At 42.9% G+C, this 133,601-nt stretch overlaps 8 protein-coding genes across 15 annotated transcripts in view; 3 read left to right on the forward strand and 5 right to left on the reverse strand.

Moving 5' to 3' along the window:
• Positions 1-9,289, reverse strand: part of LOC306913025 (uncharacterized protein) — a 126,038-nt gene extending 116,749 nt beyond the window's left edge. Inside the window, exon 1 of the mRNA XM_079489524.1 lies at positions 9,183-9,289. The gene's annotated coding sequence lies outside the window, so the exon portion shown is untranslated. The remainder of the gene's footprint in view (positions 1-9,182) is intronic.
• Positions 9,290-14,708: 5,419 nt separating this feature from the next.
• Positions 14,709-32,464, reverse strand: slc22a17 (solute carrier family 22 member 17). 2 transcript variants are annotated; one of them, XM_079490128.1, is made up of 10 exons: positions 31,899-32,464; positions 29,427-29,928; positions 25,805-25,908; positions 23,595-23,749; positions 22,804-22,969; positions 21,992-22,116; positions 21,672-21,777; positions 20,605-20,828; positions 17,556-17,667; positions 14,709-17,092 (listed from the first exon to the last, which is right to left on the reverse strand). In XM_079490128.1, the coding sequence occupies exons 2-10, from the start codon at positions 29,901-29,903 to the stop codon at positions 16,816-16,818; spliced, it is 1,746 nt and encodes a 581-aa protein (XP_079346254.1). In that variant the 5' UTR covers positions 29,904-29,928; positions 31,899-32,464; the 3' UTR covers positions 14,709-16,815. The 2 variants fall into 2 exon arrangements, with proteins under 2 accessions (XP_079346254.1, XP_079346253.1); XM_079490127.1 differs by having other exon boundaries at positions 29,427-29,957.
• A 14,670-nt stretch (positions 32,465-47,134) lies between these two features.
• pabpn1 (poly(A) binding protein, nuclear 1) lies at positions 47,135-102,695 on the reverse strand. Of its 4 annotated transcripts, none has more exons than XM_079490202.1 (7): positions 102,186-102,693; positions 91,153-91,261; positions 90,421-90,488; positions 89,707-89,813; positions 88,635-88,722; positions 86,894-87,066; positions 47,135-47,222 (listed from the first exon to the last, which is right to left on the reverse strand). In XM_079490202.1, exons 1-7 carry the CDS (start codon positions 102,318-102,320, stop codon positions 47,183-47,185), a joined length of 720 nt encoding a protein of 239 aa, XP_079346328.1. In that variant the 5' UTR covers positions 102,321-102,693; the 3' UTR covers positions 47,135-47,182. The 4 variants fall into 4 exon arrangements, with proteins under 4 accessions (XP_079346328.1, XP_079346326.1, XP_079346329.1 ...); XM_079490200.1 differs by lacking the exon at positions 47,135-47,222 and adding an exon at positions 79,998-80,739 and having other exon boundaries at positions 102,186-102,695; XM_079490203.1 differs by lacking the exons at positions 47,135-47,222; positions 102,186-102,693 and adding exons at positions 79,998-80,739; positions 101,511-101,660.
• cebp1 (CCAAT/enhancer binding protein (C/EBP) 1) lies at positions 65,080-66,150 on the reverse strand (the record flags this gene model as incomplete). Its single annotated transcript, XM_079489250.1, has 2 exons — positions 65,080-65,580; positions 65,860-66,150. The coding sequence occupies 2 exons, from the start codon at positions 66,148-66,150 to the stop codon at positions 65,263-65,265; spliced, it is 609 nt and encodes a 202-aa protein (XP_079345376.1). The 3' UTR covers positions 65,080-65,262.
• On the forward strand, positions 71,971-77,259 carry ngdn (neuroguidin, EIF4E binding protein). Its single transcript, XM_079490199.1, has 11 exons — positions 71,971-72,079; positions 72,327-72,386; positions 72,635-72,706; positions 73,310-73,447; positions 73,829-73,913; positions 74,461-74,513; positions 74,783-74,903; positions 75,839-76,013; positions 76,551-76,704; positions 76,891-76,954; positions 77,055-77,259. The coding sequence occupies exons 1-11, from the start codon at positions 72,014-72,016 to the stop codon at positions 77,072-77,074; spliced, it is 1,008 nt and encodes a 335-aa protein (XP_079346325.1). The 5' UTR covers positions 71,971-72,013; the 3' UTR covers positions 77,075-77,259.
• Positions 102,696-104,389: 1,694 nt separating the features above from the next.
• Positions 104,390-118,108, reverse strand: zfhx2 (zinc finger homeobox 2). Of its 3 annotated transcripts, none has more exons than XM_079489522.1 (5): positions 117,953-118,108; positions 115,275-115,433; positions 114,421-114,487; positions 108,600-112,795; positions 104,390-106,433 (listed from the first exon to the last, which is right to left on the reverse strand). In XM_079489522.1, exons 1-5 carry the CDS (start codon positions 118,082-118,084, stop codon positions 106,041-106,043), a joined length of 4,947 nt encoding a protein of 1,648 aa, XP_079345648.1. In that variant the 5' UTR covers positions 118,085-118,108; the 3' UTR covers positions 104,390-106,040. The 3 variants fall into 3 exon arrangements, with proteins under 3 accessions (XP_079345648.1, XP_079345647.1, XP_079345649.1); XM_079489521.1 differs by having other exon boundaries at positions 104,390-106,484; XM_079489523.1 differs by lacking the exon at positions 117,953-118,108 and adding an exon at positions 116,663-116,695 and having other exon boundaries at positions 104,390-106,484.
• Positions 118,109-118,747: 639 nt separating this feature from the next.
• On the forward strand, positions 118,748-121,287 carry thtpa (thiamine triphosphatase). Of its 2 annotated transcripts, XM_079490271.1 has the most exons (5): positions 118,748-118,848; positions 119,045-119,114; positions 119,756-120,346; positions 120,801-120,905; positions 120,953-121,287. In XM_079490271.1, the coding sequence occupies exons 1-4, from the start codon at positions 118,810-118,812 to the stop codon at positions 120,899-120,901; spliced, it is 801 nt and encodes a 266-aa protein (XP_079346397.1). In that variant the 5' UTR covers positions 118,748-118,809; the 3' UTR covers positions 120,902-120,905; positions 120,953-121,287. The 2 variants fall into 2 exon arrangements, with proteins under 2 accessions (XP_079346397.1, XP_079346396.1); XM_079490270.1 differs by having other exon boundaries at positions 120,801-121,287.
• Positions 121,288-122,938: 1,651 nt separating this feature from the next.
• Positions 122,939-133,601, forward strand: part of dcaf11 (ddb1 and cul4 associated factor 11) — a 16,764-nt gene continuing 6,101 nt past the window's right edge. The window contains exons 1-7 of the mRNA XM_079489525.1: positions 122,939-123,168; positions 124,674-124,896; positions 127,061-127,188; positions 127,297-127,412; positions 127,813-127,877; positions 129,699-129,799; positions 132,491-132,637. Of these exons, the coding sequence (XP_079345651.1) occupies positions 124,688-124,896; positions 127,061-127,188; positions 127,297-127,412; positions 127,813-127,877; positions 129,699-129,799; positions 132,491-132,637 (766 nt within the window). The 5' untranslated portion in view covers positions 122,939-123,168; positions 124,674-124,687. The remainder of the gene's footprint in view (positions 123,169-124,673; positions 124,897-127,060; positions 127,189-127,296; positions 127,413-127,812; positions 127,878-129,698; positions 129,800-132,490; positions 132,638-133,601) is intronic.

The raw sequence follows: 133,601 nt of genomic DNA on the forward strand, positions 1-133,601 counted from the left end.
GACACAATGTGACAGAGAGAGCGCTGTGTCCTCCTGTCCTAATAGAATTATACAGAACTCTCAGGACATGTCTGTGTAATTCAAACCTTGCTGTGGACCATTAGACTACATTTACACAGATAGAGACAGAGACAGACAGACGGACACCTCATACAGTCTCTCTGCCACACACCCTCCCTACACCTCTCACCCAATCTCTCCCTTTCTCTCATTCTGTCTGTCTGTCTGTCCCTCCCCGTGTCTGTGGTTGGTGTGTGTGTGTGTGTGCGTCTCTCTCTCCCCTTCCAAATGGGACTCTTTCTGACATCTGACAATCTAGAGATAGTGTGTGCTTGTGGTTTTAAAATGAATGAATGAATGAATGTGCACCCCCCAACCCGCCTACAGACAGACTCGCTCCAACACACACATCATGACACACCCACACACATACCGATATAGAAAGAGACATTTGCTTTTGCGCACGCACGCACGCACGCACGCACGCACGCACGCACGCACGCACGCACGCACGCACGCACGCACGCACACACTTTTTGTTCGGGAACTATGTGCCTTTGTTGCAGTCGGGTTTAACATCGCAATGGAACGTACACACACACACACACACTCAAATAAATCTCACTGGACCACCACTCAAAATCTGCTTCAGATCTCTCTATTTGTGTGAATAATTTATAGTTTAGTAACCACAAAGCAGTGACAGTCCATGTATTACGTTTGTACTTTGGGCTTCCTTGGCAGTGTGTACATGCAGCTGGTTTTGAACATGGGTGGCATAATGTGCCTTTAAAGGTAAACACGTTTATATCAATGAGGCTGCCTACTCCATATGAGCAGCTGAACTATATTAATGTTTACAAGCACACACAGACGGAATGCCTCCACTCAGATTAGGAAGGACCACCCTCTGTGCTTACTTAATAGCATTGAGCCTAGCCTTGTTTACAAAGGAAAAAAAGCCTGGGCGAGCCAAGCAGGAAAAGTGGCATAGTGTAGGAGTGGGAGTGAACCTTGTATTTTAATTTTGTATTTCGCTAAACCAATAACGTCGCTCCAACTTTGGTGACTTCAAGTGTGTTCTCTGCTGCATTCTACTGGGGACTGGAGGGAAGGGGGAGGAGAGCAGGGGAGGGGAGGCGGGCTCATAGGTTGGTGAACCAATAGGGAGTCGGCGTCGGTTTGCCCGGCTGCCCAGAACCAGTAAACAGAAAACGCGGGCGCACACGTACACACACACACACACGATCTGAATGCCAATACCACGATCCATGAACAAGTGCACCTCTAGATGAGTCTATGCCTTATACATGTATGTGGCCCATATATCCAGTTTAGCTGGATAGGATGGACAGCTATCCATACATCCATCTGTCCATCCATCAGTGAGTCAGTGTGTATGACTCACTGTCAGCAGTAAAACGGTACAGCTGACACCAGGTCAGCTGCTGCTGTGAAGAGGAAGGAGGATTACTGTGAGCGCCTCAATCTGTACAACTCCATTCTACCTCACACACACACACACACACACACACACACACACACACACACACACACACACACACACACACACACACACACACACACACACACACACACACACACACACACACACACACACACACACACACACACACACACACACACACACACACACACACACACACACACACACTATCCCTACATCAGTTCATTCATTCAATCCGCCGCCTGTCACGCAATCTCAAGCTCCACCATTCTAAACATGACCCAGTCAAACACACACACACACACATGTACATAATGCTTCTACATGTAGGGCTTGATATATTTTTGTGGACGTTTGAACTTGAAGCTTCTGGAGCAAAACTTGATTTTAATTTGAACGTTCGACGGGTGGAGGTGGGGGATTAACATATCGGGGAATCTAGGATGTCAGCTCAAGCTGCGCTGTTCACTTGGCTTGTGTGGCTGCTCTAAACTGTTAACAACATAACTGCCAAAATTAAATAAAACAATTGTTGCAGCATCAGATTATTGCGACCGGAGGTCGCAGTTAACTATGGAATCAAGCATTTCCCGTCAGTTAGTGTGTCAGGCACCATATATGGTACCCAGGTATCGTAACATCATGTGACATCATCAGGGATGGAGATGTGGAGACCCTGATGTTAGGTAAATGCGACCTGCTGTCGCAGTTAAGCCCATATACGGAGATCCCATATGTCATCACTATTGGCCAGCAACTCTACCTCAAACCCTTAGATCTCCATATATATGGATATGTTTCAGAACATGTTCTGACATTCCATATGTTGATCCTTCCCCATCCATCCTTCCTCTTCGATGTCTCCCTTTCGACTTATACCTGTCCATTAAAACTCTAGACGGGCCTGCCCCAAAGTTATTAGTGCAGCCACGCCTGGCAGCCGGCAAAAACTAGAGTTCTCAACAGGCCCGAAAATTAAGGCCTGGCCCTACCTGGGCCCTCATCGAACCCTGTACGTTCAAGAGAATGCCCCGCTTCCACCCTTAGATCTCCATTATATACTGTATGGAGCTGACCTGTTCTGACCTTCCATATGTTGATCTGACCTCATCAAACCCTGTACACTCAGGACATGCTCCTTATATGGCCAGTACAGAATTCATTCCATGTTGGTCTGACCCCCCATGCCAAAGCGCCAGCACTCACCCAGCAGTCTGCCATCAACGAGGCGTGCACACGACCTCTTTCCTCAGGCGTCTTACTGGTTATATAGAGATGTATAATTACGCAGAACACATGACAATAGCTTTTGAGTGAGTCAAGCGAGTTTGAGTGATTGTTTATAGTAATGGTGGATTCTAACAGGCATAATTATTGGTAATAAAACAGTAGCAAAATGGCTGAATGGATTTAAGTCATTAGAGTCAGGTTTGAGTACATGGAACTTCAATAATGGTTACAAAGGTCCCTTTCAACAGTAAAGCACTTCTTGTCTTTTACATACTTGAAGGAGAAAGCTGGTGTGTGTCAAAAGCAAACTGTTTTGATGAAGTAAAGTACCGTTTAGAAGCTTTGTATCCATGTAGGAGTCTTGTGTGTTTGGCTAGCAGCCTGTATGGGAGTTACCTTACATGTTAATGATGACCTCACCAACCTGGCTTCAACCCAATCATTAAATAAAATGCATAATTTATGGACGTGGAGAAGCAGTCAACCTGGAAGTCTGTGAGGCAGGAGGCTTTCTTCTCAAGGCTGCCGGGAAAAAGGAGTGAACTTCACCCTCCCCGGAACTGTCTGGAGACGCACCACTGAAACATTGTTCTGTGATTTGACACAGGCTATTGATACTCTGGTGAGTAAGCATAATCTGAGCTGGCCATAACATCCACAGAGATAGCAAGCCCAAACAGCAGCACAACAAATGCTGAGCTGTTCCATGGAGAAGAAATGCTAATTCAATTTTGCATTCTAACTTGATGCGAGGGATTCAGGATTTAGATACTGTAGGAACTATTTGTGAGGCCATGTTAGGCCTGACTTTCTAACGTTCTGCGTTAGCAACTGTAGAGGATACAGTATATGCCAACAGAATGATCTGTTGTCTGCCTCCAACAAGCACACATACAGTAGAGATAGGTGAGGAGACAAATTTGGCCCATTCATTGTGCAGGACATTAGGGTCTATTATTAGTAGTAGTATTGATCTTAACATTAATTTATTATAAGGCACTTTTAAACCAGAGCAGAAATATGATCAAGCCTGTGCTCGTCAGCACTCAGCAGCAACCATATAATTGATTATACAGTAAACAGGATGTGATACAGTACATACATTATAGATCTTCTGTGGGTAAAATGGGTGTGATGCCTGGCCATCAGCACTGGCACTGGCATCAGAGCTAATGAGCTCCGTTACGAGTCGACATATATTGATCTTTCCTCACACACATGTGACATCACATCAAACACCCTGACTGACATTACCATCACTCGCTGACTCTGTTCACGGTATTATAACCAAACCTCAAAACCCAAATGCAGTAGATTCAAACTATAGGATCCATCACTGTGTCCGCAACACAGACATTCATTCATTGCCAAATTGAAAAGGCGTATCTCCCCCCTCAGGGCCCTCAGAGGTAGTTTGTGGCGTGGTCCATTGCTGGGAGTAGACCAAACAGCAGGCAGAGAACAGCATTGTTTGGGGAACACAAGAGGAAATGGATGATGGATTTTCTGTGCTTCCTAAGTTCCTGGATCCTTGACAGAAGTCTGAGAGTGAACTACAGCAGTGGTTAACCAGTGGGAACCTCTGCTTTAGTTCGCTCACTGCAGAATTCTGTCGAGGGGTCCTTGGGGGGATTCCAGGGGGTCCTCAGGGCAATGTGAAATATAGTATCAAAATCGGTTTACCACTGAGTAGTATGATATTTGAAAATAGCCTATCTACAAGATCACATTATGTACTATTCAAATAGCCACCATTGTTGTGTGATATTTTGCGTTGCAGTCGCTCGCTACTGTGCATGTACAACTATCAGCAGATTGTAAGGGAAGAGAGGTGGCTCACTCCTCTTTAGCTTAGTTACATTGAACACTGGAAAAACTATGGAACACCAAAAAATAATTCCAAAAATCATCAGTGTTTACTTGCCGATTCGATTACGATTACTGAATTAGTTGGCAACTAATTGAATAATCGATTTGATTAATCGATGTGTGTGTGTGTGTGAGTGAGTGAATAAGATCAGAGCAGATTATGGAAAAGGAGATGCAAACGCTCATAAAGTGGAAGGGAGGAGAGGAAGAAAGGACAGAGGATGCAGGGAAGGTGGTGAACATGAGTGAGTGAGTGAGTGAGCAAGAACACAACACCAGATATCTATCTAAACACCTGAAAGTGACCCAAGCGCTCTGTCTTCTGGTCTGTGCAATGTAAAATAAGAGCACTGTTTGTTTACCTATAATATGCTGTTTTTGCTGTTGCTAACACTTATATTTACTTATTATAAAATAACAAGTGTGAACCCATAGTCATATTTTTGTAACGCACAAAAAGTTAAAAACCCCCAGAAAGTTAAAAAAAAAGTGTTAAATTAAAATGTTATTTATCATTTTATAATGGACGATTTATTTTCGGGCAAGTAGGCGTGACCTATGGGCAAGTAGAACGTGACCTGTACTTCCCCGAAGGTCAAGTGCCTCTGAAACCTTAGTGTCAACCCTGAGATGATACTATGAGTTCTGTATAGGCCTTAAGAAACAGGAGATGATACTATCAGTAACGCATAGGCTTAAGAAACACAATAGGCGTAGTCCTACCTGCTCAGTCACCTGTCCCAATAAATACTACATAGCCATTACAAAACAGTCCAGTTAGAAATACTAATATTAATAGACCCTGCTGTACTTCTCCTACCCTGTAACTCTGTGTTGCCTCTTTGGGTAGAGAGCCCACCTGGGCAGCAGAAGGTGCCAGGTTCGATTCCCGACTCCGGCAATGTGTCTGTTTCATAGACAGAGTATATAAAGGATAGAGACCGAACTGGAGCGTTAGCCCCCCCCCCCCCCCCCTGCTATTAATTTCAGTGGAAGTTTAGCCTAGCCTAGCCCCGGACCTCAAACTTTTCACGTGACGTCATGAACGTCCGTCCACTTCAATTAAGTGCTGCAATTCCACATTTCGCCAGTAGGTAGTGGCATCTTCAATGTTGGATAGCCTTACTGGGGGCTTGGTCTGTCTAGGTGTCCCTGAGCATGACACTTCCTGTACTCCCTGATGCTAGTCCACATGCAAGTCCTGGAACCTGTACTCCCCACATGGAATTCCTGAGGACATATACATTGCACAACAACATACTCACTGCACACAGAAGGTCTTACAGCAGTCACAGGTAACTAATTTCATAAGCCTTTTCTGTACACCAACTACACATGATGGATGAAGATAGCCAGGTCATTCTAGGTCCAAGTATGATGTTTCCAGTCAGTCTGTATTGAATAATTCATTCATTCGTAGGAAGTTGGGAACAACATACATAATACTTATGGTCTTATTGTTGTGTGCATCCTCCATTGTTCTCTATCTGTTGATTTTGTTCACTAACATTCCAAGACAAACCTCAACACATTCCAAACGTCAGTGATCTAGTCTAGTGCTCTCTGAAGAAGCACATTCCTTTCCAAATCATCTTCTCACTTCCCTAAGCTTGTAGAGTCCTGGAAAGGGTTTATGAATCCCTCCCATCCCGATTGACTCATAGATTTACCACTGAGAAATCTCTGAGAATCTCTGAGAAAGTATACACTTATTTAAGAAGGGGAATAACACTTGGTCAAATTTGTTCCTACTTCCTACAGACAAGGACATCTTGGTCTCTAGACTCTAGAGCTGTGAAGGTTCATCTACCAATGCTAGAGGAAAGACATTAGGGGCGTGTGATAAAGCACAGCAGTACTGTAAATCAATGGAATACATCAACATTTTGGTGACTAAGCACTTCATCAATCCATGCTTGTGCGGTAAAAAAAAAAGCTGATATGTAGGTTTCAATCCTGTGGATTCTGTATTTTGTGTAAGAGTCTAAGAGATTGTGTAAAGTTATCTTTATGTACCGTCCAACAAGCATCTGCATCTTGCCTCCGCGTTAGCATTCAATATGGCACACCCTGGCCAAAATCAAAAGATCTATTATCACTTTGACACTCATAATGACTGATTTTATCTCTATGAAAAACACATAATCTGTACTGCACAGCCAGGTCTGCATGTTGTAGCCTGCAGGCAAACACTGTCTTTATTGGAGAATAAAGAAAGATATTAAAGGTCTGCACACTGGATGATGCTCCAAAACTTTAAAAGGTTTTGGTTCCTTCCTTTACAGTTTACACCATTGGACGTGACGTTTGGAAACATCATGTGACTAGTGAACTAACCAACTCTGTAATGAAGCTATTACAAAGTAAATGCAGGTTTTACGGGAAATTGGGCCAAATACATGGTTTTAAGTACTTGTACTCTTTGGCATCAGGGACTAACAATTAAAAGGTTGGCCCTGCAGCCACAGGGGCTAAACACAGCTACTCAACACTGAAAACCCCAGCATGGCTCACTCTCTATTCATTGCAGTACACAGGATTCTATTGGCAAACAGCTAGTCAAAGTTGAGTGGGCATAGTCATACTCAGACAGGAAATAGGGTATAGCTGGTATAGGTAAATAAATCACCCTTGTGTGAAGTGAGGGCGCTCTTATCATCATAATATATCATCACATACATTCCGTGTTCAGCTAGTCAAATCATCACATTCCGTGGCCACACACACACACACACACACACACACACACACACACACACACACACACACACACACACACACACACACACACACACACACACACACACACACACACACACACACACACACACACACACACACACACACACACACAATTCCATATTCTAAAGTAAAAAATAAAAGAATAATCATTCATTTGATCTAGCAAACTCAAGAGTGCATTTCTCAGCACCAACCGCGGCCCATATAGATAAAGAGAAAGTTTTACAGCATATTAGGCTGCAATATTCATATTAAAATCATATACATTCGACATTCGAAATCATTCGAAATTCATTCGAATCCATGTGGTGTTTTAAAAGGAATATTCGAATGTCATTTTTGGTCAAGTCTGGCAGCAGTCACACACACACACAGCTTCACATACTTGTATCACGTTAACATCAACACTATGTCACAATTTTGAAGGAGTGGGTTAATGCCTTTTAGAAGAGGTAGGAAAACGTGGTGGCTGTAATTGGAAAGATCTGGTCTATATAATGGCTGGCAGTGGGTCGTATTTGGAACGTGGCAGCAATGGTGCCTGAAATGCCAGCCATAGACATGCCTTTCAAAAATCCTTATGAACACAATATAAGCTCAAGACAATGTTTACACTAAACACCTCTGATTCCTGCATCACTAATCTGAGGATCATAGAACATTATAGACAGAGGGAGAGGCAGAGAGTGAGAGAGAGAGAGAGAGAGAGATGCTTCTAATAATAAAGATAATCCTCTTTTCTTTGCCATTCCTCTCATCATGCCTATACATTTCCATGGCAGAATCCATTCAAATATTGTGGTGACAATGACAGATAAAAGGTGAATGAGTAATGAGTAAATGTGTGAGTGTTAACAGTGAAGTGTGTGTGCGCGACTGTGCTTGTGTGCGTCACTTGTAATATCTGACAAAGCGAAAGTACGACTAGAGTTTTCAAACCATGGGGGAAATGCAGGTGTCAGTAACAAGGTTCAAACACAGGAGGGCAGGGCCAGGGGCACAGGGTCAAATAAAACAGTTCAGCCTTATACCATTAAGCTTGGGTTCTGGCACTAAATATCTGCATTGAGTATGTTGTAATAATATGTATTGTACAGTACTCTAAGGGGACAACACTTTGTGAAGTATAATGGTATGCAGTAGTAGTAACAACAATAATAAAATGATTATTATTCAATACTAAACAAAGGCAGGTTTTCTACCAGAATAAAAAAGCATATATTCCCATATGAACATAAGATTTCAAGAATGATTAATAATCACATACATCATTATTAACCCGGAAGTATCCTGGTAAGGGGATGCAATCAATGCACAAATATGTATGTATGAGCATCAAATCAATACTGCTGCGAACATGTATAGCAGTAGCAATAGTAGTAAAGTAAAGCCAGGGCAAAGGGTAATCGGGGTGAATACAATTGCCCCATAAATATGTATGGAGATTGAAGAGACTCTTTATTTAGTAATTTATTGCAGTTTTGTTAGACTTTTTTCACACAGACTGGCCAGTAGAAAAGTAGCCATGAGACACCACTCAAAACTAAGGCATGACGTGAGAGAGAGAGAGAGAGAGAGAGAGAGAGAGAGAGAGAGAGAGAGAGAGAGAGAGAGAGAGAAAGAGACTTGCATAACTTTGCACAGCACTGCTGCTCCTGCGCTGCTGTGACAGAGCAGTGTGCACGGTCACACACACTAGTCCAGTGACTAGTCCACCCCTATGAGATCACTCATCCAAAATCAACGTCATTTCACTGCTTTAAATCAACGACCCGTACGCCAAGGGAAGCACCGTCTGCCGCAAACGGCGTCGTATGTCTTCACGGCCATCCCAGACAAGAAACCCAGTTGTTTATGTTTAAGTTTTACTCACCGTTTGTTGATAGTTTTTCTGGACAGTTTTGTCGGGAGTCTCCAAGCGTTCGCTGACTGTCACCACACTGTTCCTCCCTCCCGTGAATGCAGTTCGGTGACCGCAAGCGCAAACTTGACGTTGCCCTCCCCGCAGCCGGGCTCCCCTCCAATCAAATCCCCGGGTTGGTGATTGGCGGTAGATGTATCCAATCGTAAAGCTGAATGGACACGCACCGACGGGGTTTCCATCCAATCGTTGCGCGGCCCCGGTCAGGCCTGCACGCTAAAAAACAAACGCCCATGCAAGATTCAGAATCCGTGGAGTCACGATCCCATAGCCCGGAGGGACTGCACGGCGACTATTCACCATACGCTATTCACGCACATTACCAGAGCTGTTATCTGTCATGTCAATTCAAAAGAGATTTATTGGCATGAGTAAACATACGTTTATATTGCCAAAGCAAGTGTCAAAATATAATAACTGCTGAAAAAACTTAGGAAAGTATACAGTTGGAGGGGGTACACAGCATTTTGTAAACAGCTATGTCACATTGCGTAGTTATACTGTTATACAGGGACAGGGTATACTATAAAGCTTTTTTGAAACAAATAGCAGAATTTGCAGTTACTTTGGTACAAATAGCATAGCATCATTGTTTTCTCAAAACTATTTAAAATAGTACAAAAACCCTCAGAGCTATATTTATTTATGTTTTTGTTTTACCCTGTCTTACTCTTAACGTCTCAAATCAATTATGTTAATTTTGTATAGGCACCAATTGCGCAGTGTTGTTGAAATGTCGTATTGGCTTTTATTGCCTTGTCTGGCTTGACCGTTTATTTAGTTGTATTATTATTCATCCACGTCATGTAGGCTATATATTATGCATCATATATATATTGTTCAGTCATATATTTTAGCCATTTATTCTGTTTACAATAGGCTATAGCCTAATACACTGTAGGCCTATATATAACTACATCATGGTGACTAAGGTGTATATGAATGAATGGATGGATGGAGGCTGGAGCTTTTTAGTCAGTTGTTGCCTATACAGTTCCAACTAACCAATCATAGCGCGATTGCCCTTCGGGCAATGAGATTGTCGTTTCTCGCCACTATACACGCTTTTGACCGACAAGCGGCCCATCCATTGAATACGTTTTCTCCTTTTACGGAACAGTGTGGGTCCAATCGCTGGCAGGGTCAGATTCGGACCTAGTCTGAATACGGCCACACAACCCAGCAAGATCCTTAGACGAAGAATTATCTTTATTCTAATCTAGGAAATGTTTTGATTTGATTTTTTTCAGATGACTGATATTTCTCTTCAGAATAAAACTTTGACTTTATTTAATAATGTTATTAAAATAAATGAAAAACAACATTATCTAAATGCATTGAACTTGAATCTGTGAGATGCTTTGCAAAAGTCTGACTCCGATCATCTGTTTGTATTCAACGGCCTTTGTCGCCCTCATGTGGACAAAATTAATTAATACAAGTGGATCGAAGTTTTTGAGTGGTGCAACCACTCCCTTACGGACTGTGTGTGTGTGTGTGTGTGTGTGTGTGTGTGTGTGTGTGTGTGTGTGTGTGTGTGTGTGTGTGTGTGTGTGTGTGTGTGTGTGTGTGTGTGTGTGTGTGTGTGTGTGTGTGTGTGTGTGTGTGTGTGTGTGTGTGTGTGTGTGGGTGGCTGGCTGGCTGGCTGGCTGGGTGGGTGCCTGCCTGTCTGGCTGGCTGGGTATGAGCACGAAAACAGCATGGTTGTTTTTCACCACCTGTGTGCAACCTAACACACACACACGCACATATTAACTGTATATGATGATTTCGGGTGTGCCAGTACAGTACAGTGACAGTACAGTACAGTACAGTAGAGGGTACAGTAGAGGGACCGGCATACGGTAACTGGAACTGTACGGGTACAGGCTTTAGTTCCGACATACTATTGGTCCGACCTACCTCAAACCCTAACCTAACCATAACCGCAAGCATGGGAGCAGCACATGTTCGACCGCATGTCCGACCGTTGTTTCCGCATGTCAGACCTTTGGTGTGTCAGATCTGCGTGTGCATCCCGAATGTACAAGGTTTGATGAGGTCGGATCAACATATGGAATGTCAGAACAGGTCAGCTCCATGGAGATCTAAGGGTGGCAGCCTTGAGGGTCCAGGTAGGGCCAGGCCTTCATTTTCGGGCCTGTTGAGAACTCTAGTTTTCGCCGGCTGCCGGACGCGGCTGCACTAATAACTTTGGGGCAGGGCCGTCCGTTTAAATGGACAGGTATCAGTCAAAAGGGAGACATCAAGAGGAAGGATGGATGGGGAACTTCAGGGGAAGGAGCAACATAATGGAATGTCAGAACAGGTCAGGAGATCTAAGGGTTTGAGGTTTGAGGTCAGATCAAGCCCCCAGTAAAGCTATCCAACGTTGAAGATGCCACTACCTACTGGCACTGCCGCTACCTACTGCCACTATACCTACTGGAACTGCAGCACGTTCATGGAGGTTGGACGGACGTTCATACTTCATAGCGTCATCATGTGCGTCATCCCAGGACCTCAAATTTGAGGTCCGGGCTTAACTTCCGCTCACTCGAGCCATTGAGTTATAATTGTACTTCCAGCAGTCTTCCGGGTGCTTAAAAACGCCACTGAGCAACTTTCATCGAAATGAATAGCAGAGGGCAGGGCTAACGCTCCGGTTCGGTCTCTATCCTTTTATTACTCTATGGGTCAGATGTAGAGTTGCTGGCCAATATTGATGACATTAGGGATCTCCATATATGGGCTTAATATTGATGACATCAGGGATCTCCATACATCAGGGATCTCAATCCCTGATGTCACGTGATGTCACGAGGCATGACCTGACCATATATAGTCATGCCTGGGGTGACCAACCAACCAAACAACTGACGGGAAATGCATGCGGTCTCAATTAAATACTTAATTTATGTGTCATTGCATAGGCTACTGTAGAGTAGAAGTGCAATTGCATTATACATGTTGCAGTCTCATAATATAATATAGACTCTTAGCCATATAGGACAGACCATATATTTTCAGAGAGCAGTTGGCATATGCAAGGCGGATTAGGAGATCAAAAGGCAGTTAAAACTGAGACCTGTTGTTGACCAGATTGTCATTAAATGTGGACCGGCTTCACATTTTCCACGACTGTGAATTCCATTCCAAGTTCTTTGTTAATAAATAATGATGTTCCCTAATTCCTGCACAATGCCAGTGAAAATGTGCATAGCCTGCAGCCCTGCACTCCATTTTGTATTTCTTTTCCCAGACAAACATTAATTCTTATATACAGTACTCACTATACCACACATAACTCTAATTACTCGTTTTTATTTACAAAATATGTAATTTACTGGATACATTTATTTTATGCTGTGGTGGAAAGTAACAGTACATTTTGTACTTACTTACAATTTGGAGGTACCGGTATTTGTATGTACTTGAGTATTTCCAATATCAATAGGCTACTTGTACTTCTACTCCACTACATCTCAGAGGCAAATATTGTACTTTTCCTCCACTACATTTATTTGAAAACTTCAGTTACTAGTTACTTGATTATTATTACAAAACATACACTTCAACCCTATACTGTAGATCTACAAGTTCACAATGCATCGCATCGCGACACAGCTTGTAGATGGGCTATTTTCAAAATATTTGTATTCATTTGAAAACTTTAAATGGCACAGTGAGTACTTTCTACTTGTGGTACTTTAATTACATTTTGATGCCAATGCCTTTTATTTGTAAGGGAGTAGTTCTACATTGCAGTATTGATACTTTTAAGTAAAACATTTGACTACATTTTCCACCACTGCATTCATGTGAAGGCACCTGTCCTTTCTGGCTGTTTGAGTGCAAACCTCTGGAACCATGATAGCAGACAACATAATATGCCACTGTTTTCTTATCCACTTTTATTTTCCATTAAACCAGGCTATAGTATTATTAACATAATTGCATCACTGTCATCATTTAATGGATCATCAGTGTTGTCAGACATCATATTACTATGGTCAAGTACTTACAATAATGAACAGTGTAAAGTATTAAGACTGGTCAAGTGCATTGTACAGAAGAAACAATATATATCAAAGGCTTGACGTAGGGGAAAGTCATTTGTGACAGCATTCCTCCATTGACTTTTCCTCTTCAAATTCCAAATGAAACAAACTCACCTACCTCAGCTCACTGTGGACTTTCGTGATTAGGAGAGGTCTGAACCGCTGGAAAAGTATTACCCAAGCACATTGTCATTATGGATTTCTTTTTACGTGCTTGAGTAATTCGAAAACCATGTTTTAATGTCCCTTTAATGAATGTAATAGGATCCTAGGTTCCATATTAAATTCGAAGTTGAAACATTTTAATTTCTCTCCAAATCGTACCCAGTGCCAACAGTGGGAGACAGAGATGACATGGAGCTCTGGGGCCCTCTTCAGCTACAAACAATGAAGTCTAAATGACCCCATTTACACTGAATTCACACCAACAGCAGAAAGGGGGATTCCACCAAATGGATGTGTCCGAGTTGTGAGTGGCACCCTTGTAAATAAGCGACTTGTGGCAAAGCGTGTGCTCAGCTGCTCCAGGAGGCTCCATTCAGCAGCTGTGCCTGGTAGGAGAGCTCACAGGCAAGGAGAGCTCACAGGCAAGGAGAGCTCACAGGCAAGAAGGAAAAGTGCAGAACATGGTAGCTTGTTTGTTATTATTATCTATAAACTATAGGCAAGAAATTGGCCATGCAGTTGCTCAATCTTGATTCATCTACACATTTGGGAGATTAAAACTTTGTAGTAAATATTCAGTAGTTTTCCATACAGTGTGTACAGTATGCGCAGTCCACGCCTATTTCAGACCACAGCACGTTTTCTGGTTGGCTGCCACTCTATCTCGTCACAATGCAGTAGCGACAACGTTTCACTTTTATCCACTCTCTGCGTCCTGCCAGAGTGGGAGTAGCTGCCGGTCCGCGCAATAGACAAGGCATTTGAAAACAATGTTTTCATTTTAAGTGAAATGTGTCTGCTGGTGTGAATTCAGTGTTCCACATACTGTAATATTATCATGCAATCGGTATCTGGGTGAGCAATCTAATCACGCACAGTTAAGCATTACCCCTATGAATCTCGTTATCTGCTTTCTGTCTTTATTACGAGATCTAAATAGTATTTGGCTCTGTGTTAACGATATTTAAAGGCCCCCCAATGTGTGATAAAAATTGGGGGCATTGATTTATGCCATATGTTTGGCAAAACAGGTCCACCTGAAAATGTAGGACATTAATGATAGAAAATCTGAATGGAATGTGTAAAATCTGACTGATACATCTTGATTACATGACTCCAGAGATTATGTGTACCGATTTGTGTGAGCTGGAGGAGTCGCAGCAAAAAGTGTTTTTGGAAGAAAATGCAAAATTTAGACAATTAATCTAGCCAGGCACAAATGGATGGGGTCTAAATGGTGAGTTGCAATCATAATCCAAAGAAATTGGAACAATTGGGCATGACGGTTCTTCCTTTATAATAATTATTACTGGGAGTGTGTGTGCAAAGTTTCACATCAATTGGTCCATCGGTGCTTAGCTGTTCACAGTCCCACCAACAGACAGGACACGGACAAAAACATCATCTCCAGGCTTTGGCCGTCCTGCCTGGCGGAGATATTGGTTACAAGAAAGTGTATAAAAATCACATCAGCTTCAAGCATGGTCTGGTACTGTAGGTCTAATCACAATGCATACCATATCCACCATCCAGTGGGGTCATAATAACGTAACATCTGGAGACAGATTGCATGTTAATACCAGGTGTAAATGGGGCCTATCATACCCTCATTCATGGTGGCTAATCATAGGGCCCTGTCTCTATCAATAACCACTCAATTGACTCCTGTTAAGTTTGTAAATAGCACGTACACCAAATCCTGAAAAAATAAAGAGGCATTTGGTTTGGTAAGTCACAATTTCTACTACATTAAGTCCACTAACTCATCTAGTCTCTCCCAGTGGAGATTGGTCTTCTAGTAATGGATCTATAAGCTTCTCAGTAGATACACAAATGCAAGACTTTTTCTGCTTGGGATTAGCAGAAAGGAATGTTGTGGCAGTCAATATTCTCTCTCCAGATTGCTTTCTATCTGCTATTGCAACCACCAATCACTCAATTAAATACGTTAAACTGTGAGGTCTCTAGTTATTTATTTCTATCCGTTTGTTAAACAGATAGGGCCTCTAGTTATAGGCAGGTCTGTCAGACCAGACAATTATACTTAATTATGACATAAATAGGACATAAATAATGCTAGCTCCAGGCCAGATTTAGTAACTGAACATATTGCGCATGAACACTTTAGCACGTTTCAAGGCTATTCTGTGTTTTGTTGTTTTTTGCTCCTTTAATTGTGAGCACTACTGAATTAACAGAGCGTTCAATAATTGCAAAATGTAAGAATATAATCAAACATCTACAAATTCAAACAATGTCCTGTGTGTTCTCTAGAAAGATACATTGTAAGTACTCTGTCATGTCAACCTTGCACCATACACTAAGTACTCTGTCATGTCAACCTTGCACCATACACTTGCACTTAATTCGTACTTCATCATACTGTATGACAATGTTGCCCAAAGAACATCAGTAATTTTCTGTGAGCGACCCTGTCATACAATGAAGTATAATTTAGGCTTTACACAACCGATCCCCTTAGAAGTTAACAAAACTAAGTTTAAGGTATTTATTTACAATACAAACTCCCACTCAAATAAACCCTAAGTCTCTGTGCATGTCTTCTTCTAGAGGTATCTGTCACATAATGTGTCCTGTTTTAACAGAGGGCGTATGGAGCAGACATGGATCAAATACTACTTGAAAATAACTCTAGTGTTTGCGTTAAATCTCTTGGACTACCAGAGGGTTGGGGTTTACCACACTGTGAGCTGAGCTTACTTTCCCATGCTTGCTGTGCTTTCATTCTCTAAACTTTCTCGCAATCAATTAATTGCTCTCTGTGTTGGAAGCACAAGCCTCTAGGCACTTCGAACGAGCAAAGAAAATCACTAGGTTTTCATATTTAACCCATGTTTGGTCTGCTCTGCTGTGTAGTAAGCAGCTGGTGTCTATCAAACGGATAGACTGGGGCCAGCAGGACAGGGTGCAGCAATGCTGGTGTTTTGCATGTCTCTAAGTGTGTGTGTGTGGGCACCACCTGATCCTGATGAGACGATGTGACGCGTCACTGCACTTGTAGTGCACGTTTGAACGACAAAATGGAAACCTATGATGTCAAATGGTGGACAATCAAGCAACCCTGGTGCGTTAGGAGTTACTGGAAGATGATAATGCTCAGAAAAGCTGTGTGTTGTCACCTTGGTTCTTTTGTCTCTATCTACACAACCAGTCACAGAGCCGACGGTTTTTCCTCCTCTCCCTCTCCCTCTCCCTCTGCCCACCTTTCTTTAGGTCTGCTTCGTCTCTCCATCAATCTGTGTTTCTGAATCTCGGCTGCATGGACATGAATAGTGCTGGCTGTGCGGCAGGTCCACAAGGTTAGGGGAGTGACATCATAATGACGCAGACCGCAGCCTTTTTTTAGGTCGCCGGGTCCTTTAGGTCTCTGGGTTGGGTGTGGCCAGCAGCGGCACGTGGTCCCGCCTCCGCCGGCCCAGCGGGGGGCGTCGGTACTGCTCCCCGTCGACCAGCGTCTGGGGCAGCGGCTTCCTCTTGCTCTCTGGGAGCAGCAGGATGGAGAGAACGGCCAGCAGGGCCAGGGACGAGTAGACCACGTGGTGCAGGAAGTAGCCATAGTGGTTCCTCAGATCCATGATGGGAGAGCTGAGGCGTCCGACGCATCCCAGGGCCAGCACCACCCCTACACCACTGCCCCTGGAAAGACGGAGGCATTCACATCAGTTTCTAGGACATGTACTGTACTTATATATGACAGAATGATGACTCATTGTGTAACATTACAACAGAAGCACTGAAACGGTTCAAGGCTGCAAAGTGGATGTCCGCCTCCCCCCACTTCCATTTCATCTATGCAGCCACGTAAATATGTCACGTAAATATGCTCATCGATAAGTTGCTCCTTAGTGGAAATGGACATTTTCCTGAATGGAAATGAGGAACGATGATAATGCTCCTGCCTTCCAGACACATAAGACATTACCAATGAAGATTGATGGATACCTCTCCTGCCCCTCCCCCCACAATGTCCTGCATTTTCCATGTTTTTCCGATTCCTTTTGCTAAGTTGCGCTTCCTTTTTCTACACAAAATGTTAACCCCACCGTACCAGCAAAAATGTGAAAGAAGTAAAAGGCAGGCTGTACAGGTGTCATGTTACCTGACAATGGTGGGCATGATCTCAGCGGTGAAGAGGATGCAGAGGGAGGCGGTAGCCTGCGAGGAGAAAAGGCCCATGACGGAGAACACTGTGATGGCTGCTTCGCTTAGATCTAGAGAGGGGAGGAAGGCAGCACAGTAAAGGTTAAATGGTTAAGGTTAAAGTGACCCATCTCACGCTCGGGAATCATTTGTAGTTGATCTAACCCCTAATCCAACATCCAATTGGATCTTTGGTATGACCTGGCCAAGGATCGAACCTCGACCTCCCAGTTTCAGGGCAGACACTCTAACCACAAGGCCACTGAGCTGGTTTCAATAAGCCTTATTGAAACTCTGTAGTATGACGGTGTTGCTTGGAGAAAAAAAAAATCTACAAGCTAAGAACACATTGACATGACGTGTCGTTAGCTTGTAGATCCGTTATTTCTGGCAAACGACACCCTCGTAAATTCCCATATGACACATTGACAGTATGTATTTGTATATACTTTATTTCATGTCATCATGATCACCTTGACCTTAGTAATCATTTATAAACAAGGTAAAATAATGACTACAGTTCATACAGCAGCATCTTACCTCTGCCTACAGTTAATGTCAACACAACAGTCTTTGGTTCTGTATTAAAGTTTACTACCTGGCAGGCTTTGACTTTACTGCCACTGCAGTCTGCAGTGCCCTATATAAAGTGGGGTGTCATACCCCGTTTCAGCCACAAGAGGGACTCTGAGACACATGCAACAACAGGGCTTCAGGGTAGAGGTAGACTAGAAGGTTAATTATTGGCAGAAGCTTGCCTTTTTCTGGTGGGGTGGGAGAATGACCACTCATTCCCTGAGCAAGGCACTTAAATGTAGTGTTAAATAGCTCTATACTATGATGGTACTTAATGCTAGACTAACTGTTTTCTTCAGTAACAGGAGTCTCCTTGTCTCTCCAGCTCACTGGTAAACAGAAAATACATTTTCAGGTTGGGAAACTAATTTTATCCAATCAGGACAGGAGAGAGAACTCACACGGGATACAGGATAAACGAATGAAATTGGAAGTGATAACACATTTAAATGAGCAGACAAATTTGGAACTGTAACCACTATCAAATTTAAGCTGATAAATGGGTACTCTCTCCTTATTGGCTGACAATTTGCAACACACCTGAAAATGAATTGTTGATTTAAGAGCTGGGGAGACAGGGAGACCCCTGACTGTTACGGAAACAAACACTCTATAGAGGGTATGCGCGTGACATCATCGTCATACCCGGAAGTTATGCAGGAACACCTACTGAGAGGCAAAAAACTACTTTCTGGCCTAGTAAATAAAGGCTGGACTAGATTATGCTGATAACGGTTTCAACAACGTGTTTGAAGAAAGAACAAAAGAAACCCAAAGGGAATCATGTGTTTCCGTCAACAGAATTCACACCCATTTTCTTAGCCACATGAACTCTGGTGTCCATGGGCCTGCTACCTCATAACAGGCAAACATTTGGCAAAAAATTGCCGATCTACAGGCTATTTGGGGCAAAGAGATTCGGTGTAGCGGGGGGAAAAGGAGGGTCCAAGTACAGGCCCCGGATACAGTCTACTGTAGGGTTTAATGGTTAGAGGCATTTAACATGAATACAGCTTATACTACATAATCCACTGTTAAATCAGAGATTTGAAAAACATTTGTCGTTACATTAATGTAGCTGAATTACTCAACAGTGTCATATACTGAGAGCATAAAGCCAGTACGGTGAATGTATACAAAACCATTAATTAATAGCAATAGGCTATTTTTTTGCCAAATGTTAATTTATTTATGCTGAATGTCCGGCATATTACGACATACCCAGAATAGGGATGCTATGGTTCAAGTAGGGTTGTAGTACTCAGTAATGGGTATCAGTCTCAAGAACACAATTTTATGGCCTCGGTCTGACTGTCTCGTAAGACACTCAAACTTATAGCATTGGAGAAATGAGCAGAAATACTATCCTGAGTCTAAGAAATGTACTGCCAATATAAAAGCGCTATTTTGGTTTTGGTTCATTCTCAGATGTATTATTGAATAAATTACATACCTTCTTGAACGATTACTTAATTATTTGTGTAATTTTGGCATACAAATACATTTCAAATAGATGTGTGTTTGTTTTAGTTCTACAACTGTGTGTCCATTGCACACTGTGTAGCCTAATGCAGATGGTGTAGGTAATTCATTTAAACCTACTTTTGAATACAGACCGTTATATAGGCCTAATCATAGTAGGAGCAGTAAAGTGTTACCTAATTCTGAGTTTTTCAAAAGTCAGTCAAGTATAATTGCAGTGTTTCAGATCTAGTTTTGCTCATTCTGAACACCGAAGGTAAATTAAAGCTATTATCAGCTTCATGTCAACAAACTCAGTTTGCAGAATATTCTGTTAGAGTGAGCATTAATGATAAAATCGTAGACCAAACAAACAAATTGTTGAGTAATCTTTTTGAGGTCAACAATGTAATTCTGTGGCCCTTTGTCCTTACAGGACCCTGGAGTTAAAGTTAACCTCCACGATACCGAATTCCAACATACACACACAGACAGACGGACACTTATGACACTTATAACTAGCCTCATCATCCACCATCTGTTGTCAAAGCCACCAGGCTTCCACAATTACTAAGAGGGGTTCATTTGAGGCGATCCGACCACCTATATATATCCTAGTCCAGTGGTTCCCAAAGTGGGGTCCGGGGACCCCCAGGGGTCCTTGAGAGAGTTTCAGGGGGTCCCCAGCTAAATGATAATTTGTACACTCTCAGAGTTCAATTAACGGCCATTAAATGCCATTAAATGGGGCGCCTAATTCAGGTCAAACCTGGAGTCCTTGAAATGAAAATGGTTGAAAATCACTGCTAGAGCCGTAAAAAATCTTCTCTTATGGGGGTTTTTGGCATACATTTTCTAATGGGGGTCCGCGGGGTAATGAGTGTCAATTTGGGGGTCCTTGACATGAAACAGTTTGAAAACCATTGTCCTATAGTCTAGTCGGAGCAAATTGCCTGCATCTTTGGACCTACACTCCATCAGCCCCAGGAGGATCAGCGACGCCAGGCCCGTCATAGTCATGCCGAGGAGCAGGATGCCACGGCGACCGCACCTGTCCACAGTCACCCACAGCAGCAGCCAGGCGCAGCCCCCCGCGCAGACCGACAGCAGGTACGTCCAATAGAAGCCGGGTGCTTGGCCTCTGACGTCACCGCGGAACGAGCTGTAACAGTGACTGATGCCATGGGAGATGAACCTGAGGGAGAGAGAGTAACTTGTTGTAACTTAAGCAAAGGAAATGAAAAGGGAAGTCAGAACATGTCATCACTGTCGGGGCGGAAACCTTGTATGTCCAAAACCGTTAGTTTTAAGGAAATGGCAAAAAGAACCTGTGTTCCAATGGATCCAATATAGTTATTATTTAGTGATAAGCTCTTGTAAATACCTTTCCTTGGTTAAATATTTATTACCACAGACAGACTTGACTGCTTTCAACGAAGGGGGGTATTCATTTACAAAACTGTTTAAATATAGTGATACAAATATAGTGATACAAGTTTACTGCGTGACAGCAATAATATCTACAGTATACTGTATATCCATAGTATCCTCCAGGAATTAATGTATGCATGTGCTTGTCTGTGCACACACACACACACACACACACACACACACACACACACACACACACACACACACACACACACACACACACACACACATACACACACACACACACACACACACACACACACACACACACACACACACACACACACACACGACGGGTGTATTACTGAGGGACAAAAGAAGTGCACGTGTTTGAAGTCGATCGGATGAGTGAACCACCCCGCTCCCAATGGGCATGCATATCTTGCGAACCATTCTTCCGATCGACCTTTGGCGCGTATATTGCTGAAGATCTATGGTGGTAGTGCAGTGTCAAGTGTGCATTTGATCTGCGGCCTCAAAACAGGACACTGGCGAAACTGCAGTAGGTTCCGTGTCTGTGCAGGAAGTGTGACTCGAGGGCAGAGGGGCGCCTACTCCTCGGCAATGTTGCAGAATAAATGTCAGCGCTCCTGGTGTGGTGACTTACGAGGTAAAGCCAAGCACACAAATGTTCTTCCAGATGTTCCTGCTATGAAAGAGCTCGGGGTAGGACAGGTGTGGACGAGAGGATGAGGCCGGCTCTGAATCCAGCTCTGCAAGTAAGGAAAACAGGACAAATGTTTCCTCAAACAAGGTTTTGCCATTTTTGTTTCAGGTTATTGGCTTTGGAAAGGCTGGCAATAATAACCTTTCATAACTCTAGCGATAAAGTAACAGGCGGATAGACATTATCAAAGGAAACTTTTCTTAAAACAAGAGCAAAGACACCCGACACCCCCACACACACACACACACCTCAATACATACCAGTGAAGCTTTCGTCATCCCGTATGTCTCTGTTGGAATTCCTTCTCTCGCTGAAAGAGTTCATGTCCACAGATCTCTCAGACAGCAGGAGCCAACGTGGAGACTCTGGAAACACCCCTGGAATACTGCAGGAATGGAACCACAAAACACAGGTACGAATCACTGCTCTATGTCTGGGAGCCTTTACATTAGTTTAGTTACCGTATTAGGGGAGGGGAAAAAATCCCAGATTTTGGATTACACTTTTCCACCTTTTCCAATAACACCCGTCACAATTCATGGGGACGGGATGTGTAAACATCAGGTTTCTTTCTTTGTAAATCCAATCTTATTGAACTCATGAGATCTCTCAATTAAAGCCACTACAACATTTTAATTTGTAGTTGATTTGTTAACTAATCTTGCAACAGGTCTTGCATGAACAGCGGACCTTAAACAAAGTAGTAATGCATTCTGACACAAGCTAAGGCTGGCTGTGACGGGAGGGGATTGCAATCGATACGATCCAACAAAGCTCTCAGCAAGTCAGTTTGCATCTGAGCACTTTAATCAAATGCTCATCAACTTCCTGCATTCTCTTGTCCTCTCCTGTTTGTCCGTGTACAGACGCACGCACGCACGCACGCACGCACGCACGCACGCACGCACGCACGCACGCACGCACGCACGCACGCACGCACGCACGCACACACACACACACACACACGCACATCCCGATACACGTTTTGTACAAGTCACAACACACACACACACACACACACACACACACACACACACACACACACACACACACACACCAGACAGTTTCCTACCTGTAGCTGAGGAAGAGTGTGAGTGGGGCAGCCCCGGTACCCAGCACTCCCCTCCAGGACTGACAGCCAAGCGCCACGGGCAACAGCAGCAGCTCCCCGGCCACAGTCACCAAACCAGCCAGCATGGTCACCAACATCCTCAGAGACGGGTCACACAGCTCCAAACCTAACAGTCACACACAGAGCGGCAACGGACAAGCACAATCAATGTCAGTGTGGCAGAGTATTTCAATAGATGTAGTAGCATCTCCCGTGTGTGTCAGTTACACGTTACACCAAGTGAGGAAATGGTACTGTTAAATGTTCCTTTAATTTAGAACTAGCCACCAGCCAGATGCTAAGAATCCTCAAGCCATGGTGGCAACTTGGTTTCAGGACCTGGTCAAAAATATCACAACCTTGTGTTAATTAGCCCTTCACTAAGTCCCTCCCCAACCCATCCTTGTCCAATAGGCACGTTAGCAGCGAAGAAAGCTTGACCTGCATAGCAACCGTTGCTAAACTATTTAGATTGGCATTGGACAATCGCTTTTTGGGGTGGGATTTAGTGAAGGGCTAATTCTCTTCACTCTCGTTTGGCAGGCACAGCATCATGTGTTTGAGAAGTGAGTGCAAAGATAATCCGCCATAATCCATTTCAGTCCCTCTGAGGTTTTTGAGTTAAAATCACTTCAAGTAGAATCATTGTGTCGCAATTACACCTCTTTGTTTTTTCTCATCTCATCCATTACAACTACTCCACAAAACTAGACAAAAACTAAAATAAACTTGGTTGATTCAAAGTTACTCACGGGTGATATACAGAGAAAGGTAGGCTCCAGCACTCGCAGCAGCCAGGCAGAAGCGCATTGCAATGAAGACGGAGGGCTTAGGAGAGACGCAAACCAGCACCCCAAACACCACAGACAGAGTCAGGGAGATGAGCAGGGCCTTGGACCGACCGAGCCTAACGGAGAGGAGAACAGAGAAAGTCACACATTAGATTCATGTCAAAGCTCTAATATAATTCAATACTATAGTACTTAAGACTTTCATTAGTATATGTTAATATACTATTACTAATGGATAGACACATTTCCAACAAGACCTTTAACAAAATCGGTTCTATGTAAAAAGCAAGTATGTCAATGTATGGAGAGAAGATTGTGATGATTTATAACATTTACCATAATTTGTCATGAGCGATTTGTCAATTTGTCAAACTCGCACTTGTTTTTTACATACACAAAATAATCTCTGAAGATTTATTGTGTTTTATATCCTTTTGACAGATATGTTCAAATATATGTTCATGACAAATATAAATCCTGTTCTTTGCTGTAAATAAACTCAAGCTGTATTTTCCACACAGACTGTGTGTGAAATGATCCTTCAAGGAGCTGAGGTGATAACACACAGCTGGAGGACAGCACTGCAGTCATTTCCATTTCTTCCCTTGAACGTTCCCCTGCCATATTCACTAGTCTTAGCAAACAGATTGAGCCCAATTGATCTGCAAATTAATGAGCGTTGTTAGTTAATTCAATTGACGTCTTTCGACTTGGACTTTTCTCCAAAAACTGTTTTTCCCGGCGCTACCCTTGGCTGGATTACGCATGCTGCGCATGGAGTTAGCCCTCGCAACAACTGTCCACGCAAAGGTAAACAGGATGCCATAGTCTTGCATACGCTAGTACATTATTTACTGGCTTTGTACCTTGTACGCCACGTTTGTCCTTGCAAAAGTTGTCATCTGATAAAGCCTATTTGACACTATAAAGCTCTTGAAAGCAACACCAATAAAATTCTTGCAGGGGCGGTAGCAGTTCCTCTAGTCTAGGCAGTGTGGTCTATACCAGCTATTGATTAGAAGAAACAACACTGGCAGCCACAATAAATCTATGACTGACTTAATCTGAGGAACTAAAGCTATACAGTTTCTGATACTGTAGATGTGTGTATGCATTTGTGTTGTTCATTGTGACATATGTCATGTGTGTGTGTGTACACTACGTTAGAGAACAAGACAATGGCGGAACTTGGTCATTTCATTAGAGCAGCTCGATGCAAACTAACTTGCTGCCTTGTGTTGATCCTTCAGGATGTAGTGTAGGGGGTGGAGGATGGAGGGGGAGTACAAGGGATTTCTATAAATAGGTTTTTATTATTATTTTCAATTAATTCAGTTTTCATATTGACACAGCGACTTGACACCAAACAACCATGTGTGATGTCCCCCTGACAACCAATCTATGACCAATAAATCCACAGCATATCCGTTCACTGTCCGTGGAACATGTTCACCTGACCATCCCCTCTGGCTATTGGATCCGGGAGATGGTAAGCGAATTTCATGCACTCATATTTCATGTTTATTTTTTTACGTTGATTGACAAATGGCCCAAAGTGAGAGTAATCATTTACACACAGTTTATTGAAAAGAACCCCCATCTGATGAGCTTGTCAACACTCGGAAGTCTGAAATGCTAGTTTTAAATTCTGGTCAGAGCAGATGAATAATTCATTCAGCAGTTTGTATTAGTAGTAGTAGCAGGTTTCACATAATACACAAATGTAGGCTTCTAAAAAAAAATGTAATTCATATTTATTGATGTAATCCACATTTTAATGCTACTCATAATGTATGTAATGTTTTCATATTTTGTCAAGGTGCGCTGTCAAGATGTTGTCATATTGAGCGCGTGTTATACATTAAGTGTGCTGTCCCACTTAAAAAATACACAGGATAGATGAAGATACACATGTTCATATACAAACTGCAGTTGTGTTGGTACGTCTTTCACCTCACCTCTGTGTTTTCCACAACCAACCACAAATACGTGTACCCAAACTGACAACAGCGTTAAGCTTCTTGTGTTGCATATACAGAGACGTTCCCACCGCTAATGGCCACGTCTCGTACCCAGCTGATCCTCTCCACCACAATTTACTCAAGTACCCATGGGAAAAACGCGCCTTCGCGTGTGTGAGTACAGTATGTGTGTATGTGTGTTACAGTTACCTGTCGGCAGTGTAACCAAGACCCAGACAACCAGTGAGGAGCCCAAGGATGAAACAGACTTCCTCCACAGGGACCAACCAGTACTGACCACACACCAGGTCCCACTGCACAGAAGGAGAGGAATAGATTATTCTTTTTTAGAGAGGGGGGGGCGGTTCAATACATTTATTGTTAGAACATCAGTCAGCCGATGTCCGTCAGGAACAGTGACACAGAGGAACTGTAAAAGACACAAATGGATAGCTGTACACATGGATGAATCATGCATGATTAAGTTGAACAGTGAAAATGAGGAGGAGGAGTTTGTTGGGTAGCAGTCCGCAGTGAACTGTGCAACTGTGTGCTTCTGGGGGTTTAGTTGCTTTGGCAGCTTGCATGACTCCATGGTTTCCATGAATGCATTTATTCAGTGTTTATATAATAAGAACACCTGCAGCCTCAAAATATATGTGAGGCTCGGGTTTACTTGAAACCTACAGCCAGTCCTTGTATCTCAAAACTGAAAACACTGACAGCAAAGCCAGAAGCCCCTCAAAACCCAAAATTAAATACCGGTAATAAGAACACCTGCAGCCTCAAAATATATGTGAGGCTCGGGTTTACTTGAAACCTACAGCCAGTCCTTGTATCTCAAAACACTGTCAGCAAAGCCAGCAGCCCCTCAAAACCCAAAATGAAATACGGTAGACTCAAATGTGGTTCGTCCAGATAAGTTCTTTGGCTTGAGAGAATCAGTTTTCAGGGGCACTCTGGTAGCTCATCTTGTTAAAGACATGTTTTACATAATCATAGTGATGTCATAGTATTATCAGTGATTGTATGGCCATCTTATGAAAGCAGATACTGACAGGTACTGTACACAAGAGTAGCTACAGTACAGGGGAAATATTTATTTTCTCATCTGAAGAGAAATTCTGCATTTGCCCTCAGATAAGAGGGCTTTTTATCAAATTAAGCCAAGCCACTGATTTGGATCAACAGCTGAGCTCTGCTAACATGCTGATGACCGCTGAAAGCAAAGTGATTTTAATGATGCAGGGAGGACTCAAGTGCCCTTTCTGAGTACAGACTGGGGGCTGATGGGAACAATGCCTCATGTAATTGGTGCCCATGCATATAGACACATGAAAGCCTGTCAAACACATCACACACACTCATTCTATTGCAGGGCCATGGACATAGCGCAACGCGTGTTCTGAGCTAGTAGTCTGGCAAATGGACAGCACAGTTGCCCATACAGGCCATACGGGTGGTGTGTGTGCGACAATAGTGGAGCAAAAAATGCATCCAAACAAGTTCATAAACTACCCAGACTGGTTTTGTGAGTGAGTACAATAAGCACCATAAGGCATATTAGAGCACCATTTGGACAGCTTGAAATTCTGTCTGTCGACTCAACTGTACACTTATTTACACTTGAACCTTTAACTACGCAAACTCACATATTATTATAAAATATATATAAAGTTTGTGTTTAAGATTGTTTGGAATAATATTATTTTCATGGCATTTTTATTTTTAAATAATATACAGTGTGCCGACTACTCTGACAATCCTATACAGTCATGAAATGGATTCACAAATACAGTGGAGGAAGTATAATGCTTAGCTCGTTGATCATTGATCAGAGATGTTCGTCAGAGTACGCGTCTGGCTAAGTGACACATTATTATTGATCAGTGGTAGAGGCGACTGGTCAGCTAACTTCCTGCTTTGCTGCTTGGGAGACTGCAGACTCAGCAAATGGGCAGTACAGGATTGGATTGTCACGACGACTTGAGTAATACTCGCTGAGCTAAAACTGAGCTGGGGCCTGGGTATGTTTGTCGCCGTGTCTTTGTCTCCGTCTGTTCAGTCGGTCAGTCAGTTTCAATTTCTGTCTGTAGGTCTCTCTCAGCTTCCTAAGAGCGGCATTTCTCTATTTCGGTCTTTGTGTCTCTGTCTCATTTTACTTTGAGTGGAAACTGTGGGATGGAAGAAACTGAGACACTATGTGCAGACACACCAAAATACATCTGCACAGCCTCCCTAAAAAGTGTTTATATTCACTTAACCACAGTGGGGTGGAGGATTAGTGGAGACCAAATGTAGTCAAGGACTGGGTGTGGTTCTGGCATCAGTATGCAATGAATTCACACACGTTCAGCCCATAGAGGCAAAACTCTGACTACAAGGCTGGGTGGAGTGGGCAAATCTCCTGCTGAAGCCATTAGTCATAGCTAATCATTAGTGTCAGAGTACACCTTAAGGAATCTGTGATTTTTGGTGTTACATGCATGTTAATGCATGATACGTCTCTATTAAACCCTAACAGGGACACGTCTTATTACAGATTATAAATTAGGCTTTACTGCCAGGGAGCTTCTCATTTTGTGCCTATGTTACATGATCTGTGTATCCTACTGTATCATTCCTGATCTGGTATCACCACAGTTCATCAAAGAACCTGTGGGGAAACATGGACGTACTGTTCTGCACTGCACAGGGGGGCAAGGGCATTTCAATCAACACGATCATGTTGGGAAGAGATTCAGGCCCTTCCTGAAGTGAGGAATCTGAGAATCGGGAACCCTCATCAATGAAGAAACAGGATACTGTACACTGTGTACTGTACAGGATACTAGTCTACACTGTTAGTCTAAAATGCCCACTTTTATATGGAGTACAATTATCAATACATTTTGTTAAAATTTCATCCTGTGGAAAGTTTCACTCTCCCTTTGTTTAGTGGGATTAGGTCTGAGGCCTGCACTACACCAGCAGCATGAACAAATCCAAAGCCGTACTTTTTCTGGAAACGTTCCAAATTGATCTAATACAGTTATTATTTAGTCACAAGCTCTTGTTAATACTATTTATTGGTTAAGTACTTATAAAACCGTCAGACTCAACCACTTACAATCTGGTGTCCCTATTTATAAGTGAAAACTTTCAAAACAAATTCTACAAGCTTTTTTCTACCTTCAGCGACACTGTTATATAACGAAATATAACATAAGCCATTCATGTATGAGGAAAGAAACATAAAAAATATGAAATACTGAAATACAAGCTTTCTGCCCGACAAGGACGATATATGAACATAGTACAGTGTATTGTCGCTGGGACTTTAGAAACTAAAGAAACAAAATCGCTGCTTACAATAGGAGTCTCTCAACACAACTTAACACTTAATAGGCTATTTCACCAAACACATAACATCCTGTATTCAACATGACTTGTCCCACTGTATCTAACTTGCCTTCTATTTTGAAAAAATAACAAACATGAGCTGGTGATCAGAAGAACGTTCCAGATACTAATCTCATATCTGGGCAAATAAAGTGACTGAATAACACTCCCTGTCCCTCCTTGGCATCTGCTGCTGACATTTCCGTGAGGAGCAAAAGATCCCAATGAACTACTCAATCACCAATAGAACCAACAGCTGCCAATTATGTTTAACTGTACAGAAATGTTGAATAAAATAAATGAAAACAAAACAAAAAGCAAAAACCTTCACAGGAAAAATTAAGAGAGTAAATGTTTTAAAGGCATAATCCATATGTAGACAAAGTGCTTGCTAGTTGCTAGTTTGCTACATATGCTGCTCAAGCTCAACATCATGTCTGAAGACCGTTACCTCGGTGACGATATTGTTCCTCAGGCCTTCGGTGACATTGTAGTCCCAGCCGGCCTCACAGTCCACCACGGCAGACTGGCTCCCGTTGGCGTACTGCTTGCACTGAGACAACCTCCAGCTGTCCCCGGGCCTCTCCCCCTTCTCCCAGGGCAGCGAGGCATTCAGAACCTGGGGGGTAGGGGTCGGACCCGGCAGGTGGCAGTGGTGGGGCGGGGACAGTGTGATGAGGGGGTCCGAGGACAGAAGGAACGCCAGGAAGAGGTTGGGCAGGATGGACAGAGCGATCAGCACCTTCTGCTTCTTCCTGCCCAGGGCCAACACCATCACCTCTCCCGTGGGAGGCAATGACGGTGGAGCGGGTAGCGAGGAAGCGGAGGGCGCCGGGGAGGAGGGAGTCGGGGAGGACGGGAGGGATGGGGGGGGTGCTGGGCAAGGGGATGGGGAGACCAGAGGGGGCGAGTCCGGTGATGTCATCATAAGGGTGTGGTAGTGGTGGTCACTCCTGTCACAGAGGGAGGGAGATATGGAACTCTGACAGAAAAGAAAAATATATACAGTATATTGTTTTATTTATTTTTTTAAGCCGATAATACTACAACTCAAACACTTGAGAACACTACATTCCAGCCTTCATATCATTTTAAATGAAGATGAAACTTCTTGAGATGCTTAGTGCCTTAAATGAATCACTGAAATGTGTGTGTATACCTGACGATAACCACTCACGTGCACTCAGTCAAACATTTCCCAGTACAGGTATAATGCATGAGAGCCGAACCATTCTGGCTTAGCAGGTTTTTATATCAGATCATGATCATGTGTATTATTACTTGACGGTTATCTTGTTCAGTAGGCTGCAGTACATTACTCTATCTGCTTGGCATGTGGTTTGCAGAATTTCAGATATGTGAAATGCTTTCTCACAGCAGCAGGTGTGCCATGCAATTGGTGTGTGTGCCTAGCCTGGCGCAGCCAGACTTCATCTGCCTGCAGCGCAGTGGTATATTAGTATCGCAACACCAGGCTAGTGCGTGCCATCATCTGCCATGCAATTCCATGACTAACTTGCGCAGTTAGATTCCAGGGACTGAACATACTACCGGAATTGTTATTAAAAAGACCTCTTCACCCATTTCCAACCCATCTTCATCTAATTAGTACTCACTGATGCTCCTTACAAGACGGCATTTATTAGTCTGTGTCTCAGAGGAGGGCTGTGTTGTACAGTTCAGAAACCAGTGACATCACATCATCACTGGGCAGGTTTAGTAGTTAGTTAGGCAGGTTTGGTCATTCCAAGAACATTTTCAACTTTTGTTATTTTCTTAAAGACTTCTATTTCAGCATTCTAACTTACCAGCAAGATAAAGGCTGTAGTTTCTATTAACTTGGAATCTCTCCCTGTCAATGATGTCATTGGTTGGCAGGTTTGTGAACTGTCACACCACAACCACAACCCACCAATGAAACACAGAGTGAGTGGACAGAAACTGTGCCATCTTACAATGAGCATTAATGAGGACCAAAATTATATGAATATACAAAATGGCCTTTAATAGCACCTTGACAGTCATTTGTGCCCATAACAAACAGACCAGTGTCAAATAGCTCTTTAGGACTTCTAGATGGCAACAAAGCATGTTATGTCTATTTTATTAACTTCATAACATTCAATATGATGGTAGCTAACTTGTGTTATTTGAAATGATAGTTGGATCAAAGGCTACTTTAAAAGAGCATGTTATTAAATCATTAGTATGGTATGCTGCATGATAACAAAAACGTCAGGATTCATGGGCTGACTTATCTTTGTTGTGTAGGCTATAGCCTATACACAGTACAGTACACACCCCATGCCATGCGGCCCATCATGTTGAACACACTGTGCTTTATACCTATCGGGCCATATGTGCACATCGTGCTGCTATGGCAGCCAGAGTGTGTTGTGTGTGTGTTCCATGCAGAGGCCCAGGAAGTCTGCAAAAGGAATTCCACAGGGTTACGTAAGAGAATTCACACCGAGGGGGAAAGTAAGTGCGTGGAGGGAATAGAGAGTCTGACAGACTGACAGACTGAATGCCCTCGTTCGTTATATTAGTGTAAGTATTAATAAGATGACAGCTGTGTGTGTGTGTGTGTGTGTGTGTGTGTGTGTGTGTGTGTGTGTGTGTGTGTGTGTGTGTGTGTGTGTGTGTGTGTGTGTGTGTGTGTGTCAAATAAAGTGATGATGACGTGAATATAAACAATAATAACAAGCATGGGTTCTGGGTTGGTGTCGTCTTCTGACAGACGCGCGCCAGTGCGCCACCTGCACCGGACACACATCAGGCGATCGGGGATTTTGGACAGGACACAATGTTGCTGTGCATGAAAGGAGAGAGAGAGAGAGATAGAGAGAGAGAGAGAGATAGAGAGAGAGAGCGAGAGAGAGAGCGAGAGGTGTCGTGGTTGGTTGTTGTCAGTGTCACTTACCCCCGTCAAAGACCGCTCTATGTGTGATGATGGGATCTCTCGTTGTCACCCTCAAAAGGTCCAAAACATCGCGGAGGGAGGACCAAGAGATGACCGTAGTTTCAAATGCAAATGCACTGCATTTGCCTTCACCCTGTCTGTCTGTCTGTCTGTCTGTAGCTATGCGTCTCCTTTCCAGTCGACCGTGTCTGTCTCTTAATATTCCAGTGACATATCCTGACTGTGAGAAGAAGTGGTGTGTTCTGTAGTGCCACCGCCAGTACCACCACCAGTGATGCCGTGCGTGGAGACACAGCAAGGACACACACAGCCAGGAGACGGAGCCTTTTATTCCACTTTGGGGATGATGATGCGATGCGATCCGACGCGTAGCCTAGGCTACAAAAGACTGGATGCTCGGACTGTTGGTGCTTTTTGGTCCCAAGTTTATGTCTGCCGACATTACACGAAATAATTAAATAATAACATCATCTTAAAGGGGAAAGGCGCGTCGTCGTCGACTCGTCGGTTGCTAGAGCCACATTTGGAACAAAGACGGCTGGGTGGAAACCAAACCTGCATTGGCAGAAGCCTGAGAGAGCGAGAGCGAGAGCGAGAGAGAGAGAGAGAGAGAGAGAGAGAGAGAGAGAGAGAGAGAGAGAGAGAGAGAGAGAGAGAGAGAGAGAGAGGGAGGGGGCGGCGGGGGGGGGGGTGTATAAAAACCGACGATCCTGCTCGTGGAAAATCGTCTGAATTCGGATAAGGAGACGTCCCCTTTTTGTACTGCTGCTGCACCTTAGCCTAGTGACTCGACGTTAGCTGCACCTGGGGCTCTCTGTCACATGGTGGCGCCATAAATCATCGACCCAGTCTCTTCTGACTCAAGACTGAAAGTCAAGAGGGCAGTAGTTTTCAAACATTTTAATTTCAAGGACCAAGGCTCCAAAATTGGACATGTCCAGAAATGACCCAAACAGCTTCCACCAACAGTTAAGTGCAGTAGCGTTATTTACAGCAAAGGCCGTATGTAACAAATCAAAATAAGACTTTACAAAAACATAGAAACCAAAAATACCTGACAGCAAAATAAACTAAATAAAACAACCTAGGAATTTAAGAAACTATTAAACAGTCTACCCTGGCTTAGACAAGGGCCCTGGCAGATCTCCTGAATCACTGCCCTTGCAGCCTCCCTCTTAAGGGAGTGAACCCTACCACATGGTATGAAATCAATTAACAGTCAATTAACCCAGCTATACATTCCCACTTGATGTTTTGCGCAATGTGTTTATATTTTGTGCAATGTGTAATGTATATGTAACCCACAGTGTTACGGGCCTCTCTACACACCCTTGGACTCTGCGTTGTGTTTCTAGTATTATGATCTGGGGTGTTGTGCGGAGAGAAGGGACACTGGACACAGCGGTTCTGGATCGTGGTTGAGACCGGTTCATTTATTTGCTGATTCAGTTCACAGGTTCTGCTGCTGGTAATGGCTGTAGTAGGTGATTCCACTCTTTTCACATAGAAGGAAAAACACCATAAATATATGTCCTAATACTAAATAACATCAACCACATAAAATACCCATTGGGTTTCAATAACCAGAATAATATAAAAAACCTGTAAAAACCTCTTGTTTACATTTCACAGTGAGGTCTATTTTCAGTGCTCACCAAACTGGCCAACACACACACAGTATTAAAGTACAAAAACGTAGTGCATATTTCTCAGAATCACACTGAAACATAGTTAAGCATCTTAGCAAACACTCTGTGGCAACAAACCCACTGGATGGGCATATTTAACTCCAATATATAATATAACTTGTTCAGACAGTCATACAAACGTGCTCACCTTTTCACATAGAAGGAAAAACACAATCAGAGATGGCGCCCGTGGCTGCCTAGTTTCCTAAACTACGGTGGCCAGTGAGGGACAAAAAGGTGAGTTGCTGAACCCACAGGTGAAAGAACTTCAGTCAACAGTGACACCTGCTGACCAAAAGGCCACTACCTTACATCTACCCCTTCTTTAATTGATGGCGTCTCTGCCATCAGACCAACCAAAAACAAAAAGCACAAATGCCACCCATTAACCAAAACAGAGAGAGTGTGTGTGTGTGTGTGTGTGTGTGTGTGTGTGTGTGTGCGTGTGTGTGTGTGTTACATATGCCCTGCTGGTCCTGTTGCTTTGGCTCTCTGCCACACCTTCCTTCCCCTTTTTATCTTCTGCTGTTCCTCATCAGATCTCAAGACGTGAGACTCCAAGCAGAGTTTCTTTGGGGGCCGTCGATTTCTCGGTGGGTTCCTCCTTTGAGCATTGGGCCCTGGAATCGTGTTGGAAAGTGTATCCTCTTCCCCTCCATCACTCATTTGCTCAGGCTCCACCTCACTTTCCTCCATCCTTGTGTGTGCATCATGCCTGTTTGTCGTCTCTGGTAAAGGTACAGTGTCCTCCACCACTGCCTCTGTATCATCCATTTCACATTCCTCTTCTGTACCTGCCTCAGTCTCTCCTCCATCCTGCTCCATCATTTCCGCTGTATGGTCTCCCTCACAGTCCTCTTCCACGTCTGACTCAGCATCCTCTCTCCTCACTTCACCAGCCTGCTCCACTGGAAGAAACATGCACTGCGTAAGAAGGTTCCGGTGGACCACTCTCTCTGTTTCACCATCCTCCAGTCGTACCACATACACAGGGATATTGGGTTGCTTCTTCACCACAATGTATGGGCGTGACTCCCATTTGTCTCCCAGTTTCTGCCGTCCTTCCACATGACACTTTTTGACCAGGACTCTGTCTCCCGGGCTGAAGACTTGACTCTTTGCTTTCCGGTCGTAGTATTTCTTCTGCTGATCCTTCGCATGGTGAGAAGTCTGATTAGCCAGGGCATAGGCCTGTGACAGACTGTCATGCAGAGTTTGGACATACTCGCTGTATCCACCTTGCTCGTTGGTGGTAGGAAGCCCAAAGACCAGGTCGACTGGGAGCCGGGGGTGCCTACCGAACATCAGATAGTATGGCGTATATCCAGTCGAGTCGTGTCGTGTGCAGTTGTAGGCATGCGTCAGTGCATCCAAATGCTCATGCCAGCTGGGTTTCAAGTGAGGTTCCAGTGTTCCCAGCATGTTCATGAGGGTGCGGTTGAACCTTTCGGTGGTCCCATTACCCTGGGGGTGGTAGGGGGTGGTGCGGGTTTTAGTGATGCCAGTACACTTGCACAGCTCCTTCACAATAGCACTTTCAAAATTACGTCCTTGGTCTGCCATTAATTTAGCACAAAAACCAAACCGGCAGAAGAAGTTTCTCCACAGTACCTTCGCCACTGTGCTGGCCTTCTGGTCTTTAGTGGGGTAGGCCTGGGCGTAGCGGGAAAAGTGGTCCGTAACAACAAGCACATTTTCTATGCCACCCTTTGACTTCTCCAGCATCAAAAAGTCCACACACACCAGCTCCATGGGGGTACTGGTGTGAATACTGACCAGGGGAGCCCTGAGGCCTGCAGTTGGGGTCTTTCTGAGGCAGCACCTCTCACACTGCTCACACCAAGCCTTGGTTTCCTGGAACATCCTTGGCCAGTAGAATCTCTCCCTTATCATCTGCAACGTCCTCTCAAATCCCAAGTGCCCCGAGTCATCATGGAGAGCAGTCTTGACGGATGTACGCAGCCGCTCTGGCAGTACAAGCTGCTCCACTACTCCTCTCTGCCCGTCTTGTACACGGCGATACATGATACCATCCCGTATCACCAACCTCTTCCACTCTTTTAAGAGAAGGCACATTTGCCCACCACCACTGACCCTCTCACTGCGACCTGGTTTCTGGTTCAGGCTTTTAAAGTGTAGGACAGGGCCGATGCCTAGATCTTCCTTCTGGCCCGTACGTACCTCCTGTGTCGTCATGGCAGGCAATGACTCTGTCCCCACATCCATGTAGGGCTCACTGGGCTTGAGTAGCCGAGGTTCTTGGGGTTCCAGTGCCTCTGTGGTGGTGTTCCCACCCGGAGAGCTCTGTTGGTCTCGGGTGTGCTGGCTCTGTCCGTGGCAAAGTTCATCAGCCCTCACCCGCTGAGGACAGGTGTGCAGGACTTGCGTGACCTCTTGGTTGGACATACGGGAGAGTGCGTCAGCATTTGCATTATACTTTCCTCTTCTATACTGGACATCAAAGTCGAAAGCCGACAGTCGGGACACCCACCGCTGTCCCGTCGCATCCAGCTTCGCTGTGGACATCACATACTTGAGGGGGTTGTTGTCTGTCTGGACTGAGAATCTACGCCCATAGAGATGATCATAGAACTTATCTGTCACCGCCCACTTCAAAGCGAGGAACTCAAGTTTGTGGGCAGGATACCGGGTCTCTGCTGGGTTTAAGCCACGGCTGGCGTAGGCTATGACTCTCTCGCGTCCATCCTGAACTTGGACCAAGACAGCGCCAAGTCCTTCTCCAGACGCATCAGTTTGAAGCACAAAGGGCAGGCTGAAATCTGGATACCCCAGCACCGGAGCAGTTGTCAACTTCTCTTTCAGTGTCTGAAAAGCCTCCTCACACTCATCAGTCCACATAAAGGGTGGGTCCGGACCCAGGCCTTTCTTTCCCCCTCTGTTCTTCTTCCTAGGGTCACCGCTGGTGAGACGGTACAGGGCTGCAGCTGTCGCGGAATAGCCATTCACATACCTTCTGTAATATCCGGCTAGGCCCAAGAATTGGAGCACTTCCTTCTTATTTGTGGGCCTCACCCAGTCCTTCACCCTGCTGATTTTCTCTGGGTCTGTCCTGATGCCTTCTGCCGACACCAAGTGACCCAAATACTGCACCTCCTTTCTCACAAGCTGGCACTTAGAGGGCTTCAACTTCAAGCCATGCTCTTTGAGTCGATCAAACACGAGCTGCAATCTCTCCAGGTGCTCTTCAAAGGTTTTGGAGAAAATGATCAAGTCATCTAGGTAAATCAGGAGGTGAGTGAAGTTCAGATCCCCAAAGCAGCAAGTCATTAGTCTCTGGAAGGTGGACGGAGCGTTCTGTAGCCCAAAAGGCATTCTGTTGGCCTCAAACAGCCCCATGGGAGTGCTGAATGCGGTCTTGTGTTTGTCGCGCTCCACCACCTCCACCTGCCAGTAACCAGAAGTGAGGTCAAGGGTGGAGAAGTATTTTGCTTGCCCCAGGGCCTCCAGGGCCTCCTCAATTCTGGGTAGGGGGAACGCGTCTCTGGTGCTGTAGGAGTTCAGCTTTCGGTAGTCCACACAAAGCCTTAGCGACCCATCTTTCTTGGTTACGATCACAACTGGTGAAGCATATGGGCTCTTGCTAGGCCTGATGACCCCTTCTGACTCCATCTCCGTCAGCAACTTCCTCACATCTTGCCACTGTGAAGGGGGAATCTTGCGGTATGGAAGTCGAAAGGGTGTAGAATCGACAAGGGGAATTTCATGTTGTATTGTTTTAGTGTGACCATAGTCCGTGGAATGCTGGGAGAACACACTGCCATTTTTCACCACCAGCTCTTCAAGGAGGGACCGCTGGTGCTCATTCTCCACTGCTGCTTCCCTGAGGTCCACCCCACCGCTTGCCACAACTTGATCCAGACTCAGGCAGGCCTCTTTGCTCTCATAGTTGTGACGTTTATCTGGCTTCCGGTCAGGGAACTCCACAACATTTTCCACCATGAGTGCATTGGCAAGATGTTTGTGTGGCATTATTGTGATAGCATTTTGGGACAGATTCATCACCCTAACAGGGGTGCAGCCTTTCTTCACATCGGTAAGGACTTTGGCAACCAAGAGGTCTTGGGGGAGACGCAGGAAAGGGTGACCTTCAATGAGGGCTGTGTAAGTCTTTCTTTGAGGGCCAGCCTTGACCCTACACTTCAAATCCATTTCTTTCCCCCCAGGGATAGTTATTTTACGGCCAGTGTACACGACAGGGCCCACCGTGTCATCTGTTCCATTATGTTCTGTGTTCTCAATTTCCAGTAGGGCGGTGTACCACTCTGAATGGTTTTGCTTGACCCGGTGCATGAACTGCTGGCCATAGGTTGCTTGGAGGTGACTCCTGGTGGCACGAATGACATTGGTACCTACAAGCAGAGGGACTGAGGAACGATAATCAGAATCAGGGACCACAAAAGCGGGCACAGCCTCAAACTCTCTCCCCAGCATTTTCAAGTTGATGTGCAGGACACCACAGTAGGGAACATTCTGGCCAGCCGCCCCCTCTATGGGAATTTTTGAAGAGTGTAGCTTTTGTTCCCGAAGGATGGGGTGGTTACGCCAGTAACTGTGGGTAATACTGGTGATCTGGGAGCCAGAGTCTATGAGTGCCTCGCATTTGATCCCATTGACTTCCACCTCCCCCTCATTCCTGGGACCCACTAGTGGGGTATCCTCTTCTCCATCATCAGTTCCGCTCACCTGTAATGGGGACGCTTGCTGCTTGCCCATAGTTGCCCCTGTAACCATGGGCTCTAGGCATTTAAATGTTGTGTTGAGGGAGCTGTTTCCCCCTCCGCAGGGACCATAAGCTGGGATTGCGGAGGCCAGGACAGACTGGGATCTGGGAGAACTGCTCTGCAGACACGGGCGATATGGCCTGGTTTCCCACACCGGTAGCACGTAACACTGGAGCCCTGGACAGCAGGCCTTGGTGATGACTGGAATCTTGGTGGGGGGGCAGCAATTCTTGATTCAAGGTGAGCCAACTTGGCCATCTGTTGCTCTTGGCTTAGAGCCAATTTCTTCACGATCTCTGTCAACTCTGACAATTCTGAGGTCTGTTTAGTTATTTCTGTCTGCACATTTCTAGCGCGCTCTGGCGTGGCATCATGTACCTGGGCATATGCTTTCTTTTCCTTGTGCTGCGGCTGGAACTTCTTCGTTTCTTTCGCCAGATTTCTGAGCTCATTTTGCAGTTCACGGAAGCTCAATAGCCGGGGCTTCATTGGTGAAATCCTGGCGTACGTCTCCTCATCAGCAAGCCCCCTCAAGAACTGTCGGGTGAGTTTGCTATCCCGGTCGGGGAAAGGCCTGCCCCTTCTTTCACTGTCTTCCACAGCTCGCAAGGTTGCCTCCAGTGCAATGGCATAAGAGCAACAAGACTCTCCAGACCTCTGGCTACGTTCATAGAAGTCGGCTAGTGGATCGAGGGAGCCTTGCGTGTCGCTGTACTCAGCCCTCAATTCTTCAAATGCATTCTCTGGGGTTTGGTCATGGGGTGGTAGGTTCAACACTAACCTTCTGGCCTCGCCACTCAGATGTCGCACTACTGTGGAAAAGCGGAGGTGAATGGGAAGCTCTATTGCCTCCAGAAGATACTGCACATCACGAATCCAGTCTTCTATCAGCGTCTTGCCATCAGAATGACCAGTGAAGATTTGGACATTCTTCACCTGATGAGTCTGCAAGAAGCCGCCATAGGTAGCAAGTGGAGGGCCTGGGTTGGCTATGGCTCCGTGTGGCGCGTAGGATGGGTGTGGAGTTGCGGTTTGGGGGATTGGGTTGGCTATGGCTCCGTGTGGGGCGTAGGATGGATGTGGAGTTGTGGTTTGGGGGAGCTGGTTGGCTATGGCTCCGTGTGGGGCGTAGGATGGATGTGGAGTTGTGGTTTGGGGGAGCTGGTTGGCTATGGCTCCGTGCGGGGCGTAGGATGGATGTAGCGTTGCAGGTTGGCGGGGGTTGGCATATGTGCTGCCTTGGGGGTCGGTATTGGGATACATTCTGGCTCGAGGATCTGAAGTAGGCATCTGTAGGGCAGGGGCGTGGCTGTGGGGAGCTGCAGTAGGGTTAAACATTTGGGTGAGTGGACTGGGATGCATGCCGACTTGGGGGTCCCGGGCAGGCAGCTGTAGCTGTACTGGAGTAGAGATGTAGGGGGGAGCTGGGTAATTAACATTTCCATAAGTCACATTCATAGGGGTGGGGTTCACCTCACCACAGGCCGCGCCCTGAGAGTGGTGTTGAGCAGGAGGGTTGTTCATAGTGTTCATATGGGGTATTTGAGAATTTGGCGAGGGGCGCTGGGGTGCAGGATTTGAATCTGCGTAGCTGGCCTGGGGGCTAGGCTGAGAAGCCAGAGTTCAGGCTGACACATTACCTGGAGGATGTGGGGACAGTATTGGGGGTGGTGGAGTATGCTGCAGGCCCAGTCCTGGGTACTGAGGGGGGTGCTGCTGTCGACGGCTTGGGGAGGGTAGGAACTGGTTGGGATGCTTTGGCCGCACAGACTGCTGCTGATTCACTGTACTGGTGTCAGCCGTTGCTCCTTCATTCAAAAGGTGGAATTGTGTTGTATGGGTGGAGTTATAGCCATGGCTTGTCATATGCCCAGGGGAGGGTTGGGCCCGGTGGGGAGAGTCAAAGTTATGGCTGGTTGCTGGGCCTGATGGCTGAGTTGGGGGTCCGTCCAGCTTTGAAGGGGTATTGGTGTTGTCACTCAACATCTTCAGTTAGTTCAACTGGGGCCAAGGGCTTGGGTGGTGAAATGGATGATGTCTGTGTATGTAGGTGTGTAGTGCAGTGCAAAGAAACAAAAAAAACAAAAAACAACAACAAAAACAGTAGGCAGCACGAATATCAAACTGTACATAAAATCTGTGTTAATCAAAACTACTTCAATTAGTTAGTACACAGCTCTGTGTCTAACTCCAGGAATATGAACAAGGTAGACCAACAATAAAGAGTTTGCTTATAAAAGTCTCTCATGTAGAAAACAATGTTTGCTTTTTTTTTTTTTCTCCAAATAGCAGTTCAGAGGTTGATTATAGAAGTCTCTCACATCAAATACAGCAGTTCAGTTTCTAAGATAAATAAAAAGTCCTCAAATGAAAACTCTCATGGCACTCAAAGGATATGTTGATGGTGGATATTCTTCCCATACAGCTCAGCAGACGATAGTAGCTCAGTCCACCACTCTGTCTCACAGTGGCTAATACAGTTCAGTACAGCAACAGATCTGGGGATGTTACTATTAGTCTCTCTGTCTTCAGTCTCGGAGTGCCACGATCCGGGTCACGGCACCAAGATGTAACCCACAGTGTTACGGGCCTCTCTACACACCCTTGGACTCTGCGTTGTGTTTCTAGTATTATGATCTGGGGTGTTGTGCGGAGAGAAGGGACACTGGACACAGCGGTTCTGGATCGTGGTTGAGACCGGTTCATTTATTTGCTGATTCAGTTCACAGGTTCTGCTGCTGGTAATGGCTGTAGTAGGTGATTCCACTCTTTTCACATAGAAGGAAAAACACCATAAATATATGTCCTAATACTAAATAACATCAACCACATAAAATACCCATTGGGTTTCAATAACCAGAATAATATAAAAAACCTGTAAAAACCTCTTGTTTACATTTCACAGTGAGGTCTATTTTCAGTGCTCACCAAACTGGCCAACACACACACAGTATTAAAGTACAAAAACGTAGTGCATATTTCTCAGAATCACACTGAAACATAGTTAAGCATCTTAGCAAACACTCTGTGGCAACAAACCCACTGGATGGGCATATTTAACTCCAATATATAATATAACTTGTTCAGACAGTCATACAAACGTGCTCACCTTTTCACATAGAAGGAAAAACACAATCAGAGATGGCGCCCGTGGCTGCCTAGTTTCCTAAACTACGGTGGCCAGTGAGGGACAAAAAGGTGAGTTGCTGAACCCACAGGTGAAAGAACTTCAGTCAACAGTGACACCTGCTGACCAAAAGGCCACTACCTTACATATATATTTTAGTTTTTTGCTGTACAGCACTTTGACAGTTTTTAAATGTGCTTTAGAAATACAATTGACTTGACTTGACTTGACATAGCCTATGATTGACCTAACCTTCAAATGATATTGTACAATATAATATATGTAATTAAGTTACATTTCTCACTGTAAGAGTGCCGAGCGGCCAAGGCGATAAATGAGTAGAGACCAGTCCAGGGCACCTTCAATAAGGCTTTATTTCTTCCATTTTTCTCAATCACTTTGACAGTCAAATACAATGCAACCTGTCATCATCTGGGTTAGAAACAACTGACTCCCTTTTATAGGGTGGGGACTGGTTAGTCCATACCATTCCCCAGGTAACAATAACAATATTCCCCACTCCTAGAATCACACAATGCCATTTTACATAAACCTACTACATATATATGCACCCTCAATACCTATTCACAGTTAGCATTTAGCATAGAAATATATACACAACCCATACATGATTACATTCATTATAGTCCCTCCCAGTCTCCCCTTCTATCCATCTCCCACTTGGTGTCACCCTCCCGGAACTATAAAAGGGGTGCCTGTACCCAGAGGGAACCCATTTGCCCGAACACCACCCTGAAAGGAGGATGAGAATAAACAGAGGTAAGTTTAGACATCAGAGATTTACATTCCTTCTTCACTAGTCTTCTCATTATACTGGTCAATTAGAAAGTATGCTGTCTTATTTATTCCTAAACTAATGTGCCTCTATCTGTTCATTTGTAGGTGTATGATGAGATCGGCACGTCCGCCCCTTCAAGAATCACAGACAACTCAGTGTCCCCCTAGCCCGTCTCCGGACCCCCCGGGTTGAGCTCCTTTGGACCTACCACGTAGGGTCCGGTCTCACCGGATTCAAGCGACATGGGATGCAATCTGATTTCCCCTGACTTAGCCCTGTGCTGCGGTGTGGGTGTCACGCTGACATATTCCAAACGAAGCATATGAACGCTATAGGAGACAACGAACCATCTGACCCCCCCCGCGAACGGCTCAGAAGCCGTTAAGTATTTTTAATGTTTGTACGACCGCTTTGGCAGCTCTGAAATTCTCTCTTCGGTCCCTCCTTGTTGACATCTCGGTTGGCTAGCTGCGCCTACGGTTGGCTAGCTGCGCCTACGAGGCGCGTAGGGAGGCGCTGCTAGCCAACCGAGATGCTGGAGGCGGTACAATGGGATGTCAACAAGAGAGAATTTCAGAGCTGCCAAAACGGTCGTACAAACATTAAAAATACTTAACGGCTTCTGTGCCGTTCGGGGGGGGGGTGAGAGGGTTCGTTGTATCCTATAGCGTCCATATGCTTCTTTTGGAATATGTCAGCGTGACACCCACACCGCAGCACTGGGGTAAGTCAGGGGAAATCAGATTGCATCCCATGTCGCTTGAATCCGGTGAGAAGGAACCCTACATAAAGTCATCAAAATGTCAGAAACTTTAACGTAGTGTTCCGAAAGGAGCTAGTGTCCCCCCTGCATAACCCTGAGCTGCCCACACCCCCCCTTAGCTTCAATAAATGCATTTGTTACAATTTGTGTCCTTATTTACATTATACCATACATGTAGAATTGGGTTAGCATATGCATTAGGTATAGTAACGGCGTCCGCCGTTACACTCACTCATCATTATATTCAAAAGACCATTCAAATATTGCTCTTAAATACAGACAGACAACACAGTACACTACACACCCCTCCTCTACACTACTTGGCACCCTCCAATCTAGAGAGGAATGCCAGCACCAATGAGGTGAGTGACCCCACCCTTGATTAATGCCACTATCTATGTGTTGTGGCAGCAGTGATTCAGGGGTAGAGTTGGCTGCAATTTGCAACTCTAGATATAATGGGATGAATCTAGAGTTGCAATACCCTCCATTGACTCCCCATTCATCCAATTTGCTTTTGCAATCTGCTTGTATTAAAACTCACCAACATTGCAGCTCTAGGCCAAGCTCTTTCAATCTGCCTAGCCCAAGCCCAAGCGGGGGGGGGACGCCGTCCAAATCCAACCATCGGCAGGGGAGCACTTCATTGATTAAAAAGGGAACATTCCCTCCATTGATGCGCCACTGACGAACGCCCGATGCTACAGTGGAGCTTTGGCGTAACCCATGAGGGGCTGGGGATCTACCTGGTAACCGTTTCACCCCCAGAGCCACTGCTGCCATGGCCTGTGAAATACTTCTCAGATATTGATTTGACAAGCATTTCAGTTCAATCTGTCTCAGTTCAATCAGGCTTATGGTTCATTATATTTGTAACATAAACATTACAGCAATCAAATATAAAAAGACTATAAAGAAGTAGCAAGTGAAATAGATTTGAGGAATCCTAGTTGACCTTTAGCAATATTAAAAACTGAAAATGTAAACGTAATATTTGCAGTAGTCATATAAATGATGTTGTCCAATTACAGTAAATGTAGGTATTGTCCCTGATGTGACCAAAAATAACCCCCCAAAATTGTATTAAAAACTTGGTGCCCCCCCATTGGCTTCTAGCCCAGGCACACCCCATTCATTCATTCATACTGTCCTCTCTGTCCAGACGGTGACCTGACGGAAGCGGACAAGAAGAAGGAGCATGCGGACAGGCAGCGTCGGGTAGCACTGCGGAGCTCCCTCATCCAGGAGCTGAGACAGCAGTACAGCGATGCCCCGAGGAGATCAGGGACAGGCGTGACTTCCAGACTGATAAGGAGAGCCGTGATGATCAGCACAGGTGCCATTTTTATATATGTAGACCACACTGTTCTATTATTCAATCGATCTAGTAATATATAAGTGTAATGTGGTAAATGGAGAAGATATGTTATGATCACGTTCAAGATTGAATGTGTTGCATCTCGTGTATGTATGTATCATCTCGTGTACATGAGAGTAAAATTCCGACCCGTTCTTCAAAATTGTAGCAACATTAACCAAATACTGTAATACAACAAGTAGTAATTGTCTCCACAAAAAGCCTCAAATCATGAACTCGGCATGCAATTACGTGAAATCTTTCACATATTTTCCTACTAGGCTGAGGAATATATCCCACCCTTTTCACATTGGCCTGTTATAGCGCCACCAACAGGTTGATTTTTGCAAAACACATTTTTGGAACAAAATGCCCCAAATCATCCAATTGCCATCAAAGGCATTTTGCCAAACATCACACACTCCTATCCTCCTGGTGGAGACCTGTGCCCAGAATGGCACTTTTTCTAGTTAATGTATGCAGTCAATACTTGGTCTGGGCTACTTTTGAACAAATTATTTCATCAATGGGGAACATGGCATGGAGGTGATCAGCCTTTGTCACTGAGGTGTTATGGAAGCCTAGGTTTGTTTAACAGCCATAAGTTCATTTGTATGCTGTATATTCTTCTTCCGATCACTTATTAAATGCAGGTGCTTCACTTTATATTGGGAATGTCAATATACCAAATATACCAATCAGTGGACCAAAGTAATACTCAGCTGCAAAGTATAGTTAGTACTACTACTATGCCTGTACGTGCCATGACTTATCTATGCTTCTTAGTGATGGGGTTGTTGGAGAGTAATACATTATATAAATAACTATATAAAATGGCTAAGGAAAGACGAGCAAGTCCAAACAAATCAAGATTTAACTCAAGGAAATGTATTTAAATTATAACAGTTCAAACATGGGTGTGTGAGACAGTAAAACTGATGTGAATACAATGATAAATTAGCGTTGCTGCTGCATAGGACCAAGACTGTCATAGGTTTATTTTGAGTCCGACATCTCAGACTTGATAAAAGAAATCTGACAGTCTTGGTCCAAGGCTACATGAGAAATGTTGTGTGGACATGTTGAAGGGTGCACATACCAATGCAGAACAGTCAATGCTGTCTGTAGATGGGAAGAGGGAGTTTGCTGATGAAGCCAACCTTTGTAAGCCATTTGTCAGAAATCACCAACATTATGGGGGATCTCCAGGCTGATGGTCTGCTGACTGCTGCCAAGTGTTTGAAGTGGGATCATCGATTTATGATCTAACGAATGGATCCAATCACTACAGATTCGCACAATAGGCCAATAGTGACAGACCCATTGAGAATGTTTGTCTATATTCTTAATTCAAAGCATTGCTCATGTCTGATTAGACAAATCTATAGCATAAAACACAATCACCCCATCAAAGAAAATGTTTAATTTCCCCCTTAAACATGTATAACATGTCTTATAATTCCATGATTTCAAATGATTGGTATCAGAAGATTAATTAACCAACACAACCAAATAGCTCTAGTCTAGGGAAACTGATGTTATACTGAATTGTGTGACCCCAAACATAGCCCAGGGTTTAGAGAAAAAAACCCTGACTGAATATTTTTTTTGCAAATCTGCACTGATCTCATTAAATGACCCCTATGAAATCCTCAGGACTGAAATCCATCCCAGGACTTAAAGCCCTGCATAGCCACAGTGTATCTCATTCTGAGAACATTTTGAGAAATCAAAAAAAGAACTTCACAATTACGTTTCAATCTCAAGGACCTCACATGGCCAGGCTCTGGAGACTGGTTCAGCAAAGACATGAAAGCCAGCTTTGAAGGACATAAATTAATCTGACCTATGCCACAGATGAACCTTTGTATGAATATCTGAATCATCACTGTTGCCCGAAACATTTCCCAGTTAGGTTTTTGAAAATATATATTTTTTATCCCAAATATAATAAAATGTTTTCAAATATACTGAATACTGATATTTTTAGACTCATGAAATTAAAGGACAAAATATTACATCAAATGATCCCTATACTGTCCCCATATAAATGGAATGCTACTGTGAGGCTTAACAAAAATACTATGTTTTTGTCCCAAAGGTCACACTTGCTGTCGTCCAAACAATATCTGAAGTTACAATAAACAAACAAAAAAGCTGTCAAGAATTGTATTTGTCTGAAGAAATTTGTAAAATATTTTTAGTATATTTTTATATATATATATATATAGCCCAGAGTCTTGCTCAAGGACACATCGACACATTGCTGACCTGGCCTGGTATAGTACGTGAGACAACCAGGGGCTCTGGCTCCCCACTAACCACGCAGCAATATCACGATCATAAAAGCATGTTTCTACTCTGGCCAGTTCCAGCATCAAGGCCCTTTCAGACGGACAGGGGAGTGAAGTAGGCGTCGTCTGCTCATGTGGGACATGTACGTTTAAAAAAAAGCTCACCACAATCTCGGTCTAGTCGCCCGCAGGCTTGACCAAATGAGTGCGTGCGACAATTTCACAGGTCAGCGAAAATACGCTTGCGTAATCGCCCCTCAACCTCCAAAATAAAACGCACACATTAAAAATGTTTTACTAGGCACGTCAGTCTGAAAAGGCCTTTAGACATTCAACCAGAAAAGACTCACTCGCACAACACATCATTTTTACACAATGTCTTTATTTTTGGGGATGGGAGACTTTTCTTTTTTTTCTTTTCATTCATTTAGTATTTAAAAGGGAACCAATGGGGGGGGAAGGTTGGGGAGATAGTAAAGTGTGTGTGGTGGTGGGAGGGGAGGGGGGGTGTGTATTAGTAAGGGGAATACCACGATGTTGTTCGCCCTCGGCCCCTGGTGGCTTTTGTTAAACTTAAACATTTATTTATAAAGTTGTAAATCAACTTTATAAATAAATAATTAAGGCATCCCTAGTGGTGAATGCTTTATTACAGCATTCAATTGAAAATATGCGGGCTATATGGTTCAACTATTTTATGTAAAAAAATAATATTTATTCATCCAAAAGCAGACAGATTTCAGTGTCATCTTAATCTATCTAGTCCACTACTATGACATGTCTTTATGAACTAAGTTTCTCTGCACTTATTCTTATAGAGTCCATACTTTACCTTCATACCAAACTATGCATTTCTCATGGAATGCTGAATCGACATATGTTGGCATTTTCCCATTATGTAGAAATAAATGGCCATTAATTGACACAAGATAAGACTATAAAACCTTTATTTTAGAATAGATGTGGTAGCTTTATGAATGTGTGAGCAATGAGTCCTTACCAAGTTACCACCACTAGATGGCGGGGTAGGTCTTCTATAGACAACAGGTTCTGACCACCATCATCCTACAAACTATGGTATTAATATAATATTTGGTTTAATAAATACCATCTCATAAAATGTTAATATTGACAAATGTGATACTTTCTACACTCATGTTTACGTCATGTCTCTCCCCTCCCATCTCAATAGCAGGCACTGTATAATCTGGAGTGTTTTAACCCCCTCACAGGTTCAGGGTTAAATTAACTCTTTACCGTGCACCTGTATATATTTACATTTGCCACCAGATTGGTAGTGTAGCCTAGTCACATTAGTGTTTCTTTGTTGCCGACATAAATACTAAATCAAGTATACAAACGTTTAACAAAGTTTTTATAGACTACAATCCTGTATGTATCGATATCTACACTGAATGAATATGAAATGAAACAAGAGGATGAAGATTAGATCTAATCTGGACTATTTATACATTCCTGAATTGTTCTCAGTGGTGCAAAGTATCTCAACTACAATGAAAAAACACATTGAGGTAGTTTATTCAACTTCAGTTCTTAATAGTTACTAAATTAGTTATTTGCATATTATAGTTCTGCCTGGTCGCCATTCTGCCTTTAACATTAGATGGATGTATGACAGAAAACACTGAACAATCTTTTTATTTGTAAACCTAATCTGTCAGTTACATCACTGAGTCCCACCACCAAAACAAGGCCAACTTCAGTGGCACCTGGTTGTGGCAGTACAGGGTCAAGTCTAGGGGGTTCCAATCCACCACGGGGCATCCGGCTTGGACACACATCTACAGTATACCAACACACTGTCCGTGTCCGGGAGAGGGAACCTGTTCTAGCGACTCCAATGGACTGGGGAGGCACTATGTCGTCCCAGTGGGGGCTCCTCGCTGGGCGGGGGCTGGGGGAGGCACTAATACTATGTCGTCCCAGTGGGGGCTCCTCGCTGGGAGGGGGCTGGGGGAGGCACTAATACTATGTCGTCCCGGTGGGGGCTACTCGCTGGGAGGGGAGTAAATACGGTACAACAGCAGTGGCAACATTTGCGGGGAGGGCATTGGCATAATGACAAAGTTGGCCAGAAAACCAGAAACTCTTTGCCGACGCTGCAAAATGCCGCAAAGGTGGAGCTCAACGGAAATGAAGCTCCACCCGCGCGGCAACTTGGAGCGTTGGGTAGAGCTGCTTCATTTCCAATCACCAGCTGTCTAAAAACCCGGAAGAGACGCCTGCCGCTCGCAGCTTTTGGCATCTTCGTGACTCCATGGTCTGGAAGCACCTTCTCTCCTCCCCATCTCTTTCATCTGAGCAGAGCTTCTGAAGTCACCTCAACTCACACCACCATCACAACACAGTGAGCTGGTCTGAGCAGAGCTTCTGAAGTCAACTCAACTCACACCACCATCACAACACAGTGAGCTGGTCTGAGCAGAGCTTCTGAAGCCACCTCAACTCACACCATCACAACACAGTGTGTCTCTTCTTCTCTGTGACGTCCCAGGAGGAAGTCTTCTCGATCATCATCTTCACTGTTTACATTATATCAATCTAATCTAATCATATTATATACACATCTGATCTCTATTCTGTCACCTTCAGGATCTTAAGGATTCTGGTTTGTTAACGGTCCAATTCCTTAACGGTTCCCCTTTGATGTTCCAAATGGATGCAAGAGTTATGGTAAAAAGTTTGATAACCACACCACTGGTATTGTAATTGTCTAGAAGACATGAAGTTGCTCTGACAGCGTGATAAAACCGCTACTAAATGTGATGGAACGATTCCTGTTCCTGAATGTTGGATCCGGTTCTTCCGGATCCAGATCCCAACCCTAGTCACTATCAGAACTATTATCATCATGTATGGAATCATCATCTTCATCATCATCTAAGGGTTGAATATGATCATTCCTCAGCTTGAGAGACACACATTTGAGATCAGAGTTAGAGTCAACTGTTCCACAGCTTCCCACACGTCTCTTCACAGTAGCACTCGATGTTGCGGACAGCCGGAGCCCGGGACAGGCCTACATGAAGAGACGCAAAACAAACGGTTTTGCGTTTGGTTACGCAAAACAGTTTGTTTTGCGTCTCTTCATGTAGGCCGTGAGAGAAATGTTAGCCATGAGAGAAATGTCTGGTGTGGACAAGAAGACACATTTTCCCAGACATTCATGGAGCAACAGTGTCATACCCAGAAAAGTCTCGCCCTCCTAGAACGTAGGTCTTTCCATCCACCACAGCCACGCCATGTGAGATGCGTTTGACTTGCATGGAGGCACACATGGTCCACTGGTTGGTCTGGGGGTTGAAGCACTCCATCGTCTTTTCACATGTCTGAATATTATTAGTATAACTCTTACCACCTATATAGACAAACAACAATGAACAGGATAATGAGTGATATTATGTGCCCAAACTATAAAGAACTTTAAGTGAGACCATTATGGAAAGATCAGTGATGGAAAGTAACTGAATACATTTACTCAAGTACTGTACTTTTAATTTACTTTGTTTCCTTTTTGTTGTCTTTTTAAGTGGTGCAACCACTTCCTTAAGTAGCTTTGTGTGTGCCTGGGTGGGTGGCTGGCTGGGTTTGATTGATTGATTGAAGAATTTATTAACAGTTTGCAGAATTACAGTACATTTCAAGCACAAACTCAATACAAAGGCTGTTAACTGTGAGTGGACGACCCAATTAAGCATTACACTTGTTTCCAATAGGGTCCACCATGTTCAAATCATCAAAACATTTAGAGACGTACAAATAGACACTTCTATAGACAGAACAGGAATTCATCAAAAAGGAGGTAAAAAGGGAAAAGAAATATATACAGTGAGGGGAAAAAAGGGGGGGGCGGGGGGGGGATTCAGATTTTACGGGGGCCAGTTTCGAATTGCAGCCATCCGTAGGTGCCCTTTGAGAGCGGTTTTGAAGGAGTCAAGGGATTCGCATGTCTTAATGACAGTTGGTAGGGCGTTCCACATTTTGGTGGCATAGGAGCGAAAATAATTTAGTCCCTTGTTTGTGCCGAATCTGGGTTGTACATGGTTCGTTGCACTCCCTCTGGTGTTGTGGGTGTGGACTTCGTTAACATTAAGGAAGTATCTAGACAGGTACATGGGTATCTTGGTGGTGTATCGAATCTTGTGGACCAGACCCATTGCAAGATGCTGTACTCTGTCGTCGACCCTAAGCCATTCCAGCCTGTCGAAGTGGGCAGGGGTGAGGTGGGTTCGGGGGGCTAGATCAAGTAGGAGCCTGACCAGTTTGTTTTGGGAAGTCTGGAGCCTGGTTTTAAGGGCCTTTGAGGTGCTGTGGTACCAGGAGGTGCATGCATAGTCAAAGAAACCCTGTACAAGGGCTCCTGTTAAGGTCTTCAAGGTGTTTTTGTTGACCAGTGAGGAGATCCTGTAGAGGAATCTTGTTCTATGGTTGACTTTTTTGATTACGTTGGTGGCCATTTTATCACCGGAAAGATTAGCCTCCAGGATGGAACCTAGGTAGGTAATTTCGTCTTTACGTGTGATAACATTGTCACCCACTCTAACCAAGAAGCCATTTGCCTTGCTGAGATTACTAATAGAGCCAAAGAGAATGGATTCAGTTTTTCCCAGGTGTAAAGATAGTTTGTTATCAGCGAGCCAGGTGCAGATTCTATCGAGTTCAGAGCTGAGGGCATTTTCAACCTGCAGTTTGTCCCTGTCCGAGACCAGCAGTGCTGAGTCATCTGCGAACAGGAACAAGTTGCAGTCACAGTCTGAAGTCATGTCGTTTACATATATTAGGAACAGTAGAGGCCCTAGTATGCTTCCTTGTGGAACGCCACAGCTCACTGGGAGGGGGGGGGGACAGTGTTCCGTTCACTTCCACCATCTGTTCTCTCCCCTCCAGGTAGGATTGCATCCAGCTCACTGATGTGCTATCGAAACCAATTGCTTTTAGCTTGTTAACCAGTATGGAGTGGTTCACGGTGTCAAAAGCCTTTTGGAGGTCCAGCATGACCATGCCGCAGTATTTGCCAGCGTCCACCTCTTGTTTGATGTGGTCGCTCAAATAGAGAAGGCATGTGTCAGTGGAGTGGGATGTTCTGAAGCCAGATTGGAACTCGTACAATAATTTATTAGTGGCAAGATACTTTTCAACCTGTTCATAGACTATTTTTTCCATCACTTTCGAGATGGAACTAAGAATAGAAATAGGGCGGTAGTTGCCGGGGTCTAATTTACTCCCTTTCTTGTGCAAGGGGGTTACTTTGGCCAGTTTGAAATCTTGGGGGACCTGTCCCTGTTTGATGGAGAGGTTTACTATGTGGGTGATGATTGGAGCTATAGAGATGGCTGAGTCTCTGAGAAATTTGGAGGGAATGTTGTCATGGCCTGTGGCCTTGTGGGGTTGGAGGGCACTCAGTTTCTTAATTACCTCATCAGTTGTTACCATAACTAGTTTAAAATCGTCTTTACAAACACCTAGGTTTCTGTAGAAGGTTGTAATGTGCTCTACACCAAAGAGCCCAGAGTGGGAGGGCAGTTTGTTAACCAGAGTTGTTGCTATGTTTGTAAAGAAGATATTCAAGTAGTTGGCCACATCAAGGTTGTCAGTGATGAGAGGTGGGTGGGTGGGTGGGTGGGTGCGTCTGAGCACGAAAACAGCATGGCTGTTTTTCACCACCTGTGCGCAACCCAACACACACACAAACACACACGCACATATTAACTGTATATATGGTGATTTCGGGTGTGCCAGTACAGTGCAGTGACAGTACAGTACAGTAGAGGGTACAGTAGAGGGACCGCCACACGGTAACTCTGTCATTTCTCAACCGTTTTGGACGCGGGGCGGCTCGCCGGAATCGGGCAGGCACCCCGGGTGCGTTCCTGTGGGTCTGGAACCCCCCTCCCCCGGGGAACCCCCACACGGAGTTGCACCACTTACTTCACACGGGTGTGATATTTTTACTTCTACACCACTACATGATTGATTGATTGATTCTTTATTTAAGTGTCATGCTTCCGAAGAAGCCCAGCCCATATGGACTTACAGGACACTTTTTACAGTTTACATGAACAATTACAGACTACAAGTTAGAGGCATGTTTTTTTTGTTTTGTTTTTACAATTTGATAGTTTACTACTTTCCAAATTTAGATTATTAATACTAAACATACATTAACTGATGAATGATTGTTATAGATTAAGCTATACAACAACTACACCTGTACCAGGGGCCTATTTCACAAAACTTGGATTAACTAATCCAGGATTTAAGACAAAACCAGGCTCGTTAAATCCTGTTCTGTACAGCCTGGTTTATTCTTTATTATTTGGTGAAGGGGGTTGTTGCCCATACTGGTGAACCGTGGGTCATGGGTTCAATCCTGGCTTGGGGTGATGCACTTCTTGGCCGTTTGTGTGTGAAATGTTACAATGGTAATGTTGTTTGTTGTATAAGAAAATGCAATGAGTAACGGTAATGTTTTCACTTTTACAAATAAATAAATAAATGCATTCTTCTTAACCACTTGCACCACAGCAAACCTATTCTGGGGGAACATTCACCAAAAGTAGCTGATCTACAAGCTCACAAGCTGTCATGATGAGGTTGTGCAGCCTATACTGTATATTTTGGTTATTTGAATAGGGCTTAAATTAGTCCTTTAATGGCAATGTGTACCAATATGATGTTTTAATGCAGACCAATAAAAATAAGGCAACATAAACCCATAATAATTGAATAAGTGATCAGATTGACTGCTTAATGAACCGTAAAGACATCACAATTAGGTTAAACCTGGCTGTTATCCTGGTCCGGAGCAGGCTAAATCCACAGTATTAGTTTCCATGGTAACTAGTGTGGCATTGCTTTCATGAAACCGAATCAAGCCTCAACATATCCAGGTTAACTGGCTAAATTAATCTGGCAAGATTAACCAGCTTTCATGAAACCGGTTAATCGTTGATCCAGGATATATTAAGCCAGGATATCTGTTAAATCCAGGTTCAATCTCTAATCCAAGTTTCGTGAAACGGGTCCCAGATCAAACATTACATTTATGAATACATAATTTATTACAATTCTATAATTCAACAGGGATTCAATAATACAACAGGGAAAGGGGCCATTCTGCATATTGACTATCTTATGTTTGGTACTGCAAGTACATATTTCTGACTCAAGACTGAAAGTCAAGAGGGCAGTGGTTTTCAAACATTTTTTAATTTCAAGGACCAAGGCTCCAAAATTGGACATGTCCAGAAATGACCCAAACAGCTTCCACCAACAGTTAAGTGCAGTAGCGTTATTTACAGCAAAGGCCTTATGTAACAAATCAAAATAAGACTTTACAAAAACATAGAAACCAAAAATACCTGACAGCAAATTAAACTAAATAAAACAACCTAGGAATTTAAGAAACTATTAAACAGTCTACCCTGGCTTAGACAAGGGCCCTGGCAGATCTCCTGAATGACTGCCCTTGCAGCCTCCCTCTTAAGGGAGTGAACCCTACCACATGGTATGAAATCAATTAACAGTCAATTAACCCAGCTATACATTCCCACTTGATGTTTTGCGCAATGTGTTTATATTTTGTGCAATGTATATATATATATTTTTTTCTGTACAGCACTTTGACTGTTTTTAAATGTGCTTTAGAAATACAATTGACTTGACTTGACTTGGCATAGCCTATGATTGACCTAACCTTCAAATGATATTGTACAATATAATATATATAATTAAGTTACATTTCTCACTCATCATTAAAAAGACCATTCAAATATTGCTCTTAAATACAGACAGACAACACAGTACACTACACACCCCTCCTCTACACTACTTGGCACCCTCCAATCTAGAGAGGAATGCCAGCACCAATGAGGTGAGTGACCCCACCCTTGATTAATGCCACTATCTATGGTGTTGTGGCAGCAGTGATTCAGGGGTAGAGTTGGCTGCAATTTGCAACTCTAGATATAATGGGATGAATCTAGAGTTGCAATATCCTCCATTGACTCCCCATTCATCCAATTTGCTTTTGCAATCTGCTTGTATTAAAACTCACCAACATTGCAGCTCTAGGCCAAGCTCTTTCAATCTGCCAAGCCCAAGCGTCTAAGTGTTCTTTGTTAAAATTTCTTAGTACTTGTACTTGTACTTGTTAACGGTCCAATTCCTTAACGGTTCCCCTTTGATGTTCCAAATGGATGCAAGAGTTATGGTAAAAAGTTTGATAACCACACCACTGGTATTGTAATTGTCTAGAAGACATGAAGTTGCTCTGACAGCGTGATAAAACCGCTACTAAATGTGATGGAACGATTCCTGTTCCTGAATGTTGGATCCGGTTCTTCCGGATCCAGATCCCAACCCTAGTCACTATCAGAACTATTATCATCATGTATGGAATCATCATCTTCATCATCATCTAAGGGTTGAATATGATCATTCCTCAGCTTGAGAGACACACATTTGAGATCAGAGTTAGAGTCAACTGTTCCACAGCTTCCCACACGTCTCTTCACAGTAGCACTCGATGTTGCGGACAGCCGGAGCCCGGGACAGGCCTACATGAAGAGACGCAAAACAAACGGTTTTGCGTTTGGTTACGCAAAACAGTTTGTTTTGCGTCTCTTCATGTAGGCCGTGAGATAAATGTTAGCCATGAGAGAAATGTCTGGTGTGGACAAGAAGACACATTTTCCCAGACATTCATGGAGCAACAGTGTCATACCCAGAAAAGTCTCGCCCTCCTAGAACGTAGATCTTTCCATCCACCACAGCCACGCCATGTGAGATGCGTTTGACTTGCATGGAGGCACACATGGTCCACTGGTTGGTCTGGGGGTTGAAGCACTCCATCGTCTTTTCACATGTCTGAATATTATTAGTATAACTCTTACCACCTATATAGACAAACAACAATGAACAGGATAATGAGTGATATTATGTGCCCAAACTATAAAGAACTTTAAGTGAGACCATTATGGAAAGATCAGTGATGGAAAGTAACTGAATACATTTACTCAAGTACTGTACTTTTAATTTACTTTGTTTCCTTTTTGTTGTCTTTTTAAGTGGTGCAACCACTTCCTTAAGTAGCTTTGTGTGTGCCTGGGTGGGTGGGTGGCTGGCTGGGTGGGTGGGTGCGTCTGAGCACGAAAACAGCATGGCTGTTTTTCACCACCTGTGCGCAACCCAACACACACACAAACACGCACGCACATATTAACTGTATATATGGTGATTTCGGGTGTGCCAGTACAGTGCAGTGACAGTACAGTACAGTAGAGGGACCGCCACACGGTAACTCTGTCATTTCTCAACCGTTTTGGACGCGGGGCGGCTCGCCGGAATCTGGAACCCCCCTCCCCCTCCCCCGGGGAACCCCCACACGGAGTTGCACCACTTACTTCACACGGGTGTGATATTTTTACTTCTACACCACTACATGATTGATTGATTGATTCTTTATTTAAGTGTCATGCTTCCGAAGAAGCCCAGCCCATATGGACTTACAGGACACTTTTTACAGTTTACATGAACAATTACAGACTACAAGTTAGAGGCATGTTTTTTTTGTTTTGTTTTTACAATTTGATAGTTTACTACTTTCCAAATTTAGATTATTAATACTAAACATACATTAACTGATGAATGATTGTTATAGATTAAGCTATACAACAACTACACCTGTACCAGGGGCCTATTTCACAAAACTTGGATTAACTAATCCAGGATTTAAGACAAAACCAGAACCAAAACCAGAAATCCTGTTCTGTACAGCCTGGTTTATTCTTTATTATTTGGTGAATTTGTTGCCCATACGGGTGAACCGTGGGTCATGGGTTCAATCCTGGCTTGGGGTGATGCACTTCTTGGCCGTTTGTGTGTGAAATGTTACAATGGTAATGTTGTTTGTTGTATAAGAAAATGCAATGAGTAACGGTAATGTTTTCACTTTTACAAATAAATAAATAAATGCATTCTTCTTAACCACTTGCACCACAGCAAACCTATTCTGGGGGAACATTCACCAAAAGTAGCTGATCTACAAGCTCACAAGCTGTCATGATGAGGTTGTGCAGCCTATACTGTATATTTTGGTTATTTGAATAGGGCTTAAATTAGTCCTTTAATGGCAATGTGTACCAATATGATGTTTTAATGCAGACCAATAAAAATAAGGCAACATAAACCCATAATAATTGAATAAGTGATCAGATTGACTGCTTAATGAACCGTAAAGACATCACAATTAGGTTAAACCTGGCTGTTATCCTGGTCCGGAGCAGGCTAAATCCACAGTATTAGTTTCCATGGTAACTAGTGTGGCATTGCTTTCATGAAACCGAATCAAGCCTCAACATATCCAGGTTAACTGGCTAAATTAATCTGGCAAGATTAACCAGCTTTCATGAAACCGGTTAATCGTTGATCCAGGATATATTAAGCCAGGATATCTGTTAAATCCAGGTTCAATCTCTAATCCAAGTTTCGTGAAACGGGTCCCAGATCAAACATTACATTTATGAATACATAATTTATTACAATTCTATAATTCAACAGGGATTCAATAATACAACAGGGAAAGGGGCCATTCTGCATATTGACTATCTTATGTTTGGTACTGCAAGTACATATTTCTGACTCAAGACTGAAAGTCAAGAGGGCAGTGGTTTTCAAACATTTTTTAATTTCAAGGACCAAGGCTCCAAAATTGGACATGTCCAGAAATGACCAAAACAGCTTCCACCAACAGTTAAGTGCAGTAGCGTTATTTACAGCAAAGGCCTTATGTAACAAATCAAAATAAGACTTTACAAAAACATAGAAACCAAAAATACCTGACAGCAAATTAAACTAAATAAAACAACCTAGGAATTTAAGAAACTATTAAACAGTCTACCCTGGCTTAGACAAGGGCCCTGGCAGATCTCCTGAATGACTGCCCTTGCAGCCTCCCTCTTAAGGGAGTGAACCCTACCACATGGTATGAAATCAATTAACAGTCAATTAACCCAGCTATACATTCCCACTTGATGTTTTGCGCAATGTGTTTATATTTTGTGCAATGTATATATATATATATTTTTTCTGTACAGCACTTTGACTGTTTTTAAATGTGCTTTAGAAATACAATTGACTTGACTTGACTTGACATAGCCTATGATTGACCTAACCTTCAAATGATATTGTACAATATAATATATATAATTAAGTTACATTTCTCACTCATCATTAAAAAGACCATTCAAATATTGCTCTTAAATACAGACAGACAACACAGTACACTACACACCCCTACACTATTTGGCACCCTCCAATCTAGAGAGGAATGCCAGCACCAATGAGGTGAGTGACCCCACCCTTGATTAATGCCACTATCTATGGTGTTGTGGCAGCAGTGATTCAGGGGTAGAGTTGGCTGCAATTTGCAACTCTAGATATAATGGGATGAATCTAGAGTTGCAATATCCTCCATTGACTCCCCATTCATCCAATTTGCTTTTGCAATCTGCTTGTATTAAAACTCACCAACATTGCAGCTCTAGGCCAAGCTCTTTCAATCTGCCAAGCCCAAGCGTCTAAGTGTTGGAGTTTGGAAGCACTCGTCGAAGTCACTGAATGGCCCTGCGTACCACCTGTTTCACATTTGCACATAATGCAGGAGGCAGCAGCGCGACCCGTTAATAAAAACGAGTGCTTCCAATCTCCAACACTTAGAAAAATAATCACCTGCAGAGAATTTCTTGACAGAAAGTAGCTCATATCACTGACACAGTGACAAGCTTGATTTAGCCAACTACTTAAACATCTTCTTTACAAACATTGCAACAACGCTGTCGCTGGTTAACAAACTGCCCTCCCACTCTGGGCGTTTTGGTGTAGAGCACATCAAAGCCTTCTACAAAAACCTAGGTGTTTGTAAAGATGATTTTAAAATGGCAATGGTAACAACTGAGGAGGTACTTAAAAAACTGAGTACCCTCCAACCCCACAAGGCCACTGGCCATGACAATATTCCCTCCAAATTTCTCAGAGACTCAGCCATTTCCATAGCTCCAATCATCACCCACATAGTAAACCTCTCCATCAAACAGGGACAGGTCCCCCAAGATTTTAAACTGGCCAAAATAACCCCCCTGCACAAGAAAGGGAGTAAATTAGAACCCGGCAACTACTGCCCTATTTCTATTTTAAGCTCCATCTCGAAAGTGATGGAAAAAATAGTCTATGAACATGTTGAAAAGTATCTTGCTACTAATAAATTAATGTACGAGTTCCAATCTGGTTTCAGAACATCCCAATCCACTGACACATGCCTCCTCTATTTGAGCGACCACAACAAACACGAGGTGGATGCTGGCAAATACTGCGTCATGGTCATGCTGGACCTCCAAAAGGCTTTCCATACTGGTTAACAAGCTAAAAGCTATTGGTGTTGATAGCACATCAGTGAGCTGGATGCAATCCTACCTGGAGGGGAGAGAACAGATGGTGGAGGTGAACGGAACACTGCCCCCCCCCCCCCCTCCCAGTGAGCTGTGGCGTTCCACAAGGAAGCATACTAGGGCCTTTACTGTTCCTAATATATGTAAACGACATGACATCAGCTTGTGACTGCAACTTGTTCCTGTTCGCAGGTGACTCAGCACTGCTGGTCTCGGACAGGAACAAACTGCAGGTTGAAAAGACCCTCAGCTCTGAACTCGGTAGAATCTGCACCTGGCTCGCTGATAACAAACTATCCTTACACCTGGGAAAAACTGAATCCATTCTCTTCGGATCAAATAGTAATCTCAGCAAGGCAGATGGCTTCTTGGTTAGAGTGGGTGACAATATTATCACACGAAAAGATGAAATTACCTACCTAGGTTCCATCCTGGAGGCTAATCTTTCTGGGGATAAAATGGCCACCAACGTAATCAAAAAAGTAAATCAAAGAACAAGATTACTTTACAGGATCTCCTCACTGGTCAACAAAAACACCTTGAAGACCTTAACAGGAGCCCTCGTACAAGGTTTCTTTGACTATGCATGCACCTCCTGGTACCACAGCACCTCAAAGGCCCTTAAAACTAGGCTCCAGACTTCCCAAAACAAACTGGTCAGGCTCCTACTTGGCCTCACCCCCCGAACTCACCTCACCCCCACTTTGACAGGCTGGAATGGCTTAGGGTCGACGACAGAGTACAGCATCTTGCAATGGGTCTGGTCCACAAGATTCGATACCACCAAGATACCCATGTACCTGTCTAGATACTTCCTTAATGTTAACGAAGTCCACACCCACAACACCAGAGGGAGTGCAACGAACCATGTACAACCCAGATTCGGCACAAACAAGGGACTAAATTCTTTTCGCTCCTATGCCACCAAAATGTGGAATCCCATGACTCCTTCAAAACCGCTCTCAAAGGGCAACTACGGACGGCTGCAATTCGAAACTGGCCCCCGTAAAATCTGAATCCCCCCCCTTTTTCCCCCTCACTGTATATGTTTCTTTTCCCTTTTTACCTCTTTTATGATGAATTCCTGTTCTGTTCTTTGACTATATAGAAGTGTCTATTTGTACGTCTCTAAATGTTTTGATGAATTGAACAAGGTGGACCCTCTTGTAAACAAGTGTAGTGCTTTATTGGGTTGTCTGTTAACAGTTTTGTATTGAGTTTGTGCTTGAAATGTACTGTAATTCTGCAAACTGTTAATAAATATTTCAATCAATCAATTAAACTGCAAGGTTCCCTGTTCAATCCCGGGCTCCCCCAGAGTTAGTGTCGAAGTGTCCTTGAGCAAGACTCTGAACCCCTGATTTCTCCAAATGTGCAGGTTGGTGCTTTGCATGGGTTCCTCTGCCATGAATGTGTGTGTGAATAGGTGTATATAATGCACCTATTTAGATAAAAGCGCTATATAAATTCACCATTTATCAATAAACAGAAAACGTCAAACATTAAAATGCATCGGGAAATAACACTGTCCATGAACAGTCATTTCCAATGCCGGCTGGTAAAGTTATAGCCAAATGGAAGCTGTTGTGTAGTTAGAAAGAAGTATACATTGTCCTCAATCAGTGTGTATGTGTATAGGGCACGGGTTGCCCCATGATAGACCCCATAACTCTGACAGTGTATGGAACCAGACAGATTTGGTTCCATACATGACATGTTGTATCAAATGTTCATTAATAATTTAAAGTACAGTATAATTGGAGTCCACCTTTCCATAAAAGTCTCCTTCCTTATTTGTAATTGTGAAGTCATAAGCTCCATTGTGTAGACTTGTTTCAGTTCGGTCCATTGGAAAGTTAGTCTGTGACGGACTGTGAGTAGAGGGATACTGGTTCTGATTAATGACATCTGTGTGAGGGAAGAGAATGAATAGTGTAATAAGTCATTCCTATCGCTCACTTGCTGTTCAATCTCCATGTGGAGAAGGTGGGAGTGGTTGGCCCTGATGATGACCTCCAGTTTCCTCAGTACACACACCTTTGCCACATCCTCCACTGCGTCCAGTGTTGCCCCAACGCCAGCGCCAGCCTTCCTCATGCAGTCACCATAATGAAATGAAATGAAATGAAATCTATATTTACCCAGGGTATCTGGGCTAAGCTCAAGAACTTGTTTCCAGCCAGGCCCTGCTCATAGAACACATTTCATCGTAGTGGTTGATGCCTTGTTCAAGGGCATTTCATACTCCAGTTTGAGGTGATAACTTATGCGATTGCCTGCCTTCCCAGCAGGCAATCGCAAATAAGAGGACACTGGCCATTGCAGACTGATAGAACATCTGCAGCATCCTTACCATCCTATAAAAAGTAAAAGTAAGTTTCTGTAGCGTGAGGCAGCTTGATGTACAAGTACACCCCCTGGACATGACGCTAGTATGTCGCAGGGACTTACCCCCAATCCAACCCTTGATGCTGAGTGTCAAGCAGGGAGGCACTGGGTCCCATTTTTAGAGTCTTTGGTATGACCCGGCCAGGGATTGAACCCCGACCTCCCAGTCTCAGGGCGGACACTCTAACCACAAGGCCACTGAGCTGGTTTACCATCCTATAACACACACCAAAGGACCTGACACCAGACAACAGTATAAGGCGTTCATTTAATACATAGCTATGTGAGAGAACAGAATGGATACTGGTTCTGAACTTCTGATCATAGACGAAGAGACCTGGAACGTGACCCATTGGTTACAGACCCATTTTGAAGCCTGTTTTTCAGCTAATTCAAATCATAGGGTTCTGATTAATAACATACTGTATGTGTGAGTGAGGGAAGACAATGGCTAATAATGTTCTACCCTTTTCTCAGTAAGAGCCATTCAATTGCCACAGTGCATGGTAGCACAATTTATTACGTACTGTGCTTATGACTGAGCAGCTGCAATTGAGTTTCTCATGGCCACTAACGGAAAATGTGAAATTAACTACCACGTTAATGGTTAGGAGGGAATAATAATGAATTCGCCTAACAACAGGTCCGTGTTTGTTAAACTTTGATGGTACCTTGTTGGATATTAGCATACTTTCTGTCTGTCTGTTTGTCTGTCTCTCTTTTTCTCTGTCCCCCCCCCCCCCTCTCTCACACACACACACACACACACGCACATACACACACACACACACACTCATACACGCATGTCGCACGCACGCACATACGCACGGTCGCACGCACATATGCACGCACGTGTGCATGTGTGTGTGTGTGTGTGTGTGTGTGTGTGTGTGTGTGTGTATGTGCATACATATGCTAATTATGACTGTTAGTACAGGAGTGGAACTACGGTGTGTGAATGTCGTTGTGTAACTTGGTGGGGACAAGGTGAAATACTGTCTTTCTTCACTCTGTGGAGATGTCGCAGTCCTGGTGCCGCAGATTTCCCCACAAAACATCGTGGGGCATTTCAACAGCCATGGTCACACAAGAGAACAATGCAGTTGTGTCAAAAACACGAAATCTGTTTTGTTTTTGTGCCATTGAGCCATACTGTATGTCGTTAGAGAACAGAACCATGTTTCAAATTAAGCTGATATCAGAGAAATTTGTGACGTAATCATCAAGGTACAGCTACTACGCAGAATGAGCTCTTTCTTCTCATAGAGAGAGAGATGCATAGACACTACATCCATATTTTAGCTTAGATATACAGGATGGTTTTGTCTCATTTGTCATCTATTGTGGTTTTGTTCTATTTAAAGATTATAATGCAAATAATGCCATTATAAGTAACTATCATCCTATTCTCAGCTGTTGTAAGAGAGTATTGGTGTTTATACATGTTTATGTTTATAAATAAAGATGAAATTTGTGCAAACAAAATGAAAAGATGAAATATGGAGATAGGTTTCTGTCTGACAGCGACGATATGATGTTCCCTCCTCTACCCCCCTGTCCCCCTCTCTATGTCCCTATCTCTGTGTCCCCCTTACTGCCATCACAGCCACAGGAAGGCCCTGGCAGGCCTAAATACTGATACTATCTCTGAAGTCTTCATATTTGTCCTATGCTGTGTTGAAATCTAACATATCCCACAAAAAGGGAAACCGCGGGTGCCCAACGGTCCATGGCACGATGTCCGTTTCTGTGGCTAGCCAACTTATGATGTAGAATATGGTCGGGGTACCACCTGGTGAGGAATACAATGGAGAAAGACTACAGACAAATCTGTTATTTGTTACTTGAATGTATTAATAGAAATAATAGTAGTAGTAGAGTTAATAGTAGAGTTATTTTTGACTTGTGATTTGAATGTATTAATAGAAATAATTAGGTAAAAGGAAGAGAAAAGGATCATACATTTTCTGTTTTATAATATTTTCTATCTTTATTCTATCAACAAAAAAATAATTCTATAGTCTTGGCTTTCAAAGAATCAGTACGCTATAATCAAAGGCTAAATTCTGTAATTTGCAGTCTAAACAACAATCATGCTGGAGGTTATGTGGAAGTATAAATGTTGACCACGAACACATATTTTGGAATTGTCCTAAAATAAGCAAGTATTGGGACGATGTATGGTCAGAGATAAAGAAGATACTTAGCTATGAGATACCTAAGACTAGTGTTGTGCTGTATCTGGGTGATTTGTCACAGGATAATACACAGGATAATGGTCAAAGTGTTATTGGCAGCTAGTAAAAAAGCAATTACAAGGCGATGGTACAAACCAGAACCCCCAGCTTGTGAGCAGTGGCTGAGCATTGTGGAGGAGATATTTGTAATGGAGAAACTAACTCATATATTGAGACTACAAGAAAGTGTAAATTCAAAGCACACAATGGTCTCTCTCAGTTGACATTGCTTGGGAAAACAAACATTTCAGTATGTTATGCTTTTGTGTGTTCTCTTGTACTTTACTTTGTCTTGCATTATGCTAGCCAACACTGATGAGGGTGTATGGTGTTGTACATTTGTGTTTCATACTATATCATATTTCTTGGCCACTTTAATGATGGTGTTGCTTTGACTGTGATGTCTTTCCATCAATGCTGTATCTAGTACTTTTTTTCTTTGTAATCTACTACTCGTTAACTCGGTCGTTAGCGAATGATTTCTCCCAGCAGGATCAATTAAGGTCTTATCTTATCTTAGGCAACTACATAGATGCCCTTGTGTCTGTTAGATAACAGGAATAAAGTTGGTACACGTAGGCTACAATACGTAGTATTTATTAAAGAAAACAATGGAAAACAATCTCCAACATGACAACACTGGCATAACACACCATTACACCACAAAGAATATATTCATAACAAAATCATTGAAAGCTAAACTACATATATTTCAAGTAATTCCACATTTAGTAACAAGTGACAGTGTTAGATAGATAAAGGCACATAGATGCATAATCATACAATCCTTGCCAAACCACAGACAGGCTATTGTGCAATCCTTATTGAGCAACTCTTACAATAATTTCTTACAATGACAAGACGTGTAGATAAGGGTGGTATCTTTTGTCAATCTCACCCAATAATAAATCTAGTAAGGCAAATAAATCACATTTGTTTCCCCATTTGGCATATGTACAATCTGTATTTGTTACATGAACATTGAGTACACTGATGTCATCTATCTAGGATGATTCAATGTGGGCCCAAAAACTAACCATTTAAATGCATGTGTACATTTTCTGAACAAGAGTTCAAATCAGTTTTTCTATATTTTCGACCTACTGTTTCCAATTCGTCTTCTGAGAATATGCAAACCATTTATTTTACAGTACTTCACCAGTGAAATATACATACATACATGAGAGAAGAAAAATAAAAACGCTTGTGTAAATGTCATCTGAGGACATACATGGACGTACAGGACATACAGACATACATGGGTGGAGTTTCAGTCATGGCACTTTCACTAACTGCCATTAATCACTTAAACCCTAGCATCCCTATTCTGGGGGCGAGAACATTTGCCAAAAATCTGATCTACAAGCTCACAGCGCGTCACAACAGGACGCGCTGAGAGCTTGTATATATTGACTATTTTGGCTAAAGAGAGTTGGTGGAGAACGAAAATAGAGCGAACTCAGGTCCAGGGTGTAAGTGGTTAACCTAGTTCTACATTAGGCTCAGCAGCCAGTCTCCTCGGTAGCTCTGTCTTCTTTGACCTGTACGTGGCGCTGTGACAGGATGTGTTTGAGTGTGTCCAGTTCCTGCGTTAGCTGTCCTATCCGCATCTGCAGCCTCTGGTTCTCCTCCTGGAGATGTGTGGCCCTCTGCTGGGTCAGCACGATGCGTCGGCGGGCCTTGTCCCGGCTCTTTCTCACGGCGACGTTGTTTCTCTCTCGTCGCATGCGGTACTCCATGCTGTCCTTGCTGAGGGTCCTCTTTGTCATTGGGGCGCGCATAGGCATGGGGGGCGACGGGATGACGAACTGAGAGAAATCCTGGAGTCAGAATCAGAAATGTACAGAAATTAGGTTTATTCACCATGACACACACACACACACACACACACACACACACACACGCACACGCACACGCACACACACACACAGGAAATCCCCTGCAGTGTGTCCATATCAGATCAGACCAATAAGAAAAAGTGTGTGTGAGGAGTCATTATTCATTGCCAACTTCGTAGTATAGGTTGCTTTCATGCTCTATATCTCCATCTCTCTTTTCTCTCTTTCTAAGTAGACAAAACACACGTGCACAACACGCACCTGCTGGGCTGCGAGCTGGTTCTGGTGATGGTTGGCACTCCCTGTGCCCATTGTGTTACTCAGGCAAGATGGTCCGTAGGACAGGTACGATAGTCCTGTCATGTGCTGCTCAGCCATTCTGTCTCCGCCACCTCTGACCAGTCCTTGAGACTGGCTATATGACATCATGTCCATCTGTGTCATCTGACTGGCTGGGTTGGAGGAGATGCAGGGGTTCAGGTCCTGGTTGTGATTTTGCCCTTGATAGGTGTTCCATTCCTGGATGACAGTGGACGTCCTGGTGTCAGACATCATCTGTGTGGAGTTCAGAATCACAATCAAGATCTCTCTAACCACTAGACCTATATACCATTGACCCAGGTCAATGAGTAGTAATAAAACAGTCAGTTCATGTCCTTCTCCTTTTTTCACTCAACACCAAATCTTTGCCAGAAATAGCCGATCTACATTCTACAAGCTCACAAGTGCCAGGCGTGATGTGTTGCAGGCTTGTAGACCGGCCATTTTCACAGACAATTCACATTTTTTTGGCTCAATGTTCACCTATTATGACATGCCCAGAATCCGGACGCTAGAGTTCATGTGGTTAATTGCTTTCATTAAAATAAATGTGCAAGAACTTGAAGAACCCTATTGTATTGAGAACCTACAGTTGGGTGCCACCGATATTGTCCCTTATCATTTGACCCATTTAGGCCTGACCTCAAAATATGAGCTTGTAGATCTGCTATTTTTCAATAGCTAAATTATAACATAATGTTTAAAACACCAAAAGGGGTTCCCGCCCAAAATGGGTTAACTGTCCTTTTGCGCAGATCACGCAAACCTCAGCAAAAAGAAAAGGACAATATAGATGGCCTCCAACTGTATACACATTTTAACACATGGTGCAAAAAAGGGACACCAGGCAGAAAGTGGTAAAGTCTGTCTGTGAGATTTATAAATATTTAACCAATGAAATGTACTGCATTGTTTATTCCATTTCCTGAAAAGTAACGGTTTTGGACATAGGCTTTCTGCCAAACAGCAACAATATAATCGAGAAAGATAAAGATGTGATCTTAATGTGGCTTTGAATCTGACTTTAGCACTATGTGACCTTTCATAGCAGAGCTGCTGCTGTTCTCTCTTTCAAAATTCCATATTTTTATGTATAATTAAGTACAATTCCTTGGGTTTCATCTGCTCAAAAATAGTGGTAAAAACAGTGATCAAATGCAATACAATAACAACTGTACATGTTTCTTTGCAAATATTTCCTGGTGTAATTAATATTTGATATAGTGACGTCAAACCCATAAGTGCAATAATAGCCTACCAAATTGACCTGTAGATTCCATTATGTTGCAGTTAAATTGATACGCTATACTGTAGATATTGTAATATTAGATCAATAAAAAAACATTCTGAATTGACTTACCATGATGACTTCCCCTCTGTGCACTACCAACTAAATAATAGTAGCCTATTGAATGTTCCTCTAAGTTCCTCTATCTGGTGCAGGCTGACTTGAAATGAGCTGAGGAGAAAGAGTGAGACAGGTAGACTACTTCTGTGATGCTCATGCCAATGCCATCATCACTTCCTCAACCAGTGAGAACACACCCTCAGCACAAACTATGGGGGTCCGCCTTACCACGGGTATCTTAGTTTGAGAACCACAGATTGGTCTTTCTAATGTGTCTCTCTTTACAGGCTGGAAAAGCATCTGATGACCACCGGTGTTGTAGTAGTGTGTTACACAAAATATGTTGTAGGTAAATTAAACAAATACCGGTAGTTTATTAAACAACATACAATTTTGCTAGACTGTTTCAACTAGGCCTACACACATTTATTTACAATTTTGCATAGTGATTCAAATTGTGACGTGGTGAGCTTGTAGATCGGCTATTTTCTAATCTCGCGTCACCACGGGGGGTCACCACCCACCAGGCTTTCGCTCTTTTCGGAGCACGACGTCAATTCCATTCAATTCAAAGGAGCTTTATTGACATGAGAAAACGTACATTTACATTGCCAAAGCAGAAGTGGAACAAGACAATCAAAACAGAACAATGTATTTACAAATAAATATTGGATATAAATAGGAATTAAATAAAGGTGTAAACAGAGTTGTGTTATATTAGCACTTTGGGTAATACTATCTTGTGAAATTATAAAAAGCATTTTCTGTCAGAGATAGTTATACAATATACATCCATATAGAATACGTTAGTTTTATACTTTTGATAAACAGTGTACACATATGGTTTGTATTCCTTAAGGTGCTTGTATTCCATTTGACATCCTTCTCCTGTCACAGCAGCTCACAAATCTCGCTGCTGTGTTTGCACATTGTTGTACTTCACCCAACAGATATGGGAGTTTTTTGTCATTAGTCATGTTTTCAAACTCTCTTTGGGTGATTGTAATCCGTGGAAAGTATATGTCTCTGATGTCTTGGTACAGTGGACAGACGGTTAGGAAGTGTAGCTCTGTCTCTACCTCGTTTTGTGTGCAGTGGGTGCACAGTCTGTCTTCTCTTGGGAGCTGGTGGGATAAAGTAGACCTTTAAGCAGTACCATTAATTAACAGAGTGTGGCACACTCTGTTAATTAATGGTACTGCACAGTGCACCCTAGCTGCATGTGCTCAAGCAAGGTCACAGAGCGACAGAAAGATTTCTATATAGTGTCTGAGAAAGTAGAGACACGTCAGAATTCTCCATGACAGAACAAGCCTTCTGTCCTGCTTCCAGGGGCCCCGACCGACGAGCTGATATGGAGCGAATACAAGTAAGACGCGCAAACGCGGGAAGCGAACGCAGCTCATAATTTTTTTTAAGTGAAGTATTTTTTCAAGTTAAGTTTTTTTAAAGTTTTTCCGTTACGTTTTGTGTGTGTGTGTGTGCGTGCGTGTGTGTTTTTCCTTTTTAATTTTTTGTTTTTAAGTTAAGTTTTTTTTAAGTTAAGTTTTTTTTAAGTTAAGTTTTGTGTGTGTGTGTGTGTGTGTGTGTGTGTGTGCGTGCGTGCGTGCGTGCGTGCGTGCGTACGTGCGTGCACTATTATTTTGGGCTAGTATTGACAGTGTCGTCGTTAAGCAGCTAAAGGTGCGCCCTCTGGTAAGGTGCGCCCTCTGGTGGCAGGTCGGTGGTGTTACAGCGTGACAGACAGACACACACACAGACATGATCTGCTGGGTCTCATAGTAAATGCTCACGTGCGCCCTCTGGTAAGGTGCGCCCTCTGGTGGCAGGTCGGTGGTGTTACAGCGTGACAGACAGACACACACACAGACATGATCTGCTGGGTCTCATAGTAAATGCTCACTGCGTTCGCAATCACTGCGTTCGCAATGATTCGCGAAATAACAGGTCGTATATATGTTACTCGTATTCAAATGCTGTTCTTATTCATCTTAGGGGAGTGCCCCCGTGTAACCAATAAATATATGCCAGTCTAGGACTAATCGGTAACACTGAGTTCTGCCTTTCATTGTACGGTGGGATGATTTAGAAGATCAAAGCTTTGGGTAGTGGGCAATCTCTGTGTGTGTATTATGCCCCCGGACCTCAGGATAAACAGAGCACCCGCACACCGTGTAGCATCAGAGCCAGGTCTGCCTATGGCGGCCTTTCTCAATCGCAAGACTGTGTTCACTGAGTCTATACCGAGTTAATGTTTTCCTTAGTTTTGGGTCAGTTACTGTGCTCAAGTATTCTGCTACTGTGTATTCTCTGGTCCACAAGATTCGATACTCCACCAAGATACCCATGTACCTGTCTAGATACTTCCTTAATGTTAACGAAGTCCACACCCACAACACCAGAGGGAGTGCAACGAACCATGTTCAACCCAGATTCGGCACAAACAAGGGACTAAATTCTTTTCGCTCCTATGCCACCAAAATGTGGAACGCCCTACCAACAGTCATTAAGACATGCGAAAACCGCTCTCAAAGGGCACCTACGGATGGCTGCAATTCGAAACTGGCCCCCGTAAAATCTGAATCCCCCCCCACCCCCTTTCCCCTCACTGTATATGTTTCTTTTCCCTTTTTACCTCCATTATGATGAATTCCTGTACTGTTCTTTGTCTATATAGAAGTGTCTATTTGTACGTCTCTAAATGTTTTGATGAATTGAACATGGTGGACCCTGTTGTAAACAAGTGTAATGCTTAATTGGGTCGTCCACTCACAGTTAACAGCCTTTGTATTGAGTTTGTGCTCGAAATGTACTGTAATTCTGCAAACTGTTAATAACATTTTCAATCAATCAATCAAGAGCTAAATAGCATTCCATTTTGCTCTGGTTTTGAGTAGATCTTTTCCAATGTGTGAGATAGCGTTCTTTTTGTTTTCTTATGATTTGCTGTAGTCCCGTTTGTTCTCTGTCTAGTGGTTGTGCTCCCCCCCCCTCCCAGTGAGCTGTGGCGTTCCACAAGGAAGCATACTAGGGCCTCTACTGTTCCTAATATATGTAAACGACATGACTTCAGCCTGTGACTGCAACTTGTTCCTGTTCGCAGATGACTCAGCACTGCTGGTCTCGGACAGGGACAAACTGCAGGTTGAAAATGCCCTCAGCTCTGAACTCGGTAGAATCTGCACCTGGCTCGCTGATAACAAACTATCTTTACACCTGGGAAAAACTGAATCCATTCTCTTTGGCTCTATTAGTAATCTCAGCAAGGCAAATGGCTTCTTGGTTAGAGTGGGTGACAATGTTATCACACGTAAAGATGAAATTACCTACCTAGGTTCCATCCTGGAGGCTAATCTTTCCGGTGATAAAATGGCCACCAACGTAATCAAAAAAGTCAACCATAGAACAAGATTCCTCTACAGGATCTCCTCACTGGTCAACAAAAACACCTTGAAGACCTTAACAGGAGCCCTTGTACAGGGTTTCTTTGACTATGCATGCACCTCCTGGTACCACAGCACCTCAAAGGCCCTTAAAACCAGGCTCCAGACTTCCCAAAACAAACTGGTCAGGCTCCTACTTGATCTAGCCCCCCGAACCCACCTCACCCCTGCCCACTTCGACAGGCTGGAATGGCTTAGGGTCGACGACAGAGTACAGCATCTTGCAATGGGTCTGGTCCACAAGATTCGATACACCACCAAGATACCCATGTACCTGTCTAGATACTTCCTTAATGTTAACGAAGTCCACACCCACAACACCAGAGGGAGTGCAACGAACCATGTACAACCCAGATTCGGCACAAACAAGGGACTAAATTCTTTTCGCTCCTATGCCACCAAAATGTGGAACGCCCTACCAACTGTCATTAAGACATGCGAATCCCTTGACTCCTTCAAAACCGCTCTCAAAGGGCACCTACGGATGGCTGCAATTCGAAACTGGCCCCCGTAAAATCTGAATCCCCCCCCCGCCCCCCCCTTTTTTCCCCTCACTGTATATATTTCTTTTCCCTTTTTACCTCCTTTTTGATGAATTCTTTTTTGATGAATTCCTGTTCTGTCTATAGAAGTGTCTATTTGTACGTCTCTAAATGTTTTGATGATTTGAACATGGTGGACCCTGTTGGAAACAAGTGTAATGCTTAATTGGGTCGTCCACTCACAGTTAACAGCCTTTGTATTGAGTTTGTGCTTGAAATGTACTGTAATTCTGCAAACTGTTAATAAATTCTTCAATCAATCAATCAAAGATATATATAAACTCTAGATAGCTCACCCGCGCTGTTGGCCAATGGAGAGCGACGTCGTTACGTGGCGGCCATCTTACATCGGGACACATAACATTGTGTCTATGGGGCATGTACTCTTAAATGACCATAACTTGCTAAATTTTCAACCGATTTTCAAACGGTTCGGTTTGTTATAAACGTCAGAGACGTCCGCATACTTATATGCTTTTATACGACGTTCATATAAAAAACATAAATTAAGCGTCCTGAATCATAGCCACGTTGACAACGTTTGTAATAAACCAACCCGTTTGTAAATCCGTCAAGATTTGAGCGAGTTATGACTGTTTCTGTTTGAGCTGCCATTTAACATACTGTACTGTAGCCCCGAAGTAAGATGGCTGCCGGGTGAACGACGTCAGAAACTCCGCCTTGAGCCATCTAGTGTTTATATATATCTATGGTTGTGCTTGTGTCAGTCCCAGAACAGACATAATCGCGCATTCGTTCCTATGCGGCTCCCGTACTGTACTGTACACACACGGCATGACTTCAAAATGGCTGCCTCCATAGACAACGTGAGTGAAACTCAAATGACAATAATTAGTTTATAATGTAATCAATTATGATATCTGAGATACCAGATCAATTACTATATTTTGTCGTGTTCGCGAGGTTCTTTTGAATAGGTTTATGTTAAAATAGCTTTATACTAAAGATAAAGAACGTAATATCCATTAGCCCTGTTAGCATTGTGGCTGAAAATCCTAGCATTTCCATTCAGTTAAATTAGTTTGCCACATTAATGTTTGTTTCCCCCCGCAGGATTTAATTGAAAGGGATTTACCTAAAGCCGTAAATCTATTAAACAATCTCACAGAACAGGTAATGTGTGTGTATATATTATTATTTTTCAGTATCGCAAAAAATAAGTATTAAGTGACTACGATGTGACTAGATCGAGGCTTACAGTGATTTAGAATGACATCAACAAGTGGTGTTTTATGTAAAAGAAACAAACTGAAATAATGGACTCGGGAGTGCACATTCTTGGTGTGGCCAAACACACCGGGTGGGAGCTGGGTTAATTATTGACTGTATGATTTGTCTGACTGTTTTACACCACCTTTTAGGTTGCTTCAGTTACAGCTCATGTCCGTGAGCTACTAAAGAAGGTCCAAGATGGAGCATTTAAGACAACAAAGGTGGGGATACCATTTTTTCGGAAACTTGAATCAGTTACTTTAGAGCAGTGGTTTTCAACTAGTGGTCCGGGCACCACCCAGTGGTCTTTGAGGGTATTACAGGTGGTCCCCAGCTAAATGATGGAAAGTTGGTAACCAAATGGACCCTTCTAGATCTTTAACTCGGTCTTGAGAGTGTAAAATGATCTGGAGTTACATTCATGTTAAACTGCATTATCTGCATTACTTGATTTTTGCCTGTTCTCTCCTAATGGCAGCAACATCAATACAGCATGGAATTGTGGACAAAAACTTATCCAACGATACAAAAATATTCTTTAGTTTTGGGTCTGAGAGGCTAAATGTTATCAAATGGTGGTTCGTGGCTCAAATGTTGAATAAATAATGGGCCTTGATATGAAAAAGGATGAAAACCACTGGTTTAGAGTGCGTATTGTTTGCAGCATCCAATATCTTCTTAGTAAAGCACACTGGCATCTGCTATCAGCAGGTCAAAACTAATGGTATGGATTTGAAAGTTCTGTAAAATTCTAGTTGACTTATGTCATGTCATGAGATTAATACGTTTCTGTACCTCTCATCTTCTTCTCCTCTCTGCCTCAGGGTTTGTCTTTTCTGGATCTCAGGTACCACCTCCTGCTGTTCTACCTGCAAGACCTCACTCACCTCATCAGCATCAAAACAGAAGGAGGCCAAATCAAGGAGAGTGGAGCCCTGGACAGACTTGTCACCATTAGAACGGTGGGATTTCTCCTTAGTTTACACCTCTCTCTCTTTTTTAATACTGTTTTTATTAGGCATTTTGTATTTAAAAAAAATCTGAATATAAGCAGTATAAAATGAAAAATAACAAATAATAATAATTAAATGTTCCAGATGAATACAAATAAAAAAGGTATATAAATGCGATAAACAAGAAAAAGAACAAACAGTGACAGATAGAAACAACCAAACAAAACAGACATTCTTGCTCTCAAACTGTCCCAGCACTCTCTTCTATCCTCTGTTTCATTAAACAACCACATTTATTACAGGCTCACTAGAGAAACCTGCAGTTATGAATGTACAACTTTGATGCATAAAAAAATATCATTAAACATCAATCGTGTCTCTTGTTTCAAGGTGCTGGAGAAGTTGCGGCCCTTGGATCACAAGTTGAAATATCAGATTGATAAACTGGTGCGCGCAGCTGTTACTGGCAGCCTAGGTGAGGTGAAAATAAAACATCTGTTCATTAAAACACTGGTGTGTATATAAAATAGTGTGTATACTATAGGGTATGTGCATGCATAGAGTGAGTGGCAAAGTGAGCTTTAACGTTGTTTAATGCATTCAGATTGCATTTCTGTTTGGTTGTATGGGCTGTCGAGGCCAGAAAGTATTTTTGAGGGGCGTGCTAGTATGTACCACGGAATGTGATGATGTATGGCGATAAGAGCGCCCCTCACTTCACACGATTTTCTTTTGCCACTCGGTAGGCGTTCACGCATAACGTCCGGGTATGATGATGTCACGTGCATAGTTACCCTCTATGTGTGTCTAGAATGTCATGCCAGGTTTACATTCCTATTATGCTAAAATTAACGGCTTCCTTGGAGAGAGAAAAAACGCTAACACATGGTATGCTTTGGAATAATGTCAAGAATGCTCAATGCTGTGAGTTGTCAATGGGTTTAACATGGCAGACTGTTCCTAACATACAGTATAGTATATTTATATATCAACATTTATTTTCCCTTTTCAATCCATTTTAGCTGAAAATGACCCACTGCAGCTGCGTCCTAATCCTGAGAACCTTGTCAGCAAAGTAAGATTCTATCTTGGTACTTTCGATTATATCTAGATACCGTAACTGTTTCAACTATCAGGCTTTTGTAGGTTTTGGTTGTTTATTTTTGCACAGGGTTCAGGGAATTGTTAATGGTGTATTCTTAAAAATATGTTTTAAGTGTTTCATCTATCAACATCGAGGTGCTATCATTAATTCTTGATGTACCAGCTGAACATCACTGCATGACTTTGAAAGTTATGCAGGCCGTTCGTTATTGTCTCCTTTGCTGTGTGTCAATCTCACAGCTCAGTGAATCAGAAGAGTCTGAAGATGAAGATGGAAACCAGGCAGCCTCTAAATCGAAGACGCCTGCACCCTCTAGTGGCAGGAAATATGTACCTCCGAGGATTGCCCCAATGCACTATGGTAATGTCTGTCATCAATGCAATTAATGTTCTGGTGCCATCTGGATAATCTTACAGGTTTGAAATTGAGCCACCATTGTTTCATTGAGCAGTGACAGCTGCTGTGGTGCTGGTCCTCTCACTTGCTGCTGTAGACGGATCCAAAACACTGCAGCTTTCTTTCTCCTGTGGAATCTTTGTGCGTAGAGAGAGTGTAGTTGCACATTTCTGTTATGTTGGACACCCATGAACAGTGTTTCCCCTACCATTAACCTTAGAGGGGTGGGGGGGCATCCCCAAGGCAAAATTGTATTTCACAAAGCAGGATTAGAAAGTCAGCCAGATAGTGAAAAAGTTTTCTGTTCACCTGATAATACTGTTTTGTGAAATCAATGCTAGTGTAAAATGGTGCATGGTGGGTGACGCCGTCCAAATCCAACCATCGGCAGGGGAGCACTTCATTGATTAAAAAGGGAACATTCCCTCCGTTGATGCGCCACTGACGAACGCCCGATGCTACAGTGGAGCTTTGGCGTAACCCATGAGGGGCTGGGGATCTACCTGGTAACTGTTTCACCCCCAGAGCCACTGCTGCCATGGCCTGTGAAATACTTAGCATAGCATTTCAGTTCAATCTGTCTCAGTTCAATCAGGCTTATGGTTCATTATATTTGTAACATAAACATTACAGCAATCAAATATAAAAAGACTATAAAGAAGTAGCAAGTGAAATAGATTTGAGGAATCCTAGTTGACCTTTAGCAATATTAAAAACTGAAAATGTAAACGTAATATTTGCAGTAGTCATATAAATGATGTTGTCCAATTACAGTAAATGTAGGTATTGTCCCTGATGTGACCAAAAATAACCCCAAAATTGTATTAAAAACTTGGTGCCCCCCCATTGGCTTCTAGCCCAGGCACACCCCATTCATTCATACTGTCCTCTCTGTCCAGACGGTGACCTGACGGAAGCGGACAAGAAGAAGGAGCATGCGGACAGGCAGCGTCGGGTAGCACTGCGGAGCTCCCTCATCCAGGAGCTGAGACAGCAGTACAGCGATGCCCCCGAGGAGATCAGGGACAGGCGTGACTTCCAGACTGATAAGGAGAGCCGTGATGATCAGCACAGGTGCCATTTTATTATATGTAGACCACACTGTTCTATTATTCAATTGATCTAGTAATATATAAGTGTAATGTGGTAAATGGAGAAGATATGTTATGATCACGTTCAAGATTGAATGTGTTGCATCTCGTGTATGTATCATCTCGTGTACATGAGAGTAAAATTCCGACCTGGCCGTTCCTCAAAATTGTAGCAACATTAACCAAATACTGTAATACAACAAGTAGTAATTGTCTCCACAAAAAGCCTCAAATCATGAACTCGGCATGCAATTACGTGAAATCTTTCACAGACTTTCCTACTAGGCTGAGGAATATATCCCACCCCTTTCACACTGGCCTGTTATAGCGCCACCAACAGGTGGATTTTTGCAAAACATCTTTGGAACAAAATGCCTCAAATCATCCAATTGCCATCCAAGGCGTAAGAAGAAATGCCACCCTTTTCATATTGGCCTATTATAGCACCACCAGGAGGCCACAACCTGACCTGCCCTGGAGACACTTTATCTAGTTTAAGATGATCTTCGCCTTTTCGCAGGAAAAAGTATGAGGAGTCGATGATGATTCGTCTGAACATGCCCAAGAGTGAGAGGAAAGCTAAGAAGAGAGGCTTGATGGGAATGTCCGGTCAGCTCAATGCTATCACACACTTCAGTGACATCTCAGCCCTGACAGGTGGTGAGGGAAGACAGGTGAGTTGAGCCAAACACTAACTAGATCCTGATTGCAAAGAACGGAATGGATGCCATTTTGTTCCATTTGAAAGCTTGAGGGGTCACAGTGCACATTTTATGTCCATGAAAACAAAACAAGCCCCCGGTTATGATGACAGTAGTGACACAGTATTGTTTTTGACAACTTGATGAATGTCTCTGCAGGATGGAGATAATCCCCGTCCTAAGAAAAGGAAGAATCCCATGAAGAAGAAAACCAAAAGGAAAGGTGATAATAAATCTAAACTCGAAACAAGACCGTGGTCAAATGTAATTTGTATAAAAAAAAACATTAAGTTAATAACCATCCCCTTTTCTGTCCTTTTCAGCTTTCAAGAAAGCCAGATAGAAATAAAAAACACTGATGCTGGGGGAAGACGGAAGACAAGGCAAACGGCATTAGATTATGCAAAATGTTTAATTGTATTGGTTTTTATTAAAGTGTAGTTTCCCATGGGTATTTCAAATGTGTTTATTTCTATTGTTTTGGGAAATTATAGCAAAACAAATAATAAAATAATACAAAAGCCAAAACTGCAATATTTAGACTACATTTTTGGAATGTTTAATTGTGACGTCATGTAACGAAGCTTGGTAAGATTTAATTGTGCATTTAAAATCAGATGATAAACTAGATGTAGCTCCTTCCCAATTTATTTTAAATATTTTGTAAAAGTTCAATTTCTTTCAAGTATTTAAAACCTTTTGATGATTATGGCATACCGCTCATGAAAATCTAAACATCCTATCGCTAAATAATTTTTCGAGACCGCTAAAAAGATTTTTTTCATCGAGACATGTCGACCATCTGAAAAGTATATTATTAATGTATGCAGTCAGTACTTGGTCTGGGCTACTTTTGAACAAATTATTTCATCAATGGGACGTGGCATGGAGGTGATCTGCCTTTGTCACTGTTGAGGTGTTATGGAAACCCAGGTTTGTTTAACAGCTTAAGTTAATTTGTATGCTGTATATTCTTGCAGGTGCTTCACTTTATATTGTATTGGGAATGTCAATATACCAATCAGTGGACCAAAGTAATACTCAGCTGCAAAGTATAGTTAGTACTACTACTACTACTACTACTATGCCTGTACGTGCCATGACTTATCTATGCTTCTTAGTGATGGGGTTGTTGGAGAGTATACATTATATAAATAACTATAAAATGGCTAAGGAAAGACAAGCAAGTCCAAACAAATCAAGATTTAACTCAAGGAAATGTATTTCAATTATAACAGTTCAAACATGGGTGTGAGAGACAGTAAAACTGATCGTGACGTGAATACAATGAGAAATTAGCGTTGCTGCTGCATAGGACCAAGACTGTCATAGGTTTATTTTGAGTCCGACATCTCAGACTTGATAAAAGAAATCTGAGTCTTGGTCCAAGGCTACATGAGAAATGTTGTGTGGACATGTTGAAGGGTGCACATACCAATGCAGAACAGTCAATGCTGTCTGTAGATGGGAAGAGGGAGTTTGCTGATGAAGCCAACCTTTGTAAGCCTGGTAAGCCCTCAGCACCTAGGCTGACCTGACGTGCTGCATCAGCTGATGACTCCCAACTCTGCCACAGGAACCACCAGGACATCAGACAGGACGAGTGTCACTATAAGGTCATACTATGTCAACATAGGCATGCATGAAGCATTTTATAATGGCCATGTCATCGTCCAGACCAACAAGCTCTGAATCATCCCAAACTGGTGACAATGGGTAGTGCTGCTTTGTGATTGTATGTTGTATCAACATACAATGAATGCTGCTGGTATATGGTTCCATTTGTCAGAAATCACCAACATTATGGGGGATCTCCAGGCCGATGGTCTGCTGCAAAGTGGTATCATCGATTTATGATCCAACAAATGGATCCAATCACTGCAGATTCGCACAATAGGCCAATAGTGACAGACCCATTGAGAATGTTTGTCTATATTCTCATATAGAATTCAAAGCATTGCTCATGTCTGATTAGACAAATCTATAGCATAAAACACAATCACCCTATCAAAGAAAATGTTTAATTTCCCCCTTAAACATGTATAACATGTCTTATTTCCATGATTTCAAATGATTGGTATCATCAGAAGATTAATTAACCAACACAACCAAATAGCTCTAGTCTAGGGAAACTGATGTTATACTGAATTGTGTGACCCCAAACATAGCCCAGGGTTTAGAGAAAAAAAACCCAGACTGAATTTTTTTTGCAAATCTGCACTGATCTCATTAAATGACCCCTATGAAATCCTCAGGACTGAAATCCATCCCCAGGACTTTAAGCCCTGCATAGCCACAGTTTCTCATTCTGAGAACATTTTGAGAAATCAAAAAAAGAACTTCACAATTACGTTTCAATCTCAAGGACCTCACATGGCCAGGCTCTGGAGACTGGTTCAGCAAAGACATGAAAGCCAGCTTTGAAGGACATAAATTAATCTGACCTATGCCACAGATGAACTTTTGTATGAATCTGAAACATCACTGTTGCCTGAAACATTTCCCAGTTAGGTTTTTGAAAATATATATTTTTTCTCCCAAATATAAAATATTTTCAAATATACTGAATACTGATATTTTTAGACTCATGAAATTAAAGGACAAAATATTACATCAAATGATCCCTATACTGTACAAAGGTCACACTTGCTGTCATCCAAAAAATATCTGAAATTTCAATAAACAAACAAGCTGTCAAGAATTGTATTTGTAAAATATTTTTAGTATATACACACACACACACACGTGTATATATATATATATATATGCATTTCACCCATCCTATAAACAAGGACAGTGAGCGCTCGGGGAGCAATTTGGGGCAGTCTTGCTCAAGGACACATCGCTGACCTGGTATAGTACGTGGGACAACCAGGGGCTCTGGCTCCCCACTAACCACACAGCAATGGCCGCCGCTTTTTTTGTTGTTCAAATATCACGATCATAAAAAGTTAACATGTTTCTACTCTGGCCAGTTCCAGCATCAAGGCCCTTTCAGACGGACAGGGGAGTGAAGTAGGCGTCTTCTGCTCATGTGGGCCATGTACGTTTAAAAAAAACAAAAACAAAAAAAAACTCACCACAATCTCGGTCTAGTCGCCCGCAGGCTTGACCAAATGAGTGCACCCGACAATTTCACAGGTCAGCGAAAATACCCCTCAACCTCCAAAATGAAACGCACAACTCATTAAAAATGTTTTACTAGGCACGTCAGTCTGAAAAAGCCTTTAGACATTCAACCAGAAAAGACTCGCACGCACAACACATCATTTTTACACAATGTCTTTATTTTTTTCTAATTACAGACTCATGGGTTAAAAATAAAAATAAAAAAGCAAAACATCTTTTTTTGTTGTTCAAACCCACTCCCCTATTTCAAAAACAAAACGAAAACAAAACAAACCTTGCCACACAAAACCCTCCCCTGACCCCTCCCCCCAAAAAAATAAAAGCTCCGCCCTGCTCCAGTATATTAAATTAATAATCAAAGCCATTAGCCCCTCGGCCTTTCTCAGACCTGCCGTGACTGCACTGCGCATAGTCAGAAAAGGGGGGTGCCCTCAGGTCCTAGATACCCCCCAAAAAACACCCCATTCTCTGGTCCTGCCTTCCTCACTCATGTCAACTTGCCTGCCTGCCGCTCAGCTATCTTGGCTTCAGCTCTCTCTCTATAAATTATGTGTCGGGTGGTTTTGATTGTGTGAGTGCGGTCTGTCCGTTTGCCTCGGGTGTTCATGTGTAGGACTGTTGTGTGTGTGTGTGTGTGTGTGTGTATATATGCAGGTGAGTGAGGCGTGTTATTAAACGTAAAAGCGTCGTCAACGTTTGTTGTTGTAGTAAATGCCCCCCGCGGCAGGCCTGTGGTCGCCCTGCCCCCCTCCCCCCCACACGGACAAGATGGGGTGAGTGTGCATAGCGGGAGCGGAGAGAGAGAGAGACGCTGCGGAGACAGTGGGGGGGGCCTGCGCCACCTGGGGAGGGGTAGTCAGCCTCCACTGGTCCTGAAACCTGAAACGACAAGAAGTGGTCTAATATACAGAGAGAGGAGGAAGGGGGAGGACAGAGGAGAGGTGACGAGGAAACGATTGAAGGAGGGAGGGATGGGATGGATGGGAGGAGGGAAACGCAAGTAATACTAAAAGTACAAATTTTAAAAAGTAGGCGGCACTCCAGCCATGAAGTAAGATATAGACTTAAAGGGAGAAACAAGGGAGAGGGGTGCAGTCTGAAAAAAAGAAAAACGAACATGCATGTGGGAGTCTGCCAAACACGGTCCACATGACAGTGGATAATACATACATATGTAGGCCACAAGTTGGGGGCATGATTAAGCCAACGATGGATTAAATGGATAGGGGGGAGGTGATGGGGGGGGGGGAGGGGGGGTGTTAGGGGTGGCACTGATCAAAGAACAGTAAAGACAAAGAGGAGGTAGGAGAAGGGGTGGTGATGTACTCCAATATCACAAACTAATAAAACAAAAACATAGTTTGCTACAGTACATTAAAAACAGATAATCATAAACATCCGTTTCTTGTTGTTTTAAAGTTTCTTTTTTTGTCTTCGCTTTGTTTTTGTTTTGTGGTCGTGGGTGTAGTGGAGGTGGGGTGAGTGGAGTAGGGCTGTGTTGGTGGATGGTGTAAAAAGCAATAGGTCACAGCCAGACTAAAGGAGACACATCTGCAGCCTGAGATACCATCAACTTCCCTCACTCTTTTTTTTTTTTCTTCTTTTTTTTCCCCACGCCCCCCACACCTCAAAACAAAAAAATGGAAAATAATAAATCATGATCATACGTAAGCCACCAAATTCTCCAACGCTCCCCTCTCCCCACACGGCCAGCAGATACCTTACCAGCTGTGACCGCCTCACCCTCTGCACACGCACGCTCACACACAATCGCACACCGCGGCCAGTCAGTCTCTCTGTCCAGATGGAAGGGGGTTTCTCTTTTTTTTCCTTTTTTGTCTTTTTTTTCTTCTGGGGGGGAGGGAGGAAGGGAGGGAGGGTTGGGGGGGTCTTCCTTTATTGAATAGGGGAAAAGGGGATGGGAGACTTTTTTTTTTTTTCCTTTTCATTCATTTAGTATTTAAAAGGGAACCAATGGGGGGGGGGAAGGTTGGGGAGATAGTAAAGTGTGTGTGGTGGTGGGAGGGGAGGGGGGGGGGTGTGTATTAGTAAGGGGAATACCACGATGTTGTTCGCCCTCGGCCCCTGGAAAAGAGAGAGAGAAAAAGAGGGTGAGTTTTTTTCTGCTTTGCTTAAGAAGACGGAACACCAATTTCCAGGTGTGTTGTAGCCATATATAAATATGTGTAGGTGTGTATGCACTTGCAGGGCAGAAGCATGGTCTGTGGAAATTACAGTCCTTGAGGTAAACTGAGAAGGGGGAAATTAAAGTACATATTAAAATACATAAGTGTTTAACAGGAAATGTTCACCAATCACTATTATAGACATAAATACCATTTTAACGGTATCGTGCCTTTAGTCTTAACAGGATGTTGCATAACAGCTCATATTGGAAGAATCATAGGCTGAAGAGAAGCTGAAAGCAGCTTTGCCAATGGTGAGGGAAAAAAAAGTGTGTGTAATTTTGCATAGATTAGGATATTGATTAGTGTGTGGGTGTGAGGGGACAGCAAAGGCACTCTCTCCCTCTTTCTCTCTCTGTCTCTCTCTCTCTGTGTGAGAGCCGCCTCTTGGGGGAGTGGTCACTGTAAGGAGAGACCATGAGGACAAACAGCACCAATCATATACCCCCAGCAGGACACACAAACACACACAGTCTCACACACACAAAAACACATAAGCGCAAAACACATACAGGGAATAAAAGAAAAAGGGAATCACATGCATAATACAATTTGGGTGACAGACTTCACGTAATAGGACTGCAGCACCACAACTTTCTTTTGCATACACACTTCAAAAATCAACACATATCCAGCAGTAACACAAACACCCCACCAAGTGGCCACATGAACACAGTGGTTGGTTAGACTAGATGCTGAGGTCAGGCTGCAGGAATGAACCCTCATTTCCGGGAGTGAAAGCTGTAGAGGTAGATGTGTGTTGACCTTTTTTGCCGAATATATTTCAAACCTTGACCTTGTAAACCAGGTCAAGGTTTGAAATATTTTAGGCACACTAATCCTTTGTAGAAAAGGTCATTTTGCACACCTACAGGTGCGTCGGAGCAGGCAACAGTCTTCACTTATATGGCAGCAGTTTATTAAGCTGAGTTACAACGTTTCAGTCTCACAACCTTTATCAGGTATCCTAATGCTATCCAACACCACTAGCTGGCAGCCTTCTCCATGAAACTAGACAGTAGACAGAAAAAGCTTTCCAGTGGCAAACTAGGTGCCATATGGAATCCTGCGGGCAAACTAGATGCTATATGGAATCCTGTTAATTAATTTAATTATAAAGGGACAGACTATAGTGTTAAACATAAATGTCACCATTTGATGCACAGTAAATCAGTGTTAGACAGTTCAATGTGAACTATCTGTGCATTTCAAGTCATGTTAAATCTCCCAAAGCTCACAAGGGATTAAGACAAAGCAACACATCAAACAGACCGCCCAACAAGTTCAGGAGTGGAACAGTCCCATTCTCAACTACCAGTACTACGGCGCCTCTGGTGACAGACTACTTACAGAGCAACAAGTAAGTTCTTCAGCTCTGCTGTGCAAGGGGGAAGTGCTAAAAGAACGGGAACAAAGCCAGACGAAATGGAACAGCCTCTGGGCACCCATTTGTGGAGAATGCTTCAGATTGCCATGTCCAGTGAGTGGATAGAAGCTGTATCATCAGTGGATGATGTGTTTACATGATTGGAGGGTGATGGCAAATGCGCTGCATCGTTATCCCCAACCTTCCCTAAAGCACACCGATACAAGACAGGATTGGTGTCTGCTGTGCTGGTGATGCAGTTACACTGTTATCACATTATGTATAAACAAAGGAGTAACCATGGCAACAGCAGTTATCCAAGTCTTATTTGTAATTTTAGTAGAGCCTGATGATTTTATGTACCAACATTGGCCTATCACGATCACAAATGTATCCATGTTGAATATGACCAGATCTAGAAGTTTAGTGCAGTGAACAATGATGCGCTAAATTCCAAGATGCCAGATGTATCCTGTGGATCTAATCAATCCTGCAGAGAGCCTATGAGGTTAAACGAATGCTTAGTTGACACACTGAACTCTGGGAGTTGTGAATAAAATCCCAGTACCTGAATTAGATTATTTTCCTATCAGCCTCTGCTCGACACCAGGGGTGCCTTGTTCTGCTGTGAGACCAAATCCCAGTGTATAAATTGGCTGGGTTAGGGTTTCTTAACTTTCTTGGTATGTGTAGGAGTGGTTGGGGTAAGTACACAGAGTGATTAGAGAGACTGACCTTGAGGCTCAGACGCCTACATTCACAAAAGAATGACGGGGAAAGTCCAACACTTTCTGGCGGATATTTCATTTGATGGTGGGCACTCTGGTTATTAGGTTGGGTTTTTTTGTCTCAAATATTCTTCCACTGATTCCAAACAAAAGTATAACCAAAAAGAATAAGGCTGAATAAAAGTCTGTACTTGAAAGCCATGTCAACTATTTTGCTTTTCCTCAACCCCACTGCACAATTACTGCTGCTCTATCTAGAAAACAATACAGCTGTGCTTCCAAATCTTCATCATGATTCAGAAAATAAAGTTCTAAGTGCTTTGCGGTGACTGGCATGATTTTGTCCAAATATCTCCCATCTCAAAACTGGGCTGTGTGTGAGAGTTGGCATGCTGAACTCAGCTTCTGTCTGAATATAGTACAACATGGCTCCACAGCTCCAACTCAACCCACAAGAAGCATATATGTTGAGACTCGCAGTAGACTAGTCTCTCAACATACACACGGATGACTAGCCTGGGCCAGCACAATGCATGTTGATCATAGTCACCCTAAACATGAAAATGTATAACCAAAGTTTCTGCAGAAAATACCATCCACTCTTTCAAAGAACAGATTTTATTTTATTATTACATTCCATTAGCATTTTCAGTTGGTCCCACCAATTGGCCCTGTGAGATTCAGGCTACAATGGAAGCTCAAACAGAAAGAGAGACAGAGTAACCTGGCAGTGAGACCCACACCCCATTACTGATGTGTGCAGTGAAGCAAAAAGAGCTTTCCGTTCCAATCATTATAGAAGACTGTACAATAAACATTATGGTCAAAGCCAACCCTGTGCACAGCACTCTGATCTTCACCAGGCTTTACATTAATATATAGGGGGCATGAAAGGGGGGAAAATGCTCTCCAATGGTTTATATAGGATAAGAGCAGAGTAGTTGCTTTCTAGGCAACTATAGGAACCAAACAGCATATCACTTTCATAAACTTAAAAAAAAAAAATCATCCATAGGAAAATTACCAACAGGATGTCATAAGTAAGTGCCCAACACAAACAGTCACTATTAAACTCCTACTTGGAGTATAATAGAAAGGATATCCATCGAGGCATTTTTGTGACATGGAGTACAATATACTTGAACAACATGAAAGTTGTTCATGTAGTATGACCTGGGAGAGAGCATATTGCTGTGCACAGAGAGCCTGCTTTGACTTCAGTGAAAAGAGTAGTGGTTGGTGATGTTGCATGCAAAAAGCCTAGTCAACTACAACCAACACTGGTGTGATGTGATTCAAACCACTTAAAACTCAATATACTTAAATGACCGGATACTATGGCCCCTACATCTACAACAAATCTCTTTGCCAAGACGGCCAAACTACTAACTCACTACACAAAGTGTTGTGAGTTCTGCTTCTATATCTGCCATTGTCACCAAATGTTCACCCCAGAATATTGGGGACATTCTGGACTGCTTGTGCATGTATATGCAATTGATATAGGAGGAATAGTTTACTTTAAAATAAGCTCAAGTTATCAAGCATATAAAAAAGGCATTTAAATCCAAAATGAACCACATGCCATTTTATTTACCTTTTTACAAGGGTAAATAAATACATAATGACCAGGAATCATTACTCAAGTAATCTTATATATCTTTTATATGATCAACATCTGAGAACAGTAATTGGCCAAATGGCCAAACATTTGTCTAAATGTTCTTGACCCTTCACATACTTCACCTCTCTGGCCTTTACATATGAACCCTCTTCTCTACCATCTTTACGACGAACTCTCACTCTTCTGATAAGAGCCACAAATATCAGAAATATGATACTTATTTACATTTCTAACTTCATACGATTGGCATTTTTCCATTGCATAGAACAGGCTCGGCTCAACTCAACTCGCCTTTTCAGTTTTTCTAAGAAAAAGCACCTTTCTGGTATCACTTCCATCGAGGTTCGAAGTGAGCTGAGGCATTACCAAAAGGTGATGTAAAAACACTGCAGACAACTCATCGGTGTGAGAGAATAGTCACTAGGGCGATTACATTAATTGTGACAGTATGGACTCCCGAATACTGTATAGAAGCTATTAAATATTGTTACTTCAAACTACAAACTACTAAGTCTAAAATGAAATAATAAGTAACTGCATGCCCCATTTTTTACCGAAAATTTTATACGTTTTAAGCTATAATTTAACTGTACACGATAAATAGATTGTGTCCAGACAGCTTTAACATTGTTTAGGACTCCTTTGGAGAAGGCTGGACGTTGTGACAACCGGCTACACTGAGGGGGTTCTATCTGCAGTAGAAAACGAAGCTGGTCAAGTCACGCCGGTTCTATGCAATGGAAAAGCCACTAATTGGCATACCCTATGCTGACTCCTCCAAGGCTGTTCATTCCTTTACATTTGCACCCATAGCTCCATCCCTGCCATTTCCTGGTAGAGCAATAAAGGGGAGACAACATGGGTCAGTCTGTTAGAAAAGTGTTTACCTGAAACACTACATCTGCACTTGACTGTGATCCAATTCACACAGCAGATGTCAATAGATCACAACTCTATGGGCAATAAGAATGGCTCCTCTTCTTCCATGCTGGCCCTTTCCTCTCTCTGTCTCTCTCTCTCCCTCTCTGGTGTCAGAGACAGTGTGTGAGAAGGTGGTGTGTGTCTGTGTGTGTCTTGTGCTCCCCAGGGAGTGCTGTATGTAAAGTGGGTCGTCTCGGCTTTGGCTCACCTGAAGGCCCGTCCTCTGCCCCTGGGTGCTCCCGTATAGCCGCTGTAGTATCGCGCACGCGACGAGGAGAAGTTTCCACCACCACCACCACCGCCCCGTGAACGGAAACGTGCCCGGGGGAAGCCGCGGTCTGTGGTGCTAATGCCTGGCCTGTTTGTTCTCTTAGCGCCGACCTGAGGATGAGAGTAAGGGAGGTTAATTAGGCACACAGGTGACACCATTGTCAAAATGAAGACAGTGTCCATAAGGGGAGGAAAAAATATTGACATACGGCAGGATAAGAATTAGCCAGATGTCTTAAAGTAAAGGTGATTTTCCACTTTTAAGTTTGACTGTCTTGGAATTCATACGAATTGAGCGAGCATCAGACCGTACAGCTACAAGCATCCGAAGGTGAAGTGAGCAGCTCCTATCCCGAGCGCACAGTGTATATTTTTCTACGCTCACCTCGGCACTGCAGCAGTACCCCCCCTGGACCTGGTAATACAGCAGCCTTTGCTTGTCCCTCCTAAAGGGGACTCCATTAACAATTCTCTACATAAAGGTTTGAGAGGTCCCCAAAAAAAGGAAATAAATCACACCAGTGTGAAGTGAGTGGTGCAACTCCGTGTGGGGGTCCCCAGGGGGGGGGGTCCCTGGAAGTTCCAGACCCACAGGAACACGACCAGGGCGCCGGCACGGTTCCGGCGAGCCTCCCCGTGTCCGGAATGGTTAAGAAATTACAGTTACCGTGTGGAGGTCCCTCTACTGTACTGTACCACTCCAAATCATCATATATACAGTTAATATATGTGTGTGTGTGTGTGTGTTAGGCTGCGCAACAGTGACACTTGGTTGTGAAAACCAAACAAGCTATTTTCGTGCTCGGACAGACCCAGCCAGCCAGGGACAGACCCAGCTATTTTCGTCCTCGGACAGACCCAGCCAGGCAGCCATCCATCCAGGGACGGACCCAGGGACACACATAGGTCTGTAATGGAGTGGTTGTACCACTCAAAAAAAAAGGCTTCCATAAACCTTCACTGGTCTTCACACGGCTGACAAATTGAAATAAACCCCAAACCTGCATAGCAAATTTAGCAATCAAATCAAATTGTCTGACATTTTTACTTGAGTAGCTCAGTGGTTCTTGTGCATGACACGCTGCAACATTCTATTCCGACTCAGATAGGAATTTCAGTTCCTAAACTTTAGTCTTTAGATTTTAGTAAATTAGACTAGGCTTAGATTATACTAAGGCTGCATAGATCCACCCAAACCTTTGGTCATTATACCATCAGTTACTTTTTTGATTAATTGAATAATTGAGAAGCAAGTTATTATGTGGATACTGTGCTTAATATTTCAATTCAAATATTTTTTAAATAAATCGACTAAATAGATTACTCTGATTAACCACGTATTACTCAAGGCCCATTTTGTTTCGCAAAAAAACTGCCGATCTACAAGCAAGGTCACAACGCATCATCTCTGTTGAGAGCTTGTAGATGCTTTGCATTGTTTCCACTATGAAACTAAATGGTTGCCTTTGATTTAAATAGTTTTACTATAAATTAAGAAAGCCTTTGTCCCATGCTTTTCCGATGCCTGTTGCATTACCTCTACTGTCAAAACCAATTTCTCAACATTGGATTAATAGTTATTGTGCTTTTTATAATGGCTTTTTTATGCGAGGAAAGAAAATGTAATCATTTCTTGATACCTTCCCCCAAATAATGCAGTGAGCCCGTTTTAAACTCACCTTAATCTGCCTTCCTCTGAACAGGGACTCGTCCAAAGCCATGGCCGTCCTAACAGACTCCTTGTCTGCAAACTCAATATAGGCAAACCTGAAGAAAGAGCCATAACATTAGAATGCACTCTTAACACATCTTTCAACAATGCAATAATATTATTCACCAAAACATTACATATCATTTATTGCTTACCCATTTTCATATCGGTAACATGAAAAAATGTGGAACATGAAGGTGCACTTGTTGAATTACTTCATTAAGGAACAACAATACCAAGACCTTATACCAAACACAAATATGCTTATGGCCCATAGTGTTATCACTTTAAAGTCACAACACCCAGTAACTTCAAAAGTATTGTTATGTCACATTCCCACCTAATACTTCGGTAGACTCAATGCGAATGGGCGGAGAATTTGGGATTCTTGCATATTTAATTTGCTGCGGTTTGCCTTCACACTGTCATCCGCAGCAATTGGAAACGCAGCAGGGGGGACCTTTATCAATGTGTTCCATTCATAAACTATGCCTACACAGTGAAATTTATGGTGATAAAATTATACTTATAACGTGCATGTGTCGTGCCGTCTGGGACTGCCCCTCCCCAGTCTCATGTAGCCAGACAACTATTCCACAATCTCCAAATTTCAAGTAAGGAATCAGGCATTTCCTTTCACAAAAATATATTTTAAAATATCTTTATATTTTCATTATTTATTTCCATTTCTGCTAAGCAGTAAGCTATATTATGCTTAGATGATTTCTATATATATTAGGATACATTTGAGCAGATTCACTTCAACTTTATCGCTTGCTCACGATCAGAGCTCCAGACTGTTGCCTCTCACAATTTTCAAATGCTTCTGTCAGAATAGGAACATGAATGATGGTGATTTTCTTCTTTGGATGGAAAGCTTGTGTGCCATTTTGACAGGAGATAACTAATCATAATTTGACACACTCTACTTGGATCTGCATGGCTGACTTTTTGTTTTGGCCAGCTAATGTGACCCTGTAGGACAAACTGTTTCCTGGAAGGATGCAGGACAAGATGATGTATATATTATTAATCTTTACCCTTTGGGATGCCCTGTAAATTTGTCACACAGGATGGTGACTCTGTTGACCGAACCGCAGCCGTGGAAATGAGCCTCCAGCTCCTCTGCTGTGGCTCCATAGTCGACCTGAAAGACGGGAGAGGTTACAGGTCTCATTCACAACCAAACACTCATGCGCGTATCAAATCACTTTAACCCATTCAGGCCTGACGTCGAAATTTAAAAAAAAAAGTTTTCTAAATCATGACAATTTTTGGAAAGATTTGAGGCACATTTTAACGATTTTTCAAAAATAGCAGACACAAGTTCATTAGCCTGGCTAATAAGCCAGACCGAATCAGCCGTTAAGTTCATAGCGTGCCACTCGGTGCCGCGCTATGAGCTTGTAGATCTGCTATTTTTCAATAGCTCGATTATAACATAATGTTTAAAACTACTCTACTACTCCATTTACTTTGAATATAATGTGCCAACTTTAAAAGCTGGTGTGTTGGGATGGCATGCTTGTATTTTACACACCCACCCACAGACAGGTCTATTCATTGAGGCGATGTGTCAATGACGGCTATATTCTACAACATCTATTTTGTGAGAAATTGTCTCAAATTATGCCTTACACAAAACGTGAACACAATTAATAGGGGAAATGTAGCTAAACCTGACCTGAACCTGAAATGAAGATTATTATTAATTATACTGAGACAAAAACTAAGATAAGTGAGTAGTGACCTACATTTCCAACGTAAATTGATCTGCCGTCTGCTTCCATCTTTTCCTCGATTGACATGATGACAGGACCGGCTGGACAAAAGGGAGAAATGTTTTTTTCTACATCCATGATCAATGCCAAGGAAATAACCCCCATCATCATGACTAATAGCACAGTTATTTAATCACAATCATTTAATTGTAACTCCTTCATTGAGCCGTATCCTGAGTGGGCTACACCCAGGATACGGATCCAGAGAAGCCTCTTTAATAATAATAATAATAATAGCTCAAATTTATATAGCGCTTTTCTAAATACCCAAAGCGCTTTACATAGGAACACTAGAAACAGACTTTAATAAGAAAGAAAAAAAAAGAAAAAAAAAATTACTTTGCTTGTCTACAGATTCTACGCATGTTATGCATGGGGTTCCACTAGCACCAGCTGCTGCTTATGATGGACATGTTCCTTGCTGATGGAAATAGTTGACTGCCATAGACACATGTACCGTCCCAGAGCTAATACACATCGGCACACATTAATCCTTACATTTTTTAAATATTAAATCCAAGAATTGGTTAATTGCCAGTGTTACATAATTAGCCTTCTGGACCAACACCCAGAAATCAATGCAATCCTATGTAGTAACTGGCATATTGGTAGGTTTCCATAACATACACCCAAACCATTGGTACCCCGACAGACCTACATATAAACCCAGACCTTGTATTGGCACTTTGTTTTCCAGACTCTTACCTGGCGGAGGGCTAAGGTTCATCTGTTTCTCCACCTCGTTCTGAAGCTCCTTTAGTTTCTCCGCCTCTTCCTCCATCTCTCTGACCCGGGCTTTGATAGCCTCCAGCTCCTGAACAAAGAAAACAATAGCACAATGGTATGATCAATACATGCTGTGCAGTTGTGGACATGGTCCAATTGGTCCACACTAGGGTTGCTGCGGTGTCCGGTGTTACATGGGGTGCGGGCTGACACCGATATACAAGTCAATTGCGGAGAGGAACTGTCTCACTGGGAATGAGAGGCGAGGCTGCTCCATGCGAGCACTGTGGTGTGTGTCACTGTCGGAGCAGTTCCTCTGGTCTAGTAGAGACAAGAGTCGTAAGAACACAAGGCTGGGATATTTCAAATGAGTTTTAAATATTCCAAATCAATATGTAACTTTTAAAATCTTGTAGGACAAGAACGCTTTTTGGCGCACCCACCTAAATTTGAGGGGTTTTTTTTATGAATAAAAATCATCATCATAACATTGCGGTTTACGTAAACACATGGTAGAATTTATGAAATATCTTGGGCCAGGATTTAAAAATGTGTCCTGGTCCTGGCTGTCTGTCAACCAGCAATCTCTCTGAGACAGAGGTAACTCCAGAGGACCCTACACTGATTCACATCACATCTTCAGCTGTGGTTTTTGTTCACCTTTAAAGACCATTTGGATAATATAATTTGATTAGCAAATGATAACAATTGCAATGTAAATGCAATGTATATGTGTATGAGGGTACATATTGCGTATATTCTACTCCTGTCTCCTGTAGAGATTATTTTTGTGTTGTCATACATTTCTCACTAGGAATCTTTCAAAAGAAACTCATTTGCCGAAATATACCAGACTCGATCTCTGCCTAGCTCTGACAGTCACATACAGTCTCATTCACAGACAGCGTTTTACTTTCTCTCCGTAGCCAGCTCGGATCCTTTCACAACTTCAAATACTTTGTGATATAATAATGAACTTTATACGACATGCGCAGGGTTTGACATTAACAACTGCAGGTAAATAAAATGGTCGGGCAAGTGAAGTTTGCTACCAGGTTGCCTGAACGGGCAAGTACACATTTTGAGTGGGAATGCAACAGTCTTTAGTTCTCTATAAACACAACATGAGATATAACTGTCTTGAACGTGGTCAGAGTGCTCTGTGTCCCTCTACCAAGTCCCTCTCCCCCAGATGCTTCATACGGTCCCGCGAACCCAGCTGAACCAAGATGATGTCACCTACCCTGTCTGCCCCGCCCTCTTCTCTGGACACTTTTACATCCAGACTCAAAAACACACCTGTTCTCCCTGACCTTTGAACCCGTTTAAACATTCATACCATGTACGCTACATTTACCTTCTGTTCTGTGTGCCGTTTGTGTTGGTTACATTTTATGCAGTGTTAACTCTCGTGTTTTAACACTGATTAAAAATATAATTGTAACCCCCAAATATATTTCGCATATTTCAATTCTAAAAGGTTGAGAATCGATGCCCAGGAGGTGTGGTTTTGGCGCCAGGGAGTTATGTAATGTTGACCCCTAACTGCAGTCCAACAGGCTTGCTTATCGGCCTGGATCTGAATAAACATGCTAGTTGTATTTAGTCTGCTTTAAACAGCCAGTGGGACACACGCAGCCACAGTAAGACTGCTATTAAAGGATTCTAAGTGACATTATCCAGTAAAGAGAGTTATGGATCATCTCTCATTGCTGGCTCTGCTCTGGGTGATTGCTGTGAAGAAGCGTAAACAGTGCCGCCTGCCTCCTGGACCCAAGGCGCTTCCTCTCGTTGGAAACCTCCACCAGCTGGACAAACAAGCCCCATTTAAACAGCCTGGCTGAGCTCAGTGAGACCTACAGGCCGGTGATGACTGTGTACCTGGGGCCCAAGCGAGCCGTGTTCCTGGTGGGATACGACGCAGTGAAGGAGGCCCTGGTGGAGCAGGCCGATGACTTTGCAGGCTGGGGTGCACCACCCTTCTTCACCAGAGCTACCCGGGGATATGGTCTAATGATCATCAACGGAGATCGCCAGCTCCGCTGCTTCACCCTCAGACTTTGGGATGGGACGGAAAGACATCTCCTTCAAGGGCTACAGCATCCCCAAGGGAACACTGATCATCCCCATGTTGCCATGGATTGTGTTGGCCCGGTCGCTGCCGGGCCAACACAATCCATGGATGCCAATTCCGAGTCTCTGCCCCAAATTCAGTTGAAAGTCAGATGGACCCTCATTCAGGTGATTGACTGCATGCATGTTCAGTGCTCCACCAGCACCACAAATCAGGGACTTTACCATGTTGTCATAGGGCTTGGTAATTGGGAACAATCTGTACAGATGAAACCCACATTTGTATATGAAACAAATTATGTTGCTGCTTGTTGCACACAAATTTTGCTATTGCTGTTACACTATATTGTATCATTGTGTTCCACTGTACGCCATGTTATGCCACAGAATATAGAACATGCGGAAAATAGAAGTGATTTATACTGTATGGAAATAGTTCTGCACCCTTCCATAAAAATCAATAAGAAACTGATTTCTATTGCCAAAATGAATAATGACCCATGAATTTGATGTATGTGTTGTCAGTCAGCATGGCACTGTGCGAGCAAGATACTGATCACTGTGTGTGTGTAGCGGGAGTAAGAAAGAAATAAAGGTGACGGGCCCATAGGCAACCACACTAATAAAGTGTTACAATTACAATAGTCTGGTTGACACTAATTAACGATATTTTTGGGGCAAATGGATATGGCCTGAGGGCAAGTAGAACATGACATGTATTTGCCCGACAGGCAAGTGCCTCTAAGACCTTAGTGTCAACCCCTGCATGGGGTGGGATCGCACATAAATCAGCACTCAGCAAGACAGCAACACAGTTGTCTCCGTTGTCTGCTAGTACTGCTAGTGGTTTTGGTTCACTTGCCGTGCGATGCAACCCTCTCTGACATCATGGATATTTTTTTAAGCAGCTGTGTTGGACATAACTATGCCTTTTGGTTGATCAATACTGAAACATATATAGAACAAATATACAGAGTAAGATTGGGAGATTTGCCAAAATATTTTTATCAGCCACCCCTCACTCTCTCCCGTAACTAAAGAGACTCTACGCTCGACAGGCAGCTAACTTAGTTCAAATCGCACTTTGATTGGTGTAAACATAACTGACACAAGTTGCAGTATCCAGACAGTGGATAGTGCATTCCAATCAGCTACAGTAGATGGGTTTCATTTTTTACGGATTTGTTATAAACAAGGCTTTGCTGTCAAAAACGTACAGTTGCTGTAGTAGTCAACTAGAAAGGATAAAGTTATTTATCTCTCCTCCGACTAATTCAGTAACGGGGAACAGCATTTGCAAAATAAAATACTAATATAGTCCCCCAAAACATGGCACAATAAAAACAGATCTTAAAAAAAGAGGAAGGGGGCCTCATGTCTAACAAGAGATTACAGACATTTCAAACAACGGTGATGAATGAATTTGAAACCACGTATACAGAGGCCTTGGTCCGTCAACACCAAATCTGGAGAAGGGAGTTTAATGAATGAGCTTGTCACAATGGCAGCAATCAGTAATAGTATGCCAGTGGCTGGCTGCTGCAGCCTAAGCTGACCCTGTGTGTTTGTGTGTAGTGATGGCTTACTCACAATGTGGACTGGATAGGCAGGTTCACACATGACCTCATGTTGAGGTGAGGCAAGTTGTGACTGACTGAATGTCGCTTCCCGTCTGAGCATAATTCTTTACAAGAAAAGTATTACCATGCTAATTTTTGATTAGTTTAGGGCTTCAGATTGCACCCATTTTGGGCGCACATGCACTCACAAATCTGTCCAGTTCATAGGCTTTGGTGATTAAACTGGTAAAAAAGGAGAAAAAAAGGCACCACCTCCAAAGTACTTCACTCCAATTAAAACTCATTGACTGCCTAGGACGAGTTTTAAGGGGGCAGGTATTTATAAGAATTTATTCTTCTTCCTGCTCCTTTTCGTCATAGGTGTATCAGATACTGTATGAAAGACAAATTAATTATGAAAGACAAATTAATTGTTAACTATTATGATTTGTACTGTATTGTGTTACACTATGTGCGAAATAAAAAAAATGAAATGAAAACAAGACATTAAACTGTGCCCCACAACCTCCCAGTCAAACAAAGAATCCAGTACAAAATCCTTTTGACCACCTACAAGGCACTCAATCTGGCTCCCCTACCTCTCTGATCTTCTCTAACAGTAGGTCCCCTGCTGTTCCCTCATGTCCAGTCAATGAAGCCAAGCTCTTGGAGGTCCCCCAGGCCAAGTACAGTGCCTGGGGGATAGGGCTTTCCCCTTTGCTGCCTCCTCCCTCTTGAATGCATTCCCCTCCCTCCCCTCCCTCCCCTCCTTCAAATTCCTCCTAGTTGAGGTCTAGTTAAGAACTTAGATCAGGATTTTTTAAAATCAGCCTCAGTTCTAAGTTTACTGAAAAACGTAAAAAGAAAGCTCTCGTTTATGAACACTAGACCTGTACGTGGCTACGTGCCCGTTGGCCACCGGCCTACTTGAGAGCGATGCAACTTGGGAACCTAATAATTAGGGATGGAGCCCGAAAATCAGGTCCATTACAAACCCGGTTCGGCATTTATCGTAGAGTATCAATAAGCGTTTGGCTTGTCGAGTCTGTTATCGGGTATAGCGGCAGCGGCTGACGTTATGGGCCACTCGCTATAAGGGGGCTGGGATGCGACGGGTGGTTGCGAACTTGCGTGGTTCGTCATCGTTTTGCCGTGGAAGTATGGTGGAAGATTGGAAGTGGAACAGGTGAAAAAGTTTGGTAACTTAAAAAAAAAGAGGGGAGCTAAATGCAATAATGTAGCCTACCACAATTGTTGCATGCACGAAAGGGAGCATTTCGACAATGCATAGACATCTGTCCATAATGCATTGTATTACACTCAAATGTGATACCTTTGCATGTCTGCACCGAGTCGAAACAACACGGGAGCAGTCAGCTGCTAGCCTGGCGCGGCCAGACTCATAGCGAGGAATCACTGACACTTCCTCCCCGCATAGGATATATATTTGCAGGGAGGAAGCGTCAGTGAATCCTCGCTATGAGTCTGGCCGCGTCAGGCTAGACAGCCGTCCTGCTCTTCCACCCAAGGTGCTTACCGTGCGAAATTGCCATAAGTTATATTCCAATTCATAATAATACGTTTGGGAAACTCAAATGTCCCTTCCATAGTTATAATATCTTCCGCGGATCGATTGAATAGTCTCACATAATACGTGACGTATTCAATAGGGATGGGTCCGATGAATCGATAATAGGACCCTAAATCGATTATTAAAATTAATAATCGATTTTTTTTTTTATGAAAATCTGTTGGAAAGGCAATATTGTCATTCAAATAGGACAGGGCTATAGACCTACCAAAGTGTGCCTGGGATGTGTCTGTGTAGCTGCATGACGGAGAGGAGTGTGAGTGAGTGTGTGACTCCAATCAAGATACAGGTTTGGAGGATTTAGCCGTTGTTGGGAATTCATCTAATCAGGCCGGGGTTGCTATGCTCAACACTTATTGTTAATCAACTACAACCTTTTTGGCTTAGGTAGATGTAGTCATTAGGGGGTAAGATTTTTTTATTTGTAGGGTTCATTAACAACAGCCATGGCAATCAATTGGCTGAGGCAGGGGCTGGAAATTGCACAGGTGAGGGGATTTAGGCTGATTAGGCCCACTGGCAGAGCTGACCAGAGCCTTTTGTGGTGGTTCTGGAGAACCGTGGGTCCGGCCGACTCGATACCGGGCACTGCACTCCCTGCGGCGGGGGCGGGTGTAACGCGTGTGTTGAATGTGAAGTCGGTGGGGCAAACGGTTCTCGAGTTACGTGCATTACAACTGTACACACACGCACGCAGACACACAGACGTGGCGCATTTATACTAGGATATACAGTATAATCAGTTTGTGTGCCGCAGTCTCTGCCTCAGCTCACGGCTTCACGTTGCAGCGTTCAGAGTATGGGTTTTATGCAGTTCAGACTATTGGCTTAGAGGCAGCCTAGAGATGAATCAGCCAATCATGAAAAAGTGTCAACTACGGTCGCTACTAGAAGTAGTAGCAAATGTAGTCCAGGCCCTTTTCAAGCACCTTTTTTTTTAATCTGACCCATCTGAAGTGAGTCGTGCTGTACTGTACTTGTACTGTACTGTACTGTACTGTACTAGCTCTCCTCCCTGGCCTCTGTGTGTGTGTCTGTGTGGCAGGGTCGATTCATACTCCTATTTTAGAGCCGAATAAAAGTCGGTTCGGCTCTGTAGAGTCTACAATGTGACGTCATTTGAGGTTCGGGGGGGCGGGTACCGTCCTAAAGTCGGCTCTTCGGTGCTACTGAATATTTCTGACGAGCCGAAATAATTTCGGCACTACAGCGCCGAAACAGCGGTAAAATAGGAGTATGAATCGGCCCTTAGGCTGCACAAGAGTGACACTTGGTGGTGTGTTAGGCTGCGCAACAGTGACACCCAGACCCAGGGACACAGCCAGGCAGAGACACACATTTGCTGGGCATTGGAGTGCTGCACCCTATTAAAAAAAACCACGTTGCTGTACATACTGTAAGTTTCTTTTTTTCTTAATCAATTTGGTTCCTTCCTTTTCTTGTAAAGCGCTTCGGGCACTTCGAAGCGCTATATACACCCAAGCTATTAGTTGTCTCCACCAGGCCAAAGGCATAGCTGAGACAGTTTTGCCGCCAGTCCATCCGTCCGCATGTCTGTCCAAGTGTCCATGTCTGTGAACAGCTAATCTACAGCACAGTTGGACCAATTACTCGTACATATTTTGTCCAAACATCACACAACGGAGACGGCGCCAAATTTCTTGTTTGCAAGTATGAAGTTGGCGAAAATGTACGCTTTGTGTGCAACAAGAGGAGAGAACGCATGTTAATGCTTGCGGGGGAGGGGCCGCCAAGGCTATGAGAGCTGTGACACATTATTTTGGATGTAAACGGCATAGCCTTTAGCTTTTTTGATCGATTTGCGGATCGGTGAATTTTGCACGGCCGATTTTAAAATCGGCCACCGATCGATCAGAGCATCTCTAGTTTTTTCATAGATTTAAGCTGCCAACATTGCAAACTTAACATGCTAAACTACTATCCCTTGCCCGTGGTGCTCAAGCCGGGCCCAGCCCCAACCCGACAAAGGGTCTGCAATCTCCTGCCCAATACCAGAGCAGACACCAAATTAATATACTTTGTTGCCACAGCACACAACCCTCTGCTCGCTCACATTTGATGCATGCAAACAGAGAGGGGTTAACTTGTAGTAGTTGTAGTTTTATTAACTACACAAGTGCCACCGAAACGAATCCTCACATGCCACGTGACATCACAACAATTTTTTAGAACACAAATATATCGTCGATCAGAGATTTTGGGGCAGACGATGGGCGATAGGAGAAAAAAATTGCCATATCGCACCAACCAAATTATCCTGGCTAATCTCTCAGGGGCGTCCAATCTTTTGCCGAAGGATTCTCAGATTGCATAAGCATAAGAATTACAGAAAGAATAAAGTCAAGTTACTTGACCCAACACTAAATACATAATTGAAGTTGCATGGCCAACCTTGCTTTTGTTGACTGTGAACTGTGAAGAATTAAACACATCCCCCAAAAATAAATATCCATTACTTGACCCAACACTAAATACATAATTGAAGTTTCATGGCCAACCTTGCTTTTGTTGGTGTGAACTGTGAATAATAAACATTCTATCCCTCAAAAATAAATATCCATTTAACTGTGTTAGGCATATTATACGCTGTTTTTGTGGTATGACCCGGCTTGGTTCCATCCACAAGAAGTGACTAGGGGACCGAGTTTGAACCACTACCTCGGGTAGTCACTGGCTGTCACAGCTTTCAATCACCCCCGCCCCTCCTCCCTTATTTTCTCCTCCGGCGAGTAAGAGGCAAGCTGCCTGCATGCCTTTGCGTCACATAACTTTAGTAAAGAAGTAGTAGCGCAACTGTGTGTAGACATTAGACAACAAGAAAGAAGGCACGATGGATCCAGTCTTAATAACGTTGGCATTTAGGGGCCTCTGTGTTGTACAGGTACAGTCCAACATCTCTCTGTACTGCTCGGGGTCAGAACTCATATTGCATTAGATTAGTGTCTAAGTGTCTGAACCCCTAATTGCTCCTGATGTGCAGGTTGGTGCCTTGCATGGTTTCATTGGTTTCCTCCACCACTGAATGGGTTAGTGTAATGCACAATGTAAAGCACCTTGGATAAAGGCGCTATATAAATGCACCATTTACCATTTCTAATAATAGCCGGGTCCATTCGGCTCTGGGTACTTTTTTACAAGCCTATTTTGGTCAAATTGGACCCATGAAGACATCCAGTTTGAGAATTGTGTGTCACATCTTCTAAACAGTCTCAATCCAAACTTGACAGACTTCAAGAGACATTCAGAGTCAATTGTAAATAATGCAACTAACGCAAAACGGATTTATTGAAATCCAATACTGCTGCACGATGGTTGAATAATAATGTTTGTTATTAATTGACACTGGGTCAGTGGCCCGGGGCCAGCCCTCTCCAGCTCAAATAAATAGCGACGGGTATCCTATTGAAATGCTTCACCGATCTGAGTGCCCGTCCCACAGCCTCCCTGGTAGAAAACAGAGAACACCAACGTCACCCAATTTGGAGCGACACGCCTCTGCACTGTTATTGGTTAGCGAAACACAAGTTGACTTCGACTTCCTATGCCAAATTTTCCAATGGGTTTCCCCAGGCTTTTCTTTTTGAGCCGAATGTGAATGAAAATAAAAGTCTGGGTACCAGTGATCTGCGTTTTTCAGCAATACAGCAGTAATGGCACTGCAGCTCTCAATTTAAATAATTTAAAGGTTGGGTAACTTCTTGACCAAGCCGGTTCAGGACAAAAAAGGACAAAAATCAAATAATGACATGGAAACACTATAAAAATAGAATCACTACCCAGAATGTGTCATAATAGGATGACCATTCAAATGTTTCACTTTGAATCGAAGGGGGTGACCAGTTCTGAGATCAGACCACACACACACACACACACACACACAGTAAAACTTAATAATAATAGAGGAAAAATAAATCATACAATGAACATGGGGGTGCATGATTCCTCAGTGGAGTGGGCTCTCATTTTTGACAGTGCTGCACTGCAGCACAGTGGGAGTTGCTCCAGCTCCATCCAGGGTCGCTACCATTAATGACATGGATTGGTTTTCAAACGAATGTCCGACTCAGAGTCCTACACACGGGGTATTTAGCATCAGATCGGTACTACTACAGAATACACTAGTTGATGTACAAAACAAATGGCTTTTCGCCCTTTATAACAGAAACAACGTCTTCCTGTGTTTAAACCTTAAAACACAAGACAATGGTGGCAGTGTGACAGACAGTCACTAGTAGTAGCACTCATACTCCTCTTGCACTTGTGACCTACAATGCTTTGACGGATCAATAACCTCCATTAATATATCTGCAGCTGTAGTAATTCAAATTTGCAGCAGCAGTTTGTGGTATATTAATGGGGTTACATGCATCTGGCCATCACTGCCTCGCCATGTCTCGCACCATTTTTGTCGCATATCCATAGAATGGTCTTTCGCTCCCTCCCCTTCCTCGTAGCTCCAGCAGAAAACACTGAAGGATGCAAAACCCAGCCCCTAAAATACCGCAACCCTTTGCTTCTGCGTTTTGAGGTGTCACCATACAACACACCGACCGGCTGACCAACCGTGCCACAATATTAATCCACACCTACACGGGGTACAATATCAATGGATACACAACGCATACAACTATGTACAGGCGATTTGAACCATATGTACCAATCGACCACCCAAAGAGATTCGTGTACTGTAATGTGAATTCAAGCTATGGATGGCCAGTCAGGTGCAGCAACACGTATGCCATCTCTATTCTCCACCCCTAGCTTTGTCAGTCACTCGGCTAACTCGCTAGGCGAGAGCATTGACATTAGTGTAAGCAAGCATCTCTGCAGACTGCAGCTACGGCAAAGACAAATGTCTAGCTGCACCGACACGACAATAAAGAAACGACACATTTCATCATTCTGGAACATCACGTTCCGTTTCCTCAACTACACACGGAGACGATGAAGAGATAGCTAGCAGACTGGCTTCGCTAGCCTGCTACTAGCTGTCGCTCTTCGTCGTTTCCGTGTGCAGACACGCTCCAGGGCTCGGAAAGCTGTCGCCATACGGCGACGGTCAAGAAGAAAATAAAAGATGGGTGTTTTATTACCGTGTAGCAGCAGACAGACTGGCACTGCGGAGGCTAATGGCGGCGGCCTGTCCTACCCTCCTCGCCCCTGTCCGTCTCCTACATCTCCAAGCATTTTTTTCCTACGCCGAGGAGGATCCCCCCCACCACCTCTATCACCACCAGGTCCGAACGCTCTTTGGCGCAGAGAAACTGGCGGCGGGCGCCGCTGTTGCGCCAAAATGGCCGCCGGCGCCACGCGAGTCACCACCCATTTCTACTGCACTGCGTGAACCACAATGGCGGCTATTGTCGATCCTGGATGATGGCAGTTAACGCACACTCACACAGCATGTGCCTGACTGCCACCACGAGATTTTTTAGACACTAAATATACAACTACGACTCCATTTTTATAAACGGTTAACTTGCACTCGACTAAACTTTGACATTATGGCTAGGTGTAAAGACTTCTTTGAGCGAGAAAGTCGCCTGCTTACAAATAAAATCGTTATTTTCAACCAAACCGACGTGTTCGTAACAGAATAAGTGTACACGCGAACTCGCATCAGCACTTTTGGCCATTTGAGAATACGGTTTTACAGTCAAAAATACGTAATCTTTGTCAAAGCGACACGATCGCGCGACTTAATAGGTTATTAAAATGATCCATTCCAGACATGATGATTCTAAAACAATGCCCTTCACTCCTCTTACCGGGTCTTCAATCGAGGCCTCTCCCTCTTCTAATCCCGGCTCCTCGTCACCGACACCCGGGTCTTCCAACTCTGGATGACCGGGGTCCGAGTCTAATAGGGATTCCTCCGCCAGTCCGTTGCCGAACTCCGCCATGGCCCTCCTATTCGCGTCCGTCTGTACCGACACACCTCGGGGGCTTAAACCTAGCCGGGCCCCTACTCACACACCGGGGGGAAGAAAGGGGGAAGAAAACGGCGCAAAACGCCGCTTTAGTAGTAAAGTTAAAATGGTGAAATTAAAAAAGAAAAATGTCCGCTTCTATTCCTCGTTTTTCCACCGTTCAAAAAGAATTACACGGTGTCTATCGTTAACGTTTAAATGGCTCGCTCGGTGGTAGTGGCCGTGCTTTACAGTTTATTTACTTGATATAAATGTGTATAAAAAACGAGGTGGACTCAGCGCGAGAGCACGGTGTCTCTTCAGTTCAGAAATGGAAGCCAGGGGGCGGGCTTATTGCTCACTGCAGCCGTAAACTGGAGCTCCTATTGACCAACAGGCGACTCTAGACCCGCCTTTTTTCTATGTCGGTGGCTCGTATTGGACCAGAGGCGTTAACATTCCGGGTTTTTCTACTATCATGGGCGCACCTAATAGCATTACTTTGCTGTCAATCAATTACACGGCCGACTGCCATTTGTCGAGTGAATTAATTCCCAGCACATTATACAGACTGCCAAATTGTCTTCTCTAGTGCCACCTTGGTGACCTTTCTGTGAAAAGATAAAAGCACATTGCCTGAAGTACACAAATAGTTTACAGTAAAAAAGAAAAGAAAAAAAATCTACATTGTAAATTCATTACATTTGACTAATCTCCATGACATTGCAGTTGCACAGATCAGATTTTGTTGTTCAATGGATTTTATTTCTTTCTGTATATCAAAGAAAGCAGAATGGAGATCAAACACAAAAAAGCAGGTACAGTGAGGGGGAAAAAAAGCTTAATCAAAACTAACAATAACACAGCCACCATTTTTGTTCAATATTCATACCAATACCAAACTTGTTTTGAGCAAAGTGGTGGCATTAAAAACCGTTATGGATCAATAATCAAAACAGTGATGAAAGTAGTAATGAGAATAGGATAAGTAGTATAGTTATAACAATAGTGAGAATCAAAGTGACAATGGAACATGATTAAAGAATAAAAAGCAGATCTCCATAAAAACCTATCTACCTTGGACAGTGCAACAGTGTCTGTGTTTGTGTATAATCCCAGTCATGAGGCTCAAACACCGCCATCCAATTCTGTGTTTTAGACACTAGCTACCATGCTTCTGACACCAATTGTGAATTCCCAATTAAAGGCCATTGTTTGTAGCACTTTTTCCATTTCCAAATTGTTAAAAACAAACTAGTCTTTTCTGTGCTGTTGTGGAGACGGCTGTGCGTAGTCTTTTTTTTCAAGCAGTTTAAAAAAAAAAAAAAACCATACCAAGTGGATTGGCACAAGTGTTGAGCCATGGGATGTCCTTTACAATTTGCATTTAGGAACGCCTCTCTAGGTCTCTGTCAACCTCAGATTGCTTTTTGGTTTTTCAAATGACAGAAAGCAAAGGGAGGATTACTTTGGAATAATCAGGTTTTCTTTCTTAATATATTTCTTTACAAAAAGTTTATTTTTTAGTTTTGCATTTTTGTTAGAACTATTGAGAGTAACATTAATAACAATATACAACTTAAACTGAAGGAAAACGTCTTTAGTATAGCATCTCCTTCAAAACAGCACCATCTTATAATAGCTCTCAGTCAATTTCCCAATTTGCTTCTTAGACTTTGAGTACCCATAATCCCATAAGGCTACTGGAGAATAATACCCCCCTCTGTCTAGCATGTCTATTAGACATTGTTGCATCTCATTTCCCAGCAGGTACATAAGCAGAATTAGCAATTATGTATCAAGACAAAACCAAACAAGAAGGGGAACAAAACACACAAGAGACAAACCCTTTCAAACCCTGCTCCCAGTATCTCTGCATGTTTGGCTTGACCTAAAAAAATGTGTCAGTTTATAGCATTTGCTTGTATTAACTCTAGATATAAAAATCTATACATTGAGCCAAGTAGTTATTTTCCTGTTTCACACACTATTCATGACAAAAAGAAATCCCAATGAATTTATCAAATTAAAGTGGTCAGGCTTGAATGGACCCTATTCAAACATGAGTAAAATAGCCATTTAATTTATTTGCAAACATTAGATGAGGAGCACTTTCGGTTTCAATTAATATGCTTAGGAATATTTCCCCTTTTTAAGGCTGTCAAGTATTCGGCACAGCTCTAATATTGAAAAATACTTGTAATCAGATTTAGATGTTTGAGGAGTTCCATTCCAAAATTAGACCAGTTTGTCACTTGGAAACATGGCATAGTCTCATTCAGAGCGATAAATGGGTAAAGATTAGATTAGTACATTAGTTGTTTACTGAAGATGTTGGCTGACAAAACACCGTTGCAGTCAGGTTCCAATATATTCTAGATATGGATTTTATGGAATGGTGAAATTCTGGTCAAATTGAAACCCCAAAATGGATGCATAGCATTCTGGAATAGAACTCTTATGCACAAATGCTTCTTGTACAATGGTACAGTCACAAGCAGCTAAAGCATGTTCTCGATCGACTAGCAAAAGAGGGAAACAAATAATCAATTTAACTCGTAATTTATATTAAGGCATCCAACATGCACTAGTGTGTCTTTCCATAAACAGACACAGCATTAGAATGCTTAAAAACATTTCATACAAGTAAAATGTGTCAAAGTGCTGTCAAATAAACTACCTTCCTCAGCATTCCTCTCATTTTTCCCTGTCTATTTGGATTGTCATGAAAACAGTGAACATTATAACATAGACCCATATTTGGGAAAGTGTGAACAGCCCTATTTCTTGTTAAAGTACCTTCAAAATCCCAAGTGAGTAGACATACAATGCTCTTTCAGACCACGATGTCTATTAGCTAATAAACTGGTGAAGAACAGTTTCGCTCCTCTCCCGCTGGATCAATCCACACGTCTTATATCCAAAGCAAATTTTGCAGTAAAGGAGAAAGAAATGATTCCATAGGAGACTCTTGGTGAATCTACTCTCCTTGTCCCCCAAAGTGTGCCAGGCCCAATGTCAAATGGCCACTTCCAAAGACAAGAATATTATTACATTTTGCATCAGTCTTCAGGATAAGTACTGTAGGACAACAAGCATGGCAAGTTGAGTGACTAGAAATGAGAAGTTCTCATAAGGAAGGTAATATAACCACAGGCCTTGGACCAAAAATGTTTCAAAGGGTGGTGGATTTAGGGCTTGGGATAGGGCTGCACGGTTATGATTTATATTAAGATTATTTTTGGTGGAAAAAGATTTTATATTCTTAATGCATTCTTCCTTGCCCATTGTGAGTCTGGTGGATGGGAAGTACAGTGTTGGTTATTAACCCTTGTTTAATGGTGAGGAAATGAAGGTGAGATGCCAGATAAGATGTTTGAATTAATTATACAGCTTCACGGTTACATAATTGTGAAACAAAATCACTTTTTCTGATTGCTTTCAGTTAATTGTGCAGCCCTAGCTTGGGACATGTTCATCATTCATCTGAGAGCTGTTGAATGAAGCAGTGTGGTTATAGTCTGTTGTATAGGAAGCGGGTGAACTCCATTGTTAGACATCAGTTGTTCAGTCAGTTAAGGGGAAACAAGGGGATAGCCGGTGCAGGGAGAGAAATAGTTTGAGGATTAGTGCTCAAAAATGTGTTTCTTAAAATCTGAGGAGCCCAAATGGGTGCAAGGAAGAGTTATTTGTAGATCAATCCTGATCCAAGTCTTAGCTGCTGCTGGTAGTCGCTGGTGATGGAGGTGATTCGACGACAGTGTCACCTACAGAACCACCACCAGAATTGGAGATCGGACTGGAGAGAGTGATCTGTGAACCCGGGATGGTGCCACCAGGTCCACCACTGCTGGTTCCATTCTTGTTGAGTGTCGCAGGCTGGCCAAAGTTAGTGGTTCTCAGGGTGGCCAGGTGTCGCGGAGAGAACACATGGGATCTCGCCGCAGCTCTGGACTCGAAGGTGATGTTACAGACTTCACAGCGACCAGTCAGGGTCTCCTTTGGCGCTGTCGGGGGCTGGCCCGCCACGGAAGGGGCCACGGATTCGATAACCGTCAGCTGCACTGGCTTTGGCAGGATGGGTCGGTTGGCTCTGAGGGCGTTGTACTGTAGGTAGCTCCCCGAGCTCATGTCCACTTTCCCCCCTGACACAGGCGACTGTGAAGAGGAGGGAAAGAGGAGTGAGGTAGAGAGCGAAAAGTGAGTTTTAGGTAGCTTTTCTTTGTCGTAATCCTGTTGCGTCAGGTTCAGGGGTGGGCAAACATTTCTGCCATGTGATATACTTTGTCATTTATAAGGTTGGAGTGACACCATTGCCAGCCAAGGTGACAGTGAACAAACATATCCACGACTTAGCTGCAGATCAGAATAATGCAAACACAGAATAGCTAATCATTCATTATTAAAAGTGGTGCAATTGCCTGGGGTTAAAATAAGTGTTAAATACAATAATGCATACAGATATATGCCACTTTATGGACTTCGGCACTCCTGCAAAGATCTGACTCATTGCAGGTTGTGGGGTTCGGCAGAAGATAGGCTATAATTGTATATGGATGTTTGTGTGTTATGTATAAGTGTATACTTATTACTTCCTTGTTTTATATTTTCCTTTATGTTTGAAACTCATATGCATATATTTCTACAGATTTGTATGCAAGAAAAATAGAAATAGAAAATAGCTCTTTATCATTGCTATGGAGCAATGACATTTTTGAGCTCATGTACCAGTAGCACATTTCAAACAATCCTGAAGGACCACCCCACCTCTCCAATAATATGCATTCATTTAATGAATTAATGGCCTTAGTTGTGTGCCAGTATTGCGCAATTACAATACTATATAAATAAATATACTTTTTTTCCCTTCCCCCATGGTCCACCTGTAAATGATGCCGACCATTGGTTGAGAAACAGTTCTATAGTTTTTCAGTAAAAGGATTATCACCATCCCTTTAGTAAAAAGAAAACTCATTTTCTGGTCAAGATACCAATTTTATCCAATCCAAGCCGATAAATGGATTCTGCCTCTTGATTGGATGAAATTTGTTTCCCACCCAAAAATAGCAGAAGATGGTGAGGCACCAGTTACTAAACACTATAGCACTGTTTCTCAAGCTTTGGTCCATGGGAAAAGAGCTGTTACTGAACATACTACACTCCGTATGGCAATGATGTTAAACAAACAAATATAATTAAGGGTGCTGCCCTTAATAAGGAGGTCAAAATAATAGGCTGTTTGCACATCAAAAAAATGTATGTTTTTGTTTACAAATTGTCAACTTTTTTTAAATAGAACTTAAGCCCATACTGATCAAAAGACCTGCCCAGAGAAAAACCTCTGCTGAATATCTTTCTACACATTTCTACAACATTTGAGCATTCCATTAACAGTTACCGTACCGTCATTTAAAGTAGCATCCAAGTTAGTTCTGTGATTTTGTGGATTGTCCCACAATGAGTCAGGACCCATTTGAGAGTCTCAGACCAATTTTTTTGTGTCGAGTAAATATCCCTTCTCTTTACATCTTTTGAAATAATTTAGTAAAAGATGAGGTGTTAAAAACGATTTTGACACAATTGAGAAATAAAAACCCATTTCAGAAATGTTCTCAGAAACAAAATCCATAAATGTGTAAAACGTTTGAAAATAGCTGATCTCACAATGAGTCACATTATGGCTTTAAATAGGGCTAAACTTATGTATTTTTTGGAAATGTACAAAATTATCTTCTGGATTTCAGCTGGAAAAGTGTGGGAACCACTGGAATAGACAATCCACAAATATTCTGACTATGTTAAACAGACCAATATCAGTCCTCACATTGTTGTATGCCTACTTTATGCAGAAATATAGAGTAAAACATTACAGATTAGACAAATTAATCTACGGGGGGAAAACAATGCAGAATTTTTACTTCTCGATCCAATATTGTTTGGCTTTGCACTGTTGGACTTTATTTATCTTGTCTCTCTTATGACGAGATGGATGGACTGTATATAGACACCTTATTTGTTTATCCTCGTTTGCTCTGCAGTATTTTTATTAGCATCTTGTCTTTCGTTTCTACTGTATACTATAGTACTTTTTATTATACTGAAATGTAAGTTGTAACCATAACTGTTATGTGCACATGTGACAATGCAGTTAACATGAGCACAAAGCAGACTGTATGCAGAAATCTAGATTTTAGAAAAAACAATTGGTATATTGTTCTAATATAACTTTTTGTAATAACTCATTACTGTGCATATTTACAGCACTACACCTACCATTTTCTCCTGTTGCAGTCGCCAGCGCTTTTCTTTTGCCCTGGTGTTCTGGAACCAGATCTGCACCACCTTGAGTGGTAGGCTCAGCTCCGTACCGATGGCCTCACATTCCATGGCGTTGGGGTGGGCGCAGGTCTCATAACAAGACTGCAAGATGGACAGCTGCAGGCAGGAAAGGTGTGTGCGTGGTCTGCGGCTGCAAGAGTGGAAGCTGTTCTCTGTAGGGCTGGATTTAGCCATGGCCGGGGTGGTGGGACTGGCCACTTTGCTAGGTATATTTGGGCTAACTGGTGCAATGCTAGGGGTCGGAGGAGGGGGGATTGTGCGAGATGGGACATTGTGCATGGGAAGAGCCAGCTGTTCTCTTGATAGTGTATTGATCTTAAAAGAACCCTTGGGGGTCCAGTAGTTAAGTCCGTTTTGTTTCTGTTGCACCATTGCTGTGGCGGGGGGCTTGTTGTTGATAGGCGTGGTGGGGATTTTGGGTACCATGCGGTTGGTGGCTCCTGGGACAGGCCTCGTTTCTCTTTCACTGTCTTTCTCTTCATCCGTTTTGTCATCCTCACTCTCCTCTTCTAGCTTTAGCTTCAAGACTGGGCGAGGGGCAATGGGCAAGAGCTCCTTGGGGGTTGCAAGGAGGATGGGCGTGTTCATTTTGGGGGCAATTTTGACCATAGTGAGGTTGCTGGTGGTTTCGAGTTTTATCTTTGGCACTGATGAGGCAACACAGCTCACAGGAGAGATCGTGGCAGAAGAGACAACCTCCTTAGGCTTTATGGGAACTGGGGTTAAATTTTTCACCACATCCAGTAGTCTGCCCATTTCCACAGGTTCTTTCTCCGTCTTTATGAGTGTGCGGGCCATGGGAGTAGTGGTGATGCTCCCAGGGCTGCTGTTGGTAGTGGTGGAAGGTTTTTGGGAGAATATGGGTTTGGAAAGAGGCCAGGTGAACTTGATGAGCGGTTTTCCCAGCGCCGCCAGGGTTCCATCGCTGATGAATCGCACCTCGCCCTTGCGTTCCCTTGCTCTCATGTTCTGGAACCAAATCTGGACAACCTTCTTTGGAAGATGGACCCATTCCGAAATCTGCTCAAACTCGTGTTTCCCAGGGTTGGGGTCTTTGAAGTAGCAGCCATAGAGAATATCAAGCTGGTCAGCTTGGATGATGGTCCTGGAACGCCTCATGTCCCGATACCTTCTGCCCTTTGACCTCCTCTGCTGCTGTTCCTTCTCTTTCTCCCTCTCCCTCTCCCTCTCCATCAATGTTGCGTTCATTTTCTCTGCTGCCCTCATGTAAATACTTGACTTGTTCAAGCTATTGCAGTTCAGACTACTAGTGTTGCTGTGGGACGCTGTAGTGGTTGAGCCATCAGGTTTCACCTGGACAACCACCAGGCCTTTGGATGTGGGCCTCAGACCCAGGCCGTCCAGCAGACGTCCCTTCTGCAACAATGTCCTGTCGACCATGGAGGTCGAGGATGAGGAAGAAGTGCTCCTTTTCCCTATGCTAAGGTCCAAAGCTGATTCACAATCACCTCCATTGGACAGGTAATGGGAGATTTGGCCATGGGAAGAAAGAGACTGAGTGATGAGAGGCTCAGCAAAGCGCGTTATATTTGGCGGGTTGGAAAAGGTGGGCAATTTATCTCCCATTATGGAGGGAGGAAGTGAGAGGACATAGGGACTGAGAAACTGTGCAGAAAATGGAGCGAGGGACAGAGAGAGGGGGAGGGAGTGGAGCATGCCACTTGGAAGCCCTGTGTGGTCCATAGAGTGGGCCTGAGTGCTTGGAGGATCCCCTTGGGCCTCCAACTCCAGATCCACATCTGGATCCTGCCTTTCCTTTTTGACCTCCACTTCTTCCCGTTCAAATTCCCTCTTTCTCTTTTTCAGATTGGCCCTCTGACCTCCTCCGGCATCCTCCTCTTCATACTCGTCTTCCGCATCAGAGAGGAACACAGTGGTGGAGCGCAGCACCTTCCCCCCACTGGGGCCCTTATTGCCGGCGGGCTCCCGCTGTGCTTCTTCTTTCGCAGGGCTGTCAGGCCCCTCCTTCAAGGAGCCATTCTGACTTTCATCATCAGACACAATGACAGAGGTGTACACTTCTTCAGTCTCAGAATCAGAGGTCAAACAGGTGTCTCCTGGGAGGCTATTCCTCCCAACAGCCTTCTCTTTTCTCTTCTTTCTACTACTAGACAAATCAATTACCTGACTGCTGGAGGCTTCAGCTCCATCCTCACTTTCCGCTATTATCAGTGAACTTTCATCGTCATCAAAGTCATTATTTAAACCTTCAACTTGGATGTGCGTGGCGAGACCTGCTCTGTCCCTACTGTGCTCTGATCCCATTGCTCTCCGTTTCACTTGGGCGTTGCGTGCTTGGCATAGCCACCTGCGTACCTCTTCCTCAGTGAGGCCTACCTCTCTGCCCAGTGCCTCACAGTCCTCACGAGGAGGGCTGGCAGCATCTTCCTCACTGCGGGACTCAAAGAACGCTGACAAAACCTCCGACTGGAACTCTGACAGTATCGGCGGGCCTGGAGAAATGTTGCGCCTCTTTGTATTATGACAAGGACGAGTGTGGTCTGGGGAATTGGAGGTGCTCTTATAAGGGCTGGTTTTTAGGGAGTCAACTGAGCCGCTAGGGCTTGTGCCTGCTTGTGATTTCTGTGGGGTAGAATCCGGGCTAAGTGTAAGGTTTAAATGTACAGGGCTGAGGCTCGAGTTGCTTCTTACAGATGTAGAAGGTGAAAGGTTCTTATTGCGGAAGCTTTTCTCTGTTGCTATCGGGGAGGTGCTCAGGATAGCTGCTTTATCTCCTCCATCTAGCCCCGACTGATCTGTCAAACTGTCCCCTCTGTCTGTTGTGCTATCTCCATCTGTCCCCTCCATCTTCCCCTCCTCTCCATCTTTCTCTAGCTTAATCATTTTGCTCATCAGTTCCTTAGTCTCTTCTTCCTCACCTCTCTCTCTTTTAACACCCACCACAGGCCGATTGTCCCCGTCCTCAACCTTGACCTCTTCTTTAACCATTTTACTCTCCTCTTTTACCGCCTTATCCTCCTGCTTGACATGCTCCTCCTCACTTCTTCCGTCCACCTCTTTTTGCTCTTCCACACAGGACTGTGTATTTTCTTGGACTCCAACAGTGGGCCCCTGGTTCTGTAAGCTATTGAGTCTTTGGGCTACAAGGGCTTGTTGGGCTGGGCTAAGACCTAGTAATGGCACACACTGGGCCAGGAATGGTCCTTGCTGGTTCTCCTGGCTCTGCTGGGTTTGGGCTTGGAGCCCGTTGAGGATCAAGGGCATGAGCAACTGAGGCTGAGGAACCAGCTGGGGAGTGGCCACACTGGGAGCTGTGCCAGCCGCAAACAGGGAAGGTACGAGGGAGTGTGATATGGAGCTGGGACTAGACGTAAGGAGGGTGAGAAAAGCAGAGACAGCTTGAGCCGAGGCCACAGGGGAGGCGAGGAGGGAGGGGGCTGCTGCCGATGCTGGGATCTGCTCCCCCTCTTTGGCAGTCACCATCAGGCTCCTAGGAGCAGAGGAGTTTGTTGTGGTGACTAGCTGTGAGGCTCCGCACACCGGAGTGCCCACTTCTGGGCTTGGAACGCTGTTGCTGCGGCTCCCCGAACGCCCACTAGCTGCGGCGCTATTGGCAGCATTTCTGCTCCGGGTCTGGTGTAAAACAGACTTCATATGGCTCTCAAGGGTGATGGCATGATTGTAGGAGACTCGACACACAGCACACTGATAGGGCTTGTTGGACAGAAATGGCCGAGCCAGAACAGGAATCACGACATTCTGGTCGGTCTCCCCGCCTGTTTTCATCTGTTGAATGTGGGTGTCAGAGGAGTAGTGAACACTCAAAGCTGTCTTGGACAGAAACGCCTCGTGACAGGCAGTACATTTAAATGACCGGGTAACCTTTGGAGGTACTACATTTTTATCAACCGAGGTTGCGTTGGCTTCTGCCATCTCTGCGTTTTCCGTTGTGTTTCGCTGCGTTGCTTCACCTGTGGGTTGATTCCCTTCCTGTGTAGACTCTAGTTGAGCTCCACCTGCCCCCTGTGCTGTTGCACCTTGTCCACACACCTCCATCACTTTGTCTTTAGGCTGCTGGACAGCGTGTGAATTCTCAGTTTGGCAGGGTTCTGAATCTTCACCATGCTTCACTTGTTGTAGGGCAGCTTCTGAAGAGTAAAAATAATGCAACACTCAACTGTTAGGTTGTAGGTTGTGGTAAACAGAACTAATTTAATAAGATTAAGGCTTTCAAAGACGCAAATTCATGCCAGCTCAAACATAAAGCACTGTAGTTCTACTCAATTTATTTATTATAATTAATCTAAGTATATACAGTATATATATATATATATAATATATATATATATATATATGTATATAAACAAATGCCATATATATTCATTCATCCATATCATTATGTGTCCCCCAGAGTAGTATAAAAGAGAGTAATGACACTCCCGTTAACTCTCATTGTAACAATGGAATGCGGAAGTACTCATTCTATCTACAATGGAATAGTTCCAGCCATAGGAGCAATGTTTGGAACTATCGCCCATAGGCACCCGCTTTGCGGCGAGATCAAAGCGTGTCACCACTCTCTTACTACATTACTCTGGTGTCCCCTTTATTTTTCCTATATGGTCTGTCTGTATACATCTGAGAACATAATATTTCTATTATGTGTTGCCACGTCTAATTTCTTAAATGCTAAAACATATCGGTCAAACAACAATTAACCCTTCGCTAAGCCCCACCCACTCTACTCTGCGATGGCAAGCTGTCCTATAATCAATCATTTCAGTAGCAAGAGCTTCAACATGTCATCAGGCTGTCAGGAAGCTGAACTCTCTACCAGCTCTAATGCAACCACTACCTCAACATACACATGCATGCACGCACGCACGCACATACTGTGAAGTATGTACTCAACTGCTGCTATCTCTCTCTTTGCACATGAACAGTACAATTAATTTAAATGTTTAGGTTTTTTTTTTTTTAAGTATTTTTATCATTGCACTTTATTGCCTTTTAATCTGTTGCACTACTGTTACTTGTTTTGTTTTTTATTACACCGTGGATGAGGGGGAAACAACATTTCAGCCCTCTACAGAGATGAAGAGTTCTTATAATTGTCATGGGGGCCCGTCCCGCCCACCCGAAACCCCCTTAAAGAAACCTTCTAAATCTACTCAATGATAATGAATTTATTTATATAGCCCATTTCAAGACATAGTCACAAAGTGCTTTACATAACAGGGTAAAAAACAACAACGTAGTCACAGCTACAAGATAACATTGAATGACAGCAAGCACAACATGAAAGCATACACACAAAAATAGAATAAGGTATGCAAAAGGAAATTAAGAGAAGGCCTTAACGTAAAGGTTAAGGACCTGCAGTAGGCTATGCACTGAACAAATTACATTACATTATCTCAATAAACTAGAAATACGGCCTTTGCCACATGTGTCTCCCCCTCCCATCAGGAAATGAGGAAGAAACAGTATCCAACTGAATTTTCATGTGATGCACCGTAAGACTACAGTACAGTGATTAGTACTATTATTACCATCACCAGGTTGGGTCAGTCGTGACGTTTTTCCCCGACGTTAAGCTGTGTATGTGTTCAACAACACAGCCATGCAAAATAACACTGACAGCTATGAGGTGATGAAAGCTTGCCATCCTTAGCAATGCTAAACTATTTGGATTGGCATTGGACAATCGCTTTTGGGGTGGGGTTTAGCGAAGGACACATTTCTGACTTGTTTGAAGATACCTCTCACTAACCTGTGGTATTGTGAGCATCCGTGTCCTCAACCTCGCCACTGGCACATTGTTTAGACTTAGCGACAGCCTGATAAAGGAGGGAAAACATCAATGGGATTTCGACAGTGAACAAAAGGAAATCTTAAATATAACTCCTCTTTTGAGTCTTTTCACATAAAGGTGAATGCTATCAGTCACGTGGTGGCTGATTGCCATCCAGCTTGGTGTGACTCATTGAAGCATAGCAATGTTACAGTGCAACCTGACCCAGCCTTTAATTTGACACTTACAATTTAAAACAAGGCTCTAAAATTGGTGATCGTTTTAACTTCGACAGGTTCTGTAAGTTTTAAGTGTCCACTAATATTTCTATCAAAGATTTTAGATCTGCCTGGGTAATCCAAAGCATAAATGATCATATTACTGAATTAAGACAGAGTAAGACGCAGTTGAAGGCTGAAATGCCTTTGTCTGACGGTCTACTGCTGTGCACTTGATATAAATCATTTTAAAGACTAGGTTTGTGAGTACTGATTATTATTTGTATCTGCATATTTTAAAGTGTGCACTCGGGAGTCGTTACACTACAAATTACTTTGGAGTTACAGATTTTCATTTCATATTCATATTACTGAATTACAATGAAATAATAGTTCAACATGCTTAAAAACAATGCTTCTTGATTGCTAACTTAATCTAAGACATTAAACACTAAATACAGTGCTAGTTGAATTTGCTTTATATTGATGCAACACTTCTGTTCAGAGTTTCACCTTTCATGAGCTCTATGTATTCTGCATATTGGTTTTGCCGCTCATCAGTGTCAAACTATAAAAAAGGGACTATGGTGTGATATTTTGTCCTTGTGTACTTACAATGTCCAGCAGTTTGTCTACACAGTTAGGAAGTACTTTGTGTTGTTCACTGAGATGCAGAGATAGAGACGATCTGTCTGGTTGCCCTTGTTGGCACAGGGGGCACAGCCACTCCGCCACCCCGCTGCTGTCACTGATCACAGACTCTCCAGACTCCTCCTGGCCAATAAATATAAAATGAAAGATATGGAATATAAAACCCTTTATCCCAAACGGATTCAGTTGTTACAAAGTAATGAGTACTATTACAACACAAGTAAACAAATTACAAAACGACAACAAGATGAATTGTTTTTCGCACTGCAAAATTATTTGATAATTCAAATCCACAATGTGCTGCCCATGCGTTTGCTGTGAGAATGGTATGACACTTTTTGCATTAATAGCCCATATTGGAGTAAAATGGCACAGATGGTAGAGAAAATGCGACAGGGGAAAATGCATTCCTTGTTAAGCGAAACCCTGATCCAGCTTCACAGAACTATGAAAATACATACTGAGTCTTGATTTCAGCCATAACCACCTTTTATAGGGAGTTTCCCCCTGTCAGCAACCACAGTATCAAATTACACCTCATTGTAATGATTGCAGGGACTTTATTTGAAAACTAACTTAATTCAAGCCCCCAAAAGAGCATACATAGCATCTTCAATACTGTATATCACTACCTTCTATACAAAAAGCAGATACATTGTTAGAAAAGTGCATGCAACTATAGGCCAACACTCCTAAATATACAATCTCTGGCTGTGCCTACTGTACAACGAGTATAGTCTCAAAATAAAGCAATGATGTCCAAGTGTTCCTAATTATTACAGCCTTAACGCATTGTAATAAGACTATCTGAGGTCACAGTTGCTGCATGCATGCATGACCGTAGCGAAGCCTGCAGCATGCCTCCGATTGTGAAACACCTTCCATGCAATTTAATAAATCATCCAAATCATCCAGCCTGCCGGTGTGGATCGTTCCGTGTGGAGTGAATAACAATCTTACCATACAGTAACTGCTCATAAATAAATCTGCAACATGGATTTAATGGGCGTAAAAATGTCCTCATGAGAGACCAACAGAGCCTGATCACTTCCTCGTCATGATGCCAATTAGCAAGCTAGCGAAATCTCCAAAATAACTCCAAACATTAACGTTACAGATTGTGTACAAGATGCTCATTCCGACACTCCCAGTGAAAAACACAAAAGATGCAACTAATATGACCACTCTAACACTACCGAGCTGGCTAATTAACGAGCGGTCTAATTAGCTATCATGCCGAACCAAGTGATGAATCAATTAGCTAGCAAGCTAGGTTGCCTCAGCGTCGCATTACAGTGGTGTTCCACAAAACGCTGTTTCTTAGTAGCTCATTTACTGACGAAAATAATTACCATAACAACCACAAACATCCAAAACTGCTCAAACACGAGTTTAACATCTCAATTACCTCGCTGTTGCTTCTCCGCTAAAAGCCAAAAGGCTGGTTTAATTAATAAACAAAATGGCTTAACCTCATAACAGTCGTGGCACTTCTTTGCTAGCTAGCCTGTTAGCAAAGCAGCAGCAGCAGGGTAATTAACGTCCCCTCCTCAAACAAGTCTCCACACTAATAAAGGCTCCCTTATGAAATGTAACGTTATTTTGACAAAAATGTCGCGTTTTCCGGACGAACGAGTGTCGACACGCGTTACGTCGACACTTTTAGTTTGGAAATACGTCGTTTATGTCGCACGACGACGAAATACAAATACAATTAAGTATGAAAAGCTTGATTAATAAACGACTGCGCTTGACACAAAAAAAAGGAAAATAGAACAGATCTACAAGCTAACGACGCGTTGCGAACGCGCCGCGGTGTTCACTTGTAGATCGTTTTTTTTTTTTTGGTAAGCGACACCGGCCTAGAGTCGTTCCTCACCCCGGTGGTTGTGTGTTACCAGTCGGGCATCTACAGCGATCATCCAGCCAGCAACAAGCGCACCAACATCGAGGCCTACAACTACACGCACGGACCGAAGCCATTTAATTAATTAATGCATGTACGTGCATGATCTGCTGCTCCTCCGTGCAGATGTGTGTATGTGTGTGCGGATAAAAAGAAAACACACACACACACACCAACCTCCTCACAACCCTTCCACCCACAATCGCGTTCCTTCCTTCCGCGGGACCCCCACCTACTCTTTGATTATTATTATAATCACTCTGTTATTATTGTTGTTGTTGTGAAACCATTCAAACACATTTGCAAAACAATCGCGATCGGTAGAACTAGGTAGGTGCGTGCAACATGCTAACCAAACAAGGTTTTCGTTGCGGGGGTAATTGGCGAAAAGAAGATTAATTAAAAAATGCTAAGCTACTTGTGTGTGGAAAAGGGACTAGTTAGTACCTCTCTTATGGAACAGGACGGCGATGGGGGTGGTGCAGAAAGAGAGGGGGAGGGTGGAGGAGGGGTGGGGGGAGAAAAAAGGAGAGCCAAGAAAAAAAGTTTTGGGATTTTTAATGTTCGAAATCTGTGACGGAACGGATTAGTAAAATGCTGCATCAATCCACCCCCGGCGGTCGCTCGATCGACCCTCGATCCGCAGGCCACTGCGCTCAGGCCACGTCGGCGCAATAATTAAACCGATCGTTGTTTTAATTAAGTTTTGGGGAGAGCAATTAGCTAATGCGTTTACCTGCATGGTCGCCCGGGCTCCAGCAGTAGCACGCTTCCCCTCTCTCTCGCTCCTCGGGACTGAAAAGTTTTCTTCTTTCTCTCTCTCCACCTCCTCCGCCTCCTCCCTGGCTGGTTCTCCCCTCCCTCTCATTCGCCCTCTCTCTCGTTTCTCCTTCCCCTGTTTCTCTCTAGTAAACACACGACAGCTCCCCCCCAGGCTGATTGCTGACATTCACACACGATGGCTATCAAATCTCCTTATGTAACACCATGGATACTAATAATCATTATATTATCAGGGGCTTTGAAATATGGTTGACTTAAATTGAATGAATCATCAAAAGCAAGATCATCAAGGAAAACGTATTAACGTAGGCTATATATAAAAGGTGAAAGTGACCTGCATTAGACATAATCTATAGTATTGAAATCCGCGCGGAATCCTACATCATAAAGTGAAACAAAATTAATCTCTTATTGCCCTAAATGATTGCGTCAGGAATAGTATAACAAATCATATAGGCCTAATTGATAAATAGACTATATCACAGTTTTCACAGATGCTTCGCTGTTATTGCACATGAACAACACAATATTTTACATGCGTTTCTAGTTTCTGCAGTAAGTGGCGTACATCAACGGGAATATAATCTCTGTGCAGAATACATATTTATAAAGCAGAGAGGATTAGAAATGCACCATCTGTATGCGCTTGTCCGTTACTGAGACAGGATATGATTGTCCTGAATACTGTGATAGGTGTCTCTATTGTGCCTGAGTAAAATATATTCCTGTCGCGGTTTGATAGTTTGGACTTTACATGATTTGTTGCTTAAACCAGTGATATATTTTATATATATTATACATATTTTGTGTATGTCGAGTGAATTTGGACTTCTAATTGTGAATTTAAAGGTCTGTATTTTACAGTTGTAAACTTGTAACACTGTAATATGTGCATGAGCTCAGGTTGCACTGAATGACTGGATCCATTGACTCATAATGGTATCAGATGCTGTGCGTACCTATATGCTACCAAATACCAATTAAAACAGGCAGCATGTAATGAGTAATGACAGTTATTGATACCTGTTCAATTGTGTAATTTCAGATGAGCGTGGAAGTGGAGAGAAAATTTGTATGTGATGCTGACATTCAGAAAACAGTGGAAGGCATTGGAGGTTTGTTTTCACATGTCATATGTCCCCATATCCTTACAGTCAGACATAGGTCTACGGTGGTGTGATGTAAACTGCCTCTTATTAACAATCAAGTTTGTTAAACTATAGTCTCCTATATCAGCATATCGATTCTGAGGACTAAATTATTTTCGCTCCTATGCCACCAAAATGTGGAACGCCCTACCAACAGTCATTAAGACATGTGAATCCCTTGACTCCTTCAAAACCGCTCTCAAAGGGCACCTACGGACGGCTGCAATTCGAAACTGGCCCCCGTAAAATCTGAATCCCCCCCCCCTACCGCCCCCCCTTTTTTCCCCTCACTGTATATGTCTCTTTTCCCTTTTTACCTCCTTTATGATGAATTCCTGTTCTGTTCCTTGACTATATAGTAGTGTCTATCTGTACGTCTCTAAATGTTTTGATGAATTGAACATGGTGGACCCTCTTGTAAACAAGTGTAATGCTTAATTGGGTCGTCCACTCACAGTTAACAGTCTTTGTATTGAGTTTGTGCTTGAAATGTACTGTAATTCTGCAAACTGTTAATAAATATTTCAACCAATCAATCAATCAATGAAATTATTATAGTCTATTTTATAATAACTATATAACTACAACGTATCTCTCTTTTCAACCAGGAGTGTGTATTGGTGAGCATCAGTTTCATGACAAGTACTTTGACACACCGGATTTCTTTCTCACTTTGAAAGACACCTGGCTGCGTCAACGCAGAGGTTGTTGGGAGCTGAAGTGTCCAACAGCAACAGTCGGCAAGGCAGAGAACAGTGGAATAGAACATTCTAAACAGGCTGCACTGTGCTCTCGCTACATAGAGATAACTAGTCTGCCAGAAATTCAACAGAGAGTGAAATATGTCTTAAAGGACAGTGTCAGGGATGGAAAAATGTCATGTCAACTGCCAGAGGAAGTAACAGAAGAAAAAATACATTCTGCAGAGGAGACGCAGCTGGTAGCTGACCAAGATAGGCCTGAAACAGCAGAGAAAAGCTCCTCAGAGGGAGATGAATCTTGGCTGAGCAAGCTGAATCTGGTGTGCTTTGCAGCGTTTACGACAGTGCGGTGCTCATTCACTCTTGAGGAAGAAGTGCATATAGATCTTGACAAGGCTGACTTTGGTTACTGTGTCGGAGAGATAGAGGTCATCGTACCTGAGGGAGAAGACATGCAGCCTGCCATGGAGAAGATCGAGAAAACAGCACAAAAGCTGGGTAAAACACTAAACCTACTGACCAGTTTAATACTTCTCTAATGGCACATCTCTAATATTATATTCCACTTAATATTATTTGAGAGGGATCTAAACAACCCCATTACTTAAGTCAAAATATAAATACCTGTGGTCAAATATTTCTCCACTACAACTGAAAGTCAGATTTGTACTTTCATTAAAAAAAATACTTAAGTATTCAAAAGTGTTAATAACACATTACTGTATTGTTTACCATATATTTACAGTACACTGTAACTCTCTGAAAATCGATTTGTAAATAAAAGCTAATGTAACCTCAGTTGTGAAACAGAAATATGCTCTGCTCTTGACCTGTACTAATAACCCTTTCAATAACCCTTAATAATAAAGTGTAATACTAATAATTAATAATAACCCTTAACAATAACTCTTTTAATAATAACCTCAGTTTTTGTGTTTATTTTTATTCACAGGTCTGACTGGGGATCAGCGTGTTCAAGGAAAAATGGATGTCTACCTTCAAAGATATTGCCCAGAGCATTATGCAAAACTACTAAGTGCAAATATTTTGTGAGAAATTTGATTGAGTCAAACAATGCAAAAAGGACCCAATGAGCTGCACATTTCTTATTTGATGCACAATTTGGAGTGTAGTCATATGTATGTAAAATTGTTGAAATCTATTACAATATGAAGTGGGGGAAAAGGTTTTTTTTTGTTGTCACCGATACATTGAGCACTAATCCATAACATGCCAGCAGCCATTCAACATTGTTTAAACAACAATCCATTTGACCTTAGCGGTACTATAATTTTGTAAATAGTGATGCTACTGAAATTAGAAATGGACTCCAACAAAATCTTCAATAACCTAATATTGCCAGGAAACTAATATCCCAACAAAACTGAGTTCCAGGAAGGGAAATCTGAGATTTCTGAGAGTCATCTGACCAACTCAAATTCCTAAAATAGGTAGAGTAGCCTCATTTTGTGTATAAAATGAACAAAAGAATGGCCAGCACGCCAAAGTCCATCTGGTACTTTTTAATCAACATTTAAATCACAGGCATACATGCAGGCATTCCTGTGTCAAGCCGTGTTTAGAGTGAATGCCAGCCTAATTTGGTAAAGTTCTCTAATACAGACTGAGTCTTAAGTCTATTGGTGAATCAATGCTCACTTTTGATGAGCATCGATGTGGCTGAAAAACTTCCTGGAAACATGAAACTGCTTTTAATGTCCAAACTTGGTGGCAGGATGGAAAAGCAGCTAACAGTATGTGGGATTCCATCTGAACATCAGATAAAAAAAAGATTATGACTTTATTGTCAGTTACAGTGGTGGACAAAGTATAGCCTAAGATTTAGACTCTTGTAGATTCTGACATTTAGAATCGATAAAATACATCTATGAGAGTCTAAATCTTAAGGCTAGACAAAGTACACAACCCCATTACTTGAAGTAAAAAAACTTGCATGAATTACAGAAAGGCTATTGTCGTATAAATGGCATAAAATATGGAGATTATGGACTATCGTGAGACCTCACTATACTGCAAAATTCTGAAGTACTAAAGTAAATGTATTTTCTTTACCACAACAATGATAGACAGTGAAGTATACCCGAGTAGTGAGTACTGAGTACCATACTGTAGCCTGGCCTACATCTGTTGGAAACTTATATGACTTTTACTCCACTACATTTTGAAAGATAAATAGGCTATAAACGCCATTAGATTTCCAGGAAGGTGAGTCTTTTACTCACTATTCTAGCTTGGCTTTTAAGTCAGCTGTTGAATTATTTTTCCTTTCTAAAATGCTTCCTATGTTCCTCATAGGGGAAACCACTGGCACTTGCGGTACCCGCTCTCAACCATGGGATGTATTCAAAATAAAATCTCTCAACTAAAATGAGTCTGACTGTCTGACTAAGCCAGTGGTACAGTGGCATCAATGGTGATGGATGGAGGTGTGGACATTTTTACATTGTACCTATTGAACCAGTCACTCAAGTTAAACATACTGTAATGCTGTTATGATTGATCTTCAGCTCAGCAAGGGGAAAATGTATTCACACAACTTAAAAAAGAACTCATACTGAAGTTGGTACATATTAAAGTTTGAATACTGAGTCAGTCTCCTACGAATGTTTTACCTTGAGCCTGCCTGCTTGCTATGTCGTGTCCAACCTGACCTAGACACAGGATCAAATGTCTCAAACAGCAGGGAAAGGGAAACCAATTCCATTACAATATTGTATTAGCATACAGATTGAACAAAATTAACATTTCTTCAAAGACAAAATACATACCTGTAATAGAGGTAATAGTGCAACATGCATGCAAAATACATGTAGATTTTCTTAGTTGTATTGAACGATATATTTATCTTGAACATACCAAAGTCGCTAGCCAAATATATATCATATTCATTTAGAGTATCAATTTCGTTGACATGAAAACTCTTGGGATGTAGGCCTTGCAAATGGATATTGTATACCTGTCTTAGCTGTCTATAACTATTCTTTTATTTAGACAGAGGTGGGGTCTAGGGGGCGCTGGGTGGGATCACGTGACAGGAACAGGGCAGGGGCTTTCACGGGGGAAGGCTGCCTCTTACATTTTGTAAACAACATGGCGCTTCACGGATTGCAAAGGTTGATAGTTGCTCGGTGAAAGATTGCATTGGAAAAACGATCCACATTTCACATGACATGAACTCAATATTTTTCTCATCTGAACTGTACTAATAAACCGGACGTGTAATTAAGTGCAAACTACACCGCCAAAGAGCTCTGCCGCCGAGCTGTCAAGCAGAAGACCGTTCGACTATCAATATAGGGGTAATGTTAGCCATCTTGCTAATGGTAGCTTCCTTAGATAACATGAAGAGACTATCTTATTCTTAAATCACCGATCTACTGCAACAAACACACAAAGTTGCAAGTTGACAGCGAGAATAAGTTGTTTATTTCATCTTGTGTTGCATCGGTGAACAGACAAACAGCCTTGATATGAGCCGTTTCATCAGTAATTCGTTATGACTGCTATATAACTATGCTGCTGTGCTCTGAGTCTGATGAGGCCACGTAAACTACGTAGTCTCTCCCTCTATCTGACTGATTCAAGTAAGACTAGGACTAAGCCTGCAGATCCCCAAATAGTCTTAAAATATCTTAAAGTATGGTCTTTTAGAATTAAAAACATTTGCCCCCCCAACCAGGTTACACAGAAATGTAATTATTGTATTACTGCTTTATTAGCACTGGAAAATAGTTGTATATTAAAACTTCTGTTTTCCAATCCATTATCTAATTGAGTTGTAATTGTGCAGATCAGATCATTATTAGATTTTAAACCTTCCTTGCTGCTGTATGTAATCTCCTAGCCCTAGAATGTCTCTGATGTAATGTTACATACATTGCCAAGTATTTCACATACAGAGCAATAGATCGATTGCCTCCGCTCCTGGTTTGCAATGAAACATGCGCAGCATAAATGTGATCGGTGCTCCGTTTGTACTCACCCATTAAATAATTCCAAAGACTTGGAATAAGATATGGTCCTCTACTTTCATATCCATGTGAAAGTTCTGGCACAAAACGTGTATTTAGTCAATTATCTCCCGAGCTGCACCCGGACTCTCTCCGGACAAAGGGGCCCCGGAATGACAGCTGAACTTCATTTATCAAAACTTCCTCTGATCATCACAAACGTCATCAGGGAAACACAAAGGTTTGGGGGCACACAATTGGCAGGTGGTGTGATTAATTACCCAGCACCTATCGCAACGCACCTGCCAATTGTGTGCCCCAACCATTTGTGTTACCCCTGGTCAGTGATGCAGTTTGTGATCAGAGGAAGTTTTGATAAATTAAGTCCAGCTGTCATTCCGGGCCCCTTTGCCCGGAGAGAAAACTGTCCAGGTGCAGCTCGTGAAAAAGTGGACATATTTGACTAAACAAACATTTTATTCCAGAACTTTCACATGGATATAAAAGTACCATATCTGACTCCCAAGTCTTTAGAATTATTTACTGAGCGAGTACACACGGAGCGCCGACCATATTCATGCCGCCGTTCTAACTGCAAGTCTATGGATGCGATTTATGGCTGTGTATTCAGGAATATATGAAATTGATTGATTGATTTATTAACAGTTTGATGATACATGTATCATCACAGACATTCTAGGGCTAATAGTCTCCCTGTTGCCATCTACTTCTGTATATCACTCTAGTCTCTCTGAGTTATTGAGCATTTGTAAGCTTGGGAACCAAACCCTTTTTATGCTTACCACCTCATTGATTTACCATAAGTCACAGACAACTCTCCCCTGCCTTGCCAGGATCTCCTCGGTCTATGGGCTCTCAGTCCAGTTCTGGGATGTCCGGTGGAAGGGGATCCTCCAATGACAACCCAGCAGACGAGTCCGATTCAACAGAACCCAACCAGAGCAGCAGTGGTAGTAGCCGAGGCCGCAGGGCGGCTGACAGGCAGCAGGCGGACAGACAGTTATCATCCGAGGAGGACGTTGATTTAGCTGAAGTGCTGGCTCACTTATTGAGAAGGTGAGTAGGTTTAGTTGAGTTGAGTTTACATTAACTTACATTTGACCATTTAAGCGTCAGCTGATGCCTGGTGCACAGAGGGAGTGATCTGGGAAGAATGCGATTATGCGATGCATTTTGCTTGTGAAAACAAGTAAAAAGGTTTGCTTTATTGAAACACAAGCTTTGAGTGTCACTGGGATGCACAATGTTGTCATACAAATGAATGCATTTATTGAACCTGTGGACAGGACACTAGACACGTAGCTAACTGTTACTTTTCTGCCCTTGGAACTGGTCCCTGGTAGTTGCAATGACACTAGTGGTAACATCACCCAGCAACCAGCATGTGGTATGGAAGATATTGTTCTCTTCCTTGAGTCCATTCCCTTAATAAGTACCCCAGAAGCACTATGGAGCCAGACACAGCTGAGTACAGCATGTAAAACAGTGGTACATGCTGCCAAAAGCTATGAATCTGTCCTGGAGGAGGCAGCTACTTCCTCACAGTGGAGCAACAGGGCTGCAGCCAAGCAGGAGATCATGGACACTTTGATTGACTGTTGCCATACATCTGTAAATTAGCGAACTCCTGATGGAGGTTATTTCTAAGATGTATAGCAAATTAATTGCTCTGTGTGTGTGTGTGTGTGTGTGTGTGTGTGTGTGTGTGTGTCACCCAACTGTAATTGGTTGGTTGAGTCACAGGTTTTCAAAGAGGGGTTGGCGGCCCCGATGGGGGCTGCCAGGGGGCGCCAAGGGACCATTTGGAAAATATAGCAAAATAAAAATAAAATAAAAATGTTTAATTTTTTATTATTATATAATTATATATTTTTTATATATATATATATATATATATACACAGTATATAATGGCATCCGCCTTATGACGGTTGCAAAAATAATTGAAGTGCCATAGCAAAAATGGGAGGTGGTGGGTCAGTTCAGAATAAATTGATTGATTGAAAATTGTATTCACAGTATGTAGAATGGGTACAGTTCAGCGAAAGTACAGGTCAATACAAAATCTGCTACGATGATAAAACCAGAAAAAACACTACGACTAAGTTGTACAAATATACAATTCTATGCAAAAAAGTAAGGGAAAGACGAGTACAGTATGGAAAAAACTTTTTTACACGTACCAGTCTCGAATTGCAGCCGCCCGGAAGTGCTCTTTGAGAGCGGTTTTGAAGGAATCTAGCCGGGATTCACATTTCTTAATGGCTGTTGGTAGGGCGTTCACTAAAATAATTAGTAAATATGGTTTAGCTGAAATGTATTAAACCAAAAACAAAATAACTCTGAATAACAATACGCACTTAAAGAAATCAAAATAAAACAGCCTCAAAAGGTACTAAATCAATTAGTGTCCTGGCACTGTCCATAAACTAAACTGAAATGTCCAAAAGAAAGCAAAATGCAGAAGTCTATGCAGTGAATATGGCAAGTCTCCTACCACCCTTTCTTTAACTCTTCCGTAAAGTCACAAACCAAAAGCCTTTATTATCTGGGAAATGTTGTAATCCACAATGGAAATAAAAGTCATCTTCATCCAGTGGTATTAGTACATCCAATAAGATCCAATAGAAATTAATTAAGCAAGATTTGGGAAATAATCCTCCTGCTCCTCCAGTTGTCTCTCTCTGTTCACAATTTCACTCTGTACTGCCAGAGCCACATGCTCTCTCCAGGTGCCACAAACATTGTGAGTGCCAATCAGGCTAGTCTGATTGGTTAGTCTTGGGCAGGGTTTCTCAATCAGACAGACATGCACCTCAGCCATACCATGAAAATTAAAAATAACTCAATGGATTGACTTATTATAGAACACAGATCAGCAGATTGCTAGAAAATTATACAGCACATCATAATTGAAATAAAAAAGAAAACTACATAGAAACACATAGTGACTCTGGGCACAGCGTCACTACAGCATGACATTGTCACATTTTCAGAAAAACGTTCAAAACCATTTCACAAAACACTTGGTGTAATTTTTACGTTTTTGTTTGATAGTTTTTTTAGTTTTTTTTTTACTATTTTGCAATGGGGCCTTCAGGCAGAGGCTATGGCTATTTGGCATTTGCTGGTCCTTGGCATGGAAAGGTTTGGGAACCACTGGATTGATCGATTAATTGGTTACTTGCTTACTGTGATGATGTGGTATTTTGTGTGTGTAGGGGCCAGGTAAGGCTGATCCATGGCAGTGGGGCCACAGCACTCCAATTGGTCCAGTCATACTCAGATTCTGATGATGACAGTGATGGAGCCTGGGAGGGCCGCCTGGGGCACCGGTATAATCCCCCCGGTAACTCATCATTTATATTTGTATCAACACTGCATAAGTTAACAACCTGCATAATAATGAAATGATGATTTTATACTCTGAATATACTGAACGTTGCTTTCCTGACAGTGGATACCCAGCCAGACACAGAGGAATTGGATCAGAGTGAGATCCGAACCCAGATCATGCTGGCCACTGCCTCCAGCCTGAGGGGGCGACGCAGCTTCACTCACATGCTCACAGAGGTAATAAATAATACATAAATATTATGATCACTGACCATGGGCTATATTATATAGCAGATATACAGTGGTTCCAAAACCTTTTAGCTTTAGACATGTTGTTTTCCTGGGACCCAAATGTACGAAAATACATGATAAATAAATTATGTATGACCTATTTTAACGCATCCCATCGTCTGTTACACGTTGTGACTATTTTAGACAACAAAATTGCGACTCATAAAAAAGGATCCAAGTTCCAACGACCCAAAATGGGGCATAGCCCTAAGTTTGGGTAACACTGCACCAATACTGTACATTATTATTACCAATGGATTCGCATTCAGTTCGAATCGATTGTAGAAGTTGTAGAAGTTCTTGTAATGTTGACTGTCTTTTTCTCTGTGCTCCGTGTCTCTGGCAGAGGGAACACGGCAGGTGTAGAGGATCCAGTTTTTCCCATGGCGAGTGCAGTCGCATCCGCACACAGTGAGTATGTCTAGACGGCATGCAACCATGCACTCCTACACTAGGCTAGACAAACACCTCTGCTCCAAGAGGAACAACATGCCGTCACGACAGCCTACACCAGGCCCGCCGGCCATTTGCGGCCCGCGGAGCGCCCCCTTGTGGCCCCTGGAAGAATTTCATTTTTTAGGGGGTCCCAGATATAAATAGCATTAAATGGGGGTCAGTAGCCTATGCATGTCAAACTGGGCATCCTTTTCAAATGGGGTCTTGCCCTGAAAATTAATTTTCAGGGCAAGACCTCGACCTCGTGTGTGCGGACTCGGCCCCCAGCCTGGTACCCTAGTCAAAATATGGCCCTTGAGGAAAATTAATTGGGGAACCCTGGCCTACACTGTCTTTTAGTGTTGCGCGGGCCGGCTTTTTTGCATAACCCGCCCGTCCCGTACCGCCACGGGAGTCAGCCCGCACCAACCTGCCCCACAAAACAATATATTAATCAACAACCCACCCGCCCTGCGGCCCACAAAAACAAACAAACGACCAGCTTTTCAACAGCAAGTTCAATTGCTTTTCGAGAGCGAGAGGGGAAGAGGCACCTTTATTTTTCTTTTACATTTCTATCCAGATTTAGAGGAATATCTCATTTTAAACACTAAGAAATGACCCAACCAGTCTGCCCTGCTGCAGCCCAAATGAAGTAAAATGAGCAGTTGCTTGCTTTGCCGCTATTAATATTAAGTATCGCATCATTCACATGCATAATCGCATTTGCTTGATTGCCTGCCCTAGAAGTGACAGACAGAGAGAGAGAGAGGTGACGGTTCCTCGAATGAACATATAAAACTTATACACATACGACATGACATAGGCCTATCTGTTTTGGAACAGTTCACTTCACTCGTTTGGGTTGTGTGCACTGCAGCAGTGTAGCTCTGTTCTCATTTTATGCCATGCGCTCAATTAAGAAAGATTTAATGCAGATGCGCTCATGCGCTGATGACGGTTCAGACTCAGAGCCTTAGAGGGGTGAGAGCCGAGAGGGGAATTGTTTTAACATCAGGACGGAGAGGACATTTTTCTCCGACGGTCAAAAAGCCCCCTTTCATAAGCATAAGATGAACAACAGAACAAGCTGATGATTTCAGCAGGAGGAGTAGGAGAGCAGGTACCGAAATGTTTTTTCTTCTCCTTTTTTGGGGAAGGGAGGAGGGGTGAACCGCCCCGCCCGCCGCACGATAATTGCGCTGAAAACCTTGACCCGTCCACCCGCCCAGCGGGACCTGCGGGCAACGGGCCGGCCCGCGCATCACTACTGTCTTTTACTGCAGTCGTAAACAAAGAAAACAAATTGGGTAATTCATTTTCTATTGACTGGGTCCTTGAATTTCCTAGATCCTATGCCTAAATGTTTATCAGTTCTGGTAATTTCCATGGAAACTGAACTGTGGTAAAATGAATGCAGGCAATAAAATGTACCCCCCCTCCGAAGAACCAGGTATTTACCAACACCACTTGGTTACATAAATCAATTACCAGGGGCCTGGGGCAGAGGTCTTTTCTGTCTGTGTGACTTCATGTAGCAGAGATCTACAACAAAGATCTACATGGTCTCACAGATATGGGACTCTGTGTGGGAGCTGTGCGTGCGTGCGTGCGTGCGTACGTGCGTGCGTGCGTCCGTGCGTGCGTGCGTGCGTGCGTGCGTGCGTGCGTGCGTGCGTGCGTGCGTGCGTGCGTGCGTGCGTTTAAGACCTTCGAGTAACCCGGCACTAGAGACCTGTTAATGGACCATGGGTTTGTGACATACACTACACTACAGTAATGTATTCCTTCCAACAGCTTCCTGCCAAACTACGTGTCCCACAAGGATACGTACCACCAGAAAGCCTTCTGTGGCGTGTACAACGAGGACGGCAACATGTTCCTCTCTGCCTGCCAAGGTAGGACCGTAGGAAGTAACCTCAAAATAATAAACAATATATGGCAGGATGTCATATATTATGAGCCTCCTGTGACAGTCTCATATTAATGCAATAATGATTATTAACATGCGTAGTTAAGAGGTTATAGAGGGTATGCACGTGACATCATCATCATACCTGGAAGTTATGCGGGAACGCCTACTGAGTGGCAAAAAACTACTTTCTGGCCTTGACAGCCCATACATCCAAACAGAAAAGTCATATTTGATTGCATTAAATTACTTTAAACAACATTAAATTCACTTTGTCACTCGATCTGCCATTCACTTTATGCATGTGCATACCCTCTATTGACATAATTAACATTTATTGAACTGATTTGTTAAATGAATTGTGGTTATGGTTCAGTTATTATTATTATGCTATTATACTATGAACTAAATTTGATGGCACAAGGTCATATGTGCGTTGAGCCCACAGAAAACGGAGGGCTGTTGCACTAGCCGTGTTTGTCCTTGCTAAGTCTAGTTGTTTTTGTTGTTTTTCTAATTCTCTTGATTTAATTAATGTGTACATACAATTTCTTTATTTTTTTAATTATGTTTTTATTTTGGTCATTGCATACGAACACAAACAGTTTTTACATCATGTGGTATAGTGCATATGATTGTTTCCAAGTCCAGCAGATTTATCAAAAACATGACGTGTTATGTTTGCTCCTGTTCATGTACTCATTTCTTGCAGATACATTTCTCAAGTTACATTTTTTTTCCAAACTAAACGAGAAAAATAAAGACAAACATCTTGACAGCTTTTAAGGAGAAGGGGGAAAGGAGACGCTTTCACATACTTACACTTATTTGAAAACATACAAGGTCAGCATTGTGTACATACTTTAACAATTTCATAAGTGCATCTTAGAGGTGGTAGCAAAGCAATGCTTTTACTGACTGAATGTTACTGACTGAACGCCAATCAAGTGGTGTGAGAGTAGAACATTGCATTGGCTCTGGTTCAGATAAGACACTCATTTTGTTCTACTGTGAATACCGGTAGTAAATTCAGTCAGGTTTCACCAACCACACAAATGAAGTCTTCATTTCTTCAATCATGTAATCTCATCTCCTTGAATCGGCATGAGACAGCATGATGTTCTCTCAGTCTTTATACTTCCGTTAGTCGTTTCTCTCCCTCAATTCTTTCTCTCTCTCAGAAAAAATGGGATGTATCGCATTTTATACTTTTTGACGCTTTATAACAATAAAAATCACATCTTATCATCGTACATCATCATTGCTCAGACACTATGACGTAAAAGTGTCCATTCATTGTCAATGGGAATTAAATGTTTGTGTAGGAACAAAAAACGTTTTGTTTTTTTGTTGTTTTTTTGCTCGGGCGCTAGCCCTATGCACAGGAATGTGATGATTTCATTGGCTGAGCACGGAATGTGATGTATGATGATAAGAGCGCCCCTCACTTCACACGAGTGTGATTTATTCAATCTTTTACCTATAAAATTTTTTCATACTAACAATTTACACTAAAGTTTTACTAGTTAGGACAATTGTTATGTTTCAACGGTGCAACCAGATTCAGTAAATTGCTTGTTTTAAATTAATTGGCAGTTGCATAGAACTTAATAATAATGGAATTACAAGTAGCTGGTGGTGCACACTCTGGTGGTGGTGGTGCACACTCCATATGCTAGACTCATTGGTCTACCAGGTGATGGATAATAATATCCGTAAGGATATTATTATTTGACATACTGTATTGTGGTAGGTGTCATCATGTCTTTATATAAATGGTCTGGAAACAGACCCTTATTTGTGTCTCCTTGCAGTTGCAGACAAAGGTCAAACAATGAACAAAGTCACTACAGCGAGCGTCTTCAATTTTTTTAAGATTCAACATGATTCAAAATCCAGCACTTTGCTATAAAAGTGCAGTTTTATTTGTACGTGTTCCTATTATGTTATAGGCCTTCTCAAGGAGTCTGGAACTACGAACTCTGTACTCCGTACTCTTGGCTGTCATACGAATGCCACGACTTTCCCTTTGATTAGAAACACCTGTTGTTTTCCAACCAGAGGCTATGTGATGCTGATCACTGCTGGAGCTGAATGCAAATTTGTTGTGCTTAGCACTTGCCACAGGAAGCTAAATTTAGATCCGTAAAGTATTCGGAAGAAATTGACATAAATAACTTCTTGTTATATTGCCACAGCTTCCCTCTCGCATGCCTGCAATTTAATCCAGCAGGAACAAAGCATTCCAGTTTTGTAGTTACACAATATGCACTGTCCACAACATGATAGCATCCCATTGCGCTCTTTATGAAAAATAAAAGTAACCACTGACTAAACGTAAGTAAACCTTGCCGGGGCCATGTGGCCCAAAGGGTGAGGTGGCTTGAAGTACATCCCCCAGCCATGATGTAAAAGTACACCCCTTGGACATGACGGTTCGCAGGGAGCTTGTAGATCATCTATTTTTCACCACGGAACACAGAGTATATAATACAAAGCATATTATAAGACCGTGGCTATTTTTGCGACATTTTGCCAATAATGAAAAAATCAGACCGGTCTGAAGTGAGTGGTGCAACAGTGCCCCCTGTTGGTACTCATAGGACATAGTCACATTGCTGTTCCTTGGAGTGGTTGCACCACCCAAAAACATAATATGAATCCCTCTGCACTGCAGACCAGAACATCCGGCTGTATGACACCAGCAGGGGGCGCTTTAACCTGCGAAGGACGGTGAAGGCGCGAGACGTGGGCTGGAGCGTGCTGGATGTTTGCTTCACCCCAGACACACAGCACATCCTCTACTCCAGCTGGTCTGACTACAGTAAGGGAGTGGTTTTCAACCCTTTTCATATCAAGGACCATTATTTATTCGGCATTTGAGCCGCAGACCACCATTTGATGACATTTATCCTCTCAGACCCAACATATAGAATAGTTTGTTGTTGTTTGGATAAGATCGTGTCCACAATTACATGCCGTATTCATGTGGTGATCAAAATAACAATTCTTCTACATTCTCTAATTGTGTAGACTTCTTGGAAATTAAGTAATGCAGATGTTTAACTTTAATTTAACTCTTGAGAGCGTAAAATGTACCCGTATGGGTCCATTTGGTTTCATTTTACATATAATAATAAGGGTCTATTTGTTTACCAACTCTCCATAATTTCTCTGGGGACCACCTGGAACCTCCTCAAGTACCACTGGTGGTCCCCGGACCACTGGTTGAAAACCACTGGGCTAGAGGAAATCATCAATATGTTGGATAGAAACGTGATTGTCCCATGATGTATCTTACAGTTTGTTTGTTTTGGGAAGAGAGTAAAAAAAACAAAAAAAGCTAACCAGCTTGGGCATTTTCCAATTATAGATCCCTGGCAGCAGTGGCGGTAGGATTGCCATTTTGGGTGGGCACGTCAGAGTGATGGGTGGGCCGTCACAGTTCCGGACACCCCCCACTTGTATCAAGTGTATCCTTGATTAGAGGAGTCTGTGAATTGGAGGAGCACTTTAAAATAATTCTCAGATGTGTAATATTACCAACATCTGTGATTCTGTGATGAATATTAGCTAGCTAGTTTATACTGACTAAAAAACATTTTACTTCAGCACATCTCAGCCAGCTGCAGTGCTTTAAGTTAAAGAAGAAAAAGTACAGCCACTGCTGGAATAAATTCCCAGGCTTGGCTCAACCTATCAGAGCCACCCTGCATCGTTACAACGCTGCTCGACTCCTCCTTGGTTACTATGCCTACAGTTAGCTTTCATTTCAATTGCAATCCTAC

This window comes from Electrona antarctica (genome assembly GCF_951216825.1).
Source record: "Electrona antarctica genome assembly, chromosome: 20".
Lineage (NCBI taxonomy): Eukaryota > Metazoa > Chordata > Actinopteri > Myctophiformes > Myctophidae > Electrona > Electrona antarctica.

Coding starts and splice junctions, on each gene's coding strand:
- slc22a17 (XM_079490128.1), bottom strand. CDS start 29,903: ATGATGACATCACCGGACTCGCCCCCTCTGGTCTCCCCATCCCCTTGC. Junction 21,778..21,991: donor GGATGACGAAAGCTTCACTG/GTATGTATTGAG, acceptor CCTTACTTGCAG/AGCTGGATTCAGAGCCGGCC. Junction 17,668..20,604: donor CCTCCTGGGGCTGATGGAGT/GTAGGTCCAAAG, acceptor TCCCCTCTCTAG/ATCTAAGCGAAGCAGCCATC.
- ngdn (XM_079490199.1), top strand. CDS start 72,014: ATGCGGCTCCCGTACTGTACTGTACACACACGGCATGACTTCAAAATG. Junction 73,448..73,828: donor GACTTGTCACCATTAGAACG/GTGGGATTTCTC, acceptor TCTTGTTTCAAG/GTGCTGGAGAAGTTGCGGCC. Junction 76,955..77,054: donor GAAGAAAACCAAAAGGAAAG/GTGATAATAAAT, acceptor TGTCCTTTTCAG/CTTTCAAGAAAGCCAGATAG.
- pabpn1 (XM_079490200.1), bottom strand. CDS start 102,320: ATGGCGGAGTTCGGCAACGGACTGGCGGAGGAATCCCTATTAGACTCG. Junction 88,723..89,706: donor TTTACAGGGCATCCCAAAGG/GTAAAGATTAAT, acceptor CTCTTTCTTCAG/GTTTGCCTATATTGAGTTTG. Junction 87,067..88,634: donor TCAGAGGAAGGCAGATTAAG/GTGAGTTTAAAA, acceptor TCTCATCCTCAG/GTCGGCGCTAAGAGAACAAA.
- zfhx2 (XM_079489521.1), bottom strand. CDS start 118,084: ATGAGAGGGAGGGGAGAACCAGCCAGGGAGGAGGCGGAGGAGGTGGAG. Junction 114,488..115,274: donor TAGACAAACTGCTGGACATT/GTAAGTACACAA, acceptor CTCCTTTATCAG/GCTGTCGCTAAGTCTAAACA. Junction 112,796..114,420: donor GGATGCTCACAATACCACAG/GTTAGTGAGAGG, acceptor TTTACTCTTCAG/AAGCTGCCCTACAACAAGTG.
- thtpa (XM_079490270.1), top strand. CDS start 118,810: ATGTCGAGTGAATTTGGACTTCTAATTGTGAATTTAAAG. Junction 119,115..119,755: donor AACAGTGGAAGGCATTGGAG/GTTTGTTTTCAC, acceptor CTTTTCAACCAG/GAGTGTGTATTGGTGAGCAT. Junction 120,347..120,800: donor GAAAACAGCACAAAAGCTGG/GTAAAACACTAA, acceptor TTTTATTCACAG/GTCTGACTGGGGATCAGCGT.